The sequence below is a fragment of the Strongylocentrotus purpuratus genome, unplaced genomic scaffold, assembly GCF_000002235.5.
Source record: "Strongylocentrotus purpuratus isolate Spur 01 unplaced genomic scaffold, Spur_5.0 spur5_contig_861, whole genome shotgun sequence".
NCBI lineage: Eukaryota > Metazoa > Echinodermata > Echinoidea > Camarodonta > Strongylocentrotidae > Strongylocentrotus > Strongylocentrotus purpuratus.
The window spans coordinates 587,657-731,835 of NW_022145570.1; the positions used below are offsets into that span (position 1 = coordinate 587,657).

Sequence of the window (144,179 nt, forward strand, 5' to 3'; positions counted from 1 at the left end):
ATCCTGTTGCATCGTTTTCCATCCCCATATGCTGTTCTTCTCTTATTCCTCTTCACTTCAATCTTTCTTTCCATTCTAACTGCTCCATGTCCCTCCTTATCCTCTTATCCCCCACTCTACCTTCTTTATTACTTCACATCAGCTTTCTTATTATCTTCATTCTTTTTCATTCTCGTCTTTCATTTTCTTCTCAATCGTCTCTTTTCATACTTTTTCATTCTTCTTTGCTTTCTTCTCATCCCTGACCCTCATCTACCCTTTCACCTTCATCCTGATCTTTGTATCTTCCAAAACATGTAAAAACGAATTTGAGTACATGTACAAGTCACATACACAACAAAATTACCAGAGTTGTATGACAAAATTTGTCATGTTCCCTACAACTTTGTGCTAACGAAATTCCCTGTTCATCAATCATGTGTTCATATGCGAAACAAAAACATACTTGTGTAAACCGTAAGATATCCAAATACATGAAACTTTAGGTAGATTTGTTTTTCTTTCCAATACCAGTGTTGTTTAATTCATTAGCAGGTACATGTTAAATTGACAAATCTCACAGCATATAACCAGTACATTGCTAAGTGAACATTTGCTTTTGTTTGTTTTTTTCACCACAATGCTGCAATGAGGAGTAAATTTTGGCATCACTCAAAAATTACAACTGAGCGCTTTCACTTGAAATTGTTCAAATTCTCTTCAGTATATGATCACACATTCAGAAAATGAATTCACAAATAAAACATATTTATGCAAAATGGCTATATATTCACAATTTTATAAAGTGTATATATGGATACGCATTCAATTAGCTAATTTTATGGGAGTTGCAGAGTGTTTCAAAATTTAACTGATCCTGATGCTGTTTGGTTCAACATCTAGGGTACATAAACTGAAAGCAGGGAATATCAAGTGTTACTTTTTTTCACAGTAGCAGCTTAATTAATAAGCTGCATGATTTTGTCATGACAAACACTTTGGTTCAACAACTTTCCCCAAATTGGATTTCTCACTGCCAGTGCCCATTCATACAGTATGAGGCAGTATAGTCCGTTAAAAATACCAACAACAAAAATGCAGTGGCAAAATTAAACAAACATCAAGTGCAATCCAGAGTTCTGCCCTGTAAAACACGGTTCTGCGAGTCCATAAAGGGACCATCATTGTGCACAGCTCACCCCTGAAAAATAGTGACTCTTGCTATAAATCTTGTACAGGCACAGTTTCCTTTGAGGCAGTCCACCATATTTCATGATCCTCTCAATGGGTATTTTGTTCCACACTAAATGCACAATTTTCCTACGCCTTTATATCTTTGTTTTCAAGACATTTTAAAGATACGGTATGCCTTTTTTGATGAAATTTAATTACAGTTTAGTTTACATAGTTTATAACTCTGCATAAATCAAAGTCGCACAAGTTGAACTTTCCAAAGTAGAATCTATTTTGGTTACCAAACTACGGTATACAAAATATGTATTGCTTAAAATTCCCAAGTCGAATTTTGCACTCTTCAAACTATTTTGGGGGGTCTTAACAGTTTCAACTTATGCAGAGTTATCTCTAGTATTTCTGAATCCTTCATAACTGGCATCACCTGACCTTCAATCACAATAAAACTAAACACATGTTTAAAAGAAATAAAACAGACTGATAGTATTTCAGTGTCCATCTCGAAGCAAATATTGTCACTTACCCTTTGATAACAAATCTCTTCATTTTAATTTCATAATACATTGCCCTCCTACACAAACCCAGCAGGCTTGCGAGCCCCCAATACGTTTACCTGTAATGATCAAATAAAATATATTATGCACTATTTAGGTTGCCTTTGCTCCTATCAAACACATTTATAGTGTCAACTGTACAGAAATAACACAGTACTGAACTAACTACATTTTTTAAAGGGAAAATTCAGCTTTATAATAAGTTGGTTTTAATAAAAGCAAACAAAATGAGAGAAACAAATTAGTGAATTAGATTAGGTTTTTGTATGGGTTTATAAAAATTTATTTGCAATAATCATATTTAGGGTAACTGTATGATTAAAAATTTCCTGAAGGGAAAATATGGAGTCTTGGGAATTGGGAGGGGACCTCGTAATATACATCACAATCATAGTTGCAAATTTGTGTTTGATTGATTGAACCTTTAAAAATTCATTCATTATTATTTGTAATTATTTTTTGGCTCAAATTTTACTGATTTGTTTCTCTCATTTTCTGCTTCTATCAACATCAACTTAATATAAGGATGGACTTCCCCTTTAACTATCTAATTATGTACATAGATACACACATATATTCCCTGCTTTAAGACTTAACACTGCCAAGTGTGGCTTGTGTCTTTGTCTGCTATTATCAGAGGTAATTAAAAACAATATTCTCTTTTGAATTCCTTTTGGATGCATTAACTAAAATCCATCTCGTACAATCACTCTTGCATGAAGTGTTGTCCTTAGGTTATAGTTGTTTAGCAGATTTAGACTGTCACAAATATCTGCAATGTAGTAGTCATGAGGTTTATGAGCATATACAACGCCTACCTACATATACACTATATGATATGATACCCGGTTTGTAATTTGAAGGGCTATAATAGATGTTATCTAATCATATTTTTAATAACAATGACAATTGTCATATTTCTTCAACAAATTTGCTCACATCCAATCAAATGCAATGATTTCAGTAGCTTATAACAGTTACTGTAACGTAACAGTCATCAATGCAATCAATCGCAGAAATCTCTTGTTGATCAATTTGCTAAGCTTTGTATTACGAAGCCCAGATAGCAAGTTGTATGAATGGGGTCCAGATGTGCAATATACATGAACCCCACCTACTGCTCACAATGTGCATTCCACTGAAAACTTACAGCTGACACTTACAACAAAAAAAAGGAAGTATACTACCATTCAAATCTCATTTGAAAACAGAATTAACATAAGACATTGACACGCATTCAGTTTGAATTTTGAAATATTGTTCAACTCGTAAGTGTGCTCCACCAATTTAACTGCAATGTGATATTCTATTGCTTTACATTCTATCAAAATAATGTCCAGAAAAAGAAAAGAAAACATTCAGAAAACACAAAGTAAGTATTGGCTCAAAACTATTTCCAGTACACAATTTATAAAATGGAAACAATGTACTCGAAAACCACATGCGAAACATAGCAAAAAAAAATATAAAGAATTTGAAAACTAAAGATACTATTTTTCAAGTGAATAAACAAGAAACTAAAAGGATAGGAACATAATACTTTGAAAGTGTATATATAATTACTATGCAAATATATTAAAATGCTGACTTATACAAACAAGGGAAAGAGAAACGATTCTCAAAACTGTACAAAGCTTGCATAACACAGAGCTAAAATATTTGCATTTGCAATATTTGTACACTGCATTAAATTCAGCATCGGTCCTCTCTCAAAGATCTTCAAGAACACATTTCTTAAATTTTAGAGGAAAATAATAAAAAGCTTGACTGGACCTTGTTAACTCTTGTCAATTCAAAGAGAATCTAGAGCTTTTAATTGAATACAAATATGATTGATTATTAATTTCAACAATATTTTTCTGTAAATAAAACATTAAACTCTAAATGGAATCACAGTTCGCTTTGGAATTGTAAAACAAAGTCGATTTAAAACTTTAACGCAATTTGTTTTGAATGGACAGGGAGGGGGAAATACAGAGATAAAAGATTATAGAAAAACAGGAGAGAGAGAGAGAGAGAGAGAGAGATGAAGAAACAAAAGACAAGCAAAATTATGTTCTCACTGAAATATTGGCACCTTTTTTTCTGCACCCCCCCCCCCCCCCAAGGTTTTTCCTTTGTTCATCCTATATAGTTACTCTGCTAAACAGAATATTTTGCTAAGTACCAACTTGACAGTCAGAGAGGTATTTGCCGGTAAGTGCTTTTGCAATATATCATGAAAACTGATGCAACTAAAATGATGTTCATAACATGTAATTGTATTTGCTTAGTCCTTGATATAAAAAACTAAGTTTGTACAAAACCTTCATGCCTGTGATATTTGACAAAAATGCAACTAGACTCTCTAACATTTGCTCTGGACAGCGACATTTGCTTAGTCCAGGCTTTCTTTCATCTTATAAGGTAGAGGTTAGAGTAAATACTGGCTTTTAGGTTAGACTTAAGAAGCGTACAGACTAGAACGTCGTATAAAGAAACGTCATATAAATAAAACTAGTTTTGAAGAGGTAATAATAATAATAGGTCCGTTATATAGCGCAGCTTCTATATGAATATACTCTACTGCGCTTAATACAAAGTATCATATTATTATTATAGCTGAGCTGCGATAATAAGGTGCTAAAGCATTCTAGGAATTTCTTCCTACCGGGTACCCATTTACTTCACCTGGGTGGAGAGTGGCAAATGCAGATTAATGACTTGCCGAAGGACATTAGTGCCATGGTGGGACTCGAATTGCAAACCATGTGATCCACAGTCTGGTGACATATCCACTAGACCATGACACCTCTGTGGTTTAGGTCAAATGATAAGACACTGTGACAGCTGGCCAATCATTAGTGATAAGCCTTCTGACTACAGCTGGACTCTTGTTTGAAACGATGCTTTAACACGCGTCTCCCAATACAACGTTTTGTTATATGAAGTTCCCTCATATATCATTCACACTAGGTACAGTTATAGTGTACATGTCTATGTAGCTATACAATGAATTCCACAGTCTGAACGCAGTGAGGTATACATATAGCAGTAGACCCATGACGGACATTAGGCATTGGACTAGTGTTGATGTCGTAGCAAGAGTCCCTGGAGCGTATGTCGTACCATCATACCAACATGGTATACACTCGTCTAAACATACACGTTTGCATTTCTATATGCAGTACTTAGCGCATTACAAAGCAAAGGAACCGTACCTCTTGAATGGTCAAAAGTCAATTCACATGAAATATAACTTCACAAGTAGAACAAATTTCATATACGAACAAATCTATTTACAAGTCAGGCATATAAAGTATTTTTTTTACAAATTGGCTTGAGTGGACATATATATATATATACACACTATCTATTTTCTTAATACGTTTCATATGGGCAGGAAATTAATAAAACACATTGTCATTATAAATACACCAACATAGATCATAATGCCAACAAAAAAAATGAAGCTATGTGAAAATGCAAGTTTTTCATAACACAATAAAAAACAATATAAAACATAAATGAAATAATTATAAAATCAATTCAAGAAATGTTCCAATGAGAATTATTGGGTTGACAACAGAACAAACAACATAAAATTTGGTATACCATACATGTATATGACTCTACATGTGTACAGCATGCTTTTACTATATGGTGACCAAATATAATTTCATAAACAGGGAATATTTATCTAAAGAGATGCAGTTTTTCTTCTTGTGCTTTTTTTTTAATGACTTTATGGTAGAACATACAGAAGTGGAACTACTGTAGCAACAACAAAAAACCACACAAAGAAGGGGTTAATGACAAAAACATGTGCAGCATCGTTTTTTAAATGATTAATAAACAAACAAAATAAAAATGCCCAAATGCTCATGTGCATGCACACTATTTTTCATTATTTTTCAAATATTTTTAGGAAGGCAACAGTAATAGTCCATGTCTGTCTGTGAACGCTGTCATAGGTAGTACACACACATTTGTTTTTCGCTATATGTTACAAATTCAAGAATAGTGGCACACGATGTATAGGTGATTTTTTTAATATTTTTTTTATAGTAGACGTGAACGTTTGTGCGAAGGTGATCCTTCCACCGTGGGGGCGATGTTGGTGCTGGAGCGTTTTCGAGAGTCGGGATGGCTTACCAGGTCCTCTGGGAAGAGATCGTGGTTCGACAAGTGGCGTCGCCGTGACGATGAGTGATGTGAAGAGGGCGACTGGGAAACCCCAATGTTGGCCATTGCCCCATTCAGTCCTAAAATGTAATCATTTACAAATAAACAAAATCAGAATTACAATTGTATTATCTTTAAAAAAAAACTATCTTAAGTGAAAATGATATTTCTTAATAGTGTCTTAATAATATCCTAAAATTATTGTTTTCTAAGATTACAAATAAAACCATTTTTTAGGGGCACTTGTAATTGAAAATATGTCTTGATTGATACATTTTGATACATTAAATGTAGAAAAAGTATTGCTTTCTTCAACCACTTTTTCTCTATACACAATATTCTTGGAATATTGAAATCACATTTCAGTACTCAAGTTCTTATCATATCACAAATTTATAGGCCTGTCTTCATCAGCTCTAGATTGCCAAATAGCCCGCTATTTCAGATTTGGGAAGCAATTCTGAAGTTACAAATCGCGTCTTCATCAGCTCGAGACTTGACCTCAAGACTTGACCTCGAAACTTGAAGCTCGAGAAATTAGCTCAAGATATTTTGCTCAGCATTCGCGCATTGTGCAAGTCTTCGGGATAGCGGGATATTTTGCAAACTAGCCCAAGATATCTTGGCATGATTACCTCGACCAAATATCACGCTAATTGCAACTTCGGGCTGATGAAGATGCAAATTAGCTGGATAATTTGCAATCAGGAAAGTTCAAATAGCGGGTTATTTGGCAATCTCGAGCTGATGAAGACAGGCCTATGTTATTCCCCAAACCTACCATGCAGAGCAAGGGCATCTCTAAAAGGCTGAAGGTCATCCACAGGCTCCCCTAACCCTGTCCTCTGGGCCTCACGAGGCGGTGAGTGGGTGCGGGGAGACGACCTGTCTGAGGGGCTGCGTGGTACTCCGTGGGACGGCCTGATCCTGCCAGGTGGTGCCTTCCCGCAGAGGAACGCCAGGAGATCCTCGCGCCGTATGTGTCTTCTGCGCTTCTTGACCCAGGCCACAATGTCTCGGGTGCGGCGCTGGTGCCCAATGCTAATACCTAGATCTAAGCTACCTTTTTGTGCATCTGTGCTTTCTGCAGGAGAAAGAGGAAGCAGACAGGATAAAGAGAATAAGAAGAGCTTTTAATAAAACAATTATTCAATTCAATTCAAAATCATTTTAAGAACATCAAATAAAACATCAGATTGTACATTCCTAAATAATTACATTTGAACAAGAAAAGGAGGACAGCAAAAAGTATACCCTTTTACAAAATAAGGGCCAGTTAGTATGTTATTATTTGAATGCAAGCCCACTTTTGTGGAAATCAAATGTAACACTGATGGGGATCTACAGCTGCTCAGCTAGCCCTTAAAAAATAATTTGGGCTTCATTGCTGAATTCCCCCATTTGCCCACCATATCTCAAGCCCTTAGCCCTTTTACGCCTTTGGTCCAACCAGTATCAAGCTATCAATTTTGCTGGTTGTAACCCATGCATAAAATGCACAACAATACACAAATGACCCTCTACAGAAAACAGTCATGAGACTAAGAGCTGCATGTAGGCCCATGTGATGTAAGTACATAGAGTTGTCCTACATATTTATCTCTTGATAGAAGGATGATTGTGCATGACACATACTGCTCCTAGTAAACACTGATAAAGTTAAATCTCTAGAAAAAACAAATTTGTAACTGTCATCACCTTGCATTTCTTTGGACAATTTCTTGGGCAATGAATGCAATAGGCAGGGCTAAACAACAGGCATCCGGAAACACATGGGCACCAACAGTCTGGACCCCTCCACCCCCCCCCCCCCCCAAAAAAAGAAAAGACAATATTTTGAGGCGATTTATTGCAGCATGTGTGAACATACCCTTGGGGAAAGACAAACTCACCTTTATATAACTGTGTGACTGATCCAGCAGCATTTTGGAAAACTAGCCAAAGAGGTATATGGATATTGCTTTGGTTAAGACGTTCTGCAAAATAAAACGAGATAATAAGAGAGTTAGAAAGACAACAAAGAGATTGAAGAGATAGCAAATGAATTAACCACCCTTACTTACCAAAAGGCAATTAAAATTGAACAATGATTACGGTAGCTGTTCTAATTTTTTTCCTTCAATGTGGTCAAGTAAATCCACACCGATGCTGAAACAAAAGACACCTGCAATCAATTTTCCAGTTCACTAGTATAAAGTGGGTAAAAATATATTGGTAATATACCTTACTGATAAATGTACAGTAAATGTAATTTTTTACATATTGTTTACTTTGTCCAATTAAGACATGTTCAGATAAGACGTGACAAACTACAGCATATTAATTTATGATGAAACAACGGAGCTAAAGTTTTCAGATTTTAAAGATCAGTTAACTTACTCTATACATTGTAGACTGTATATCTGGGCAAATGGGGTTTAAACTACATTTGTATGAAAAGATTCAGGTGATTTTAAACATTTGACCTGGGGTGACACTAAGATTAAATCAGTACAAAAGAAATAAATCATATCCTACGCTTGACCTACAGGCTATCTATAGACCAAAGACATGATTTTGAGACAAAATAGTGTTCAGAGGGTTGTTCATAAAACCATCATATGGACAAGATCACTGACATCTTTAACCGTCTTTGGCAAGACGAGCAACAATATTCCAGACAAGAGTCTTATTGGGGCTTCAAACCTGTCATGTCCTTGTAGAACACCATCACAAGCTATCTTTAAAGATAAAGTTGAGTGTATTGTGAAAGAAACGGTGTGGACACGATCAGAAAAAGTTGATCATGTAACATATACATGTACATGTAAGTATTGGTGTGAACTGCAAGGTTCTGGAGTCATCAAAATGATAAGAAAGTTGGCCAAGTCTTGGTAAAGTAAAAAGCACTGTACACAGAAAGATGTATATGGGACTACACAAACATGTGGCATAAAAATCGGGCCTCATTACTATTACTTGTCATATTTAAAATATGGAGGCATTTGAAGAGCCATGCTTTTCAGGGAACATTTTTCCTCTGATGTTCTTCCAGACTTGCATAATAACAATGATAACGCTCACAAATAATTTTTCATCTCTACCCAGAACTCGACTTTCTCTTTAAGTTAGTCTAGATGGGCAAGGAAAAAAAAAAGAACAGAAAATTGATACAACAATTTATTTACTGGTACTGATCCCCAAGCTCTTACTTTTATGAACAGTTCTGTAAATTAACTAGTACTTGTACGTAATTCAAGCATAGAAACAATCTTGCCATTTCTTTTAAGAACCCCATCTCAAGGCAACTTTAAGTTAGTTTACGAGGCTCAGCAAAAAATGAAAACTGAAAATGTATTTCAAAACCATTTATTGATCTTCAAGCTCTAATTTCCCTGATCAGTTCTTATCGTTTTTAAAACAAAAACATTACACAAAGCATACAAACCTTTAACGGTTTTAATGCCTTAACAAGTAAATGAGATAAATATTATTTAAACACACACTGTACATCGGTGACAGGTCTACCGTCTACCATAGAAAAGTAGCCGAAGATCAAACAGTCTATAATTACAGACCCATGAGAATGACAAAAATTATCATTTAGGTCTTTCTCTAAATATTTTCCCTTTCCAAGCGTTATATTGACATTTATCATATAATTATTTAATAACTTATTGTTAAAAATGTCATAAAAACAACGAGACTTATTCGCGCACAAGGGTTTACAGCTGTTTATCAAAAAATGTGATCCATCAAATATAAGGTAATATCATAATTTGCAATTGCAAGGCAAGATATCATACAATCAGTTGGTACCACTTTTTACTCAAAATTTTGAGAAAATCTGCTCTCAAAATGAAGATTTTCAGACCCTTATCGTTAAGTTGATAATTTTTTCGCAAATGACTGCAAAATTTGCTGATTTTTTGTCAATATTTTCAATAGTTTGTACCCAATTCCAAAGAAAATTTCATGTCTTATGGAATCTTATTTTCCTCTTTCCATTGGTGATACAGATTTTTCGAAATCTTACTGATCTTTTGAGAAAGATCAAGTAAACTTAAGTCATGCCCGAACTTTGGTCATACGTCCATAGGCCACTCCAGCAAAGCATAGAGAGTCAATGCTAATGGGTATCGACCTCTAGCACTGCATACATGATGTGAGGCAGGGACCTAGAAGTCTATACACAAATATACACACCACACAATATCGCATAGACTGTACACAATCATGTCAATGCAGCTCAAAGTTTGACACTAGACTTACAATTTGAATTTTTTAATTATTCTTTTTAACATCAGTAAGTTGAAAAAAATGTATTTTACTGCTATTTAGGTGTCATTAATTGTCACTAAAGTACCGATTTTGAGTGAAATCAGTTGAGTTTTGTACAGTGGTGTTTGAAATGTTGAGAATTAAAAGCACAGCTTTTACTACACAGGCAGGATAGTGATGCTCCTATGTGTCATAGGCATACACATCGCTCATGCATCGTCGTACAGTATACATCCAGTCCAGATCTAACTCCGGGAAGCTCCAACACCGGCGCCGCAGGCGTCGGAGCTTCGGGTGGTTTCGTTGTTTCCTCGTGAGGGCTAGTAAAACAGCCGATTGGGTGATATTATCGTTAAATCTACAAAGGGAGTACTTACAATTTTTACATCATTGTGTGCAAGACTCCTCAGGGCTCAACTCCAATCACTTGAATGTATAATTTGAAGAAGTCTTTGATGGGAAAAAAAGGTTAATTCGGGGTACTACACCAACGATTCTTCCATGACCATGTCGCAGCGTTGATTCATAATAGCGATGAGAAGGTACGCATGCGCGGCAGTGGCCAAGAAAATATGCTATCGAGCGCCTATCGCTCGAAATCGCTGAATATGCACGAGGCCGATCGCTCAAAATCGCTGAATATGCACGAGGTTGAGAAGGGCTCTGTTTGTTCGAGTCGTGCATATTCAGCGATTTCCAGCGATCGGTGCTCGATAGCATGAATATTCATATTTTCTTCGCCACTGCCGCGCATGCGTACCTTCTCATCGCTATTTTGAATCAACGCTGCGACATGGAAGAATCGTTGGTGTAGTACCCCGAATTAACCTTTTTTTCCCATCAAAGACTTCATCAAATTATACATTCAAGTGATTGGAGTTGAGCCCTGAGGAGTCTTGCACACAATGATGTAAAAATTGTAAGTACTCCCTTTGTAGATTTAACAATAATATCACCCAATCGGCTGTTTTACTAGCCCTCACGAGGAAACAACGAAACCACCCGAAGCTCCGACGCCTGCGGCGCCGGTGTTGGAGCTTCCCGGAGTTAGTCCAGATCCAGATAGGCACAGTCACAGTGCAGAGACAGTGCACGTGCAGAGGTGGTTTCGTCATCTGGCCATGTTCGTGAAATGACCACCACTCAACCACAAAAACCCTAAAAATTGCAGAGACGCCAAGTTCAAAGATCAGCTATTCGGGTATTACGGACGTCTATAGCGGTTTTTTAAAATCGCGCGCGCATTGTGCGTGAGACCGTTTTCAGACCCTCTAAATGCGCGACGTCAAGCACTCACGCATAATGCGCGACACTTGCTCTGAAATTGCATGAATTTACTAACTCAAATCTTTATACGTTGTTACATGTACAAGATCTAGAAGTAACGATGAGTAAAATGAAATTAATCAATGAAAATTGAAATAACATTAAGACAGTGTGAGATGAACTGGAAAAAAATGTCTCAACTCTCAACATGTCTGGAATATTTGGAAATTTAGATGCAACATGAATAGGTCTAGTCAGAGGAAGTTCTATTTTTGTTTCTTTCACAACTAGACCTACAATATAATAAATATGAATCTGATGATTTAACACACCTTTATATAATGTGGTTACAGCACTAGCACAATTCTGAAAGGAATACCAAAGTTTTTCTGAAGCAAACTGTTTCTCTTGCGGGAGACGTTCGTCCAAATTTGGTTCTAATTCCCGGTCCAATTCCTCCAGACATTGCGCCTCCCAACTTGAGGAAGAAGTCCATATTTCGCTTCCAGATTCATCTCCTCGTTCGGGCCTTTCATTCATGTTGTAGACCCTGTATATCAGATCACAAAGATAGTCCAAACTCTGAATTTCAGAGCCAAATCGTTCTGTTTAACCGCAAATATCATGGGCTGTTTTCACCGTCTCTCATCCAAATTCTCAACAATGCGTATTCATTCCATACAGAGATGTGTGTGTATACGTACGTATACGTACAACGTATGTTAGCCAGTGGCGTAATATAATAGCAGCAGCAGTACACAGTACGTATACCGCACCGACCGTATTTACAATCTACAAAGAATTGAGCAAAGACGTCAATATCTCGATCTAAATTCAATCTAAAAAAATAATTTGATGGTACTGATTTATTACTAAAAAGTATTATTAATAGTTATAATTATATATTTAAAAAATTATAAAAAATGTATAAATGCTAAAAATATTTTTTTAATATTCAATAATGTAAAAATTTAGGGAATAAAATATTTTAAAAGAAGAAATCAGTATATTTATTACCAAATTCAATATTGTATACAACCGCAAATTTTTGGGTAACTTCAGATAATTTGCATGTCTAGGAGGATTGTCAGAGTGAAGAAAAAGGGGTGTCACTCTCTCCAGATCCAGCGATGTATATGTCCAAGTCAGTTTTGTAACATTTATGAAAATAAAACTTTTACTAACGCATATCGTAAATATGGGATAAATGATTCATCAAGATTAGGATATAAATGTTTTGTCAAGATAGGAGCAATTTTTCTACTTGTATTTACAAAATAAATACCATTTTTATGTGAACGTAGCTAATTGGGTAACAACTTCTCCACAAGGAATTATTATTTAAAATGCGCCTTAATTAGAGCCATATAAAATTATGCTTTGGTGTATAGACTCCAGGGGGCGCGTAATGGGGGGGGGGGGGGGCAAAGGGTGCCCCCAATGCTGAACTTGCCATTGGGTGCAACCGAAACTAGATGAGATTGAAACAATTAAAAGTTTTAAAACGAAAACAAAAGGGAAGGCAAACTGTAAGTATATTCAGAATTAACTGAGCATTGAATCCGCCGGGCAACCTACGTTCATTTTTTAATTATTTTCATTATTTTCAGTATGCGAAAATCTTCCAAATCTCGTCGCTAATTCGCTCCCCTTGCATGATGTGCTTCAGGATCTTGTACTTTCTATCCGAATGTGGGTTATAAACTGGGTTGCTTTTCTGCCTGTTATCAGGCGTGTAGCCAGGGGGCGGGGGCGGTCGCCCCCTCCCCCCCCCCCCCAAAAAAAAAAGAGAAAGAGAAAGGAAGGGACGTAGGAAGAAAAGGGATTAAGAGTCGAGAACGGTACAACTTCGTGTTCTTTCCCTTATAATTTAATAAAACGTTAAAGCTTCCGCGCTTCGCGCGGGAGGGGGGAACTGAATTCAGATAAGGATTAAAAGCCGAGAACGGTACGACGAATCTTTTTCTTTCTCTAATAATTTATGAAACGTCAAAGCTTTCGCGCTTCGAGCGGGAGGGGGGAAACTGAATTCAGAATAGGATTAGGAGTCGAGAACGGTACAACGAGTCGTCTTCTTTCTCTAATAATTTATGAAACGTCAAAGCTTCCGCGCTTCGCGCGAGAGCGGGGAAACTGAATTCAGACAAGGATTAAGAGTCGAGAATGGTACAACGAATCGTCTTCTTTCTTTAATAATCTAATGAAACGTCGGAGCTTCCGCGCTTCGCGCGGAGGAAGGGGAACTTGATTCAAACAAGGATTAAGAGCCGAGGACGGTACAACGAATCGTCTTCTTTCTCTAATAATTTAATAAAACGTCAAAAGAAACTGAATTTAGACAAGGATTAAGAGTCGAGAACGGTTCAACGAATCGTCTTCTTTCCCTAATAATTTAATTAAACGTCAAGGGAAACTCCCCCCTCCCTGCACCAAACCCTATATAATAGGGAGCGCGCTCTGTAAGTGATTCGCACGCTTCAAGTGCTCACTACCGCCCGCCCCCCCCCCCCCCCCCCCCCTCCCCCTAAAATGAAATCCTGGCTACGCGCTTGCCTGTTATCTAAGATTCACCGGCCTCTTGTAGATAATGTTGTTGAGATTAAATTTAGTAAAGTGGGGGAGACGAGCCTGAGTCACTGAACTTTCAGAAGCCTGAGTGTTATTGTTATGCATTTTTTGTTTTTTGTTGCGACGGGAGCAGGGCCGCGGCCCGGGGCTGGAAAAACGAACAAAAATCGGGAATGGGGGGGGGGGGGGCAGAGGGGACAAAGGCCCCCAAAAAGTTGAGTAGCGGGGACAAAATCAATTCTCCCAAGAACCCTCTTACAAAACCAAAAACAGACGCACTGTTTCTCAACACTGTGTTCAGGGCTATGTATAGGCGTCAAATAAGCGCGGGGCAGATTGTTTTGTTCTTTCTATCAGTAAAGGGTGTGTGGAGGGGGAGGAGGGGGGGGGGGGTGTCCTCAAAAGACCATTTTCTCTATACAGCGTTTGCTGTAGCCCCGCTGATGTTCTGAGGGATCCCTCCCGGTCCCGGTATATGTCCATTTTCTGGAAATTATTATCACCCTTGAATTTTATCAGAACTTATACAAATAAAGAAGAGATGGGATAAAGGTTGGTTTGCGTTGCCCTATTCCCCCCCCCCCTCTCCCTCCCTCTGTCTCCTTCTCTCCCCCCCCCCCCCCCGCAAGAAAAGGTGATTGGCGGTTGGCTCAGATATTTCCCCGGGGAGGGGTTACTCTCATAATAAAGACATACGGGGATGTGCCGCTCTAATGGGTCGCTTTTCACAAAAAGAAATGCATAACATGACATGGGTCCCATTTTTTTCCAAAGATATCACTGATTACATGGGTCCATTTTTCCTAATTTTCCAAAATTTTCGGGTGTTTGCATGACGAACACCTGAAGATTATGACAAAAAGGCATATATTTCGAGAAAACCCCTAAAATGGGTACCCTTTTCTGCCAAAATGCTCCTTAAAAATGTGTAGAGGTTTTGAGGGCGTTGTGGCGTGCGTGCGCCTGTAATCCAGCTAACACAAGTTACAAACTGATTCAGCTGAGGACGCAGGTTCGAAACTGAGTCACGTCTTTCGGTTAAAGGTCGGTCCCCATCTCTTTGATACACGTCTGTAAAAAGTCCAATACACACACTCAGGAGGCTTGAGTGGCGCACCCCCGTCAAAACCGAATCTGAGTACCCCCCCCCCCCCCCTGAGCCACAGCAGTTTTGAATACGACACTCGGAAACTCCCATCGTTTCCCCGCGGGTTGCATCCTTTTCCTTTATCGCGACAGAGTTATCCCTACGCTTTTTAAAACTTTCGTATCTCACATTACATCCAGAATCTAATTCAAACAAAAAGTGGAAAAAAAATCCTTTAATCTGTTGAAAATTTAAAAAATAGACTGCATAATTATCTTTTTTTTTGCCCTGTAGCCTGCCCTACTCAAAAATTTCAACAATTTATATTTATATAAGCCACAAAAATGTTTAAATAATTTCAGAAAAATTTCAATCATACATTCACCATATATATAATAACCCCTGTATGAAACACATCTATACCGCCAACAATAGCAAAGAAAATGAAGGGGGTGAGGGGAGTATTTTTCTTGTTCTCTGCATGCGCTCACTCGGCAATTTTATCAAAGTACATTCAGGGGGCGGGGGGGGGGGGGCTTGAAATTTTCCCAGTAGCGGCAGCCGGTACTTTTCCGAATGTCGTCCCCCGTTCGGGCAATAAATTTCTGCTCTTGCTCACGAAAGCGCAAACCGGAGCCCCCTCCCCATCCCCCCCCCCAAAAAAAATCTTTCCCCCACCAAATCCAAATATACACGATAATTATGTAAGTACGCGTTATCGGATTACATTTTAAAGGAAGAATGATTGAGCCGCCAATAAAAATAAAAATTTAAGAATGTACATAAAGAGTTTTGCAGCAGTGCCCGCTAAGAAAGCACGGAACGGTGGGACAACATCAAATCAAATCAAATCACATCAATAATAATAACAATATGTAAACAAACAAAAAACAGTAAATTGTCAATTAAAACATTATAAAACTATGACGATTAAGAAAATAAAAACAAAACAAGTATAGCATATAATGAGAAACAAGGTGATGAAAGAGGAAAAGTAGACCGTACACAGGCGCCGATCCAGAGGGGGGGGGGGCGAATGTGTCTCCCCCCCCCCCCCCCAAAAGAGAGAGAGAGAGAGAGAGCGAGAAGAAAAAAGGGGGAAAAGAAGAAGAAGAGAAGATAAAAGAGGAGAAAAAGAGGAAGAAGAAGAGAAAAGAAGGGGGATATCAATTGCAGTATTCCCACCAACAAGTTGTGGTTCGGGGAGGGGGGAGCAAAAGGCCGTTACCTCTCGCCCCCGCCCCCGCCAAAAAAAAAGGAGAAGGAAGGGAAAGGGAAAGTGGAGAGCTAAAAGGAAACCAAAACGAGAAAGAAGAAAAGAAAAGAGTAAAAAGAAGGGGAGATCAGTTGCGATTAATCCCGCTAACAACGTGTAGATCGGAGGGGGGGGGGGGCAAAATGAGAGAGAAGGACGGGAAGGAAAAGGGAAAGAGGAGAGAAAGGGAAAGAAAAGAAAAAAAAGAGAAAGAAGAAAGGTAGGGGAGATCAGTTACGGGGGCCGGGGGCACTTGCGTACTGATGGGGAGCCTGGGTTTATTTTCTAATTCGATATACCGGTGATTAACAAACGTTGCTGAAATTGATTCAATTGGCTGATAATTGTCCGAGATTTTTACACACTTTTTAGTAAATTATTATACTCTTTTATGCGTTTGTTGGAATATGACAAATTCTTAAATTTACAGTCAGGCAAGAAATATGCTTATAAAGAGGCATACATGTCAAGGCCCGCTGAACGGCGGGCCTCGAGCTCCACCCCCACTTAAAAAAAAGTACATTAAAGATAAATAGAAAGGCCCCCTGGATGCTCATCCGAACGTAAGTTATTGCCTAAAACCCCTGAGCTTCCGGGGGCTCCGCCCCTGGAGCCCACGCAAATTAGTGACCTGCCAGTGTCACAAATAAGGTATTCAAATATGCTCATCTGACCGTAATTAAATGCCTAAAAAATTAAATGCTCTGCCCCCTGGACCCCACTAATTTAGGGCCCTATAAGGCGGGCCCTTGAATGCTTATCTGACCGTTATAAAATGCCTCAAATCCCTGAGTTTCAGGGGGCTCAGTCCCCTGGACCCCACGCCAATGATTGACCTGTCAGTGTCATAAATAAGGTATCAAAATATGCTCATCTGACCATGATGAAATGCCCATAACCCACTTAAAAAGAAAAGAGCAGTGTGGCCTGCATGTAAAAGTGGGGGTGATTGGGATTTTTTTTTGTCCCCCCCCCCCCGGCCCCGAAATGTTTTCGCTCATTACGCCACTGCTTGTCACCATTATGTACCAATATTTGGCTCGCATAATTTCACATTTTGATTTAGGCCCCCTAAGAAACCCTGGATCCGCGCCTGCCGTATATTACAAGTCATAATTCAGTATTGACAGACATAAAAACATAAATAACTGGAAAATGGTGAACACAATGAAAGCCAGGTTTGTGACTTGTTACTGTGATCTACTATTTTTGTATGTATTTGTTTGTTTTTACATTATTATTATAAAATGTTAATCATGATTAAGAGATTTGCTGCTATCAAAAGATCAGGCAATTGCTTGTTCCTTCTCCCATGCTTCTTCTTCCCCTATGCTTCTTCCTTCTTCTCAAGAACCTGCAAGGACTGGAACAACCTCCCACATGACCCAGCCGCCCCTCTCTTGATGCCTTCAGGGTCTTCTTGAGTGGGATGCAGATGTAATGTCTACAAGACGGATGTTTTTACTTACACCAGGGAATATCCCTGCTTACACATGACTGTATGCACCTGCACAACAAGAACAACAAGTTAAAATGTGGAATAACAGGATATGTGAAAGTCTCCACATATACACACACAACCAGTGCGTTTATCTTCATCACCTTGAAGCAGCACTTACACTGGAGGAAGAAGAAGAATCCCCCCACCACGGATAACCACCCTGAGGACATTTACTCCCGAAAATCCCCCCCCCCCCCAGAAAATTGCCTCCTTGTCGGACAATCACCCACCCCCGAGGACATTTACCCCCCGAAAAAAAGAAGCTTTTAATGAAACCATTTATTATCAGGGTACGTGGACCGGGGGTGGTTATGTCCTAGGGGGTAATTTTTATTTTTTATTTTAGAGGGTCATGGGCGCTGGACTTTCTTTATAAATATGCGATATTGTGTGTTTTTTTTACAAATAAATTATGAAAATTTAGTGGAATCAATATTATTGCAAATAAACTTGATCTTTTGTCGATGACAAGAGCAATGGCGATTTCTTTTTTTTAGAATTCGAGGAGAAGAGAGGAACTTCGAACGAAACATTATTATGAAGCAAATAGGTACTATCCCATAATCCATCACGAATCGCCATTTTGCGACTATATGTCGCGCGCTATCTCATCACTCCCTATCGATAATACACACACAGATTCCCTATGCACTTTTGCATAGACAATAATCATTCACCATGTATTGAATGGAGTTAATGCGGCTGCATACACCTTGCGAAACCATTGTGATGAGGTTGTATTTTTCATTTTCCGATACCGATTGACTCCCCAAAATCTGATATTTAGGCTTGTCGTGTCGGAAGAAGGCCCCTGCCAGCAGGGGAAATCAGCCGAGATTGGGCGGATCGCAAGTAAGCACGTGAAGGTGCCTCCAACGTCCCGAAAAGCACCCTCGTCGCAAGGCAGTGACAAGGGGTCAGATTCGGCGACGTCGGTCGTGGAATTGAGAGAGTCCGATAAGAAAAAATCGAAGAAGACGAACAAGAGTCCCTCAGGCACAATGAACCACTACCCCAGCAACGAACGACCTCAGAGTGAGACGGAGGAGATGGATACACAGGAGGGTGGGTCTAAAATCATATTTTATATTTTTGTCCAGGGTTCAAAGTTTGAACATGTTGTTGAATGAGAAGGTGTTTTTGCGTGGGTGGAAAAGATGTCAACAACATCAATGAACATGTCATACTCGACCCAATCATTGATTATGGTGACCTGCATGACCTTTGTCAAAATTTATTGTATTGCTTCATTAAGTTGTTTGCCATTATGTTTTTCTCTGATAATGAAATATGAAATTTAATTGAAAGAGGGTTTCAAAAATATGTTTTGATTTCTGTAAATATTAATAATTATTAACACTAGATCTAGAGGCTGTAGAGCCGGGTCTATGCTGTGTAACTTCGCTGTAGACCTAAATGTAATTCCTCACTGTCACTGTCTGAGCTGACTGACTGTTTCATTTATTTTTTAACTTGTTCAAATGTAACTGTCGATATCTACTTATCTAGAACTGAAGTGTGTTTTCTTAATTTTCTTATATCAATTGAATGCTTTCATTTTTACTTTTAGTTAGGGACAGGGGTTTGGATGTCTGTTTACTTTAAGTGAGGCCTGAGGCCAGTCCTTTGATTTAGGTTGTGGAATATCAGCTTAACAGTCCAACTGGGTAGACCCTACCAACTGGGTAGACCCTACCTACACATACAAGTATATGGACTTATATGGACTTACATGTATATGGGCTTGTGTTCTATTGAAATTGAAACCAGATGCTGATTTTAGGCTTTAAAAATATGAAGGTTTAACAAAAGAAGTTTTAATAGTCTGACTAGGAGGTCATATTTTCATTTGTTAAATGTGAACTTTGGTGGTCAAAGTTTGACCCAGGATTGCATTTAACTGAATTGTACCCCTAAAACTAGGCTAAATGAGTAGGAATTGCCTTGCCAATAGTCTAATCAATGCTGGGAACTTCATACTTTTGTCTTTATGCTTTTGTCTTTATAAGATTTAGGCATTGACCAGAAACCTGCATGGTTGTGATGCAGATACATGTAATCTCTTTGCATCACTGGTGACAGGGCTCAACAGTTGTCTTGTACACATGGGTGCCCTCACTGCCCTGACTTTAAAAACCTAACCCCCCCCCCTATTTTGAAACTTTGACGTAGGGGTTCCATGCACACATAATGGCAGAACCCCTGTGAAAATGTTTCCACTTTTGTGGAACCTTTCCGGAAGTGACTTGACCCCAAAGTTGATTACCCTTGTACACTCTACATACTAATAATAATAATAATAGTGCGTTCTTCATAGCGCTCATGTTTGACACTCCTGGCATCAGCAGAAACTTGTGAGCTACAGCAAAGTTCTTCTTATGTAATACTCTCGGCATCTGTGAGAGACCTTTGCTCAGTTCATTAAAGGGAATTTAGCCAGATAATCTTGACTTAACATCTTTTTCTTTTTCATTTCCAGCACCGAACGAAAACATCCCCACCAAAGAGGAGACGTCCCCCACCCAGCCCCTGGGGGATGACGTGGATACAGGAGGGGGTGGTGGTGGGAGGGACGAGAACCCTGTGGTCATGAATGGGGACCTGACCACTGAACCGGGGCCGGACGATCCAGAACAGGGAGAGAAGATGGAAGAAGGTAGGTCTTGTTGTAGTATTGTAGATGGTTACGCATTTCTACCAGACTCTTTAAAAAAAGTTTTTTTCTTGCATGAGGACAAGTCCAAGTTATTTTATCCCCCATGTTACCGACCACATGTAAGATTTCAGTACATCCTGTAACTTAATCAAACTGATTATCCTACTAGATCTTGAATCAAATGATAATAATAATAATAATAAAAATAATAATAATACACTGTAGTGGCTACTTGTATAGGGCACAGGTTCACCTTTCGGTGCTCATGGCGCTGAGAGAAAAATACATGTAACAAACATAAGAAAGAAAAAACAAAAACAAAATTGTCCTAGACATAGTAAATTAGAATATTGCAATAGTTACAACAAAAAAAACAAAAAAAACTTTTTCATTTGTGATTTGAATTTTTCTGTTGACGACAGTTTACGTATTTTTTAGAGGGAGTTCATTCCAGAGTTTCAGACCCATGGCTGAGAAAGCCTGATCGCCCCAAGTATGTTTTATACTAGGTGTAGTATGAAGCAATAGCGTGTCTGATGACGAGCGAAGACTTCGTGTGGGATTGTATTTGGAGACAGAGTTGCTTCGGTATGTAGGGGAAATAAGAGAGTAAACTGAATGACATGTACAAGTAACAGAATTTTAAAGATAATCCTTTTGTCAACTGGCAACCAATAGATCCCCACCTCCTGCATCATGTAGATTGAATTGTCAATGTAAATTACTTTCCTCCGTTCACTCACTATATGGGAAAGGCTGCAGGAAGCATTGCTTTACTTTAAAAAGTAATTGATTTTTATAGCATACTGTACCTGTTCATGTAATAAATTGGAAGGGTCTTGTCTGAAGTTTGTGCCCATTCTATCCTTGGTCTGGGAAAAATATGGGTTACATGTACTTACATGTTGTAGACTTTGTACAATTACCTCCAGTCAAACCTGTCTACAGCAACTGCCCAAGGAAAAACATAAAATGTGGTCTTTGTAGACAGGTGGTCACTAAAGCAGGTAATGACTGTACATCTTGATACTTACTACACATGAAGAATCTACGAAGGATTTCTTCCTGGAAACTGTAGGACTTTGTTTAATTAGTAAGTTACAAGTAATTTTAATATTTGCCTCAAATTATTGGCATCTGCAATAAGTGACATAGTAAACAGATTATTTGTTTGTTAATATAAATCTCTTAGCTGTACATGCAATTAGAAGAAAGTAACTCATAGGGGAGCAACTTAGTCACAAGATATGAAGAATTAAAAAAAAGGGGGAGGGACAGATAGAATGCAAGAGAAAATGAGGCGCGTACATTTACATGAACATGTTTGTGGACTACAAAGACTGAAACTAAATCTTAAGAAGAGTTGGTAATTATTTGGTACTATAGATTTTGATCAAGTACATTTAGCCTACTTTTGAGTGCTTTGAGTACAGGGAATGAACTTTGTAATCTTCATGTGCAACATCTATCTCGGTTGTTTTTCTAGATAGAGAAGTCATTTCTCAATTCTCATGTCATTTTTTGGATGAAATACCCCAAAGAGAGGAAAAAATTGGTAAACTGATACTTTACTATTATGGTGTCATGGTTGAGTGGATATGTCACAGGACTGGATCACAAGGTCGGCAGTTCAAGTCCTGCCACAGCAATAATATGCTGCCCCCAGGGTTCCTTCTTCTAGGGTAAAAGGCCATATTTTTGTGGATGGTTTTTGTGCGCTCTTTAGTTTAGGCCACATTTCTCACTGGATTTTGTTCAAATCTTTGAAAGAAGGTGTTTTTTTGTATAATGTACAAGCCTATGTATTTTGGTGATGCTGCATCCAGTGTTCCCTCTTTTATAGGGTCAAAGGTCATATTTCGATAGATGTCCTGTGTACACTCTTGTGTATGCTAGATAACTGCCACCTTCCTTGACGGATTTCTTTAAAATTTTGTATGGAGGTGTATCTTGGTTTAATCTACACACCTATAATTTTGGGTGATGCTGCCCCTGTGTTCCGTCTTTTATAGGGTAAAAGGCAAAATATTTTTGGGGAATGTATCAACTGAATGAAGTCCCACTTTTTCTTTCTTTCTCTTTTTGTCTCTCTTTTCTCCCCTTTTTTCCCCCTTTTTTCTTTTTCTAAATTCTTCATTATCATCATCACTATTTTTGCTGTTGCTGTTATTATTGTTGTTAATATTTTTCCTACTGATTTTAATGTCAATTTAATCATTATGCAAAATTGGGGCTTAATTTCAATTTTCCTGAGAAGAGGAAAGGAAGGAGGTAAACAAGAAGAAAAGGAGAAGAAAAAGAAATGGAGAAGAAAAAGAAATGGAGAAGAAGAAAAGGAAGAGAAGAAGAGAAGGAGAAGAAGCACGTGTTGTGCCAATTATTACTTACTACATAGACTTATAATTACACATATACGGCAGCCTTTGAAGGATGTTTTTGGATGGTGAATGATTTGCTGATATGATTTTAGCTTTGTTTACAAGTAAATGTACTTTAACGTTTTGATAATAGCATGCACTTGTCAGAACATGCCCATTCTACAGTGTTCAAAGTTCACCTACTCTACAAAAAAAAACGTCCATTCATTTCCAAGTAGTTTCAAAGGTCACTCAGCTCACAGGACCTGTTTATGAATGACTGAAAAGAACACACCAACACTACATGTACATTACCTGTACATGTACATGTATCTCGCTTTGAATAGGTCAATGACAGTTTTATTTTTCATTGACACATAATGGTGCCTATTTACCATTACACTAATTACACAAGTATAGAAAGTGTTATATCTTGTTGTGTTTAATTCCAATGGACATATGAAATATATCTTGTCAAATATCACGAGGTCTAGTGGTTAAATCACCGGGTTGATGATCGCAAAGTACTACAGTGTATATGGTTTGAGTTCCACATTTCTAGCCCAGCTTTGATATCCTTCGGCAAGATGTTAATCTAGATTTGCCACTCACACAACCCGAGCAGCTCGGCTTAAATAGGTAATATTGTCCAAGCCCTATGAGCTTCACAACATTAGAGAAACAAGCACTATTTAAGAAGCCATTATTTTTTATCTGAAATTGGCTCAATACAGTGAACAAATTTAGGACTACATTGACTTCAATACTCTAATGCTATTTAAACAAAGGCTTATAATTTGTATTTAATTCATGATTTGAATTGAAATTTCTTGTATTGCCAAGTAACAACATAATATGAAAAATACTTGTTTGCGATTTACCTACAATATACCGTAGGCAGTGTAATTACGGTGTAAAGTGCTACACATATACAAATGTAATTGCTGTGAATATATTGATCCCTGGAGAATAGCACACTGTATAATGCATGCACATGTAGGCTTGTCTGATTAGGCAAGAAAGAAATTTCATTTTATTTACTTTTTTTCTTTAGAAGCACTTGGAATATTGTGCAATTTGGGGGCACTGTACATACTGTACATACATAGATGTAGAGAATGTGAGTTGAAGATGAATAAAGCAGGTGCATGTACTTGAACATTATGTGAAGGCCTATATTAATTTACATGTTGGTCTGTATGTATGTATGTACATGAATGTTATCAGTCTCAATTTTTATTTAAAAGTATACTTTGTAACAGCCTGTCAGGTAGTTACATCTGTAAATGTAAGTTTATTTCATCAAAATGTACTTATCTCATTACATGTAGTATGCGAGTTTAGGAGGAGGTAGAACTTCATAGTTTGCTATGCACGGATGTTCATTTCTGCCATGCACAATTGTTCAGGTCTTCATGTGTTTATGTTGATTTCATGTGTACATGACGCTCATGCTCTGTATTTTAGGTACCGGTACATGTACACTGTAGATAGTCTTGCAAGAGAATTTGAGTTTGTACATAATGTGATTCACATCACATGTAGGCCTATGTCACTGAAAGCATCTCATAAATTTGTGTTTACCAATTAGCTTACATGGGGGAAATGGAAGCACCAATTTATGTTGGAAGAGCCAGACTAAGTGCCCAGTGGGAATACGTCCGTGTAATGTAGGCATTTATCATCAAAACTTGCACAGAGTAATGGCATCTTCAAGAAATGTACTAGCTGGTCTACATGTTTGTAATCTGAAATATACATTTATGTTGGCGCATGTATATTTAACAATATCAAGACTGTATATTGCCCTTTGGTAAAAGACCACTAGATATTAAAGTACATCTTGATATAAAATCTTTTGTCACGTTTATCAGACTACCGATATTCAGAATAAATATACTTCAAGATAAACTTGAGTTCTGGTAAATATAGAAAATAAATTCTTGCAGAATCTAACGAAACTTACACTGGATGTTAAAAATAACAAATAAATGACTTGTGCCAAACAATTTTTGTAGAAAATGTATAGTGGCTGAGTAATGAGCATAGAAATATAAGGAAATCCGGGTTCGGACCTGCCCGACACCATTTAATACTTAAAGATAAAGACCAGTTCTGGTCATGCGATTGCATTGTGAAAGAAACTTTGTGGAATCGACCAAAAAAGGTTGATCATCTAGCATATACTGTACATGTAAGTATTGGTGTGTACTGCAAGGTTCTGGAATGATCAAAATGATAAGAAATTTGGCCCAGTCTTCGTAAAGTTACATGCACTTTACACAGAAAGATGTATATGGGACTACGCACACGTGCGCAACACGTGCGTTTATCTCTCACATAACCGTAGATAAACTAATTTACCAAATATATCAATTAGTAGGTGTTTTCCCGGCAAAATGTTTATCATCATGTATTAGTTAAAACATATTCTTTCACATGATTTGTAATAGGAGCTTCCATTTCATTTTTTGAAATTGGGGCATTTCCAATACTGGTCTTTACCTTTAACATAGTTCACTACAGTACGTGCAAATGGGAGTTGTGGTTTTTATCAAAGATGATGTCCAGTAAGTTTCTTGTGCATTTGTTTTTATTTCACTGGTACAAACAACCATTCTACTGCAGGATAAACAATCCAGAATAGATTATAGCAATTTTCTCTCAAAATAGGATACCCATTAACCCATACCAGAGGCCAGAGCTCAAGATTATATTTTTATCCTTTCTACATGCGTATGTATCTATTAGACTTGTTGTTTTACATGTATATTAATAAATGCACTGGTAGTACAACAGAATTATTAATGATGTCTCCCATCAGTTGATTGAATGATATAATTATTAAGATAATAATTTGATATTAATTTGAGGTCAGTATTTTATCTTCCAATGAATGACTGACTTTATTGTACACTGACTGTGTACATGTATTTCAGCTATTACTGTCTAGTTGATGACTTTCTAATCATGGCTATCGTATGGTTCTGTTAGATTTGTTGTTCATCAATCTTATTGTTGAAGATACATGTACACTGTACACAGTGGCGTACGCAGGATTTTTTGAAGGGGGGGGGGGGTTTTAAAATCGGGTCCAAAATTTCGCAACGACTCAGGAAAATTTGAAAATCGCGCCGGCCAAAAAGTTGCTCTCAGTGGGGGGGGGGGGGGGGTAAGCGGACACTTTTTTTTTTTTTTTGGTCTCGAAATTTGAAAATTTGACATTTTGCTCCGTTGGGGGGGGGGGGTAAGGTCACCTTTCTTAGGTCAGCCATGGGGATAACAATTTTTTTTTTTTTTTTTTTAAATTTAAAAAAAAAAAAAAAAAAAAATCCAAAGGGGGGGGGGGGGGGGGTTTAGGTTTTTTTTAGGGGGGTTTACACACATAAAAATACCAAAGGGGGGGGGGGGGTTTAACCCCCCAAACACCCCCCCTGCGTACGCGCCTGACTGTACATGGATCTTATGTTTGTCAGCATTTTAAAAGCTACATGTACAGTGTACATGTAATGCTGTGCTTCCCAGTACCTTAATCTTTCATGCCGTCTCATATACCATGGCAAAGATCATTAATAATTGATTTATATTTTGCTGATCAATGATCAATTAGAATTTGTTTGTACATGTAATGTACAGTATACAGGTATATGCTAAAATAAATGATGTCATTTGATCAGTGAAAAATTTGATGAGGTTAAGGAAAATTTGCCTAAGAAAATCTAATATGAGCCCTTCCAAGGTGAGTTCTATTTTGAACAGTTTGATAATAATCTTTATTTATAAAGCGCTTTAATAGTAAAAAATACTGTCGCTAAGCGTTTTACAGAAAATATTACCTCACTCATCAGATTCATTTGTGTACAATGTGCACCGTCTCCACTCTGTGCACCATCTCCACTCCCTGGGGAGCATTCCCACCATACATGTATATGATCACTGTGAGGGCATATGGCAATTACTATTACATGTAGGCTTTTGTCATCCTATCAAGTCCCCATTTCTCTCCTAGATATGGAGTGGCAAATAAACATGTGGATAAATGCCTTGCCCAAGGACATTAGTGCCATGTCAGGGATCAAACCCATGACCTTTGCATTTCTAGTCAAGTGCTTAAACCATGACATGACACCTTTAGTTTCTATAAACTTTGTTTGAAATTCAAAAAGAAGAATTAACTAAATTACTAAAGGGAAGTCCCTGGTATCAAGTCTTGCCAGTTTATTTTTGATTATTTACAATATGTAGTCTCTTTGAATTATCAATGTCCTGCATACATATGTGCAGTATATTCTCAAATTTCCCTCAATCTTTCACTGAGCACTGCATATTGAAACCAACCAGAGAATAGTGGACTTCCTTTCTAAGATCGTAGCCAAAGCTATATCTAGTTTGACCTTATAAAAATACAATTGTAATTTTTTACCATGATAGTGATAATGCTATTGTTATGGAGTAGCTGTATTTGTGCATGGGAAAGGTCTATCTTTCCTTTAATTATTTACTCTTGTGGAAAAGATTTAACACCCCAAAAGTGCAAACACAACCGTAATACAGGTACATGTAAATTGATACAATGAAGCTATTTTCATTATGAAGCCATTTACAATGTACATAAAATATGTATCTTTTCTAATTATTTTCTTTCTGAAAAAAAAATGCAGTACCCCAAGCCCCAACTTACAGGGTGACCCCCCCCCCCCCTCCCCTTAAAAAAAATGAGACATAAAAGGGGGTAGGGGAGGGGGAGGAGGGGAGAAACAAAGAAAACTGCAAAGCCTTTGCATACATGTACACTATGGTACACTACGGTACACTGAAACTATTTTCAATATGAGCCATTTATGTCTCCAAAGTACATCTAAATGTACATGTACATGTAGAAGTGTGTCGGAGGAAACTGTCTTTCTCACTTTCTAATTCGGCTGATTTCAATCTCATACTGAGGAAGATGCCTTTGACCAAGAGATAAGGAGATGAAATGACCAACCCAAAATTTACTGACTCTATACAAAATGTGGTATTTGAATTTTGTGATCATATTTATAAATTGGAAACCGTAAAAGATTGAAGACATACATGTACATGCCATTCATTCAAACGCTTTATAAATTATTTCATTTATTGTGGTTCCGTAAAGGATTGCTATTGATTTGTGTTTCCCATGCCATGAAGATAAGCACTTGAACACCGTACAAATTTACCAACCTATGAGATGTCATTTATTGATACTCTTCCTCTCTCTCTCTCTCTCTCTCTCTCTCTCTCTCTCTCTCTCTCTCAGATGGCAGTCGTTCGGAAGCCACCTTCTGCCATACAGTCAACAACATCAGCAAGCTGAAGGAGACTTCACTCAGTACGTCTATCACCGTCAGGAACTTGCCATGGTGAGTACCGTAATTAACGGTGTATTAACCGCACCTTTTTGCCGCCGAAAAAAATTCAAAGTCGGGGGGTGCGGCTTATACACGGTACACCAAAAAAAAAAAAAAATTAATTTTTTTTAAAAGTTTCGATTTATGCCCCTCCACCTGGCGCTACGCCTGGCAATGTCTCCCAGCTCGGTAATCGGTGTGTTGACTCACCACTCAGAAACTAGAACAACACTCAAATTTGTCTGTCATTTTGGTTTGAAAGTAATCTTTCTGATAGATCTCAATACATGTATGTAGTTTATAATAATAATTCCTCCAATTTTTCTTCTATTACATGGTGTACCACAAGGTTCTATCCTAGGTCCCTTACTGTTTTTTAATTTACATTAATGATCTTAAGGGCGAAAAAGAGGGGTGCGGTTAATACTCGAGGGCAGTTTATACAACGTTAATTATGGTAGCAACTTGTCCAGGGGGGGCATTTCACAAAACTTGTCATCAGTGACAAATGACAATTTTTGTTATAAGCTACTGAAATCCTTGCTTCTGATTGGCTATCAGCAGATTTGTCATTAATTTTTGTCATTTGTCATTGAAAAAAGGCTTTGTGAAATGCCCTCCAGTGGAGTGTTTCCCAAAGACTAATATCGACTTTAAGTTGGACTTACCTATGGCAGGCCGCTCATGCGACTATTTTCTCTAACCATAATACTGGTGTTGGTCTCTGAAGGGCCGTACAAATTGTGGTCACAAATCTACAGAATTTACCTGATTTTTATAGTTCATTATGGGAGGCAAAAATAATAAGATCATAATTGAGAGACCAATGGTGACAGCAACCAGTGGCATGAATGGCCTGCCATAGTTAAGTCCAACTTAAAGTCGATCTTAGTCTTTGTGAAACACCCCCCTGATGTAGTATCTTGGCTTTCAAGCCAAATTGTAAATTAGTTTTCCATCCAAGTATGATGGTGTCTGCATTAGAGATGAGGTATCACTTTCAACTGGCCACTTTTAAAGGGGAAGAATCATGAATTATGATAAGGTGTTTGTTATCATGAGACATTGAATTATCATCCCAAAATGTGAGGCATTTCAATGGATAACAATACAGATGAAAAAAAATGACTTTGTGTCAAAGCCAGATGTGAACTGTTCATGAATTTTAAGTGAGTGCAATGATTAGTCAACTCAGTTTGCTAAGTTGCTTTTTGGAGTGCTATTTCAGTATTTACAATAAAGAGCTTTTAAAAGCAGAGTAGTGTATTACAGACATCGCTACCACTGCTGTAATGTAATAATGTAAAGTATTACAATTGTGCCCTCATTCGGTGAAGGTGTACATCAAGTGATTTCATGTTCCCATTACCCAAGCATCATCACTCATGCATTTGGTGGTGCATTGTGGGACATTGCTGTGGACACATCGAGACGTTGTGAGCAGCAGACGGAAGCATATGAAAATCTGAAGTAGTGTCGGTAGGATCCCAAACATAAAGAGTAGAAGAAAAACATGTCTTTGAAAGCTAGAAGTCATTCATGTAATCATCAAACACATCAAAATGTTCAAATCATTAAAGTGATTAAACAGGGATGCCAGTGTTCAGGCAATAGCCTGAATTCAGACCCTGGTGAGTTATTTTCAAACCATAGTTTAGGCTGTACAAAATAGCTCATTCTAGGTGATTTTCAGGCCCTCTGATCTATTCTAAATAGCAATCCCTGATTAAAGTTTTAGAGTGAATTATTCTTTAATGATGTAATAGTGACTTACATTTACCCATACCCGTAGCTTCCTTGCTGTAATGTAATAATGTAAAGTATTACAATTGTGCCCTCATTCGGTGAAGGTGTACATCAAGTGATTTCATGTTCCCATTACCCAAGCATCATCACTCATGCATTTGGTGGTGCATTGTGGGACATTGCTGTGGACACATCGAGACGTTGTGAGCAGCAGACGGAAGCATATGAAAATCTGAAGTAGTGTCGGTAGGATCCCAAACATAAAGAGTAGAAGAAAAACATGTCTTTGAAAGCTAGAAGTCATTCATGTAATCATCAAACACATCAAAATGTTCAAATCATTAAAGTGATTAAACAGGGATGCCAGTGTTCAGGCAATAGCCTGAATTCAGACCCTGGTGAGTTATTTTCAAACCATAGTTTAGGCTGTACAAAATAGCTCATTCTAGGTGATTTTCAGGCCCTCTGATCTATTCTAAATAGCAATCCCTGATTAAAGTTTTAGAGTGAATTATTCTTTAATGATGTAATAGTGACTTACATTTACCCATACCCGTAGCTTCCTTGCTGAACTCAATTTTGAAATTGCAAATGGTAAAACTCACTCTGCCTTGGCATCAGGCTACTCTGTAATATCAATTTGCTCACTCTGCGTTGGTCAGCTAGCTATAAGCTGAAATCACGACTCAAATTTTGACCAATCAGATGACTAGATTTATTCAACATACTATTAAAAGAAAGATATATATTCACATTAACCCATACATGTGCATGTGGCTTCCTTGATTTAGCTCGTTTTGAAATAGTGGTAAAACTCCTTGGCATGAGGCTATACTCTGTAATATCAATTTGCTCACTCGGTCGTTGGTCAGCTAGCTATAAGTGGACGCCCAAGGGGGGAGGAAGGTACTCTAAGTGTGTGTGCAGGAAACCTCAAGCTATCGCTGTGATATGTAGCGTTTCGGTCGCTTGAGAGGCAGTAGGACTCACGTGTAATATTAATTGATGCGTACGTTGTGCATGTATAAGACCTTTTGGTTCTCAAAGCATTTTAAAATTGCTGTGACAGTGTGAAGTCAATGATACCTACATGTGAATATTCATTTGGGCTTAAAAAGAAGAAGAAAGAACATATTTATAAACATATTTACATGTACAGTATATTGAATAAGCTCCCTACAAATGATTTGTGTGGTTTAATTGCTTGTCATGTACACTGTATTGTAAACTGAATGTTTATGTACAAAGTCCTTTCATTTTAAAGTGTGTGTTGGCAATTTTCGAGGGAAATTTATTGTAACATGGGGTTGTGTTTTCATCTCCCTATACTAATATGTTAAATGTCTGTCGGGTTATTATAATGAATGCTTTTTTCTTTTGCCTGGTTATTAATATTTGCTCATATATTTGTTAGTTTGGCTCATTGTAATGGAAACTTGTTCAAATTGGAACTTGTATACTTTCGTCACTATGATTTCCAGAAAAGTAGGACTTGTGAAATTGTTAGACAGGCAATAGTTGATTTTTCTTTGGATTTTCATTACCACTACACATAGTACCGAGATTTAACAATTATTAGGCCTACAGTAATTAGGCCTCAATTATCAATAAAACATTAAATAAAAGTGAGTAGTCACAAGATTAGATTGTAGTGATGATAATTGAAGCTGATTCGTCACAGCATTTACCATGCATCATATTTCATCAAAATCAAAGGCCACATTGTAGTTACATGATGTAACAAGAAGAGAAAAGGGAAAGAATTTGTGCATTTTATACTTTGCGATGCACCCGAAGCAGCATAAAATGACATTCCCCTTAATTTGAGAGAAACCTGTGCCCTACACTTGATCTATGACAGGCTCTCTCTACCTCCTGAGGTTAATGGACATACTGTACATACATGTAGACACCCCCAATCCAGAGTCATTAATATGAATCTGTTTCTATCGACGAGGACGTGAGACTCTCTGCATGGTGTGTAGTACATGTATATATGTAGGTCTGCTGGACGCATTGCGCTCTTCATCACTGCATCTGTCTGACATGGCTGCCTGCTTGGGGGACAGCTGTGTCTTTCTCCGTTTTATCTTCTTCTCCTCCTCCCTGTTTCTGTTCACTTTATATTCTCTTCCATGTTTGTATTATCTTTCATTGCCCTCTCCTCCACTCTCTATTCCTCCTTTCCTACACCCCTCTTTTGACGTCTCTTTTCTCCTTTCTCATCCTCTGTTAACGACCCTTGATTGTTCCCTTTGCATTTCTCCTTAATAGTGACTTAGTTGCCAATTTGAGACAATTCAAAATCACAGATCAGTGTGAAAAAAGCTACAAATACACAGCCTCACAGGAGTAAGCAATTTAGCTTTGGAAAGCTTCAAAAGAGCTTTGGGAAACTGAAAAGAGATTCAACTAAAAATTCAAGATGAATACATGAATAAAAACCGTACAAATCCATGCAAGAAATCAACTCCTGTAGACAAATATTATATTTTTATTTTTTTGTAAAATGTTGTTACAGAATCAGATATGACAGATAGATACCCAGTGGTCATTATTTCTGTACTGATGATACCTACATGTATAGTCACTTAATTGTATTCATTCATCTAGGCTGTTACAAACCAACCCATCCATCTAGGTCAGTCTGTCTTTTAAGCTGTGCTTTATGATGATAATTTTATGACTGATGTGTCTGCAGTGTGATGTAATTGCGCATTTAGGCAGAGAGAGAGAGAGAGAGAGGGGGGGGGGGGAGCTAGAGAGAGGAGAAAGTCAGCCACTCCGGCCGGCTATTATAACCATGGACCTGTTAGATCTATGTTAAATATAACTGACATGTCTGTGAAAATCCCTCTGAAATGCACACAAAGTGACAGGGAGAGGGGGAGAGAGAGAGAGTGAGGAAAAGAGACCGAGATAGAGAGAAAGAGAGGAGGGGAAAGAAAGCCAGCCAGTCTATCCAACTATTATATCTGACAAGTCTGTTAAAATCCCTCTGAAGTTTATTACACAAAGTGACAAAGAGAAAGGAAATGAGAAAGAGGGAGAGAGAGAGAGAGAGAGAGAGAGAGAAGGAAAACAAGAGAAAGGGAGAGAGAGACAGGAAGGGGGAGAGAGAGCGAGTTAGTTTGGGGAGGGGTGATCTATCCAGCCTGAAGTGTGTACTTTGGCTAATGAGCTTTTTCACGATACACTGCACTTGCTGCAAGTCAAATTCATGGTCTGATAGATACTACATGTATATGTCAGACATACTGTCCATGTAGATTAACTCTTGCCAGACTGTCATTATGCTTTCTCTCCCTGGCTTGATCTCATGGTGCAAGAAGGGGTGGTTGTGAAGGGGGCGGGGCAAATGTACATGTACATAATGTATGCAATTGATCATTGATATGACAAGATACATGCACTTGTACTACATTTGGTATCACATATGATGAAACTATTAAGCAAAAGGTCAAGGATTTTTTTCTTCAAGTGAATGGAATTTCCCGAAATGTACATACAAATGTATGTTAAATGCAAGCCAAGGTATTCATCATTTTAAAATTATTATTTAAAAATATAGTTTACATATAAAAATTATAAATAGATATTTACACCTTTGTACCCAATGTTGTTACAATTGTATGACATGTACTAAAAATGTACATGCATGTGAATTTTTATTTCCTCATTTTCCCGGGAGCAATTACTCCATCACTCTCATTAATAATAAAAATGTTTGTTGCATAATTGGTCCGTAGTCTGCCAAAAGAACATGTATATTTTCACTTGTATACATGTTTACATGTACATAATGCACATGTACATTTACATACATGTACATAAAATGTTGCGCTATAATATTTGTGTGACATGTACATGCAAGTTTCTGTGCAGGCTTTTTATTTTCCTGCTTTACCCTGGAGAAATTATTCCACTCACATTAATCTTGGAAGTGTACATACATGTACATTGCCCCCAGATGGAAAGAAATTTATAATTTTACGAGGTCTTTCTCAGTGTCCCAGTAGATGCAGACCTTTGAAATATCAAATTGTACATAAAGTCAATGTCCTCTGTCAATGGAAACAAGACTCATATCCACCAGCTGGCAAATGAAATGGAGTGTGTAAAGAACATAGGAGCTCAGTTTCTGCCGGCATTCTTTATGCTCTATTGAATAAAGAAAAACAATAAAACATTACAGTAATAAATGCAAAATGTACATCACTTTATGTTTGTCTGTTGAAGGTAAAATATTTTTCACCAGTGTGCGAAAAATATTTTGATGGTTGGAACCTGATAAATCATAATTTAATGTATGTTGATTATTTATTTATTTATTTGTTTGTTCATTTATTTATGTTTATTTATTTATCTATTCATTCATTTATTCATTCATTATTATTTTTGTTTACAGGAAAATCATGGCAATGCCCCGGACGAGTCACAACAGTGCTGAGCGCAGCTCTCGAAGTTTGGGCTTCTTCTTACAGTGCAATGCAGAATCCGATTCACAGTAAGTTAAACAATTTGGTTTAATTTCAATGTTATTTGGTCTGCATGTATCCACATCTATGACTTTCATTATGAATCCATCCGCATAAACCCAAATAAAGGTTTTTGTAAATTTTGGATTTGGAGAATACATGTACTGAGATAGAAGTTAATTGAAAGTGAGGTTGATTTTCAAATGTGAGATACTTTACATGAACAAGCTAGAAAGCTACAAGTCAGGCCTAAAAACCCAAAAAAAAATTCAAGCAAATGTGTATTCCATTACTATTGGAGGAGCGGGCGTCTTTGAATGTTTGAAACAGATAAATGGCGCAATACAAGAGCTGTGAATCGTCATCATCTGTAAATATCTAGTATGGTTATCTTAGTAAGTTAAACAGAGAGGTTAGGTTTTCAGTTTTTAGTATGCGTACATGTAATATACACCCTTGTCTACTTTTCATCTAAAAATGTTAGCTTGCAGTTTGTTGAAGGGAGATTCATTCAAAAATGTAGGTATGGGCATGTAGGAATTGTGGTATTTTAATACATGCATTCCCCAATTGATGTTCAGTTTTAAGTGTGATATGGTCTGAATGCATAATAAGGTCTCTCAATTTCCGATACATGGAAATGTCTGTAAGTTAAAAAGGGAAGTTACATATAAAATGTGAATTGGTCTGAATACATGTACATCCAAATGCGAGTGTTTACATGTATAATTTTAGGCATTCTCATGTAACATGCAAGTTCAACGTATCATGGATTCTTTTTCTTTTTCCCTCCTGGCTTTGCAGAACATGGTCGTGTCAGGCCACGGCTGAACTTCGGCTTCTGAATCAAACAGGAGGACAATCCCATGTGAAAAGTAAGTACGCTGACCTCTTCATGGGGTCAAAGTTCATCCGTACCATGTCAAATAGTTCAATGTTTGTGATTACTTTGTGTAAAAATGATATTTTGTAGAGTGCGGTGAACGTTTGTCAATAATTTCTTTCAGTGTATAGAAGTTGTTTTTTTTAATACAAAAACTAAAATAACAAATTAAGAGAGAAAGCAGGAAAAGATGGTTGGAGCAGAGAGAGAGGGAGAGAACGAAAGAAAGAAAGAAAGGAAGAAAGAAGGGGAGTACAGAGAGACAGATACACATGAGAAACAAAAAATAAATAGACAGAGAGAAGGAGTGATGAGAGAGAAATGTATACATCCAACAATATTGTGTGCAGGAATTACATGTATAGAACATACAGTACTAAGTGAGAATGAAATAAGGTGGTTAAATTTCCCCAATAGTACATTATCTGCATGCCCCTCGCATTTTAATCAAACCTCACTCAATTAGTGAATTTTTGGAATGAACTGGTGAGAAAGTATTTGCAGACACCTTTCAAAGGTGCCACTTAATGTATTATTGAATTAATAGAACTTAGACAATAGACAAAGAGGACATGGCTTGGCTTGCACTAAGCTGTACTAAAAGGATTTGTACAAACCAAACCAGAAGCACACCTAAAGTAGACATTCATTGATTTTAAGTATTGATTTAATTTGTATCATTTACATATTTAAGAGAAGGTTAACACAAACAAGGTTATTTAAATTTCCTGTTTGGAAACATTCAAAGTAACGATTATTATCAATTTTAAAACAGTAATATACAGCCCCAGTTTCGCACTTGAAGAGCTCTCTGAAACACTGCCGGGATTTGTGATGTCATGCAAGGGATCAAATTAGTATAAGCAGACGAAGTCCCATAACAATGCACATTTTTTAAAGTGCTTGTCTCACAAGTGGTCTCCTCTTCACTTATTTCCCTTACTTCACCAGTGTTATTCTAACCATTTGATCTGTTGCTTCACTCTACATTTCGGACATGATTTTATTTCCATGAAAAATGCAGCGTTTGAAAAATAATTGAATTCTGAACATTTGTATACATCTTGTTCACCCAATCTTTTGCTAAAGATACTGAAAGCTGTTCTGATGACCAGTCTACTAGCCCTTGGTAACTGAGCTAGTGCATTTATAATGAATTCTATTTGTAATCCTAACTCCCAATTTCTTTTCTCTGCTTGTTTTTAAACAGAAATCTCTCATCTGTTCTACAGCAAGGAAAATGACTGGGGTTTCAGTCATTTCATGGCATGGAGTGTAAGTAGTCACTGTTTACTTGTCTATTTATTCCATTTTGAAATGATAATTAACATTTATAAAAGGTTAGGTTCATGTATATTTGGGTTCGGAACTTCCTCGCAGGTGTGCTTGGTAAAGGTCGTTATTGTTTTTTTCATTTCCGCAAAAGGTTTTGCCAGAAGCAAGATGTACTATGTTGTAGGATTGTCCTGCCAATGATAAACTAGAGAATGGATACATTTCAAAATAGATAGAAACCCAGATGTATGAAAGTTTGATAAAAATGTATTTAGAACTTTTTATTAAAATACTGTCAAAGGAAAGTGAAAAAACTATCACAGAGTAATATACATATATATATATATATATACATTTAACAACTAACTTATTCATTGTGAATTTGGTAGTTTTTTTTGTTGGTCATGTTTTTTGTAATTTGAGAATGAAAGGCGGCAAGTTGAATTAGAGCCTTCGTTGAGTACTCGGCTTTAATATGTGACTTTCTCAAGAAACATAAATCAAACACAAAAGTAAATTGTTCACATACTTGCAAAATTACAAAACTTGGTAAGGGTATGAATAATTTAGTTGTTAACTGTATATACTTTACATGACAGAACAAGCATGCAAAAAGAATTTGTTATTTGTTATAGTCTGAGGGATGCTACACAGTGAGTATTACCTAATCTTGTGTATATGGCATGACAATTGTTATTTTGTTATTTGAAACAGGCAACTTCTTAGTCATTAATATTTCACCTCAGTCACATAAATAGCAGTGAATTTAAAGCTTTTCTGTACTAGTTTATAGGAGGGATTAGACCACCCTGCAAGGTCACTCATCAAATCAGCTCTCAGTTAACATAAGAAAAAGAGGATCATGGGGGACCAATGGTCATCGATTAGGCATTGTTTTCTATTAGAGGGAGCAAGTAGCTACAAGTAGGACAGTGTGGCTTTAAATGATAATTATATTCAGATATTAATTTTTTAAATATTTCTGTGATTAATCTCCAGGACTTGTTAGATCCAGAGAAGGGGTATGTGAAGGATGACGCCATTACGTTGGAGGTTCACGTTGTGGCCGACGCCCCTCATGGTGTTAGGTAGGTCACATGTCTTCTAGCTCCGCCCCTTTTCACTGCCATTAACTTTTAAAAACAGTTTGTTTACTTTAAATGGTATTACAGGGATTCATCTTTGGCATCCCAGGTGGAAATTATTCCTCTTTCAATGTTGTTATTTTGTATGCAAAATATTATATATTTTTAAGTAGATGTTTGAAGGGATCTTTATCATTTCCATGTTTTCAAAAGCAATTGAAATATCATTATGAAGTTGAACGAACAATGTACACTGTATGCGCAACAAGATAGGTTTATTTTATTTCATGATAGATTGAGGCATGTCCCACTTATCTCAATACTATAATGTAGTTTTTCGTTGTACCTTTCTTTGTGAAATGTAAGTATCAATCATTTTTGCACATTTGCTTATATTGTTTTATGCTTTGATAACAATAAAGACTTTATTTGAAGGGAAAAAATAAAAATAATTCTACCTTGTGCATGAGCTGTGGATGAAGTCTTCTCCATTCTCCATTCCTATAGCTGGGACTCCAAGAAGCTAACTGGGTATGTTGGTCTGAAGAATCAAGGAGCGACGTGCTACATGAACTCTTTGCTGCAGTGTCTATTCTTCACCAATGAACTCAGAAAGGTAGGCATTACTAGTCATTCCTTCCTAGATTTTGTTTCTTCAGTCTTCTTTCATTCTGTCTTTCTTTCTTTCTTTCATTGATTCTTTCTTGCTTGCTTGCTTTATTTCTTTCTCTCTCTCATTCTTTAATTCATTCTATTTCCTTATTCATTTCTGTCTTCTTTCATTCTCTCTCTTTAATTCATACATTCTTTCATTCTTTCTTTCAGTCTTTCTTTATTTTTGCATTGTTTCTTTCTTTGTTTGTTTCTTTCTCACAATGCATTCTAGTCTAATTCATTGGTCTATGAACGAATAATACCTGATTTTCTGAAAATCTGCATCATCTATTAGCCCTTGAAGCTCCAACAATAATTGTATTGCTTGGATTTAAAAGAAAAGAAGCTTATCCTCTCCTCTGTTTTGCACAATGGCCAATGTTGCTAATTGTTATTTTATATCATGAGGTACATCCAGGAAAATGCAAACTAGTTGTGCCATGTGAAACTCAGAACTTCTGTCTCTCAGAGATATTTGGAAATCTATGAATTATTCATAACATAAGAAATTTGGATGAGAAAGAATATGGAAGAAAGTTGTCAGTAGATGTACAGAAGTTCTACCTTAGTCTGCTCTTAGGGTTGTACTTATTCTATGTCAGCACCTCTTCTAGATTTAAAAAGAAAGAATTTTATGAACTTTGCCTAAAGAATGAGGTTTTAGGGGTGTGTGTGTTAGATACCCTACCCGTCGTAGCAATCCACTACAGTACAGTAATAACAATGACGATGAATAATTTTGAACTTGCATGGCACAAAAATCTGGCTGAAAGAGAAAGTGAATCTGTGTACTAGAAACAAATGAGTTCCGATCCTGGGCTTCATCAGGAAAGACTTGATTATCAACCTGATGAAGTAGCCCCCTGTGATTTGACATCAGGGGAATTCCCTAGTCGATGACTCATACAAAACAAATCAACATGGCTTCTACAAGAGTTTGATGGGAATGGGTCTATTTTGGAAGAAGATTTTAGAGTTCTTGACTGTTCTCACTGTATTAAAGATGAAGTTGAGTTCTGGTTATGCGATTGCATTGTGAAAGAAACGGTGTGGAATCGACCAAAAAAGGTTGATCATCTAGCATATAAGAATTTGTATGTATTGCAAGGTTCTAGAATCATCAAAATGATAAGAAATTTGGCCAAGTCTTGGTAAAGTTACAAACACTGTACACAGAAAGATGTATATGGGACTACACGAACACGTGGCGTAAAAATCCTACCCCCCCCCCCCCGAGTTTTACGATGTTACTGACATATTTAGAATATAAAGGCACTTGAAGAGCCATGCTTTTCAGGGAACATGTCTTATCTGATGATCTTCCACACTTGCATAATAAGAATTATTACGCTCACAAATAATTTTTCACCTCTTCCCAGAACTCAACCTTCTCTTTAATCTTTATTTTGTGTGACACTCAATATTGGCTGCTGGGAGCCAGAAAGGTGTTACTTCATATAAATCCACAGAGTTATCGCCCTTTGATTATCAACAGATTACACATTGATATGATCGAGTTTGATTTGGTTGTGTTTGATCGGGGAAGGGATCTGGCCTTTCGTAGGAAATTGGGGATTTGTTCCAGATTACACTTTCAATACACTTATCTTTTCAAATGTGATGAGAATCTTTTTTTTTCCTTTTTTTCCTCAATAGAAAGAATTAGAGCACACAACTTTGATGTAAACAAAAAAGAAAAAAATTATTTCTTCCTTTAAAGGGACTCTAATGATAGTCTTTATACTACTTACTCATCTGAAAGGATGCATAACCTAGCATGTGTTTACTGTACAGTGTTTTTAAATTTGTTGTGAGAAATCTAGCAGGCAGTTTCAATGTTTTCTTTTATCATGGCAGGCTGTGTACCTTATGCCAACGGAAAGTGACGACTCTTCAAAAAGTGTGCCACTTGCGTTACAGAGGGTGTTCTACGAGCTGCAGCACAGCGATAAACCTGTCAGTACCAAGAAACTCACAAAGTCATTCGGGTAAGCCATACTGTACTAGAAGCATTCCTGCAAAACCCCCTCTCGCACCAGCTGTAACATTAACTCGCTGCTTCCTAGCAGCAAAGGATTTTACTGTCCATAGCTTTGACAACAATGGATCTTAATTTTGTAGTGTTAGCATGGTCGTATTACCGTAATAAGTTGTATTCTTTCATAACTTTTATGTGATTTAGCTCATGTGTGAAAGAGCAATGATTAACGGATATTAAATTTGTTAACTATAACACATTTTATTAACAAAAATAACTTTAAACATTAATACAGCAACAATTTTGATTTATTTAAATGTTTATTGCTTTCTCATTCCCTAATCCTGAAAAAGGGCTGGCTTCAAATCCTTTCAATCCATTGCCTCATGCCTATGGAATAAGTTGATTTCACTTTTAAAAAATTAAAAACGAAAAACATACTTTTACAATTCAGAATTTGTCTTTAGACTATAAAGGTACAGCTCTTTGTATGCTCTGGAAAAAGATGCTATATAAATCCAGTCATTATTATTATTATTTTGGACGCATAACAATGAGAGTCACTCCATACCCATGAAAGTGGTATAAATCGGTCGAAATAAGCTTCTTTCCTTTCTTTTCCATTTCAAGGTGGGAGACGCTAGACTCCTTCATGCAGCATGATGTACAGGAACTCTGCAGAGTGGTGAGTAATTGGTTTGGGTAATCCTTGCTTCTATACTTTGTTCATGGTTTCTGTGGTTGTGTCAAAATCAGAAGTAGCTCTGGGACCCGTTTCACAAAGCCTTTTTTCAATAACAAACGACAAAAATCAGTGACGAATCTGCTGATAACCAATCAGAAGCAAGGATTTCACTAGCTTATAACAGAAACCGTCATTTGTAACTGATGACAAGTTTTGTGAAATGGGGCCTTGGAGTGTAACTTGTCACTAGAGTCCTGTGATATTGTGTGGTTGATGGTTGCGATACCAGGTACATTAACGTTAGGGGAATGAGGGAATGCTTACGTGCAAGATAGGGTGTTTTAAAGAATGGACATAGAGAGATAATTGTAGTTGCATTGATGGCAAGAGGAAATGAATTTTTAGACACATTAAATCTTCACACAAGTCATTGCAATGACAACATGATGTGTCAGAGAGAGAGAGAAAGAGAAGGAGATGAAGAGCTAGGGGGGGGGGGGGTGGTGGTCGAAAGGGAGAGCAAAGGAGCTGAAGAGTCGTGAAAATGGGGAAATTGAGAAAGAGAATGACACCAAAAAAAAGCTAACAAGAGTAAACTAGACCATAGAAGTTTTTGGATTGTGTATTTGAATGTTTAGATATTACATAACCTTTAAAGAGGTGCTCAGAGTGCAATGCTTTATTCTGCTGTTTCTTTAAAAACTAGTTTACAATTAACATCACACATTTGAGATCAAACTACATTGCCTTCGTCAGTTATACATCGATTATTAAATGTTTGTTCTCATTTGTTGCATAGCTCCTGGATAACATCGAGAGCAAAATGAAGAGTACAGTCGTCGAAGGAATCATTCCAAAACTCTTTGAAGGCAAAATGATTGTAAGTATTCATTTCAAGTGCCCTCTTGATTTTAATTTCTCCTAAAATTGTGATTAGCACGCTCTTCAGCAAGGAGGTGAATGCATGAAGAAGCCAGTTCATAGTTGCAGTCTGAGCATGAGCAAATAAAGGTCATTGCAGACCAAAGTGAAATACACAGAGACAAAATACTGGATACATGCTCATGAAAGTTATGTAATCATTATTCATTTATGCACAAGCTGTGCACTCCATGATACACAGGTGGAAATATTCTTTGAAAAGAGGACACAAAGGCTATATGTAGCACCTCCATCGCTGTAGAAGTGATTATTTAAAAATGTTCAAAGTGGGACCTCTTCATGTTTTGAAGATCTGTGGATATTCAGGGTCATTTGGGAGATGTGCTAACCGTGAACTGGTCTATTAGACTTTTCAACTTCATGTGGAAATATGCCAATAAGAAATCATGACTAATTGATGATAAAAGAGAGGAGGAAAAATAATCATTCCAAACACTGGCTAAGTGTGTGTGTGTTTTTCTTTTTTTCTTTTTCCCGCACCATTAAAATTGTAATCACTTCATCAACATTTAGCTGTGTAATTCTAATTATTCTATATGTAAATTATATACATTTAGCAAGGTTTTGCACTGGCTTTATTACATTTGCTATCATTTCTTCTTCTGTCTTCTTGCAGTCATACATCAAGTGTAAGTACATCACATACGAGTCAGGGAGAACTGAGCCATTCTATGACATACAGCTCAATATCAAAGGCAAGAAAAATGGTAAGTAAGACTCTTTACCTGGATGCTGTAATGATGTTAGCAGCAAGTAGGCATCCGGGACCTGTTTCACCAAGCCATTTTTCAATGACAAATGACAAAAATTAGTGGCAAATCTGCTGATAACCAATCAGAAGCAAGGATTTCCCTAGCTTATAACAACAACTGTCATTTTCCACGGATAACAAGTTTTGTGAAATGGGGCCCTGGTGTTGTGTTGAAAAATAGTGGATAGAAACTAATTATGAAGCAGTATGTCTATATTCTTTGTCTCTTCCAAACTCATAAGCAACTTGTGCAAATCTATCCCTTTGAAAGCATATTTGATGAATGTCTGCCCTATAACAACAATAGAGTCTCTCTATTTTGGTCTTCTTGTCATTAGTCTTTCATAATGATTGATGTCAAATGTAGATCAAAAATCTAATTCTCCTTGTCAGACAAGACTACCTTGTCACATAAGCTTTTCATCATTATACAATCATAAACCTCACTAAACTTGGAAGGTGACACTAGAAGAAGATTTGAGAGCATCTGTCCCCCCCCCTCCCCCCTCCCCCCTCCCAAGTGGATGCCAAAGACTGGAAGGCTTAGACCTAGAGACAGGTCATGGAAATGAAACGTCCGACCCCACGGCGCGGGAAAAAACAGCCGCTTAAGGATGATGATGAACTTATGGCTAAAATATGATTGCTCTTGTACAAATGAATTTTATTTCACTTAATTTTCTATATGTCTCATGTAATTCATCTTTTTAGTACATGAATCCTTCAAAGACTACATTGCCACGGAAACGATGGATGGGGAGAACAAGTACGATGCAGGGGAACACGGCATGCAGGTAAGAACAAAAAAATCATTCCACTCCTCAAATCTGAATTATTTTCTAGGAATGTTTCTACCATAAAAAAACAAGTAACACTAACCGTTATAAGCTACTGAAATCATTGCATTTGATTGGCTGAGAGCGAATTCGTCTTAGAATTCTAGCACTTGTTATTGATATCAAGTTGTATGAAATGGTACCAGGAATAGCTTATAATCTAAAGGCCAAGTTTATTTCAACTGTTAGTGCTTTAATATGAATCAAACTCTTTATTGATTTGTAATCCAGTTTGCTTCATATCTGTAACCCTCTTCTTTTTTTTTTATTAGTGTGAATAAAGCAGTGGATTAATATCATTCCTTTAGATTTGAATATGAATGAAACCATGTATTGATCTAAAGAAAAAAAACATTGAATTGAAAATTGTTTAAATATGTGAACGGTACCATGTATTAATGATGAGGACAATTCACATTGTCTAATCCTGTCCTCTTTTCCTTAACATTAAGTGGAGGATTTTAACAGTGAGTGGAATGTTTTAATTATATGTGAATGGAACCATGTATTAAGGTATGAGACCATTCACATTGTCTAATCCTGTCCCGTGTTTCTTCACATAATAGGAGGCAGAGAAAGGAGTGATCTTCACCAAGTTTCCACCGGTCTTACACTTGCAGCTGATGAGGTTTCAGTACGATCCACAAACAGACTCCAATGTCAAAATCAACGACAGGTAAAAGAGCAGCAAAAGAAAGAGTTACACAGAGACTGCAGAAAGAGTGATTTTTAACTCAGCAGAGCTATACAACAAAATAAAAAAAACATGCTCTAGAGAATAAATCTTTTATACTATTGCCTCCAGGGAAATTAGATCTCTTCTATAGATGAATTTAAAATCATCGGTGCATGAAAGAGCATATTGTATCCTAGTATCAAGTAAGGAGGGCATTAAGTATTTGTGTGTGTTATTATCCTTTTGCGTGTGACTTTTATTTGTGTATTTGGGAATTTACATTGGATGTTTATGACTTGCAGCTGAAATTTACTATCTAAAAAAGGATGGATGAATGAATCTGATGACCAGGGATGTGATGATATCTGTAACACGCTTAGAGAGGCGATTCTGTATTGAGGGCTATATAAATCCAGATTTATTATAATTATATATACTTTAATAAAGAGTTAATGCCCTTCTATACAGATGAAGCATCTCTAAAGGTATACAAAATAATCTTCTGTAATGGGTTTGCCACTGTTTAGATACGAGTTTCCTTTCAAGTTGAACCTGGACACCTTCATGAAGGAGGAGGAGGAGACTTCTGCCGACTACACGCTGCATTCTGTGCTGGTTCACAGTGGGGATAACCATGGCGGGCATTATGTGGGCTTCATCAACCCCAAAGGAGACGGCAAGGTCAGTAGAAAAGAGAAAAATACTTAAAGAGAAGGTTGAGTTCTGGGAAGAGATATAAAAATAATTGTGAGTGTTATTATTGTATTATGCAAGTGTGGTAGAACATCAGATAAAAAATGTTCCCTGAAAAGCATGGCTTTTCAAATGCGTTCATATTCTAAATATGGCATGTAACAGCATTACAATCTGTCTCGATTTTGTTTGTGTAGTCCCATACATCTTTTTGTGTACAGGGCTTGTAACTTTACCAAGACTGGGCCATATTTCATAATTTTGATGATTCCAGAACCTTACAGTACTTATATGCTAGATGATCAACCTTTTCTGATCGACTCCACACTGTTTATTTAACAATGCTATCGCATGACCAGAACTCAACTTTGTCTTTAAATAATATTGGATGGCTTTGAGTGTGATACAAAAATACATTGTCATAGCAAGAACAATGTATTCTTGTATCACATAAAAACAAAGCCATATAATATTATTGTCTGTATCAGGCTGACTAGCGAAATAACAAAATTTGATTGACCTCTGTAAATATGGCTCTGTATTTGTGTGATATCGATATCGATAATTGAAGTTCCTGGATGACTGAACAATATTGATCAGTCATCGTGGTACTGCGCTAAAGATATTAAATACACCATATTATTATTATTATTATACACTGAAGCATGTAATGTATCATCTCAGCACCTTTAGAAAAACTGATAACATGATGACATTTTCTGTCTTCCCTGTCTGCAGTGGTGTAAATTTGATGATGACGTCGTCTCCCGGTGTACCAAAATGGAAGCAATAGACAACAACTTTGGTGGTCACGACGAGGACATCTCAGTCAGGAACTGTACAAATGCATACATGTTGGTCTACATACGGGATAGCTGTATGAGTAAGTATACAAATAATACACAGCAGTGAGGGCATTAGTAAGAATTTCCCACAGAATGTACCTTTGGAACAGTCTAACATGCCCGAGGCGATAGTCCAGGGTGTTAGGACTGTTTCAAAGGTACGGAGTGTCAGTAATTTTTGTAATGCCCGAACAAAATGACGAGTATTATTTGTTTTATAAAATGATGTTTTATAACATGATTTTACTAAAGACCGGTCATATGTATTTACTAATGACCGGTCATTAGTCCGGTCATTAGTAAAATTGCTCGTTAGACAAATAAATGCCTGGTCATGTGGACGCTCTCAACCAATCATTTTAGGATCTGCTTCATCATCTTATAATATCCTTTAGTATTGAAAGACCACTAAAATCACGTTCAGATACGACTTGTCAAAACTGTGGTGTTGTTTTTTGTTTAGATGACGTGAAGATGACGCTTCACATTTCTGTATCCTTAAACACTGAGCTCAGTGAACGTGCATAAGTCCTTTGTTGCACGCAGTTGCCATTCAATTAAATGTAACAAAAAAAATGAGGCAGCTTCTTTTTTTTTTTGGGGGGGGGGGGTGGGTGGTGGGGTTTAACGCACCATATCTGAACGTGCCTTTAAAGAATAGGTTTCATTGTCATTTACAGTGAAGTGCACACAATTCTTATCAACTTACATTATCAATCAGAGTGAGATTTGTACGCATTATGTTTTCGGGTTGTCCGTCCGTATGTACGTCCCGTTCTCGTGATCGCGTTATCTCAAGAACCGATTGATTGATTCCCGCCAAACTTGGGTCATGTATGTACCTTACAGAGCCAATGGACTGATTAGATTGGGGGGTCTCAAGGTCAAAAGTCAAAGGTCTCATGCAAAAATAGCTCGTGATCGCGTTATCTCAAGAACCAATTGATGGATTACCGCCAAACTTAGGTCATGTATGTAACTTGGAGAGCTAATAAGCGGATTAGATTTTGGGGTCACGAGGTCGAAGGTCAAAGGTCACAGGGCTCATCATGTATGCAAATATAGCTTGTGATCGCATTATCTCAAGAACTGATTGATGGATTCCTGTCATAACTGAGGTCATGTATGTATCTTGCTGAGCCAATGAACTGATTAGATTTGGGGGTAACAAGGTCAAAGTTCACAGGGCTTATTATGTATGCACAAATAGCTTGTGATCGCATTATCATGAGAACCAATCGACAGAATACTATCAAACTCAAGACATGTATATGTATCTCGCAGAGCCAATGAACTGATTAGATTTTAGGGTGGCTCATTATGTATGCCTATAAATAGCTTGTGAATGCATTATCCTTAAAACCGACAGATGGATTGCAATCAAACTTGAGTTTTAAAAATTATTTCTGTTTTGGTTTGTAAAATTGCTTTCTGGCGGATTGATCATTTTCGACTGCGCGCAGTCAAAGTTCCATCTCGTTTTTTTAGATGCCACTTCGGCAACAAAAGCAGAACTTCTAAGGTTACCTGATCAATACCACAAGCTAGGTCAGTTTTGAAAGAACCATTTATAACTTTGAAAATGTATTTTCTTACCTCTTTAGGTCGGGATATTTTAGATGAAGTTGTCATGAAGGACGTCCAGGAAGATCATATTCCAGAGACGCTCAAGAGGAGGTTACAAGAAGAAAAGTAAGTGACAGGAATATACTTACCGCTCGATCAATCTGTCTTATTTACTGGGTGTAAGCCAGAAATATGTTTAAACAATAGGAATATACTTGTGTAATTCTTGAAATAAACCACCCACTTTCATCTATGGATTATTCAATTCAATTCAATTCATTCAAATCAATTCATTGAAGAGATTTTGTAAAATAATAAAAAAAACTCCCTTTCAATGTTTCTTTTCTTACCCTCTCCATCTTCCCCTTTCTCTATCTCTCTCTCTCTGTCTCTCTTACTCTCTTTCTCTATCCATCTCTATTTCTCGTCCTCTTTCTTATCCTCTTTCTTTCCATATCTCTCCTTTAAACTGATATATATTTTCACTTTTTTCCTCCTTGATTTCATTTTTTTGTAACGTTGTTCGTCTTTCATTTTACAGGAAATTAGAAGCACAAAGGAGAAAAGAGAGGACAGAGGCGCACCTGTACATGACCATTCAAGTGGTCGCAGAAGACCAGTTCTACGGTCACCAAGGCAACGACCTCTTTGACTTCGACAGAATACGATTCAAGTAAGTCTGGCGTCCACGATCTGCATGCCTTTGGTGAATTAATCAATCGGTGTAAAAATCCTGAACCTTGTAGTTTGAGGTAATAGACCAGTTCACGGTTAGCACATTACTGCAATGACCCCAAATATCCACAAATCTTAAAAACATGAAGAGGTCCCACCTTTTACATTTAGAAATAGTCACTCCTGCAGCGATGGAGGTGCTATATAAATAGCCTTTGTTTCCCCTTTTCAAAGAATACTTTCACCTGTGTATCATGGAGTGCGCTGGATGTGCATGAATGAATAATGTTACATAACTCTCATGAGCAGTATCCAGTATTTCGTCTCCATGTATTTCAAAATTTGTTCTGCAATGACCTTTATCTGCTCATGCTCAGACTGCAACTGTGAACTGGCCTATTTAATTAAGAACCCCTGATGAAGAGTGTTGTATGGTGTCCATGAAATTTTACATGAGTATGGATAACATCAATGATTAGGCCTACAAAAAAAAGATGTTGTATTGCCCTTTAGGTCCCATAACATGGGTCAGTCGGTCAGAAATCTTTTTTTTTTCTCCCTCTTTGGGCTGAAATTTCTCAGTTTTGAATGCTTTAATACTCATTGTTGTTATTCATTAAAAAAAAATAAAAAATTAAACGTTACATTTTTTTTTTAATGACGACCGTAGATTTCAAGATTTTTGGGTCGGTCCCAAAGGGCAATACAACATCTTTTTATTTTAGGCATTCTCTGCATGTGCATTCCAAATCGGTGTGGTCTACTCAAAAGATACTTTTACCAACATTTAAAGAGTATCTAAAAGAGTAATATTTAAAGCTTAAATTATGAATGTAGTGCATCTGTATCGAATCATATTATTCAGAGCAAAATTCAAACCAAGTGTGTCACAAAAAAAATATTTTGAACAAGTCTAAACTTTAAAACTATTTTCCATCCCATGCTTTCTATTTACAGAGAGTTCAAGATAATGAAGTCAGCCAGCCTTGGGGACGGGCTAGATGTGTTGTCTCAGTCAATGGGCTACCGTATCGATCAGATCAGGATCTGGCCCTTCTCACAGCGGACCAATCACACCTACAGGCCAACGTTACTAGAGAATGATGACCCGGTCAAACAGGTATAATGTCGCAGGATTTGATCCCCAGAATACCCAACCACATAAATTAATCTAGTCCTAATCTTAACCCTAAACCTACCCTCCTGATTGGATCAGGATCTGGCCCTTCTCAAAATGGACCAATCACACGTACAGACCCACGTTACTAGAGAATGATGACCCGGTCAAACCGGTATAGTGTTGCCCTGCTCGTTTCATTCAAGAAAAATGAGGATCTTAGTGAGATTGAATTGACATGAATATACTTGACTTTCAGTAGTTTTTATTGAGAAATAAACAATTGAGGTGATAGTCAGTCATGATGTGCATTTCAAAAAGGACTAATCATCATCATTGTGGTTATGGTCATCACCTGTTTTCCTCCTCCCTCCATCCTCCACCCTTTTCCTCCTCTCCCTTCTCCTACTCTTCTTCCTCCTTCTCCCTCCTCCCCTCCCTCCTCCCTCCATCCTCTTTCCTCCTTTTTCCTCCTCACCCTCTTTTTCCTCTCCCTCTTCTTCCTCCTCCCTCCTCCACCCTCCCTGTACTCCCTCCTCCTACCTCCATCCTCCCCTACTTCCTCTTTTCCACCTCCCTTTTCCTTCTCTCCCTCTCCTATCTCCTCCAGCCTCCTACTTTTCTTCTTCCTCCTCCAACCTTCTCCCTTTCCCTCCTCCTTCACCCTCCTCCTCCTCCTCTCTCTCCTCCTCTCTTTCCTCCTCCTAATCATCACCATTATCATCATCATCATTATTACTTCTTTACTTTTCTTTTGATCCTAGATGAATGAAGTAGCAGACGGAGACAGTGTATGGACAGTGTTCCTTGAAACGCAAGATCCTGAAGCACCGCAAGTCTGTCTGCCATCATTCGACAGAGAGAGTGAGTGTACACTTGACATTTATTGCTGTTCTGTTTGATGTTGGTGGTTGTGTTAAAGACCACCTGTACTAGTTTGGCTAGGAGGGATTAGACCACTCAGGAAGGTCACTGACAGGTGGCTATCTCATCACCTCAGCTCTCGATTAACACGAGAAAAAGAGGATCATGGGGGACCAATGGTCACCGATTAGGCATTGTTTTCTATATAGAGGGAGCAAATAGTACAGTGGGCCTTTAAGTGTTAATTTTACATAAATGCAGTAACGGGTGGGGAAAGTGTGTGGACATTATTCCCTAAGACGCAAGATCCCGAAGTCAGTTTGTCATACGTCATTTGAAAAAGGTCGCTCTTGATATTCCCTCATAATTTAAGAACATGTATGTCTAATAAAAGGCTAAAAGCCTGGTCCAACTTTTGATGCCATGTGTGTGTGTTTAGTCCCATATAACCATGTTTACGTACTCTTCATTTTAATCTTTGTGATTTTCAGTGAGAATGTTTGTCATCTTGGCGATTTGAAAATGATAAATTTTGTAACCTTTACAGTAATGATACTACAAAAAGGGCATAAAAAAGGAGACTTAAAGCCATTTTACTGCCCTGAAGGGATATAGTTTGTATGTTCGTCATTACAAGTCCCAAGTGTCCTAATATTCTCTCAAAGCTTGTGTATCGGTGACATTTATGATTACTTTCATTTTGTTTAGGTGATGTTCTTTTGTTTCTGAAGCTCTACGACCCTAAGACAAAGAGTCTTTCCTACTGTGGGCATGTCTACGTTCCTATCACTACCAAAATACGTAAGTTTCTTCTTTTTAGTTTGTGATAATACTTAAGTTTTCATAATATTTGCATTGGTGTACTTCATGACCCTGTGTCTATACATTAAAGATAAACTAAGTTCTGGTAAAAAAAAGAAAATGAATTCTCACAGAATCTAACAAAACTTATACTGAATTACAAATAAATGTCTTTTGGCAAATAATTTTGGTAGAAAATGTATACTGGCTGAGTAATGAGCGTAGAAAGATAAGGAAATCAAGGTAAGTAGGCCCGACACCATTTGTGTAGTCCCATATACAACTTTCTGTGTACAGTGCTTGTTACTTTACCAAGACTGGGCCATATTTATTATGGTTTTGATGACTCCAGAACCATGCAGTACACACCAATACTTACATGCTACATGATCAACTTTTTCTGATCCATTCCACATCTTTTCTTTCACAATGCAATCGCATGACCAGAACTCAACTTTATCTTTAACATTGTATTCTTTTCATCTTGAACAGAGGCACTTGTTCCACTGATGAATGAGAGGGCAGGCTTTCCGGAGACAACAGAACTCATTTTATATGAGGTAAGGAATATCAGGGAGAAATGGCGATAAAACTAAATGTTGTGATGGGATGGTGTGACTTGCAATGAGGAACTCTTTTCATCTGTTGATTATGCTTGATAGTGAACATCATACAGTCAAACCTGCCTATTAGGGAAACAGGAAAACTAGCCACTGTAGACAGGTGGCCTTACCAGACAGTTTCTACAAGACAGGTTGTACTGCACAGATTTCCTCTTAGAGGGAGACAACATAGGTAACCATTATAGAAAGGGGATCTCTAAGACGAGATTAACTGTATATAATCAGTGATTCTGCTTTTTTACATTTGTATAATGGCTGTGATGCATAAATCATTCAGCAAATTTTAAATCCATCTCTGATAGGATATTTCCAAAATGTATTAAGGTTAGGGTAAACCTCTTCATGCTAATGTTTTTTTTTTTTTTAAGGTAAACTATTTTAACAACCATTCTCAAGCCTTACTGTAGGCATTCAATTCAATTTAATTTTTATTTCATTCAGTTAAAAAGACATAAATTACATATTAAGAACATATTGGACAAGGACATGAAATAAACTGAATAAATTGCAACCTGAAAGGAAACATAATCCTTACATAAAGGTTGTCCCTTTTTGTCTCGCCTGCGTAGCAAAAAGCGAGACATAGGCGCCGCTTTTCTGGTGACGGCGGCGGCGACGGCGACGGCGACGGCGACGGCGACGGCGTCAACATCAAAAACTTAACCTAAGGTTAAGTTTTTGAATTTTTGGTATAATTTTTAAAGTATAAGTTCTTAGTCAATGAAACTTTGACTATAGGGTAATCAAGTATCCCCAATCATGTGAGTAGAATTTCAGATCACAAAGTCAAGGTCAAAGGTCATTTCAGGTCAACAGACTTGGACTATGTTGTAGCATCATCATCGAAAACTTAACCTAAGGTTAAGTTTTTGAATTTTTGATATAATTTTGAAAGTATAAATTCTTAGTCAATAAAACTTGGACTATAGGGTTATCAAGTCTCCCCAATCATGTGAGTAGAATTTCAGGTCACTAAGTTAAGGTCAAAGGCCATTTAAGGTCAACAAACTTAGACTTTGTTGTGGCATCAACATTAAGATTTTCAAAATGCTTCTTCTTCGTTATTTTTCAACCGATTTTGTTTCCGATTGTTTCATATGATAGGGCTAGGAGGGGATTTAAAATTTCTACACAAAATCGTGAAATTCATTCTCTATGCTAATTAGTGCAAATTTATTCGAAATCACAAAAAAGGCTTCTTCTCCTTCATTTCTCGACCGATTTTGATTTGCTTTGCTTTATATCGTAGAGCTAACTTTGGTACACTAAACTTCTACACAGAATTTTGAAATTGTTCTCCATTAATTAATTATGGTAATTTATGCAAATTTATTCCAAAAATAACAAAAATTGCTTCTTTTCCCTCATTTCTTGACCAATTTTGCCTTATCTGGTAGAGCTAAATTTGGAACAATAAACTTCTACACAGAATTGTGAGATTTTGCTCTGTTGATTATTTATGGTACTTTATGCAAATGAAATGAAATTATGTCCCTTCCAGGGCATCAAATTTCTATTTTTTGACCAGTTCAAAAGTGTACCACATAAAATTTACGATATTTGTTGTTGTGAGATGCGGATGAGCGCTACGTCATTGACGTTCTGGTTTATCATATTGAATTGCGTTATGCAGGCGAGACCGCCGAGAGCGTTTCCCTTGTTTATAATAGAAAATATGAAATATATTCATTACTAAACATTATACAATACACAAATCAAGACAACAAACATACATACAAAAAAACAAATAAAATATGTCTTGAATTCAAATGATTATTGCAATTTACCCAAAAGAAATTTCTCATTCTGATCGTTGGTTTGTCTTTCCTACCCAGGAGGTGAAGCCTAACCTGACAGAGAAGATAGAAGACCTGAGTCAACAGATGGACAAGGGTCTAGATGAGCTCATGGATGGTGATATTCTTGTATTCCAAAAGTAAGGAGATATTCTGCTATCTCTTCAAGGCCAACAGGGAGGGTGGGGACGAAATGGTTTTAGCTGAGGATTAAAATGAGTGATGAAAATGTTGCTGATGAGTTTCTGATGGTATAATTAAATCTGTTATTAAATAAACATTTACTTTACTCGTATTAAAGAGAACTGTTGCTGAGCTAGCGAGATGAGCGCCCCTGGAGGGCGTGTGCGCTCTATAAGTTTACACTATTATTGTTATTATTGTTATTGTTAGACCAAACATGTTTGCATATTTCGCTTGCACCTTAGATTCACGAAAGTTTCATGTTTGACATAATTGAGTCACAATTTACACAACACTAAATCAAAATATTTGCAGTTCATGAAATAATCTTGCCATGATAATGGCTTTCCCCTTCACAATTTATGAAATTTTCATGTCTCAAAAGTTTCTGGTTTTACAGAATAAATTCAGATATCAAGAGACTCTCTTATGCTAGGAGGAGTAGAAAAGTCAAAAATTAATTTTCAGTCAAATTTTGTTTTGAATCGATCATGGGACAGTGGTCCTGGAATCTGGAGATATGGGTATGTGAACACATGCCTGGCTGCTGGATTCCTCAGTTGATGCATAAGTAGTTAATTACTTGAGCCTCTCAGACTCTAATTGCAGAGTTGATTGCCTCTATAGCAAAGAAATCTATAAGTATGTGGTACTGGTAATTAATCGTTTCTACTGCTGTATTTCAGGGACGATCCCGATAAGATGCAATATGACCTGCCGACGGCCCGAGACTACTTCCGCGACCTCTTCTGCCGGGAGGAGGTGACCTTCTGTGACAAGTCAAACCCTCGTGACCCGGGCTTCACGCTGGTCCTCTCCAACAAGATGAACTACTTCCAGTTCGCCAAGGCGGTGGCCCAGCATCTAGACACGGACATGATGTTACTTCAGTTCTTCAAGAGTCAAGGGTGAGTCAAACATTTCTTTTATGAATAAGCTCTCATTTTTTTCTTCAGTTGGTGATGGTGATGATGAAGAGGAATGATGAAGAGGAATGATGATTATATTGAGTATCAGTGATAATGAAGAGTGATGAAGGATCAATGAAGGATGTTGAATGGTGATGATGATGGTGATGATGATGATGATGATTATGATGGTGATGGTGATGGCAATGGTGATGATGATGACAATGGTGATGATGATGGTGATGATGGTGATGCTGATAATGGTGATGGTCATCATCGTGACAGAGATGATGATTATATTGAGTATCAGTGATGATGATGAATGATGAAGGATCAATGAGAGATATTGAATGATGGGCGAATGATAATAAAAGTAGTGAAAATGATGGTAGATGATGACGATAAATGATGGATATAATCATAATGACGATGATCATCATTGTGACAGAGATGATGATTATATTGAGTATCAGTGATGATGATGAAGGATCAATGAAGGATCAATGAAGGATGGGTGAATGAAAATAAAGGTAGTGATGATGATGATGGTTGATGAGGATGATGATGATAATGATGATAATGATGATGATGATGATGATGGTTGATAATGATGATGATGATGATGATTTTAATGGTGATGATGTTGATGACATTGGTGATGATGGTGATGGTGTTGACAATGGTGATGACGATGATGACGATGTTGATGGTGATGATGGTGATGACGATGATGATGGTAATGACATTGGTGATGATGGTGATGACGGTGATGACAATGATGATGATGGTAATGTTGATGATGATGATGAATGATATAATAATGATGGTGATGGTGGTATTAAATGATCAATACCATGAACTAAAATAAACCCTCCGTCCCACCTACCCATTGACTGAGCTGCGTCTCCTGTTTGCTTTAGTCACAGAGATGGACCTGGCCATCCTCTAAGATGTACGTTTGAAGGTACATTACGAGATCTCCTACCGCCCACCAAGTCAAGGCAACCTAGGAAACTCTACTATCAGATGGTGAGTGCATTCATATGTTTAAGTATGTGAGTCAAACACCCAAGAGGCATATCTTGTGTTTTGTATGGAGGGGGGGGGGGGGGTACAGTTTCAAAATTCTATAAAGCAAAAAAACCAACAAAAAAAACCATGATAATCAAAAACTTTTGTTTTTAACAAAAAACAAAAAAAAATGTTTCCAATCTTAATATTATTTAAAATGTCTCTAGCAAACTATGTTCTCTAGATGCCTTTTGGGTGAGAACAAAAAAGAGAGTGTGGGGCACATTTTCTTTTGGGTACTTATGTTTTCAGCTTGTCGCAATTTTGTTTCGTTTGTTTTGATTTGGATATCAATAAATTAGTTTGAATTGAATTTGTAAGCAATAGTGGGTTATAAAGTGTGGGGGGCATGGACCTGTTGTGTGCCCAACCCGTTTGTGTGCCCAACCCGTTTGCAACTGAATTGCTCCACCTGCACTTGGCCTGTAAATGTGACATTAATCAACCCATTTTGTTTGGTTAAATATCACAATAAATATATGTGAGCAGTTTGAAAGAACCAGTCGTTTCAAACAGTGACATTTTTTTTATTCAAGTTAACATCATGGCTATCTTTCTATTTGTTCTTACTTGCTTTGATGTTTTGATGTAAACATTTATTTATTTTTATATATTTTTTTCCCATTTGCTATGTTTTTCTTCATATATATATATATATGTGTGTTTTTGAATATGATTGTATGTTTGATGTAAACTTGCATTTTTAGTCTTTGGACATTTTGACAAGTCTTGAAGAAAACCTTATTTGAATTGAATTGAATTTAGCTTTAATGTAGCATTAAATACCATGATGAATATATCTCTGAGCAGTGACAGAATCACTTTTTTTTTTTTAATAAACAGTATCCTTTTATTTCACATTCATATCAAGTCCACCTTTCTCTCACTTCTCTTTGACACACAGTTGAATATCAGGATAGATGAACTAGAGAACAAGAGGCAGTTCAAGTGTATATGGGTCACAGATAAGCTCAAGGAGGTGGTAAGTCATTCACCAATATATAAAAAACATCCAGGGCAGTGTTTCACAAATATCCTAAGTTTAACCAATCTCTAAGTTGGACTTAACTATTATGGAGAGCCATTTGTAGCCTTAAAATAAATAATATTCAAAAGCAAAACTTCAAGTATTTTAGACTTTTCATAAATTCCACATCAAGAACATGAAATCTCATTGATAATAGAAAATATGAATATTTTGAATCAACATTTTATGCTTAGAGTAAAGTTCAACTTGAGACCTTTGTGAAACACACCCCCCCCCCAGGTTTATTATTACGTGGCTGCCAATGATTCCTATATTTTTGGCCTTCAAGCTATTGTTTTGAACCATAGATTCCTCTCTTTTTCTAAAATACTTTTTGTGAAATGTATACAAAATAGACTGTATTCCTAATTTTGCCTTGAGAGATTCCTCATTTTTGCTGTGAAAGATTGGCAGGTATGTTATTAGTATTGGGTATTTGGCGTCGGGAAAAGCGAACTATATCACTGTGACCCTCTGGTCTCTCCTCCCTGTATAACTGATTGGGGTGTACAGGTGTACCACAACACTGATGATGCCTACTCCTATTGAAGTAGTGCAGTGCAAAGGGGGTGACTGTCCTCTACACAGGGTCTCAATTGAATGTCCTATCCAAGGGACACACTGTAACATAGCCTGCATCTGTGAAACAGGGGAGGCACGTAAACACGCAATGCAGGCTTCAGACACTTGCCTAAGTTGGATTTGAATCCATGATCTGTCAACAGGCAGACACTTCAGCGACTAAGCCAAATTGCCTCCCGTCAAGAACAAAACATTGGATGTCTGATTACGGAACATCAGGCCCTGTCTGTCTTTTTAACATCTTTAGGGCATGGGGAGAAATGTCTCTAAAATGAAAGAGTTCCTCAGCTGATTTGTTTCATTCTATTTTACCGTCATGTCTTTTATTTGCAGGAGGTTGTACTATATCCTAACAAGACGGACACAGTCAGAGACATGTTGGAGGAATCTAAGAAGCATGTACAGCTCGCAGAGAATGGCACTGGAAAACTTAGGTAAGTGTCAGAAGCATCATACATCCAATCATTCTGAATGTCCACAACTGATCAGTTCATCTCCAGATCGGCAACACTATGTATTTTTGTTTCTTTTATTGCCAATTAGAAAGAAGGATTTGACTGAAACTTGTGGAGTTTAACAATATGACATCTGTATTTTAAAATAGTTGTTGCAAATATACTGTGAAACCTTTTCCCAATTGAAGGATTTCAGTGCTTAACTACTAGGGTGAAAGGTCATGTAATACAGCAAAAATAGGTGCAGGATGTGAAGAAATGATTGCTTTTTCTTTAAGGCATTTTGTTCTTTCCATAAAATTCTCTTTCTCCAACATGTTGGTATGATCTTTGTCAATTTTTTTTTTACTCTTGTATATGTGCAAAAATTCACTTTGATGCAATTTTTTGTCTCTGTCTTGATTCGCAGGTTATTAGATATCATCAGTAACAAGATCTTCCAGCAGTTTGCAGAAGACACACCCATCGAGAACCTGGCCTTACAGGGGACCAAGATGTACAGACTAGAAGTGAGCTTCAGTTTCTATCAATATATTGTAGTTGGCTTTGCCTTTAAAAGTATAATTGTTATGGTATAATGTCTTTTGAACGAGGTAAATAGCGTATTTTCTATTGCTACATACATATCGTATTTGGCATTAGATGGAAAATATATCATTGCTGGTAAAGGCTCTATTTTCTGTTGATATGTATAACAAGAACTCAACAATTGAGTGCATATATGCAGGGCCTCTGTAAATTTTTCATTTCATTTATTTTCATATTTCTCATAAGCATATATATACACATACCTGCCAACCTGAGACAAGAGAAATTAGGAGTAAATTTTTCTGGATGGACTACGAGGTCGCGAACCACCGAAGGATTGGGGTAGTAGCCCGTAGATTGGGGGGGGGGGGGAACTAACGATCACGTTCGGGCTGCGCTGTGTATATCTTCTATGAGCTCGAGCGCGGATGTCGGCGTGATCTGGTTATCAGTGCTGTGTTATGCTTTAGTCTTATACATATTGGTATTTATTGAGCGCCTTTACATGAACATGCTCAAGGCGCTTTACATTTCGAAATACAAACATAATAGTTATATACTCTCCAAGTGCATTACACTCTAAAAAAAAAATAAAAAATAAAAAATAAAAAAAAATTTAAAAAATTTAAAAAAATCGGAGTTTTGAGGCATGCATTCGGAATTCGGAGTTGGTATGAAAAATGCGGAGGAACTCCGCCTAAATCGGGGTGGTTGGCAGGTATGTATACATATACATTTCAAATAAAGTACAAAATTGTTTTATTCAATAACACATAATAATAACAAAGATAAGTGGTCAATATGAATTAGTGATTTAACTAAGAGAAATATGATGGGACCTACATGAAAGCAAGCTTGTAAAGCTGTAGGCCCCAGTAAAGTATTTGTGGTAAATGAAATGCATGACTTTGTATCTTCTGAAATGCCCAGGAAATTCCTCAATACCAATACAAGTTAAGGGATGATGAGATGATAGTATATGTAGCTCACTTTCAAAGGGATCTCTACTTCTTGTTTTCTCTTTTCACTTAGTAATTCCTGAAGACAATCTTAATTTAGTCATGATGATAGTGCAAGATGGCATACACCTGTATTTCTTACTATGTATTTTTTTTCTCCATTGCTCAGGAAATTCCTCAAGACCAATACAAGTTAAGCGATGATGAGATGATAGTATGTGTAGCTCACTTCCAGAAGGATCTCTACAACACGTTTGGTACACCCTTCTTTGTCAGGTTAAGAGAGGTAAGAAGCTAATAACTCTAATAATTTTGTCATCCTGCCAGGTCTCCATTTCTCTCTTGGGTATGGAGTGGCAAATGTAGATTAATGCCTTGCCAAAGGACAATAGATACGACACCTGAATGTCAAGCACTCTTTGCTTTTCTCACTTAACTCTGTGGTGTTGGTTTATTTGAAGCAGATTACCTCCTCATGCCTCAATAGGCTTTCAAATTCTGCCACTTTGTTCCAGTTACCGGGAGGCTTAAAATTACAGAGAATTAATTCTTCATTGTGAGACAAGCATCAAAGAGAAAAAATGATTCATTGTCATTCACAAATCGATAGAACCGTAGTCCTAAGATATTTTTGTATACTTTTCACTTATTTTCCATGTTATTGATCATGCCAAAAGAGGCAATAGTGATTGTCAATGATACAGATAACAATGATCTCTGAAGTACTTTTTTTTTAATGTTTTTTTTAAACACAAATTTAATGAGGTGTTTTTATTGGTACTTTCAATTGTTTTACAAGTGATACATGGATGACAGTGAATGATAATTCATCTTCTGTTCAATTTGACAGGGCGAGGCATTCTCCAATGTTAAGGAGAGGATACGAGAGCAACTAGACGTCTCTGAGAAGGAGTTAGAAAAGGTATTTAATGGAACTTCAAGAACACTGTATTAAAGACCCTATCCGATGAAAATACAACCTGATATAAATGGAAAACTGAATGAATGTAGAATACAAATATAAAGGAATAAAAAGTATTTACCCTTTCATTATTGCACAAAAGCAAATTAAAACCTCATTTTCCGCACCCCTCCAAATTACGGGTGAACAGGGGTCAAATTTTTCCAAAGTTACAGTGACGACATAACTTGTGGATCAGACCGGTTCACCTATATATCTGAGGCGATGAGCCATGCTTAATTAATGCAAAGCATTGTGAATATGCGTACTCCACATAAGATGATGTCATCAAGTCGATAGCAAGTTTTTAGGTAGACAACTTCAGATTTTTAAAGCTTTGGATTTTGAGTTTTCAGAGAGCTGATACTCCTCCGACAGACACTAAAATGGCATTTGATTAATATTATTGTAATTCATCCATTTCATTTTTCAGTTCGGATATGGTCTTTAAGTTTAAAACCCCAGATATATAGATAACTGAAGTAACCAAATTTGATAGTAAGATTAAACGAGAACTTACCGTTTGAAGTTTGATCTTTATTTTATGAATATTTAGGAGGAAGTTATTACATGAGATCCCGCCAAGCGCATGCGCAGTCAATATTCAAAGCTACAAATGTGGCTACTCTCAATAGTAAGGAACAGGGAACTTACACTTAAGTTTGAAGTTTGGGTGGGTGAGGAGGGCATGTAATAACTTCCTCCTAAATATTCATAAAATAAAGATCAAACTTCAAACGGTAAGTTCTCGTTTAATCTTACTATTTTATTTCATATTTCGTCGTTCGAAATTACATGAGATTTTGAAGCATAGTAGTCACATTTGGAACAACCAACATGTACGGAAAAGTGAACACTGATTATGCAGATTGAATTGAATGCTTCTAATCAATGACTCACCATATTTGACATTTATTGTAGTCTGTTCATACATGTGGCAAAACATTTCACATACAAGACGTCCATATATAAGATGTCATAATGTTGCAAAAACATTGTTCGTTTCTGTATCTAGTCTATTCTAGACATCTGGTTTCTTAATCCCAGTTCTATTAAATAGATAGCTGGTCTCTTAATGCCAGTTCTATTGAAAAGCCTTCTGATGCAGTTCTTAAAGCAGTGTGCTATCTTGTAAGACTGCCTGGGTAAAGTTTCTCTTGTTTTCAAAAGGTTTCCTGTAGAACTTCCTAAACGTTTTCTCTGAAGACCATCCTGCTCGGGCTAGGATCTGGTCCATTGGAAGTGCTGCCTTGGCAGCTGCTGAAGTTGATGCTGCCCGCGTTGAATGAGCCTTATAAACGTTTGTATCCACACCTGCTCTTTGCAAGCAGGTCTTGATCCAGCGAGATAAGGTTTGAGTTGTTACTCTATTATGAGGTCTGGTGTAACTTACAAAGAATGAGTTCTCATTCCCACGAAGTGGTCCTGTGCGCTGGACATAATGTTTCACATATTTTACAATACACAATCTTCTATCAGGTGGATATGCTTCCAATTTAAAATTAAAATCGGTATTTCCTGGTTTGCTTTGCTTCAAGTGTTCATCCAAATGAAAAACCACAAAGCCCCCTTTTAGGGTCATCTTGTTAGTCTTCAATATATGCAAGGTTTGCACTCTCTGTGCCGATACAAGAGCCATTAGCATACATACTTTGAGTGTTAAATCTCTGAGGTTTAAGGAGTTTACTGGAGACAATTTTCTTAGAAAATTGAGGACTGGACTAATATTCCATATTTCTGTATATCTAGGTACGACAGGTCTGAGTTGAAAAACACCTCTCATCAGTCTGGTTATAAGTGGGTGAGTACTTATTGTCTGATTACTGTCAACGAGAATCAGAAAAGTGGATAAAGCGCTACGAGCTGTATTGATCGCACTGTAGCTAAGGTTCCTGTCATGAAATAAACTACTAAGGAATTCTAGTACCGTTTCCACCTCGGCTTGGAGGTAACTCGTATTCCTGCTGTGGCAAAATCTTCGCCACTGTGTGATGTACACTTGGTACTGCTTGCAGGTTGATGCTCTCCATGAAGCTGTAATGATATCCACTGTTCGTCTGCTTAGTCCCCGATTCTCAAAATGTTGCCGCATAACCTGCAACATAGGAGGTCAATATTAGCATTAAGAGGGTGGGTGGTGTTTAACACAGGAAGGAGTAGCAAATCTTCTTGCCTCTGGATAAACAGTGGCTCTCCTTCCATCATGCTAACCAACTGAGGGAACCACGCCTGAGTAGGCCAATTAGGGACCAGAAGTAACCCTCTAGCTTTATCCTCTCTGATTTTTTGCAAGCATTTGGGGATCATACAGAACGGTGGGAATGCATAGAATGCAAAAGGTTTCCAATCTAGCGTAAATGCGTCAACTGCAAAAGCCCCAGGGTCTGGGTGCCAAGTGACATATTTCTCTACTTGAGCATTTAGTCTCGAGGCGAACAGGTCTATTTCTGGTACACCAAAGTGGGAAACTATTCTATCGAACACTTGTCTGTTTAGTTTCCATTCTGTTCGATCATTAAATTTCCTGGATCTTTCATCTGCAATAGTATTGAGCCGACCAGGTACATGGGCTGCGGAGACCCAAATATTTCGAGAAATGCACCACTGCCAAATTTCTCTCGTCATCTTGTCACACATTGCGGACTTGCAGCCTCCCATGTGATTTAAATAAGCCACTGCAGTGGTATTATCTATTCTTACCATCACATGAACGTTACGCTTATTCATGCAAAAGGATTTTATCCCCAACCCAGCGGCTAGGGTTTCCAGGAAATTTATTTCATTGTTTCGTGCCCTTTCTGCCTCAAATTCATTCCAACGACCCCCTGTTTGCTTCTGGAGGTCAGTAGCTCCCCATCCAAGGCCACTGGCATCTGTGTACAATTCTAAGTCAGGTTTTTTCCTAACAATTGGGGAGGAGGCCATAGAAACATTGTTCATCCACCACTTTAACTCCTCTTTTGCCTCAAGGGACAACTTCATCTTTCTGTCAAAATGACCCCTGTTTTGTCTGAGGGCTGCAATTTTGTCCCTTTCCATTGATCTATAGTATAAGGGGCCATACTCAACCGCAGGGAAAGTTGCTATGACCTTCCCAATCACTCGTGCTACCATTCGTATTGATGGGAGGTACGTGCCCATTAATTCACGGCATAAATCTTTCACTTCTTGTGCCTTTGTTTGAGGCAATTTAACAATCATACTCTCAGTGTTAAGAATGAAGCCAAGAAAGGCTAGTTCACGTGTTGGGATGAGCACTGATTTTTTAGTGTGAATGAGGAATCCTAATTCTGAGAGGATCTTGGTTGTTGCACTCACACTCTCTTTCAGCTTTTCTTTTGTTTCACCAATAATTATGGTGTCGTCCAAATATCCTATGACTGTATGACCTGCTTGTCGCAGTTCGGCAAAGACTGGCTTCAGCAATTTTGTGAACAGTCTGGGGGCTGTGCTGAGCCCATTAGGTAAGGCTGCAAATTGCCAGCGCTCACCCTGCCACATGAACCTCAAGTATTTTCTACTATTTGGGTCTACTGGAATGGAGTAATAAGCATCTTGGAGGACGATTGATGCAAGATAACAGTGCGGAGAAATCAAGTGCTTGGCAGTGTGGATGTTATCCATCTTAAAGTGTTGTACATTCAGACTTTGATTAAGCTCTGATAAGTCTAAGATCATACGAGTACCCCCATCTTTCTTGGGTCTCGTGAAGATGTTTGAGAGGAATTCTCCCTCTTCAAATGAGCAAGGTTCTATTACGTTTTTTGCTTGTAGAGCCAAGATTTCTTTAGTAATCTGATTTATTTCTAAAGGGCTCTTTTTGTAACCGTAGAGGGGCTTATTTCTTGAGGGAACCCCTTTCGAATAATCAAATTCGATCTCATAGCCTCGCACTGCCGATAGCAGAAATAGATCTGACGTTAATTCACGCCATCTACGATAGAAATATATCAATCGACCTCCAACAGGCACATTTGAGATGCATTCTTGTTGTAATGTACATGAAGTAGAAGGAGCATTAACATTCTCACAATATTCATATGTGCTACTTACCTCTTTGGGTAATGGTGTAGCTATTTCCTCCTTGCTGCCTGTGGCCGCTGGAAGGATTGGGTCTGTTTTCCCATGCTCATCGTCTGGGTGTGAGGCGGAGCTCTGTATGGTCTGCCTCGTTGGGTTCGCTGGCCTAAAAAAGGCGTGTTGTAGTTCCCACTTGCGGGCCTGCTACTTGGAAAAGTTTGTGATGTGCCGGTGGCACGGTTCCATCCTTGTCTGCGGTATTGAAAAGTGCTGGACGCTTGCGTCCTGTACGGATGGTACTGGGGGCGGGGTGTACGTTGTCCACGCACCACGCCAGATGCAGCTTTTTGTTGTTCTGTAAGATCTTTGACTCTCTTTGTTAAGTCATCGCCAAATAAGTACTGACTCACTGGTGTGGCAGGTTTGCAAAGATGTGAGTACTTGGCATTTAAGTCTGGCTTAATCTGATCTTTGCGTAAGCAGTTGATTTCAAAGTTTGTGTTACACAGCAATGCCAATGCATCCTGTTGTGTCTCAGATAGGCTATCGGGGGACAGAGTTTGAATAAAAGCTGTGAGTCCCCTTGTCAAAGGCTTTTGGATTCTTTGCAGTTTCAAATCACGGCTTCTCGTTTGCGAGGATAGGTTTTCCCATATTGCTGCATTCACTTTGGGGCAACACAGTGGAGTACAATTGCTTGGAGGAGGGTATTTCCCTCCAGCTTCCTCCAACACATTTTCCTCTAGCTGGTGGGACATGAGGTACATGGCAGACTTTGCTAAATCATCGTGGATCGCGCCACCAACCCCAGTAGGGATAGCAAATTTCTGAGCCAGGGCAGGAACTTTGTCCTCATTCTCCTGGTCTAAACCTGGTGCAACAGTTTCGTTGACATCACCCTCATCCATGCTGCCAATGTCATATGACGTAGGGCATTGGCCCATGTTTCCAGTGTCAATATGCTCAAAATCATCATCATCATGTTCAACTTCACGAAATCTCACGTTCGTCGCAGCTGTATATGCTGTCGGTGGTGTATCCCCTGTGGGGCGAGTTGCAGATTGACAAGGCAAAAAATCCACCATTCTCTCCATTAAGGATTCCAATTTGTCAAGTCTTCCTCGTAAATCCGTGAAGTCCTCCTTTTCTTCAGGCTTTTTGCCCTTCTTTTTAGGCCTAGAGTTCTTAGACTCATTCGAGGCAGGCTTTGCCAAGACACTTTTGCGTTTCGTATCGGAGGATTTCACTGCCGATGAGCGCTTTGGCTCAGGCTTCGTAGAGGGGCCCGCGGCGGTTTCGCCCGGGGAAGTTCCGGCTTTAGCCGTGCTCAGCGTTTCGCTGGTTATCTGCTTGGTGCTGCCTGACGGAGACGCCATCGTGTACGTGGAAATCGGAACAAAACTTCGATTTTTGATATAAAAACAGCACAGATTCTCAAAAGTCTTCCAAAAACATGAAAAAGGAGAGTTTCTCTCCCTAATGAAGTATTTTTTCGAAACCGGTGGTCCGAAAAAACGCCCGAAAAATTAGGTATTTTGACTGCTGAGGGAAAGTTACTTTCCCTGTAAAAATCAATTGCGCGGCGAATTGACTGCGCATGCGCTTGGCGGGATCTCATGTAATTTCGAACGACGAAATATGAAATAAAATGAAATATGCAGACCATTCATGATTGTGATTGCAGAGCCAGTTTACTCAAATCAACACCTATTTTCAAAGTTGAAATTGCAATCAAGAAACTGTGCATAACACCTGTAATCAAGCTTTTGCAATACTCATCAGTATTTTATGTATACCTTTTTTTTTTTTTTTTTGCATTTTCAGATCAAGTTTGCAATAGTTGTGATGGGTAGACAGACGTACATCGGGGAAGGTGAGTTGATGAGAAAATGTTTTCTCTGTCAAAAATAGACTTGGTCCACACTTTCTATGATGTCCGTATTCTGGTGACAAAATGTTTATGATGGAATCAAAACAGTCCATTTTTTCTCATTTTTTGTTAAGGGGTGGGGGGGGGGGGGAGTGTTTCAAGAGATCTCTGTCTATAAATACATAGTAAGGGGTTAATTTGTTCAGTGATGGCAAAATAATAGGAAATATGATGTGTTAATATTTACAGACAAATTATTGCATAAAATAGGTAGCCACCACATACTAATGAAAATTGGAAGCTATCTTAGGTCTCGACCTGAGATCTTGATAGTTTTCACCTCTCATTATCAGCTAAAACATCAGTTTCACAAACTTTACTACCAAAATTGTTGGCATGCTTTAAATTTTTCCTGATTTCAATGAAGGTGTGAAAGATAGTCATATACAAAGGCAACAAGCTATAGGACATCATGTCTTCTTGAAGTAATATTTGTCTGTCTTGCCATTGTTTTCTCTCAGAGCAAGAGTACACCGTACGACTGAAAGACTTCCAGCCACAGGGACATGCATGTAAGTATAATCAATCGTACCCTAAAGAGTTACCAATCATATCAAAACATAATTTGATCACTTGGTTTACCATAGCATTGCCAGACATAGCAACATGTAATGTATGCAAGGTTCATTCTGTCCACACACATGGACTTCATGGACGTTATACCAACAAGCAAATTCCCTACTCTGTCATGATAGGTTCCAGGAACGAACATGTTTCAATTAAGATGTAGTAAACCTGATGTAAGAAGGGGATGCCTAGGTTCTGTTACATCATTTTAATCACATGGAAGACGACACAATAGGACACATAATAATAATAATAATAATAATAATAATAATGATAATAAAAACGTTGCTTATAAAGTGCTTACCACTAAAGTCTCTAAGCACCATAATAAACAAAATAGAGTGATAAACAATTACATATAAAACAAAACAAAAAAGTGCAACTAAACCTACAAACTTCAGAATGGCTGGATCATTTGTTTTGGCACGAGTCGTTGGAGGATCCTTCATGCACTCTTTCCCATTCCTCTCTCTTTGTTACAGCTAATCCCCAGCCTAGGCCGTGGCTGGGTCTGGACCATGTCAACAAGAACAAGCGACCCCGATACAACTACGTGGAGAAACCCATCAAGATCTTGAACTGACAAACACTTAACAGACCCAGCCGTACGTACGTACCACCGCTGGAACATTATACAAAACACTTAGAATTTACATAGATATAAATACCGGGGATATAATGATGGAGATTTCGATAAATGGAAAACAGATGGAGGGATAGACGGACAGATATATGGATGGATTGATAGTTCAGTGGACAGAGGAGCCAGGAAAGGAAGGATTTGTAACCAAAGAGCTTCAAGCTGCCAGCAGAGGATTCTAGAGAGGATGGATGGAGGAGAGCCGATGTGAAAGCAACGGCAGCGTCGAGAGAAGCACTTGTTAACACTGAAACGCCATTGTCATAGCTGTTAGGGATCCAACACATCTTTGTGAACATGTGTCTTTACTGTGTGCCAATTCCCCTCTTCATGACCTTAACCTTTTCGTGACCCTCCCTGAGGAAACTTTTAAGATTAAGAAATGTAAAAAATAATGTCCGGGCTTGCTTATAAAGCAACCAGTGCTGTTTCAAAAACGATAAATAGTGATATCTAATTTTTTTAGAATAAAATGACTTCTCCTCATACCAATAATCATTGATTTTCATCTTCACCGCAAATATTGAGGTATTGAGTTCAACCTGTGTATAGAGTTTACTTATGAAAAATTGTTAAGAGTGGCCAAAGTAAACAGGAGGCCTTTATATAGTGATGGCTACTATAAGTGGTCTGACTGTCTGTCTGTCTATATTAGGCTATTTTATGCTGTATTAATTTTAACTTGTTTAGATTAGTTACCCAAAAATAAAAGTGGCCACTATAAACAGGTGGATTTATATAGCAGTGACCGTTGTAGTTAATCTGTTTATATGGCTTGATTTTGGTCTGGTCTGCATTTAGAATAGCATCGATTACACTTTCCCCAAAAGATGACACTTAAATCCTGCAAGGGTAAGAAAGAGATTAATTGGTTATGAACCATGGTCGTTGGCTGTGCTCATACGAGAATGGTTCTCCGCAGCACTGGCCGTAGCCTTGGAGACACACCCACATCATGTAGACTGGGAGACATGCCCACATCATGTAGTCTGGGAGACACGCCCACATCATGTAGACTGGGAGACACTCCCACATCATGTAGACTGGGAGACACTCCCACACCATGTAGACTGGGAGACACGCCCACGTCATGTAGTCTGGGAGACACGCCAACATCATGTAGTCTGGGATACACGCCCACATCATGCCACTCACACCTTTGTGTTTGCGCCAAGGCCATCCATGTGGGGTGCCTTGGCATGGCACTTGTGTCGTCTGCAAATCAATGCTTAGAAATGTAATAGTTGGTATATGTATACATGTAGCAATCCTCACGGCTGTTGCTTGTACCTTACAATAGCAAGGTCATTATTAAAGTTGTTTATATTCTGTACACTTGCTTGGCCATGTCCCTTTGACGTAAGTTTATCAAATGATAAATTGCACACCTTTGAAATTCTTCTTATCCATTGCCACTTAAAGCCCCACCGCACTAGTTTGGCCAGGAGGGATTAGACCTCCCTGCATGGTCACATAGTGCAGTGGGGCTTTAAACCACACAGTTCTGTCAAATATTAGTGCTGCTTGAAGGGCATCTCTCCAGAGGCATTCAATTAAAGTCATTTCTAGGAAAAGAAACAAAGTTGATTTCCACTACAGTATCGTTATAGTGCATTCACCCAAACTGGCAGCATCTTGTATAATGTTCATGTACTAATATATAATGTATTAGCATTGATCTCATGACATCCCTCCAGCTTGTAATTATTCAGCGATGATTTTATCTGTATGTCATGTCGACTCTGACAGTCCAAAAGTACACAGTATTTTCAAAATTCAAATTTTATCTTTCTTCTTTTTGATGTTTCCTTTGTATTTATTTTCTTTCTTTTTTTTCCGGGAGAGGTAGAATGGTTGTCACGGAAATGATGCTTTGCTCAATCAAAGTTTTATAAATCAGATGATCATCTTATTTCTGTTTTTTTTTTCCTTCTTCATATCAACAAAATACTCAAGTTATGAATTTTAACAAACATAATAACATATAACGTTAGTAGCATTATGAATGTAAGTGAAAAGATAAAGAAGTGTTTTCCCTATAAACCTACAATGTACAGCAGACTTAAATAGAAAAGTCAGTTATCAATTACATGAATGTTGCACTATTTATATTATTTCATTGCATTAATTGTTCATATTATTCATTGAATACAAAGAAAAGAAAACAAATGAGCATAAAATCAGGGAAAGGAGTATATATATAAGAGAATGATCAGAATGTGATCATGCTTAAATGTAGCTGATTAAAAGTGAGCTGATTCGACACATTTTAGTGAAGAAAAATCATTTTAGTGGTATTGTATGCAAAAGAAACAAAGAAAAAAAGAATTGCTAGAGGTAAATTGTTTTACCATATCAAATGAGGGTTCTGGGCCCCAATTTCACAAACCTTTTTTTCATTGACAAATGACAAAAATCAGTGACAAATCTGCTGATAACCAATCAGAAGCTTATAACAAAACTGTCATTAGTCACTGATGACAAGTTTTGTGAAATGGGGCCCTGGTCTTAATTTAGGAAAGGCTTTTTGACTTGTTACATCCATGGTGAAAGTTATAGTTATGATGGCAATGTTAAGAAATAATGATACTGAAATTATGGGTGACGAAAAAGAGGAAAATAAATTGAAAGATGTACTGGAACAGACTATCACCTACAAAAGGGCTTCAAATTGATTTGCAAAGAACCAATGCAGATAGTCAGGATAAATCATCCGTCTAAATATTATCTTGGTCATATTTGTGAGATTCCAGTATACATGTACATGGTAATGCACTTCTCATTAATCTCTATGTGTATTGCTGAACACATGACTTGTTGCATCTGTTCATCGCTAGAAGGGCGTCGACCCTGTGTTCAATACAGAATACCGGTAGAGGTTAATACCCCCCTCTAGCTTCAAACATACAATTTGTACATATTATGTTGTTGCTTATTTCTGTTTGTTTTTCTCAGGGGTGGATTAATTTCCTGTCACTCAGTCCAAATTCATTGTCAAACAAATATTTTCATATTTGCCAGCTACCAGTGACTTGCTTCAAATTTGTTTGGTAAAAATTTCTTTTAGAAAATGGAGAAACAGTAATGCAATGTTACAATTGATGATGGTAATGACTGTTCAAGTCGTATAATCCTACCTTTTTATTATTCCCAAGCAACTTTTTTCAATATTGTGTAAGTAACACAAAATGACAGTAAGGCCATGTTCATCTTTTGGTTAATTTCTAAGAAAGAGAATAATGAAACAATTCACATGTACAGTTAACAACTAAATTACCGGTAGTCGTCTGTATTTACTGGGTGTAAGCCAAAAATGTGTTAACACAATTAAATTAGTCATACCCCTTGTAAATTTGATGTTTTATCCTGTTTTCTTGTAACTTGAAAATGAAAGGTGGACTTTACCCTTTGTTGAATACCTGTAGATGTAAGCTTTGATATGTCACATTCTCAAGAAACATTAATCAGGATGAATCAATTTTTTCACATACTTCGTAAAACTATAAAACTTGTTGAGTCTATGATTAATTTAGTTGTTAAATGTATGTTCCACTTTTTGAATGATTTTACAGTAAGGTAGCTGAGAAATTCATTTATTTGTTTTTGTTTTTTAAGGGGGGGGGGGGGGTCAATTGGAATAATGTGTCTGTAACATGAATAGATGTGAATTTGAATATGCACAACTACTTTCCATTTTAATAATCCGTTGTCATTTTTTATGTTTCACATTATCAGTTTTGTGTTTTTGAGATACTGTTGAAAATGCTTTGTTCGCCATAACCCAAATCTTGACATACCTGAGACCTGTTTTTAATGTTTGTATCAAACAATACTATCAACACTAATGTGTTACAGTCAAACCTGTCTATAGCGACCGCCCAAGGGAAACATAAAAAGTGGTCTTTGTAGACAGGTTCCTTTATTACATGTTTCGATGAGAAACCATTTTCAAGGGAAACAAAAAATGTGGTCTTTGTAGACAAGTGGTTACTAAAGCAGGTTTGACTGTATTACTATTGTTTGATATTAAGTGGAATATAGGATCCCCCATCCCAATTGATAATTAGAATGAGAAATGTCTTGCCTTTCCATGATTGATTTTCCACATCAAAACACAGCTTTCCCCAAAGTAATTTTTGTTGAATATTGATAAGAGAATGTTGATATATTGGCATCTTCTGTATATATCATTAGAGGGATAATATGCATTGTGGTCCTAAAAGGATCCAAATGGAAATTGGAATTAAAAAAAAAGAATTATTGAGAATATTCAAGACGTTAAACGTCCTTCAGGTTTGATGGTTGCAGGATATGAATGTCGCAGACTTTCTTATTTTGTTTTTTGTTTCAATGTTTTGTTGACATGAATGACTTTCTTCACTTGGAGTGTAACGCCTAGATAATAACCCTTATGTATGATAAGATTGTGCAAAAAATTGAAATACTACGAGATGTGAGCTTTATGAATATTTTATGTGAAATTCTGAATAGTGTAAAACTTTGGTGAATTGTCGAGGATGGCTTTTTCACGGCAAGACACTTCTCAAATTTCAAGCGTTAAGTGTTGTCCATGGTGATTTAACTGTTTCGCAGCAAGATATTTTCGCAAATCCAAACCACATACAAAAATAAATTCTTAACATGTGGTGGATTTAAATTATAGTGTTGATCATCCCGAATTTATTTACATTTTTTCAAAGGGCTAAGAAGTTGCTTGGCAATGGAGAAAATGGAGATAGGATTATTGCACCCCTGGTATAGGAAATGTTCAAGGAAAGTTGAATGACATCGGTCTTGAAGGAGTCACTTTGCTCCCATAAATGTTTTTTCTTTTCTTTTCTAAAGTCAATTGATGCACTCGATTTGTTTTCAATTTTCCGCTAAATTCCCCTGCCTCACAAATCTATTTCCAATTATGTGTTCAAATTGATATAGTTATGTCTGTAGGCCAGTAAACAGTGTCATAGTTTAGCTCCTATATTCCTATATAGTATCATCAATCTTTTGTCATGTTGCTTATTGTTGCAATGTTTGTAAAACCTTGGACAAGATCAACACACTATGGCTGATTACAACAAGAAAGAATTAGACCAGCATCTTAAAGTTTCACCAATTTTTTGGCTTGTTGTAATGTTGGACAAACCTTTGACAACATCACCAAACTGGCTGATTTTTAAAGAACTGTACCAGTCTCTTATAACAGTCTTGTTCTCTTAATTATTAATTGAGGGGTATATAATTAAAATGACTATGTGTTCTCTATCTTTGTACAATACTGATATTAATGTTCATATTTGGGTTTCAATGATTAAAAAAAGAAAAGGAAGAAAAGTATAACGGTATTCAATGGATTTCTTGAAAGTTACGTGTAATAGAAATGGCTAATAAAAGAGTTTTGCTTGGCGACTTAACAGGCTCTGAAAAGGAAATCGATAGAACTGTGCAGCAAGTTATGGATCATGGGAAATATTTTACGAATAGGACAGGGCTTTTTTAACGATTGCTATGACGATGTTAAAAGGAGAGTGCTTTATGTGTACAATAGAAGTCTAGAAAAGAAATCTCCACATTTTTTCGTCTCATTCGTCAGGTCTCACAGTAATATGTACAGATGTAAAAAAAAAAATGAATTGAATTGTATCGGCAACTGATACTGTGCAAGAAGATATATGTAAACAACCCTAGGGCATCATGGATGAATTATGTTCATATTGTTTTTGTTATTAACTTTTTTTTTTTCCTGTATATTGTGCTCAATTTTGAGTTCATGCACATTGATCTTGATCGGTACATCATAATTTTCATGGGGAAAATGTTGTGTTGTTGTTTTCTTTTCTTTTGTGATCGTCTTAATTGTGAATTTGCGTTTCTATCAGCACTAGAAATCTATTTTGATTTTTAATTCTTATATTTTCTCTTTCTCTTCATTTCTACAATCACATCTATGCATCCTAGAGGTTATAGATTGTGGTAATTTATGGATTGTATAAAAGAAATTCTTTTTACATATGTTTCGCGTTGTATATGTTCATTTATTTCTTTTTTGCAAGAAGTAAATGCCAGTAGATAATAAATTTAAAGAGAAAAGAAAACGTTGATTATTAATAATGTGTTTAAAAAAAGTTGAGACAATAAAATTGATACCTATGGCCAATTTTAGACTATGTGAGTGTATGTGTATTGATTTGGGAATAAAAAAATGTATTTATGAGGAAAACTTGCAATAGGTTGGGGGAGAGAGAGAGAGAGAGAGAGACAGAGAGAGAGAGAGAAAGGGGAGTAAAGAGGGTTAGGGAGAAGATCGGAAGAGATGAGAATTTTTTTAAGATAAGGAGAGAAAGAAGAGAGTGTTCATTAATTAATTTTGCATACTGGCATATCAGATGAAGAAAATAGACCAATGGAGAAAAAAATAGTAGCAGAGAATTAGAGGGTGAGGGAGAAAATTCCCCTTCTTTACATGATTTTCTTTGCCTTTATTTTAGTATGCATATACACTGTATGGCAATAAACAACAATTTCGTATCCCAGTGTTAAACCACGCCCACATCGTCTTTTCTTTGGCTTCTCTGCGAGCTCGAGGAGATCCACTTTAGATTTTCAGGTGAGCGTTAGAACATGAAAGTATTACCTAATATGTTTTATGATAATGTTAATTTGAGGACGCTTGTGTGGTGTTTATCTACGCTTCATTACTTGTTTAAATTGTATAGAATTAGCTTACAGTGTACGTCAGTTAAAGTGCATTTTTTAATGATCGGTCCCACTCGTATATTTTTGTGTACTGCTCTTGGTATTGGTGATGCTAAATGAATTGCATTCCTGCAGATCTTTTGAGAGGGAACGTATACTGCACTGTTACTTCACATACTAGCATCGGTCTTAATCGGCTGACCAGGAGAAAAAACATACATATTTACATCTCTTGTTAGAGAGGGGGCAAGGATATTTATTGATCATTTGATGATGTCTTTAAATATTATTTATTGATAAATAAAAAGTTCCACAAAGCCAAAGGTCAAAGCAGCAAATAGAAATCTTCTTCAGATGAAATTAACATCAGTTAAAGATGAATTTATTTGAGATAATCATCGTTTACTTTATGCTAAGCTCTTTATTTTATTCATAATGTTTATATATTTGGTTTATTTCATCAAACTTTGTGCTTTATTCATTTAGGCCTATACGCTCTTTATTTTTCAGCACGACTACAATCTTCACAATATGTCATCTGCATCTAGTATGAATTCCTTGACCGTTGCCACGGCAGCAATCTTTGGTAGTCTCGGGCTGCTATGGCTCTACAAGAAGCTGAGATCGCAACGAAGGAGGGCGGGGCTTAAAGATAAGGTGGTACTCATCACAGGGGCTAGTTCTGGAGTAGGAGAGGGTGAGACACTAATCCAAAACTCAACATTGTCACTTTTTAAAGCTGAAGAGCGCAAGAGTTCTTTTCTTGGGGGGGGGGGGGGGGGGCATTTGAAGTATTTCTTTGAAAATATATTTCTTCATTAGGACAAGTAAAATTGATTCACAGTTTCTTGTCTGGATTTTTCAAAAATGAGGAGGGGATTCCATGATATTTTATATTTATATTTTTTTAAGCTGGTCGCGCCGCCACACATACAAATACTATTTAATGTGATACACATATTTTTTTTTCTCCAAATAAGGAGGAGGGGGGGGGGGGGAGTTCTGTCAAATAAAAATGTTATTGTATAACATTTTGATCATGTGTTTTTTAACGTTATCTTTCTTTATCTTACTCTTGCTCTTCAGCATGTGCTATAGCTTTCTATCGTCTTGGCTGTAAGGTGATTTTGTGTGCAAGGAGGGCTCCTGAACTCGAGAGGGTCAAGAAAGAGTTGATGGCCCTGAAATTGGTAAGTAAGTTACTTTGAACAACTGATTCCTGATCCTGATTACCAGATTTACTGGCACATACTTGTCCATAATCCTACATTTTGTCTGGCCATACTTTGCTCCAGTATTTTCTTGAGAGTTAATTCCTTATAAGGTTGTTCTTGGGCTGAGATACTGATGAGGGTAAGGTAGATTGTTGGTTCAAGGCCCTGTTTCATGAAACTTGTTATCACAGTAACTGTTATAAGCTACTGAAACTGTGGCATCTGATTGGCTGAGAGCAACTTTGTCATAGAAATTTAGCATTTGTTATTGATAACAAGTTTTATGAAACGGGGCCCAGGTTGAAGGTGGAGATTTAACTAGTATGTAAATTTGAGTTATGAAGAAGTTTTGCCAGAGTGTGAGTCGTACAATTCAAATGTCCTCTGAAGATCCATGGTTGAAGAAAAAAGAAGACAACAGCACTTTAATTTTTTTCTTTCTTTTTGTCTCATTTTACTGTGTGCACTTCATGCACAGACAGTATACACAGATGTGAATTATATAATTACATGTGATAACTTTCAGGGGCACTTCAAAGCAGTTATTTACTTTTTATTATAAACATTTTTCTAACGATAGCATACTATTCATACCCTTAAAAAATCTTTTACCAACTGCCATTAGCAATCATGTGACAAATTCAATGCCAGATGAAGTTTGTACATGATTGGTATCAATCTAGAGCATGAATGAATGAATTTACATACAGGTGTATGAAGTCATGGCTGTTCACACAGTTTATCTTATACGGAATGTCTATTTATACAAGTTTAGGCTTTGTACCAAACACACAAGCATGTATTATGTTAGATACAGGTGTACATGATAGAATAGTATGTAGCTTAAGTTGTACCTTTATTCAATATGCACAAATTGTTAAATGGTAAGATAATGTACTTTAAAGGTACTAGACATGATTAGCATTTTATGCTATTTTCTGTTCCCTATTATTCATTCAAGATATCTGTTAAACATACATTTATTATTGTTTGAACGTTTGGATAATAAAACCAGAACTCAACTCACTTTGTCTATCATGATCACAATTTAGGCTCCAGGCATACCAGCACACACACCCCATGTCATACCCTTGGACCTAGAGAGACTAGATGAGTTACCGGACAAAGCCAAGGAAGCCCTCGAGCTCCATGGCTACGTAGATATCCTTATCAACAATGGAGGCATGAGCGGTAGAGGGAGCGTCGTTGATACCGTTCTCTCCGTCCATCAGAAGATCATGAATGTCAACCATTTTGGCTCGCTTGTCCTCACATCAGGTAAGCTGGTTGGTGTGGTTTGGACCTTGGGGGTGTTTCTCAAAACTTGTCATGAGTGACAAACAACAGTTTTTGTTAAAAGCTACTGAAATCCTTGCTTCTGATTGGTTATCAACAGAGTTGTCACTGATTTTTGTCATTGGTTATTGAAAGAAGGCTTTGTGAAACGGGTCCCAGGACGGACAAGTTTGGGTCCTTTGGGCATGGGAAAGAAAAGATTATACATGAATGATAAATCATTAGCACACTTACAGGGCTGAACAAGAAGTGTTACTTTGAGATGTTTAGGATCAAAAATATTTACAAGACGAAATTATGCAGTGACCATTTATTACCCTCGTTGGTACCCATGTCGATGAGGAGATTTTACTGTTGGTGTTATTTACCTATGTCTCCCATGATTAGTACATGTATTAGCACTAAGGATGCCATGTCCATATGGGAACAAGACAACAATAATTCTTAGAATACTTTCCCATATATCATTCCTTGAGAAATACAATTTGGTATTATCAGTATAGATATATACCATACTACTATTGTCCAAGTGTTGTTGAATTGGAAGTGATTAATATACCATGCCTTCAGTGATAACTTTTGTATTTGATTTCTTTCACTCTAGCCATTTTACCAAATATGATATCAAGAAGAAGTGGACACATACTTGCAGTCAGCAGTATCCAAGGCAGGATAGCTATTCCTTTCAGGAGTGCCTGTGAGTATACAATAAATAATCCATCCTTTTGCTCTTTAAAGTTATTGCAAAGGCATCACTGAGAGAAACATTGGTTTAGAGAGGGAGAGGTTGTTTTAGGGCAAGTCCAATATAATCAACAATTTACATTATCAACTTCAAGTATATGCATGGTGGAGTTCTAAAGCATATTTTGATATCAGATGTGTCATCTCATATCACATCATCATCATCATCATTATTGTCACCAGTATTAACACTGTCATCATTTTCATCATCATCATCATCATATAGATATAGCCTGATAGATTGTGGAATGCTTTTGCACAGCTTAGGTCCAAAGAATTAGAAGGCTCTGTCACTTCAAGTTGTGCAACTGAGAGTTTCTGTCACAAGAGCTGTGTCTGCTGATCTCAGACTTATCCTTATTGTTGTTATCAACATTATATCATTTTGTTTCCAGATTCTTCACCATCATCACCATCATCAACAAATCATCATCATGATCATTATTATCACCCCCACCCACAACTATCATTATCATCTAAATCATCATTATCCTAAATACTGTTGTAATCAACATTTTATCATTAATTACATCCAGATTCTGCTTCCAAGCATGCCATGCAGGCCTTCTTTGACTCGCTCAGGGCGGAAGTTGCAGAGCACAACATCCAGGTCACCGTTCTCAGCCCTAGCTATATCAAGACCAACATCTCCTTGAGTGCACTCGATGGGGATGGATCTGTACATGCAAGTGAGTAATCCTGGATCCTGTTTCATAAAACTTGATATCAATAACAAGTTACAAGCTACTGTTATAAGCTACTGAAATCCTTGCTTCTGATTGGTTATCAGCAGATTTGTCACTGACTTTATTCATTTGTCATTGAAAAAAGGCTTTGTGAAATGGGCCCCTGGACCCTGTTTCATGAACTTTGATATTAATAACAAGTTACAAGCTACTGAAATCATGGCATCTGATTGGCTGAGAGCAAATTTGTCATAGAAATTTAGCAGTTGAGTTGTTATAAATGACAAGTTTTATGAAACGGGCCCCAGGTTCCTTCTTGGAACATGGGAAATTTCATGAATGAAATGGGCCATAAGTGACTTTAGTATACGAAAGATGCATTCAAATGCTACAGTTGCAGGTATATGCTGTGTAGCTTATAAAGGGGAAAGCAATTCCAACATCAAATGAGTTGTAATGAAGGGAGCAAAATGAAAGGAACAGATAGGGAAAACGTGAAGAAAATTAGTTACCATGTTTTATTAACATGATTTATCAAACACATATTGGCACCTCTGAATTCTCTTGAGAGCAGCTTTCCATAACTTCTGAACAAAACGTTTTGAAAATACATCGTCGTGAGAGATATTGTAGTTGGAGAAATGTGTGTGTGGGGGGGGGGGGGGGGGGGGGGGGCTTTCTGAGAATAGTTGTCCTGGAGGTATTGTCCTAGGAGCAATTTACCCAAGATGATATTTGTCTGGGGGTAGTTCTTCTGAGGTTACATCTAGTTCTCCTTGGGGGATAGTGAGGTGTGAAGTTGCTCGGAGGTGATAATCCAGAGATATTTTTTATAGAACTTATAGAACCCTTTTTTTCATTTGTTAGGATGATTAAAAGCCCATTGTCTTTATTAGGGTTTAAATGATTCAATGATTCAATATATAATTTATATTTTTCTTGAAATTAATAATGCATGGATATTTTTTGTACAAATCATAGAATCCTTTTCTTCATTTGTTTGGATGCTTAAAAGCCCATTGTTTAATATTAGGGTTTAAATGATTCTATACATAAATTTTTGTTTTGATGAATATCTTCTTCTTCATTTTGCCCTTGCAGAAATGGATTCCACCACTGCCGGTGGCATGTCGACAGTCTACGTAGCCGACAAGGTAGTTGATGCGGTTGCCAAGCAACAACGTGATGTAGTTTTAGGGCCCTTTACCCACGGTGCTGCAATCTACATCAGAGCTCTGGTCCCCAATCTCTACTTCTGGATCATGGCAGGGAGAGCGAGGAAAGGAACGAAAATGGAGGATTGATGAAGGATACAGAAAGGGACCTTAATTTTGCCAGATTTGAAATTGAAATCGTCCTTAATCGCCCTTGTTAGTGAACAAAAATAAATGGGAAGCAAGATTTTATGGAGAGTAATTTTCCTCTACCGTAGTTACATGGTTACCATGATCAACTATTTCATGTATTGTAGAGTTGTTCATATCATCGACAGAATATAATTCCAATTTTGAACAGATGCTTGTTTGCCTATTTTCCAAAACTAAATGTTAATCTGTCTTGAAGTTTCAAGGTGTTTCTTTGTAATAAAAATTCTAGAACTTGATAATTTTTTCCTCACTTCTTTCACAACCATGTCAAATGTTCAATAGAAGATTTACAAGACAAGCACTAACAAAAAGAGGTGGGGGTCACAAAAATGCTCCAAACTGTCGTAGTTGCAACATACTGCAAACAAATTATTATTATTAGCCAGATGCTTATCTCACCACCCCTTTATGCCACCTAAATATTTTTTGTATTACTTTAATTGATTAATATTCATGATACCTGGGGCATTTCAAGAGCTTTTTGGACGTACAGAACTAGAGCATTCTCCTGTTTTTATTGATTTATTTTACAAGATTGATCCATGTAACAGACATACAGTATAATGTATTTGTAATTTGTATGTTTTATATAACATGTATATAATAAATATGCAATTATATATAATTTTTTTTAGACACCATTGTCATTTATACAGTAGGCTTGCGGGTGCACCATGTGAGAGAGAGAGAGAGGATTTAGTCATTGTTAAATACATACTTAACATGCATTTTAACATGCATTGTTATATTTATCAAAGATAATGTATGAGGGGTGAGGAAAGAAAGTGTAGAGAAGACAAAATTGTGAGAGAGGTAAGGAGTGAAAGAGGGTAATAAGAGGGGGAGAAAGAAGAGAATGAATATTGAAGTACATGGAAGGGAGACTACCTTGGTCATAGAATGCGCGAGAGAAGAACATTTCAAGAGAGAAAGAATTTGTTTAAAGATGGATTGAGGGGGAAAGGAGACCAAATATTGCTGATGTGTTTACAACAAAGTGAGGTGAACAATGAACAATAAAGTAAAATCAAAGCACCCCAGATGTAAATTTCATTTCATTTTATTTCCAAGTTTCTTTCTGTACAAATGTAACAGATTCATATATTGTATTTCTTCACTTTAAAACATATTACATGTATTTTTTCCTCGCCATTGCCATTAGATAGCATCCCTCAAAAGTCGCGTTCATTAATACCTTTTTACAATTCTCATCAAAAAGAGAAAGAAAAATGTACAATTCTTGTCAATAAACAATACATCATTCCACTCATATTCAGTCTTCACTACCTGCAAGAATTTAGCAATCTTTACACTCGTTTACAGATACATGTATGTTCACTTGAGAATAAACCTTCCAATCAATTTCATCTTGCAACAGATTTTGAGTACTTTTTCAAAATTTCAGGAGTTACATCCACATTCGACCCCTGTGCATATATTCATAATCTGTGTGAAATATTCACGACTGTATCCAACTGGAATTTAAACCAGACCATCATCGACTTAAACGAGAGTCCTTGATATCACTTTTTACTTCACTTAGATGTAGGTCCAGTAAAGGGCTGCACATGACGAGCAGAATACCGATCACAAATTTTAAAATCTTGCACATGCATTCATGTTGCCTACTAGATAGTCATATTTCATACACTGCAATTTGATGGTGGGTTACACCAATAGAGATATCTCTTTATTATACCTTTATCGCACAAAGGTTGGTACACTATAATCCCACTCATTAACACCACAAACAAAGGCAGCTTGTTTAAAGAACAAGCTTTCCTTGATAAATGTTTACAATATCAGATAACATCTGCAATAATCCCCACATATTTGAGGTCCTGAAGGTATGTAAGTGTGTTTTCCGTTTTCACAGACGTGTATCAATCAGATATGATTATTTACGTCTGGGGACCGACCTTAACCCTTTGCCTCCAGGAACCTGGGGGGTGTTTCACAAAGATCCTAAGTAGAACTTAACTCTAAGTTGGACTTAAAAATTATGGACAGCCATTGGAGTCTTTAAATGAAATATATTCAAAAGCAGAAATTCAAGTATTTTAGACTTTTTGTTAATTCCACATCCAGAACATGAAATCTCCTTGATGATAGAAAATATGAATGATTTCAATAAACAATGAATGCCTTTCAAAATAACTTTTACAAAATATTTTCAAAGATGCTAATGGCTTTCCATATTTTTTAAGTCCAACTTAGAGATAAGTTCAACTTAGGATCTTTGTGAAACACCCCCCAGGTGGTTCCTGTACTAAACCTATGGGAAGGAGATAATTCAGTAGTCAATGGGTGAAACAACCTTTAAAGATACTTGCACAATACATGTGGGTACATGTATGTCACATCATAATATCATTGCTTTTGTTTACCTGCTGTCTCAATAGCCAAGGTCAAAGGTTATCTGACAATCTACAATAAAATATTCAATCCAATACTGTAAAACCAGAGATTTTTGCAACATGAAACTAGTATCAAGAAACTTGTCTATTTTGTGTAATGATAAATTCATTTTTTTAAAATTTATACGAGACAGTTACAAATCACAAAATTTGCAAAGATTTCATGCATCAATTTTCTGGTTTTACAGTACATAGTCATAACTGCTTGTACCGGTACACACAATAGTATTTCTTGGTGACATCAAAGCACATGAGGCTCATCTGACATAGCAACAACCAACGTATACATGGTAGATTCCATCCATATGGCAATGCATGCTGCAGAAATGGATAATTACTTTGTAATCCGTTGTCTTGTCTGCAGAGTATTGTACATGTGCATTGAGATTTCATGTTGAATACACACAAGTAACTCTCAAAACCTACAGAACATTATTAAATATCAAGGATGTAGATACTGATTATGGAGCCGTGATGTAACGCATACCCAATAAAATGTCATTTTTCAGGAATTTCCTAAGTTGATGTCAGGTCACAGATTCAACAGCATGCCAAAATGAACTGACAATGCATGTACAGACATTATACATGTACATGTAGCCTGTATTCCTGCGAAAGCAACAACTTGAAAAAATGTGTTTCCCTGACTCCTGGTTATGCATTAAAATATATTATCTGTAGATGAAATTACAGTCAAACCTGTCTTTAGCGACCGGAAAAACAAATAAAGTGGTCTTTAAAGACAGGCTCCTTTAGTACATGTTTCAATAAGAAACCGCTTTTGAGGGATACAAAAAATGTGGTCCCTGTAGACAGGTGGTCACTAAAGCAGATTTGAATGTATATCTCCTTATACAGAATACAGTACTTGTGTGTAATGATGGTCTAATGTGTACTATGAAGAAATTGTGTGAGAAAAAAGATAGAGAGGCCACACCTTGTTACATAATTCAATTCCAGTAATGGGAAAATACTGATCAAAAGTTCAAAAACATCTACAAATTAGTGCAAGAAGCCTCTTCGAATTTCCAATGCATCAGAAAAATGGTAGGTTACACATTAATTATGATACATGTAATTATCATTTTGATGAGTGTATTGTTGACTCAGCAATTTAATACAGACACAATAGTGAATAGATAGACATAATACTGAATGTTTGAAAACAGTGAGGGATATCTATTCCAAGATAATATTGGGGAAGCAAATCAACTATCAAATCTATTCCTGTAGCGTTTAAAGTTACGAAGCAAAAGCTGTATTGAAAAGCAAAGTTCAGAAAAGTTTTATTACTAACAGAATCAGCAAATTAGTCATTTAATAAATTTGAGAGGGAACATTTCATAAATCTCAGTCTAAATGTACAAGTATATCTCAATCTATCTTGGCTCAGGTTTTCTTCCCATTTACATATCCATGGTAATCTTGGGGGTTCAGTTTGAGCTTAAACCATCATGGATAATCCATATGGGATTACTGGGTGTTCGCAGGGGTGTTAGCGGAAACCCCTGGATACCCTTACAAATCTGCGGATCATATCTCAGACATGGATCATTTCAAATGACTCACTTCTCATCATCATAAAATTTTATATCTCTTGTAAGGGCACGTACATGCACACTAGTACAAGCCCCAATACACCTCAAAATTGGGCATATTGTTTTATTTGAGAAAACTCGCTATGGTTCGATACTTTACTAAATTGCACACATGCTGGTATGTAATATATGTATCTCCTTACTCTCATAACAGAATAAGTGGAAGAACCCCCCCCCCCCAAAAAAAAAAAGGAAGAAAATCAAATACAATGTAGTAATATATCTTTGCTCTCATTAATAATGGCCTATGCACTGTGCAGCAGTAACTGGATAGCTAAATATAGGGTACGGACATGTACAGAAGACACTCTATGTAATTATAGTTGCTCAGATGGTATTGCTGTACTTCATCTTCTTGCTGGTACATGTTACAGATATACATGTAGACTGAACTGTACTTTTACCATCCAGTTGCATACTGTACAGGCCAAAGAGTGTCGAATGTATTAGCTATCTGGCTATGTATCTACAAAGTAAATACATAAATGTAGAAATCTGTGCATTACTGCATTCTATTCAAGTATATATTTTTTTTTTCTTCTTCTTCTTCTTCTTCTTCAAAATAATCTGCCTCCTTCACTGCTGAAGATTCTTGCAGATGTGTGCGAGTGCATGTGTGTTGCGACATGGGGATGTCCAGGTGTGCAGGTGAGAGGTGTATATATACATTTACCAAGGGGCCTACTGGAGGGAAACTTTAATTCAGGTTTTCAACAACTCCTTAGGACCAAGGGAAATTACCTTGTTAAATCCTCGACATAATCAGGGCTCATGAATGACATAATTACACATACGAGGGATCTCCATAATTACTTTGTTACAACAAGAGTGAAGTTGTGCTCTTTATAGCAAGGCTCCACTGTATCTCACACATACCGGTATATATTTACCCACTGACTGACCCACTACTAAACTACAGTGTCTTAAAGGTTACAAAGGAAACATTATTCTGCTATCTCTTGTAGGCTCTTCCTTCCTGAACACGTTATCATGGTCAGTGAAACAGGAGTGGGATCACCGCATCTCGCAGACCTAGACCTAAGAGGCTGTTCACACCGGCAGCACTATCTCTACGGTTTGGGAGGTACAACGTCGTTTCGGTCCGCCCAACAGCGAGCCACGGCGAGCCAAAACGACGTGCCACTGGAGCACATCTTGGGGGTGGTCCACGAGAGATAGCGCGGTCTAGGCGGTCTAGCGCGCGCTAGAAAAAAAGGGGTGCTACGGTAAACCGCGCTATCTCATTGCGGTGTGAACAGCCTCTAAGACTTCCTCTTCCCTTGTCTCTATTTACCTGGTTTATTTTTTAACACACTTGGTGAAAATTGAGTGCACTTGCCTTGCAATTTCAGGGCGAATGATCTAAAAATAAAGTTGAGTTCAGGGGGGTGTTTCACAGAACTTGTTATCAGTGACAATTGACAGTTTTTGTTATAAGCTACTGAAATCCTTGCTTCTGATTGGTTATCGGCAGATTTGTCACTAATTTTTGTTATTTGTCATTGAAAATAGGCTTTGTGAAACCCGTCCCTGGTCATGCGATTGCGATGTAAAAGAATTTAAAGTGATTGGAAATTTTAATCATGTAACAGATAAGTATTGGTGTGTAATAACGTAGTGTCGGAAAGTGATCAAAGAGCAATTGTCATAGGAGCGTACATGTAAAAGAACCCATACATGTATGTCTGAGCCAATCCATCAAAAATTACTCATCCCTCATTGGAGATGACATTTCTAACCACATTTTGCTCCCTGCTCAGACTACGATTCATTACTCAATTTGATTTGGGGTGATTTTCAAAAGTACATTGCACTACGAGCAGGCTCAAATAATCTTTTATCAAGCTACCATTATTTCACTGTTTTATAAAGCCATCTACAAACTACAAATTCATTCATGTGCTCTATCTAGCATCAGCATGTATAGCTCGTAAAATGCAAAGAACCCGCTTGAGTTGAAAGAAAAATGAAGAAATGGAAGACAAAATATCACCACTATCAACAAGCCTAAAGACCTCACATCTTAACAGAATTGTACTTGGTAAGTGCTATAAAAATATTAAAGGTATACGTTATGCACACACAAAAAATAATGGAAATCAAGTACATGTACATGTATTGATGTATATGGCCCTTTTGATGATGTATTTCTTAAATGTAACATTTTCCAGGAAAAATCAGACTATTAAAGATTGAAATTCAGCAATTAGTAGACATACAGTGAATGACTGCACAAATCAAGTTGGCTACATGAATATTTTAGAAACCTCAGATCTCATTTTGATACACATTACAGTACACTGGCTTCATTTCTCAGTTGAATATGAATACGTTAGCACTTGGCAATCAAAATGATGTACATATAGGCCCGATATAATCCTTTTCGAACTCTATCAAATATTCTCAGCAACAATGATGATTCACAGATGGCTAATTCGCAATGGAGGTAATGGAGACTGAAAATGAATGATTTATGTACTACAACGATGGGCTTTCCACAAAGATCCTAAGTAGAACTTAACTCTAAGTTGGCCTTTAAAATTATGGAGAGCCATTTGTAGCCTTAGAGTAAAATATATTCAAAAGCGAAACATCAAGTAGGCCTATATATATATTATTAGATTTTTTATAAATTCCATCAAGAACATGAAATCTCCTTGATAATAGAAAATATGAATGATTTGAATCAGCATTTATGCCTTTTAAAATAACTTTTACAATTTTTTTTTCAAAGATGCTTACTGTTTTTCATAATTTTTAAGTCCAACTTAGAGATAAGTCCAATTTAGAGATAAGTTCAAGTTACACTGTAGGATTTTTGTGAAACACCCCCCCCCCCCCCCCAGGCCTCTCATAGGATGTCTCCTTGAATAAAACCTGATTGCAATAAGTTACAATTATTCATCATCCAAATTTTTAAACACACACCCTTTGAAATACATTTAACAAAACAACACATAAAATGACACACAAGTACAAGAGTAGTCAATCAGAGAATAAATTCCAGGCTCATCAAACAGTAAATCCATCCTCCTCCATCTTTGAACAGTTCATCTTTCTCTTTATTCCTTCTTTCTCTACGTTCCTTCCTCTCATCTGGGCAATGGCAAGTCGACCTGATCATCATAACAGAACTCACTTTGACAGTTATTCCTTGCAAGCTCCTCTAACCAACAGTTCAGAACCTCCTCAGGCGATAGGAGTGAATGAAAATGCTAACAAAAGTGATTCTTCTGAACGTTGTGTTAGCGAATGCACCATTGGTAGACTTTGTACGCCAGTAGAGCTGCGGCTAGCCCGGCTACCAAGTTGTGAAGGGCTTTCCTGTATTTATCGTCTTTCCGAACCAGAACTACGGGCGTGGCCGTTGTCAGGGAATGAAGTGGAAGCCGTGACAGATTCCTTGTGTCGTACTCTACCTGATACTTGCAACATGGGTCCGACTGCCACGACACTCCGTATAGAAGAGCGCAGGCCACACTTACAGTCCCCGTCGGGAAGGTGACAAAGTTTACTGCCTGATTAGGGAGCAGGGCTGGCGCGACGAGGCAAGCCATGCCAGAAAGGACGGATGTCTTATGCAAGCAGTTCCCTACTGTGATCCAACGAGCGGTCTCGTCTCCCAGGTGAGCGGGTTCTATAATGATGATACTGCGTTTGGCCTCGAGGGCCTGGTCCAGCTCAAATTCAAAGTGCTCCCTCGCACTGCCATTGTCGTAGATGTTGTGGATGATAGCACAATCCACGGGCTGCACGTCCCTGGAAGTAAAGTAAAGGCAAGTCAAAGCTGAATAAATAGACATCAGATATGACCTTGGCATAAGAATTACATTTGATGCAGAGCTACCAAGTATCACGCATTAGGTGTGACATCACGCATTTCGAGGGTCTGAAAATGCTCTTACGCACGACGCGCGCTAGATTTTGAAAAAACGCTATACCTTATACGTGTGTTATACTCTCGCACGCGCGCTTGTGCGCCGCAGGGAAAAAAATACACGGGGGCTCGGGGCGAATTAGCCCCCGAAATGCCCAAAAGGGCCCCCGAAAGTCTTAAAAGAGCCCCCAAATTTTGCATAGAGTTCAATGCAAAACAAATTAGAGAGTGTTATTTTCATGCAAGCAAGCTTGAAAAGTAGCCCCCGAAATTTTTAAAGTAATTTTTTCCCTGGTGCGCCGAATCATGAAAATATCACGCATTGCCGATCTTTAAACTTGGCGTCTCTGTTGATGTACCCTTAATAGTTCAGACCACCTGCAAATATTAATGGTGGCAAGTACTATTTTATGAATAATTTTGTCCAATCTGAAGGCAAGAGTAGGCTTTTTGTTGTCCAGAAATCCAAGTTCCAACCCCTCATACAAAAAATAAAAAATTAAGTTGGAGAAAAGGTCAATTCATATTCTAAATTAAAAAATAACATTGTTTGTAGTACTAGTACTAGACCTTACCCCAAAAACCAGAAATGTGCTGTGAGACCGAACAAGTTCCTTGACATCTTACTTCATGGCACATTTTCGACCATCAATTATATATCTCTACAAATTTTGTACACAATGTCAATGTCAAATCAAAAGATTTCAAAATGAACTTCATAATATTAATAGATCTAATCATACTTTTCTTCTTCTTTCCTCTACCTACTTAGCTTGACCCGACTGATAACCACATTTAGTTTTAATTGTGATAATTCTTAAGGTACACTTACTCCTTAAAACAAAAACAAAAAAATTCATACAGACAGTACAAAAATGCACTATTTTTCTTGTTTTAAAGGCAGACTTTACTAACCGGCTCCTTTAGGCTTTACTCTACTTCAGCAGAAGGGATTAGACCACACAGCGAGCCAGCGAGGTCACTGTGACCGGTGGCTATCTCATTAACTCAGCTCTGATTTAACATAAGAAAAAGAGGATCATGGGGGACCAACAGGCACCGATTGGGGAAGTTTTCTATATAGAGGGAGCAAGAAGCTACAAGTAGGACAGTGTGCCTTTAATTTAAGATCATGAAACTTCCATTTCACACAAGCGCCAGCGCCAATCATCATGATCATGCCAATGCCATTACAACTCACACAAACAACTGACTGCAATTCGCTCTAGCAAGAGCAAAGCTTGCAAGGTCTTTCATTTCATATGCTCTTAAATCTCTATCATTACAAGTTAATCCAGCTACCTTAATGAAGGATGGAATTTTACAACAAAATAATGTCGCGTTACCAAAGAAATAATGAACAAGCATAAAGTAATTCGAAATATTTTTTACCTCTCGGTCTCCGCCATTGTGTATCAAAATGAGCTCAATATTTCAGCTGACGTTAATCGCACATTTACCATAGATGGCGCGCTAGTAAAAAAACAGAGGTCGGCTACCCTGGAGATTCGAGAGAGAGGATAAAACTGCATCATTTTTGTTCCTGCGTGATCTCTTTCAGTCTCCCACTCCTTTTCTCAAACATAGTTACATTTTTATTCCCATCTTCTAGTCTTTTACTTTCTTATAGCTTTTCTTTCATTCTTCAGCTTTCCCGCCTCTATCCAATTCCTTGTTCTTTCTTTCCTCACTGCCCGTGGTAGCCAATTTGAATCCTATCTGGCATCCCTATAAAAAAAAATTAAAAAAAGAGAACTAATAAAATAATGAAATGCTTCATGTTTTTTTCTTTCTCGGACCTCCCTTCTCTGCGTGAATTTTCTAATTCTCCGCGGCTATGCCCAAAACTTGATTGAGGTACAGTACGTATGCCAGCTAAACCAATACAAAAAACATCAATGAAAAGAACCTTTATCATGTTTATAGGAATTAAAGTGATGGATGAAAAATGTTGGCATTTGGGAATATGCCTTGGGAAATTATATACCGAACCAAATGCCGAGAGTATTTGATTGTTAATAATACAAAATATTAATATTAACTAAGAAACTAAACGTGGCAGAAAACCGTGAAGAGGAGATAGTTGAGGAAGGCCTCAAGAAGAAGAAGAACAAGAACAAGAAATAGGAGGAGGAGGAGGAGGCGGATTGAGGAGGAGATAGGAGAATACCGATCGAAGCCAGAAGAAGAAGAAATGAATCTAAAGTACTGAAAGATGAGGCGGAGTAGGAAAAGGACAGAAGTAGAAGGAGGATAGGAGGAGGAGGCCGGAGGAGGATCGAGGAGGAGGAGGATCGAGGATCGAGGACGGGAGGAGGAGGTCTCGAGGGGGAGGAGGAGGAGGAGGAGGAGGAGGAGGAGGAGGAGGAGGAGGAGGAGGAGGAGGAGGAGGAGGAGGATGAGGAGCCTAGGAGGATGAGGAGTCTAGGAGGAGGAGGAGCCGCCCGTTAGAACGAGAGAGATAGAGAAAGAAAAACAAAATGGGATCTAATAAAATGCTCATAATATGAGAACATGAAGAAATTAGAAAAATAGGCCTATTATATAGCTCCGGGGGGGGGGGGGCGGGGTTGTGCTGCAATGGGACGCCTTTTCTTCAGGATATAGCTACCATACAAGGACATGGAATAAACAACCGAAAGAAATTCAATAGGAAGGGGGAGAAAAATCCAATGAGTATGAAAAGGTAGAAAAAATAATAAGGATGCTGAGATAAACACCAACCCCAACCCACCACAACCACTTATCAATGCCACCCCCCCCCCCTCCAAGCTCGAGCTCAAAGTCTTTTATATTGTATACAGAGATACTTTATTGTACAATACTTCTGTAGTATATTAGATGTGTATGTTCATAGTACTACTACGTAGAAGGTCCATGGTATGTTCCTTGAAATCGTGTAAAAAAAAAAGAAGTGAATTCTTTGAAATGCTAAAGTATGGTGAATACGAGCTTATTGTAGACTTGAAGCTCAAATAGATATTGAATGCTGTAAAATTCACCATGAGTTTAACCTTTTAATAAGATTTAGTTGCATCCGTAGTTACTACTCATGTACTACGTGTTTAATGGGCCTGAATAACCCCTCTTTGTAATTGCACTTTCATGATTCCGCGAGCGAGCTTACGTGACGAAGACGAAGTGTTTTTCATTGTACTCTTTGGAGCTGTAGTTTTAAAACCTTTTCTATCCGGATCCCTGAAAACAAAACCATCACAATGTCAGATTCTGGTGATTCAAACCGCAAATCTGGACATTTTGCCTGCTTGATTCTCGCTCGCGGTGGAAGCAAAGGCATAAAATTAAAGAACATCAAAGCGTTAGCTGGACAACCCCTCATCGCGTGGGTGCTTCGCGCCGCCATAGATTCGGGAGGTAAGTGCTCTAGCGCTCCGTAGGTACAGTAGGTGTGCCGATGACACGCCTCCAGCTCCAGTCTGAGAGTCAGACTCACTCAGTGCTAGAGGCAGAGCCATAAATTTAGTCGATACGTATTCTAGAAATGGTGTCAACGCCCATGGCCATCACTATGAACATGACAGACAATGAAAGCGGACAAAATATACAGTTCCTCAGGTAGACAAATGGACATCCCTTCACTGCTATTATGTAAAATGTGTAGAACAGGTGTCACATGCATATTCACCTGTTCTACACATTTTTACATAATAGCAGTGAAGGGATGTTCTTTTGTCTACCTGAGGAACTGTATATTTTGTCCGCTTTCATTGTCTGTCATGTTCATAGTGCATATGGTACTGTGGCTGTAACAACTTGCAACTGCATTGAAATAGCATATTCATTGTTTGTGTACACACCCACACCCACTTTCAGGTTTAATCCTAAGTACAATGTGAATGTTGTCTTGTAAATGTATGCTGGAGGTGGAAACTGTATGGAAGTCACAGTGGTGATTGATTGGCACTGCATTCCATTCCATTGGCATTAGACCATTTCGGTATTGTATTCAAATTCAATGCATAAATCGTTGTGAAGTCAAGCGCCCATTTACCATTACAAACGATTTCATTCAACTATTGAGAATAAATGCATTTTAATTTGCATTCTGACAATTGAAATAAAATTATTTGTAACAAGATTTGTGTGTTAAATTTGATTACATTATGAAAATGGCATATTATTACAGATAATCATGATAATGTCAATGAAGCTCATGATTTGTGGAGTGAATGCATGAGTAGTGGACGTGGTGGTGTATTGTGGACGAGAATGCCACCTCACTCTCTTTGTGGATTACGAATATGTTATGAATATGATTCTTTATAAGGTGGTGTATAGTCTCCACTGTCTAAGCGTCATTTACTCCTAATGCACACAGTAGCAGTTTTAATATCACAGATAATCCAGTCTGCGGTGAAGAGAAAAACAAAAAGGAGATGAAGAAGAAAAAGAGGATGAGAGGGAAAAGTAAGAAGAAAAAAGAAGAAGAAGAAGAAGAAGAAGAAGAAGAAGAAGAAGAAGAAGAAGAAGAAGGAGAAGGAGGAGGAGGAGGAGGAGGAGGAGGAGGAGGAGGAGGAGGAGGAGGAGGAGGAGGAGGAGGAGTAGGAGGAGGAGGAGGAGGAGGAGAAAATAATTAAACGAAATCAGTGTTAGTAAGATTGAATTAAATCTAACCCTGAGATGAGATGACGTGATAATAATGATGATGATGATGACGAAAAGGATGCTAAAAGCAAAAGTACCATAGCAAATAAAATTAGTCTGAATGTTCAGAAATATATTTTTCTGAATGAGATCAATGTTATGGTAAATGATTTTCTATCACATCACTAGGCAGAAGGCTGAGAATCAAATTGCTTCAACAATATTGTAGTGCAAAATATGGACAAGTTTAAACAAAAATAGAAGTGGACATGATCATGTACATAAAGTAGATTTAATTGTCAATGTTCATGTACATGTATGTATTTTTATACACTTTTTATTTGTGGAATACAGAATATTGAGATGCATTGCCCTATGTCATTGTCTGTGATATGGTATGATAGTGCAGCGGCTTAGTAAGAAAATTGTGCACTTTTTGAGAAAAGCATGAAACTTCCAGCATAGTTTGCTTTCACCATAAGATTTATTTTCAGATGTGGAGGGAAGTCAGATTTGACCTCTGATAACCCTGAGAGGTCAAATCCAAAATGGCCACTAGTCCGCATGGTCTAATGTACAAACACGCTTAACTTTTGAACCAAATACACCAGAAAAACGTTTAAGGTGTCATTTCCAACTAACTTGGGGATGCCAATTCATTTGGTAATACTTTTGAGATCACCTGAACTCAGGGTTTTGCATTTAGGTCAAGGTCAAGGTCAAAATTGACTAGAAATAGCAAGTTTTGAATAGTTACAAAAGGTTAAATCTCATTTATTTGTCATTTGTTCTCAAATTTATTTAGGAATGGTTCACCTGCATATTCCGCCACCTTAATCTTTTTCAGGTAGTTTATTTCACAGTTTGATTTGACCTCTGATGACCCTGAGAGGTCAAATCCAAAATGGCTGCCAGTCCGCATGGGCTAATGTACAAACGCGCTTAACTTTTGAACCAAATACACCAGAAAAACGTTAAAGGTGTCATTTCCAACTAAATTGGGGATGCCAATTCATGTGGTAATACTTTCGAGATTGCCAGAACTCAGGGTGTTGCATTTAGGTCAAGGTCAAGGTCAAAATTGACTAAAATAGCAAGTTTTGAATGGTTACAAAAGGTTAAATCCCCATTATATGTCATTTGTTCTCCCCTATGTTCTTAAATTTATTAAGGAATGGTTCCCCTGCCGAGTCCTCTACCTTAATCCTTTTCAGTTAGTTTATTTCACAGTTTGATGTGACCTATGATAACCCTGAGAGGTCAAATCCAAAATGGCAGCCAGTCCGCATGGTCTAATGTACATGTACAAACGTGAACTTGAACCAAATAGTCTAGAAAAACGTTTAAGGTGTTATTTCCAACTAACTTGGGGATGCCAATTCATTACGTAATACTAAGAGATCGCCAGAACTCAGGGATTTGCAATAAGGTCAAGTTCAAGGTCATATTAGGTCAAAAAAGTGATGTTTTCTTTTTTTTAAAATAAACTTTGCCTCTATTTTGACACTTAAGGGGTCATTATTTTATAAATTAATAAAAAGACCCGTGTACAACCACTTTGACCATCCAGGGCAAAATTGTATATAGCTGCTTATCGGCTGGTTCTGTGCTAATGTATGAGTTTCTACTTCATAGCACTGCTAACCGTAAGCACACGAAAGTGGATTAACCTTACGCTGCTTACTGGACGAAAATGAATTTCGTAACAATGCACATTCATTGTGAACGCACAAGGTGGATGCCTTGTTTTCTTACTAACCAAATTCGTCTGCTACAGTTATAGCACGAAAATTTGCAAAAAAGCTATTCCAAATACGACCTAAAACCTGTTCATTACCACAGCTATAGATATCCACATGTATTTAGCACTGTCCACAACTTATGTATATCCTAATGGTAACGATCAAAATCTAACAGTCTCCAGAACAAGAGCACAATATTCAGTGCATCCTTTCTTGCAATTTCTAGAAATGGATTCCCTATCTCTTTCAGTACTGTCAGAACTTCCCATCCTCAAGAATGCTAACTGCACTCCAGGTTGCTGGTCATGGTGATGTTGTCTAGTGTTAGCAGAACCGTTATTTTGCTTTATGGCCTGTTCCTCAAACTCTGTAGGGATCCTTTAAATTACTTAGAACCAAATAAAACCCAAAGTAACTTAAAGAACATCTTACCAGTATTACTGAGCAGTAATGGAAAGGAGCAGTTTTCCTGCCTTGAATTGAGATTTTTGCCGTATACTGCCTAGCTGCCAGGGCTCAAATTAATTGTTTGTCCACGGGGGCTCTTCCCCCCCCCCCCCCCCCCCCCAAAAAAAGAGCCCCCGTGAGAAGGCTCACGGGGCTCTTTTATTACTGACGGGGGCTCTTTTTTTATACAAATATCCATTGAATTGGTACCTACACTGTATGATACTCCTCAATTATTTGCTATTTTTTCATTATCATTTCAATCAGCATTTTCCCTCTTAGAAATTTACAAGCTACATAGCTGTTACTGGCCTGTGTATATAATATATACATCTTTATGATGTCTTTAACGTGACATATCTTCTTCTCCCCTTGCAAACGTAAAAGTAAACAAGGTCATTAAAAGGGATTAAGCGACAATTAATGATTATGATTCAAATTGATGCGAATATTTGTTTGAATAAGCACTGCTATTCACCCAAATCTTCTTTGTAAAAACAACTTTTCTCTCTCTCTCTCTCTCTCTTTATTTTAATCATGCATTATCAACTACATATAAAGCAGCAACCAAAGGGGGCCGGGGGGGGGGGGGGGGGGGGGGGGGGGGGGGGGGGGGGGGGGGGGTGGGGGGAGGGGGTTAAACCCCTAACCCCCCCCCCCCCCCCCCCCCCGCGTAGATCTGCCCATGTTACCATATCATTCAACGACATTTTGGTCTTCCTCTTCTCCTCAAAAGGGACTTTTCGATTTGCGTGGACGTGGACGTGTTACGTCCTTTTAAGGCACTGGCAGTCACATGTGACGTCCTTTTAAGCACTGGCAGTGCCTTAAAAGGAGGTCACACGTTGCAGTCCACGTTCTCATCGTGCAAATCTAAAAGTCCCTAATATTGATTTACTGGTCGAGGTTCATTATTTGCTGACAACGAAAAACTTCTCCAGGCCATGACCATGTTTCTGCCCTTGCGAGATCGCCTCCAGCTCCAGCAAACGCAGCGCTACTAACGGCGCAGTAGGCCTATAACCACTGCTGACGGCGGCACTGCACTGCGAGCTGAATCGGTAATACTAGGCCTACTCATAAAACGAGAAATCTTGCATGCTAATCTTAGTTCCATTTCATTGGTTTAAGGTTTGAAAATTGAAACTCAATATTGTGTTAAAGTTATAACAGAAAAGATAATCTTTATTTTATAATTCTACCGGGGCGATTTTTAATTTTGCAATTGCCCCCGTGAGCAACCTGACGGGGGCGATTATGTAGCTCACGGGGGCGAATCGCCCACCGCCCCCGTGTATTTTGAGCGCTGCTAGCTGCCCACTGACCATGCTATATGCAAATGGTCAGTTACAAGACAAATAATGGTTTGGTGCTATAATTAGTGAAATAAACTAACTGATTATGATGAAGACTATGCAGGGGAACCACTCCTAAAGAAATTTGAGAACATAAGGGGACAAAAAAATGAGAAAACTTTTTGTAAACATTCAAAACTTGCTATTTTTTAGTCAATTTTGACCTTGATCTTGACTTAATGCAAAAGCCCCGAGTTCTGGCGTACTAAAAAGTATTACCAATTGAATTGGCATCCAAAGTTAGTGGGAAATGACACCTTAAACGTTTTGCTGGACTATTTGGTTCAAAAGTTAAGCGTGTTTGTACAATTATTAGACCGTGCTGTGGACTGGCGCCATTTCTTATTTGACCTCTCAGGGTCATCAGAGGTCAAATCGAAATGTGAAATAAACTAACTGAAAGGGATTAAGGTGGGGGACTATGCAAGGGAACCACTCCTAAAGAAATTTGAGGACATAAGGGGACAAAAAAATGGGAAAACATTTTGTAACTATTCAAAACTTGCTATGTTTTAATCAATTTTGACCTTGACCTTGACCTAAATGCAGAGCCCCGAGTTCTGGCGATCTCAAAATTATTACCAAAATGAATTGGCATCCCCAGGTTAGTTGAAAATGACACCTTAACGTTTTTCTGGACTATTTGTTCATGAGTTAAGCGTGTTTGTACAATTATAATAATAATAATAATAACTTTTACTTATATAGCGCTTTTCATAAAACATTTATATCAAAGCGCTTTACAATATTGATACAATTAAAACTTAACAGAGTAATGACAAGAAAACAAATGAATGAAAGTGAAATTATGAAACATAAGATAACAAGGTAAGGTAACAATATAAGAACTAGGTAACAATTTAAGAACTAGGTAACAATTTAAGAGCTAGGTAGAATATGCCTTTTCATTAGATAGGTTTTTAATTTTGATCTAAACAAAGTAATATCAGAGATGGAACGAATGGAGGCTGGGAGAGAATTCCACAGACGTGGAGCAGAGCATGAAAAGGACCTATCACCAAAGTATTTTGTTTTTGCTTTTTTAACGGTCAAGAGAGTTTGATTTGCAGAACGAAGGGGCCTATTGGGTGTGTATAATTGAATCAGTTCAGAAAGATAATTTGGGGCATGACCATGAAGAGACTTGAAGGTTAAAAGAAGAACTTTGAACTGGATGCGAAATTGAATGGGGAGCCAATGCAATTGTTTAAGGGTTGGTGTAATATGGTCATGTTTTTTGGTGAGAGACACTAGACGTGCTGCAGAGTTCTGGATTCTTTGCAGCGTGGCCATATCTTTTTCCGGAATTCCATGGAGCAAGCTATTACAACTGTCAAGGAGTGAACTGATAAATGCGTGGACGAGGATTTCAGTGGATGACTTGGAAAGGAATTTACCAATTTTACCAATTTTTCTCAGGGCGAAGGATGCTTTACGACAGATACTATTTACATGGGGGTGCATTGAAAGGTTTTGATCAAACGTGACACCTAAGTTAACAACTGTTTTGGAGGAATTTACAGAACCATTTGTTATTTGAATCGGAGGGAGTTCTATTGTATTTCTTCTTCGGTGAGAAAACAGGTGGAGCACTTCCATCTTGTTGTCGTTCAAGAGAAGAAAGTTTTCAGTCAACAGGAGCGAATGGCATGTAGACAATCTTCCAGTTTCTGCAACATTTGAAGAATTTGTCCAGACTTAACAGTAATATAAAGTTGAGTGTCGTCGGCATATATCATCGAGGAGAAACCGTGGGAATGAATGATGTCCTCTAAGGGTGTCGAATAACATGTAAAAAGTACAGGGCCGACGACGGAGCCTTGTGGCACCCCCCACCTAAGCAGAGTAGGATCGGATCGTGAGCCATCGATGATCACTTGTTGGTATCGTCCAGTGATGTAAGATTTAAACCACTTGGTAGCAGTTCCAGAGACGCCAAAACGTGTTTCCATCCTGGATATAAGAACACAGTGATCGACAGTGTCGAAAGCTGATGTTAAGTCTAACAGTATGAGAATCGCATCATCTCCAGTATCCAAAGCACGAAGTATATCGTCTTGGACTCGAAGTAACGCAGTTTCCACGCTGTGATTTTTACGATAGGCAGACTGTCGGGATGCGAGAAGGGAATTTGCAGTAAGGTATTCAGTAAATTGATTTGAGACTACTCGTTCTACTACCTTGCCCAAAAATGGCAAATTTGAGATTGGTCTAAAGTTTCTCAAATTTTCTGCATCCAAAGATGGTCGTTTGAGGGTGGGATGAATCAAAGCAGACTTGAGTGCTGAAGGGAAAACTCCACATTCTAGCGAGTTGTTGATTATGTCCGTGATGGCCGGAACCAGAAGCTCTATACATTGGCTAAGAATGGGTGCTGGTAGGGGATCTAAGTCACATGATTTCATTTTATGTGACTTGATGATCTTCAGTACATCTGCTTGGGAAACTGGCGCAAACTTATCAAGATGATGGTCACTGACTTCCACTTCAGCGATGTTGGAAGACGAAGAAAATGAAGATCTCAATAGATGAATTTTATTGTCAAAAAACTTTGAGAACTTTTGAGTGATTTCAGCACTGGACTGATATGAGGGCAGTGATTTAGAAGGCTTTTCAGCTGTCATCCTGTCAATCACATTAAACAGTTGTTTGCTGTTGCTAGTGGATATGAGTTCGTGGAGATGCTGACTCCTAAAGCTATTGACTAGCTGGTTATATTCTCTCGTTGCTTTCTTCAGGTCGTCAGATACTACTGTTGTAGATGAACACCTGATCTTTTTCCACCGCCTTTCCCTTGCACGAAGAGCTTGTTTAGCCTTCCGGATTTCATGGTTGTACCAAGGAGCATAGGGACGCAGTTTCACTTTCCTTTGCTTGACTGGTGCGTGACGATCAAGATTTGACGCAAGAGAGTTATTGAAAACATCTACCTTCTGGTCAATGTCCATTTCTTCCAGGCTAGTAACTGCTTCAAAGGACTGGGTGATATCTAACTTGAATTGATCAATATCGAGTTCACGTAACTTACGAGCATGAACGATTTTAGTCGTTATTGGTGGTCTCATGAAGGGGAGTGAAAAGATGATCGCCGAGTGATCAGATGGCAAAGTCTGAGTTACCACAATGTCCCTGATTGACTGATCAGTTTCTCTCATGATGACCAGGTCAAGAGTGTGTCCTTTAATATGAGTAGGCTGGGATATGAGTTGACTCAAACCAGCCGACTCCAGTAGGTCTTTAAAGTTATTTGCATCTGCATTTGTTTTATTGTCAACGTGAATGTTGAAATCCCCTAAAATAACCACCTGATTTATGAGCAAGTTGACCGATTCTAGTAGTTCTGAGAACTCCACCAGGAAACGTCCAAATGACTGCATGGCCCCGCGAGCATGATGGAGGTCTATAGATTACAAAGAGTGAAAGGCTTCTTTGATCATTGGACTGGCCAGAGCGTATTAGACCATGCGGCGGACTGGCGGCCATTTTTTATTTGACCTCTCAGGGTCATCAGAGGTCAAATCAAAATGTGAAATAAACTCACTGAAAGGGATTAAGGTGCGTAAATTCCTAAAGAAATTTGAGAACACAAGAGAGAACAAATGACAAATAAATGGGAAAACTTTTTGTAACCATTCAAAACTTGCTATTTTTTAGTCAATTTTGACCATGACCTTGACCTAAATGCAAAACCCTAAGTTCAAGCGATCTCAAAAGTATTACCAAATGAATTGGCATCCCCAAGTTAGTTGGAAATGACACCTTAAACGTTTTTCTGGACTATTTGGTTCAAAAGTTAAGTGTGTTTGTACATTAGAGATTAGACCATGAGGAATAGCGGCCATTTTGGATTTTACCTCTCAGGGTCATCAGAGGTCAAATCTGACTTCCCTCCACATCTGAAAATAAATCTTATGGTCTAAACTAACTATGCTAGAAGTTTCATGCTTTTCTCAAAAAGTGCACAATTTTCATTATATTAGGAGCTTATCCGCTGTACTATGATATTGAAGCCCTAAAAAGTTTTACCATACTCATATTTTCCAATAGACTGTAATGTTATAAAAATGTTAGGAAGACAAAAAATGAAATTTCGATTCGATCGGCTTGTAAAAGTCATGGGATTCCTGACTGACCTAAAGGTTTATAATTATGATTGCAGCATCAGCTAAACCCAGGATTTTGTTTAGAATCTGAGGCAAAGATACCCAATCCCTTTAAATATTGATTGAAATAACAGCCTACATGTACGTACTGTATGCATTATACATATGGTTATTGATCATGCTGACAACGAAACTTCCACAAATTCAAGTTGTTGACTCAGCTGTGTTAAATTCATGCATGTCGATTGAAATTGTATTATCCTTAAAACAGGATTTTCAGCGAACAATACCGTTATCTCTGTCAGTATCTTAACCTTGTGAATTTCTTAATAGTCCTATACATTTACATGACATATGTACATGTACTACAATTTCATTTCATTTCATTTCATTTCATTTCATTTCACTTAGATCTTTCCTCAGGAATGTTATTGCTACAATTGTTTAAACTATTATATACATGTAATATATATATATATATATATATATATATATATATATATATATATATATATATATATATATATATATATATATCATGTACATGTACATGTACGTTTAACCCAGGGGAGTCTTATCAGTATTAATACTGTCTTCCCCTAAGGCTAAGGGCCCTTCTCCAATCGTATTATTAAGTAATAAGTAAAAGTGCATTATTCCTTTGTAGTTCAGGATATTTCTTTCATATTTGGGTCTGTAATTTGTCTACAACATTATGGGCAAATAGTCTTTACCCATAAACAAAAATCAGTTCATGTTGAGCCTAAATGTACATGTATTGCCTACATTGTACATTACTTTTTTTATCAATCTGTTGCTAAGAACTAGACAATATTTATGTGTTATCATATCTTATTTTTGACATGACATAACTGCATTTTTTCATGAGATCAATGTGTGCAAAATCATAACAAATATTTTGTTTGCTCAAAACCTTTTGTTTGTGGGAGCTCTATGGGGATTTCCCATTGCAAAAAGCATTCCTTGCAAAATTGTTAATGTACATGCATGTTCAGTTGATTATTCTTTAAAGTGAATCTCTTTTGTGTTTTCCATACCCTTCTGCTGCCCCTGCCCCAGGGAGTGGAGAATGTTTATACATTGTGTGCAGGTAAGCCTGAATCCGATGACCGGGGTAATAATAACATCTGTAAAGCGCTTTGAGAGGGCCTGCGGTCCTGAAAAGCGCTATATAAGATGGAACTATATTGTATTATTATTATTAACTGAACTCTTTTAACAAATCCATGTATCTTTGAAATAATAATTTGGCAATTGGTTTTGATGTTTCCTTCAGAATTTGACAGCGTCTGGGTGTCAACAGATCATGCTGACATTGCCAGGATATCCAAGGAATGGGGTGCCCAGGTACACATGAGAAGCCCCCATACTGCCCGGGACCAAGCCACCTCCATCGAGGCTATGCAAGAGTTTCTCAAGGAACATCCAGGTATTGAAGATTGTCCATGAAAGCTCTTGTTTAAATGTAATCTTGAGGAAAAAGAAAACAAACGAACAAAAACAAGTTAATAAAGAAACAAAATAAAAAGACTAAGTGAAAAGAAAACCCCAATTACTTTAAATCATTCATGTTCGATGCAAATGCACAGTCGTCTAATATTAGGAAGGTACATATAGGTAGGTATATAGGGAGGGAGGCAGGGTGGGGGAGCAGACCTGCCGACCAGTACAATTTAGTCATATTTCGTACATTTTTTAGAAGCACATCCCACAGTATGATTTTCCTCAGAAAAATAATATTTTCCAAAAACAAAAAACAAAACAATTTTATTTTTTGTTATTTAAAAAAAAAGTATTTTATGTGTGTGTGTGTGTGTGCCATTTTGAATAGCAAAATACCCATTCTGTCCTGTAAAGTATCCTCCAAGCATCTCACATGGGCAATTTGGGGATGTTCATTGGTTCATCGAACACACCAGTCGTGACGAAATCATGCATATTCAACCAATGATCCATAACAAATTTCTTCCTGTATGTTGGAACTGTAAGAGGCATTGATCCACGTAACAGTCTGTGTTTATTTTTAAGAATACAACTTTTGGGATTAAAGAGTACAGTTTTTGAACTCCAGAGGTTGGCAGGTTTGGGGGGAGGGAGGGATGGAGGGAGGAAGGGGGAAGGGAGGGAGGGAGGGGGAGGGGCAGGGAGGGAGGAAGGGGGAGGGAGGGAGGGAGGGAGTATTATTTTTGGCCTTTAATGATAGCCTGCCTTTTTGCTCCCTGACATCATTGTTCATGATGCCACATAGGGATATGCACATACAGGCAGTTTAGTTCTCTCTAGTTTCCAGAGCTTTTTTGCAGATTTCCAAAGCTGAATTGCACACCACTCCCTTGACCCTTTCCCTTGCCTACCTTATGTCCCACCACGGCACTAATGTCCTTGTGCAAGACATTGATCTACATTTGCCACTCTTCACCCCGGTGTCGAATGTGTACCTGGTAGGATGCGAAAGCTAATGTGCTTTCATTAGCAAGTGTGCACTTGTAAAATGACGCCTGGCTGGAATGCTCCCCAGGGAGTAGAGGATGTGCATACATTGTGTGCGGGAAAGCCTGAATCCGATGACCGGGGTAATAATGTATATATCTGTAAAGCGCTTTGAGAGGGCTTTCGGTCCTGAAAAGCGCTAAGAACTAGCTAATATTACTATATTATGATGATTCTTATTTTGCTTTATTTCACTGACCAGAGGTCAAGTTTGTAGCCAACGTCCAGTGCACATCTCCTTGCCTACATCCATCCCACCTCCAGAGGACCTGTCACATGATCAGAAACCTGGGCTACGACTCGGTGTTTGCCGTCAACAGGAGGCACCTCTTCCGATGGACAGAGACCCCTATAGACCAAGGTGGGCAAAACAAATATCTATGTGAAAATTTGCATCGGGAAGATATGAAATGGAAATGAAAATGAAATTTAAACTTTCACAGTTGAGTGGTTTCTATGTTGACTGGAAATGTCCAAGCGCAAGTGTGCTGTGGTAAGTCATTTTCTATTTCCTTCTTCTTCTTCTTCATCTTCGTTTTATTATTATCATTTTCCTTATAATCATTAGAAGTATCATTATTTTTATTATTATTATTGTAATTATATTGTTATAACTATTGTCATAATTATTATTATTATTAAGGTTGATAATGTAACCCATAAGTATTGGCGTATACTGCAAGGTTTACAAATCGTGGAAGTGATATATGAAATTGGCCCAGTCTTGCTAAATCTTACATGCTCTGTACTCAGAAATATGTATAATGGGACTACACAAAATGTGGCAGGAAATTGTGGTCCACAACTGTTACTGTTACTTGTCTTATTTCAAATATGAGGGCATTTGAAGAGCTATCCTTTTCTGGAGACATTTTTTTATTATTGTTATTACTCTTGGTATTATCATTATTATTATTATTATCACTAGCATAATTATTATTGTCGTTATTATTATTACTATTGCAGCTGTGAGTACAAAGGCTGAGAACCTCGACCCTGCTAAGAGGCCACGCAGGCAGGACTGGGCCGGCGAGCTGTATGAGAATGGATCCTTCTACTTTGCAACAAGAGAACTCTTGATGGCTGGACTCTTCCAGGGTGGAAAGTAGGTGAAGTCTAGAATATTATAGATATATCGACTGCTATGAGAGGTCTGGCTGTTTTTATAGGCTCAAGGGGATGTTGCATCCTGCCATGTCTCGAGGCGCGCCAGCAGTCAATATGTCTTTTATATACCAAATTGACACAAAAATCTACCACGAATTCTTACCTTGTCCTTTTCTTGAGTTAAGATTGTTAAAACATCACAGAAAATCTGAGACACTGTCTGTTAATCTTCGCTGGAAAGATGACTGAAAGGGAATCGCAGACAAAAAGCACTTTATGGTATCAGCGCTCACACAAAGTAAGTTTTAACACATAAACCAATAGGGATCTCATCAAAATTTTACTATTTTCCCGTATCCGGAATCTTTAGGGAATCTCACTCATGAACTACATGTACACTGTATTAACCGTTAAGGGCATGGCTAAAATCACAACTCCAATTTGGACCAATCAGATGGCTATATTTGTAAAGAGAGGTATATAATTCACAACTTTTACCGAAATTACGCACCCCCTACCGCCAACATCATCATTTACCTTTGGTTACCTTCAAATCCTTTCCTTGACTTTTTTGAAATACATGTTATGGATAGGCTTTGTGTACTTTGGATTTCAGTAATGCTAATTTTCATGGAATTGGGAGAAATTGTATCATCCTGATGCTGTAAAAAAATTATGATGAAGAGCCACAGATATGCAGGTTACACTCGAAAGCTCTCCATTTCCACCTACGAACCAATCAGAGATGGTGTGCTTTAGCTCTGAAAGCCATCACCTATGAACAGTGCCGCATTTCAAGGAACATGTTCTGCCAAGTAGTCATTTAACACCTGGGTAGAGAGAGACAATCGTATTTAAAATGCCTTGCCTAAGAACATGTACTGGATAGAGATTTGAAACTTATTTTAAAGGGTGAAGTGAATGAATCACTCTCACACAATACTCTTACAATGAATTTCAATGTATGACTGCTTTATATGCTTGAGGAAGTTCAAAGAAAAAAAGTTCTGGTCATCCGATTGCATTGTGAAAGAAAGTGTGTGGAAGTTATTGGAAAAGGTTGATAATGTAACCCATAAGTATTGGCGTATACTGCAAGGTTTACAAATCGTGGAAGTGATATATGAAATTGGCCCAGTCTTGCTAAGTCTTACATGCTCTGTACTCAGAAATATGTATAATGGGACTACACAAAAATGTGGCAGGAAATCGTGGTCCACAACTGTTACTGTTACTTGTCTTATTTCAAATATGAGGGCATTTGAAGAGCTATCCTTTTCTGGAGACATTTTTGTATACACACGATTCCACACTAACATAAAAGGTTGAAAAAGCCCACAAATTGATTTTCACCATTCCCAGAACTCATCCTTTTCTTAATTAACTTTGTGTTTACTCTAGAGTTGGCTATTGTGAGATGCAGCCTGAGTACAGCGTGGACATCGATACCGACATCGACTGGCCCATCGCAGAGCAGCGAGTGATTAAGTTTGGCTACTTTGGCAAGACCAAGCCCCAGGGTGTCAAGCTGGTGGTCTTCGCAGCAGACGGCGTCCTCATCGACAACCAAATCAATTTTACTGCAACAGGTAATGTATAATAGCTTAAAGCCCATCTGCACTAGTTTACAGGATGGATTAGACCACCCTGCAAGGTCACTGACAGGTGGTTATCTCATCAAATCAGCTGTCACTTAACATAAGAAAAAGAGGATCTTGGGGGACCAATGGTCACCTATTAGGCATTGTTTGCTATATAGAGGGCACAAGTAGCTATAAGTAGTGCAGTGAGGCTTTAATAGCCACATTTGAGGCAATCCCACCCTTGTAATGAGTTCATTTGTATGAAAGCAGAAGGAAAAAAAAGAAGAAAGTTTTGAATAAATCGGACCAGTAATAAGAAAGTTATGAAGGTTTGAAATATGAAATAAGTAAATCTGTGTGAATCTCAAATTGGCAATTGACTTTTATCTGCAGACTGTGACTAAGATCTGGGTCTCAAGGGGAAATCCCTTGGAATTTTGTAATCGACTGTAATTATGTGTATCTAGTAGATCACAAATATGAACAATTACCGTAGATCCTAGAGAGATGACAAAATAATGTATTTGGTTACAGCAAAAATTATAAATGACCAACATTTCCTTAATCTGCATATGGCCATTTTATCTAAAAGAATGATAATGGATTGATGCTGTTGATAATGGACCAGTTCATAGTTAGCTTTGGTACAAATGACCCCCTAATACCCATGGATCTTTTACACATGGAGTGGTTCCCCTTTGTGTATTTTAGATTAATCAATGCCAAATTCTTGGATGTTCTTCATTAAAAGCTTTTGTTTGCCCTCTTGAGCAGAATACTTGCACTTGTAATCCATAGAATGTACCGTCGGTACATATATGAATAACGATTACCTAACTTTCTTGAGCATGTATCCAGTCTTCATCTCTTCCCATGCTCAGATCGTACAGTATCTACTAACTGGTTAATTGTCTTTGAGGTGTTCACACTTGTACAAGCATTGCTTTTTAGTGGACCCCTCTGGTCCAATATGTATTTCTACATTTGTTGTAAATGTTTTTAATTAATTTGTAATGTTTTGTTGGAAGCATAAATAAATTGAAATTGAAATTGAAATTGACTTAATTATAATGCCCTGACTGGAAGTCCTCTGACCATTGTCCATCAAGTAGATTACAATGCCACTAATTCACATTTCTCTTTTATAATTTTTTTTTTTTAGGAGAAGAGTTCCGTTCTTTTAGCCTGAGCGACTCCATCGGTATCAAACATCTGAGAGAGAAAGGCGTAGAAGTCAGGGTCATTGCTGGTATGTAAATACGAGGGATAACATATTGTGACCCGTGATTGGATTGGATTTGATTTTATGTTTTGTATTAAACAACCAGTTATAACAGAAAGGCATACTAAGGGTTAAAAATACTGATGATAATAATGATAAAAGTTACATTTGTATAATGCAGTCTAAAAAAGAAAACAATTCTATTTTCTTTTGACCTCACTCCTTTGCAATCTGTCGGTAGATAGGACACTGATCTTTTATGGAAGAGGCAAAATATCAAAAGCAAATATGAAAATGCTGTTAATATTCATGCTTTCTCGCAGTAAAATAATACAAGTTTTTCCATGGAGACCTTAAATTATTTCCCCATATTAGTCATCATTAACCCTATTTAGCCCGGGCTGTTTTGAAACTGCATAGCCCGGGGGGGGGGGGGGGGGGGGGGGCTTCTAAGGCCCCCCCCCCCCCCCCCCTATGATCTCGGCCGTGAAACGAACGATCGCCGCGAAAATTTGCATACATGTCAAGTGAAGTGTATAGAACACTATGGTAATTTCAATTTTTTGAAAAATTCACTCATTTGCATATTTATGGTAATTTATGCAAATAAGGTCATCAAATTCACATATTTGCCCATAAATCAGACATTATTCATATTTAAGCATTTTTTCTCACTACATATATTTGTTAGACCATTTGAAATAATAAAACAATACAAAAAATTGAAAAACCAGGGTTATTCCATATGTTATCTATTGTTTTGATAATTTCTTATGTATTTCTTTGTTTTTTTAACTTATGTATGTTATTGTTTTTGTTGTTTTATTTCATTTCCAACTATAATTCAACTATTTTGACCCCAAAATAAACACCTTAACTATAAACAAGACCAAATAACCAATGTTTATCTCTTTATTTGAAAAATGAGATTTCCATATGTTTTGTACACAAATCACAAAAATGAGCGATTTCGGGCTGACATGCAAAGACAAAGTGACACATGACTTTGTAATGGTAGGTCCGATTTTCGAAAAATTTCTTTCAAAAGATGCGCCAGACCTGAAAGAAAAAAGTCACAAAATTTCAGTGCAAGATTTTCTTGCGTTAAAAAATTATCGCGAAAAATGTCCAGGAGGGGGGGGGCTTCTAAAGCCCCCCCCCCCCCCCCGGGCTAAATAGGGTTAAGTGCCCCCTCCATTTCCACTTCAGTATGTATTTGAAATTTTGTAACAAAACCACCATCAAGGGGCATAGCATCAAGTTTGGCTGCGGGGCCACGAAGCACTGATGCAGCTAGTATACATGTATACATATTATGTACCATTGGTATTTTTGCCGAGATTCCAATTTTGTTTATTGCCAATATTTACCATCACCTTGTGTCTCTATTCCAGAGTGTGCATACTTTGTTGAGCAAACTGAACTTTGGACTTGTAGGAAATACACTTTGGTTCTGTTTACTCAATATTAGCACCTCTAGATTTTGTTTCTCCCCCGTTTGTGTATTGATTTTCTTGATTTTGGATATCTAAACTAAAATTTAGACAGGTTTGTTAAATACATGTAGTTTTTCCATGGCTGTGAAATTTTGTAAATTGTCTCAATTTGTCATATTCTCCAACTCCGCCCTTGTCGAAATTCAGCAAGAATGCTGATAAACAAAACAGACCAACATGTAAAATACATGGTTGCATCACAAAATTATTAGAAAATATGAGATATAGTACATGTATATAATAATAACTGCAACTGTACTTGGCAATAAGAGTTAAAGTCTTTTCACAAATGATGATAGCACTGTCTTGCAATTACCCGTCATATAATTAACACAAAGCTTATGTACTGTTTCGTGTTAGAAACACCTGTGCGTGAGCAATGAATTACATTTTGAAGCCATGTACCGGTACAGTGGTACAAATGTTTTAATTTGGCCAGCTGTTGTACAAAATGAGTTTTAAAAAATCCAGATGAAAGTTTGAATATCTAATATATCCTTTGACCAGACATTAATCTACTTTTGTCACTCTCCACCCAGGTGTTTAATGGGTACCCGGTAGGATGCGAACGTTATTAAATGTGGTTGGATTGGTATGTGCGCGCGTGTAAAATGGCGCCTGGCTGGAATACTACCCAAACAAATATCTGCATTAAAACTTTAAACTTGAATCTTGTACAAAGGTGAAATATTTCTGTAAATTTTGCACCCATTCTCGATCTTTCAGATGAGGAGAACGCTGTCACCACCAAATTGGCAGCTCGGCTTGGTATCGCCATGGCTACAGAAAGCAAGAACAAGGTGGATCTGCTGAATGAGTGGAGAAAAGGACTTGATTTAGATTGGAGTCAGGTCGCATATATGGGTACGTCTTAAAGGCATCGTTTAACAATGTGAAATCTGAGATGCATGACCCTACGTGTTATCAGTGTCTGTGATATGGTGTAATATTGAAGCCCTAAAAAAATTGCGCTTCAAAATGATCATGAAGTGCCTCAAAAAGTGAAAATCTTTGAGTAACTGGTTTTACCGTACTCATTTTCCCTAATAGACTGCAGTGTTAGAAAAACCATTAGTAAAACAAAAAATTAAATTTTGATTTCCAATCGTAAACATCTTGATAATCAGACAGGGTATCGGCTTGTAAAAGTCATAGGATTCCTGACTGACCTAAAGGTTTATAATTATCATTGCAGCATGAGTTAAATCCGGGATTTTGTTTCAGAATCTGAGGCAATTTACCAGGCTATAAGTATGCTTTTGTACTTTTGTCTGGGCGAATTTGCCCTTGGTATTTTTTTCTTCTGAAATCCCAACATATTATTTACAAGCAACAAAACCTGCAAAGCACTGTGAATGAAAATATATCTCTATGTTGTTGAGGGTTCCAAAGGTCATGGAAAAACCTGGAAAGCCATGAAAAATGAAGAAGAAAAAAAAGAATCTCCCAAAGTCAGGGAAAGTCATAGAAATTTCAAGGGGAGGCAGAGGCTATCACAAACATGTTATGATATATATAGCACTGCTTTGTATTCGTATGCTGCTTGGATGCTGCATCCACTTCCAAAATGGAACTCATCTGGCCTTTACGAATTCGAGGATACGGCGCCACTGACACGGTTCCAGGATACCACTGCAAATTTGCAAATTTTGTCAGCAGGCTGCCCCTCATTCTGTTTTGTGTGATAATTCTTGTGAGTTTGTATTGTGCTCTTCGTATACCGGTATTTTGCAGACCAATTATTGTGCGAAATCGTGGATATTTTGATATTTTACGAGGACAAAAATCTCACTGTGAATCATTTACACCTATCGGAAGATTACCTTCCATTGCGCCGCTACGTCAGGCGTGCTTCTTTGTTTAGACTCGCTTGATATATAGGCCTAACCATGGAGTTCAGGTACGTACTCTCAATAGTCATTCTCTGCATTGCTGCCATTAAAAGAACAGAAGGTAGAAGATTCACTATCCCATACTTGAGTGATTCTGAATGGAACGTTCACAACCTAGCTGTGAAAGATCGCACCGCTCCCCTTCATTATGATCTTGGCTCCAACATTGTTAGCCCTAAAGTGGCAGCAAACTCTTTTGTCGATATCGTGACTGAATATTTTCAGGAGCAAAATGAATTTCTCGAAAATCAAACCAACCAGATGTATATTGAACACGAACCCAAAACGCTTACTCAGGCTAGGAAACGGAAAAACCTACTACGAAAAAAAGCATTCAGCAAAGATGCAACCAAAGAGGACCAGGAAGCATTTAAACTTGCAATAAAAACAATATCGTACTTAAAGAAAAAAACAAAGGAACACAGGGACAAAAAATCTAGAGCCCACTTGGAGAAAAGATTTTGGGATAACTTCTATGATTTCTCGAAGAAAGTATGTAATGGCTCGTTACATGAAAATTCACCTCGGCCAACGTTTTCTCAGATGGAAGCAGACGAATATTTTTGTACAGCGTCCCCAATGTTATTGATCTTACGTCGTTGTCCTGGTTCCCGTACGTTAACGTGAATTCAGAAAATTACCAAAGCTTCGATATGAACTCGTTAAAACCCAAGGATGTTAAGAATGTTCTGAAACGGAAAAAAGCAAGATCAGCACCCGGTGATGATGGTCTGATGTATGGTATGCTAAAACACTTGTACTGTACCCACCACTTCCTGGCAACATTATATAATAAGATTTTGGAAAGTGGTGATCCCCCCGAAATGTGGTCCGAATCAAAAGTTGCCTTAATTTTCAAATCTGGTGAAACAACAAAACCAGAAAATTTTCGGATGATATCTTTGACGTGTTGCATTGGTAAAATATTTAATCAGATCTTATCGGAGAGAATGTCAACCTATCTCACAGCCAATGAATTCATAGATAAACGGGTCCAGAAGGCATTCATTAACGGAGTGAACGGCTGTATAGAACACAACCAAGTCGTTCATGAAATTCTGAAACATGCTCGATGTAAACAAATAACATTGCACATCACATTCTTCGACCTGGCTGACGCGTTTAGCAGCGTGAGTCATCAGCTGATCTCTACGTCATTAAGCCGTTACGCAATACCACAACCAGTAGCCCATTACATTGATGTTCTCTACTCAAGACTGAATGGCAGAGTATGCGGTCCGGGGTGGCAATCGGAACGCTTTGCTTTCAGGAAAGGGGTTTTTCAGGGAGACCCTCTATCCCCAATTGTATTTCTCATGTGCTTCAACCCAATTATTGAATATCTTGAAACCCAGAAGCAGCAATATGGTTACGATTTCGCCGGCCAAAAATTAATAACTACTCCGTATGCCGACGACTTCAACCTGATAACTGGAAATAAAAGGTATCATCAAAAACTTGTTCAAGAAGTAGATAAACTTCTCAGTAGTATGGGCTTAACAGTCTAAGCTAAGAAGTGTCGTTCCTTATCAATTTCAGGCGGTAAACCAACAGTTATTGATTTTTCCTTAGCTAGGGAACGAATTGCATCTGTACAAAATAATCCTATTAAATTTCTAGGATCTCACATTACTTTCAAGATGAAGACTTCAGAAACATATGATTTCATCCGTGATAAGGTTGATAGTACCCTCACGAATATAGATAGTGTAAACATAAAAAACGAGTATAAGCTAAGAATCCTTAATGATTATGCTCTCTCCTCTATGAGATTAACTGTACATGACCTTCATGCAACTCACCTTGGACAACTAGATACACTTCTAGACAAATACATTAAAAAGTGGATGGGCATCCCTCGGTGTGGTGCCAATATTGCTGTAGTTCATGCCCCAGGGGGGCTTAATAGTATCTCTGAACTCTACCAAACATGTCATTGCCTTGCCTACAGTAGATCGAAAGTTAAAGGCGACGAAATGGTAGTTCATGCCCTAGATCAACAACTGGCCAGAGAGGAAAACTGGACCAGAAAGTCATCTACAATCCAGGTTGCACACCAAATTCATCAAACCAGTTTACAAACGAATTGGAAAGATACTAAAAAATCAGTCAAAACGAACCTGAAAGAGGAAAGCAGGAAAAAGTGGAAAAATGAAATAGAACCTCTTCTAGTCCAGGGTGAATTCATGAAGGTACTAGAAATAGAAAACTGTGACTTGTCCTGGAAGTCCATCATCTTCAATCTACCACAAGGAGTTATGAAATTTGCAATAAATGCAGCGATTGATAGTCTGCCGAGTAATAAAAACTTGTATAGATGGGGTAAGCGAATAAATGACTTGTGTAGTTTATGTCAAGCCAAAGGTATTTTGCATCACGTATTGAATAATTGTCAGGAAATAGATACACGTGGCATGATAATAACATTGTACATAATCTGCTAAAGAGCATTAAACAGAACGGCCTTGATAGTGATCACCAAGTGTATGCTGACGTGGAAGGGGAGACAATCAGTGGAGGGATGGTTCCCCCAACCATTGTTCCAACACAACAAAGACCTGATTTATGTTTCATTCATTTTAGAAAAAAGGAAATACTAGTATTTGAGTTGACAATTCCATTTGAAACCAACATTCAACAGGCCCACCAAAGAAAGCTCGACAGGTACGCCGGACTAATACATGATATCTCAGAAGCCGGCTGGACTCCCAAATTACTGTGTGTAGAGATAGGTTCCCGAGGTTTGATAACTCCTGACAACAAGAAAAGACTTATAGATATGTTGAAAACATGTAAATGCAAAGTAAGGTATCCACAACTGAGAAATAAAATCTTGAAAACCGTACTGTTTGGGTCGTACGTTATTTTTTACAGCCTGTCGGAACGCACCTGGCAATCACAACATTACTTGGGAGTGTAAGTGGTTTAACTACTTGGTATGACTTACAATAGAGAGACCTCTTTCTCTCCCTCTCGCTCTTTCTCTCTCTCTCTTTCTTTCCCTCTTTCTTTCTTTCTCTCTCTTACCCTCACCTCTCTCTCTCTCTCTCTCTCTCTCTATCTCCCCCTCTCTCTATGGGGATAGGTTCTCGTGGTGTGATTACGCATGCTAATATATTGACAGATATGATGACGGTACCTAAATGTAAGGTGTGTCATAATTATGTAATTGGGAAAACTAATATTTCAAAAGTATATTCTGTGTGCTTATATTGTTTTTTACAGCCAATCTGAACTCACTTGGAATCACTACAACAGTTGGAGGTGTAATTACTTTAAATTAGGATACGTATGTAACTTGTTATAACGGGACCTCCCTCTCTATCTCTCCCTCTCTCTCTCTCTCCTTCTCTCTCCTTCTCTCTCCTTCTCTCTATATCTATCTCTTTCGCTCTCTCTCCCTCTTCAACTCTGTCTCTCTCTCTCTTTCTATGGAGATAGGTTCCCGTGGTTGATTACTCATTAAGAAGAGATGTATTAATGTATTATGAGGCATTGCTAACTAATAACATATAATTATTTTTGTTTTTGTTATTTTTTTAGGAATTATTAATGTTTTCATTTAAAACACTGACGTTATGATGTTCTCTTTTCTGTTTTGTTATTGTGTATTGTAATTGTTTAACCCTGCATGAGATGCATCTAATGTAATACAAATCTCTGTCCTGGGTTTTATGTCACATCTTTATTATTATGTTATATGTATACTTTCTTGAATAAAGATGAATAAACAACAACAAAGCAACAAAACCTGCAAAGCACTGTCAATGAAAATATATCTCTATGTTGTTGAGGGTTCCAAAGTTCATGGAAAAACCTGGAAAGCTATGAAAAATGAAGAAGAAAAAAAAGAATCTCCCAAAGTCAGGGAAAGTCATAGAAATTTCAAGGGGAGGCAGAGGCTATCACAAACATGTTATGATATATAGAGCACTGCTTTGTATTCGTATGCTGCTTGGATGCTGCATCCACTTCCAAAATGGAACTCATCTGGCCATTTAGAAGGGTAAAAAATGGGTCATGGAATGTCATGGAAAGTCATTCTCAAATTTCCATGGGAACCCTGATATACCATCTCAAAGTGCTGGCTGACATTTCAAAAGACCTTTTTACAAAAAAACAAAAAACAAATAAACAACCGTTGTTCTATTACCAGGTCAAGATACTCCGGACCTTGATTGCATGAAGACGGTCGGGATCGGAGGAGCGCCCGTCGACGCCCAGAACGAGATCACCACCACGGCCAAGTTTGTGGCCAAGAGCAAGGGAGGTAAGGGAGCAGTCCGGGAGTTCTGTGATCACCTGCTACTGGTGATGGAGAAGGCCAAATCTGCAGCGGAAGACAGGAAGATATAGGGTTGTACGACACTTGCTTTGGCGAAAGGTGCTCCACGGTTGATTCCAGTGGGAGCACAGTGGTGTATTAGTTAAGGTTCTTGACTCACGTACATGTACAGAAGGTCCTGGGTTCAATGCTTTCATAATGCTTATATTATTGGAGAAGGTATTTAGCCCAGATCCTTCCCTTATTTTCAGGCGTAATAAGCTATTGCCTACTGGAACCTGGTGACCCCTGTATTAAACGTATGGCTATGATTGAATTCTGTAGTCATCAGGTTAACTCGGTACATGGCATTGCTGGGGTAATAAAAATCACAGGGCCCTCAGAAAGAGCAATATTCATTCCAGGGTGGCTACCTTGGTAAAGAAGACAAAAATAAAAATTGAATGAATTACGGTATTAACCAAAATCCCAAATTCTGACCATGTCCCCACCAATATACCTAACCCCAACCCTAAACATAACATATAACTTGATTATAACCCTAACCTTAACCCTACACCTAACATATAACCCTAACCTTAAGCCTGTATTTCTGATGGAGTTGAGCAGTTGTCGCCGCAGCAAATGTCAGATCACTCAAATTAAACATGAAATGATAACCTGGAGGTTAAAAGCCTTGGTGCCCAATGTTCCTGTAAATGTAGGAGTCTTTGACAGTGTACAAGAGGGAAGTTCTAGGCCCTGCTCTAGGAAAGTTATTATCAAAAAAGAACTTACAGTGATTGATGGTACATTGTAGCTAATGAAATTACTGAAATCGTTACAATTGATTGACTTTGAGAGATTATAATAATAATAATAATATCAACTTATAAAGCGCACATATCCATTCTAAAAAGACTTGATAGCAAGTTAAAATCTGTTTCTTTTGCATCCCCATGAACACCAACTTTGATTTTAATACCTGATTTGGATGTTCCTATTTAGAAATTCATTCTAGAATTAGATGTAAGCTGTACACAAACTATGTTTGTTAGATGATTGGTACTTATCAACAGTTTGTACCTTTTAGAATGTGTGGCATACACACAAACGAAGAGCCCTATGTCATTATAACTTTATGAAAATCTTGGATGAATATATAGGGCAGAGTGATTTCTATAACAAAGGGGTAGTACACATGTCAGTCAATATATCCTTTCATTCCTTGTCTAAAATCAACATAAAAATCTTTACCAACCATTCTATAGACCTACGGATACGGAGTATGAAGAAAATAAAAAATTTCATAAAACCTTGCACACAAAACAAAAGTCGAACTTGGAATCCGTGTGGGCCTTATTCTGTGCGAGCACGTATGCGTCTGTCTAGTAGTCTACTCACTGGTTACTTTTTATGTTGATTAAGAATGTATTTAAATTTGCAGTATGTCTTTGTAGAAGTAATATGGAACCTTTAACAAACATTTGTAACAAAATATTTCATGGTGATCGGTACACTTCAATATTCAGAAAATGAGAGTTATTGGCTTAGCGAAACAGTAGCGTAAGATATCTTGTCTTTCCTATCCATTGTAGAGGAGAACTAGAATTGTGACTTCGATTTGGTGAATGTTTGGGGCATGTCAGCTCCTACCTATGTTCAATGTATGGTTCTAAGAAACAAAGTGTATTGGTTTTACACGATTATTACCAAAATGGTGGTAAAATAAGAAATTAAAGTATATAATTAAAAAAAAGCAAGCAATTCTCTTCAAAATCACAGATTTTCTTCTTAGTTTTGCAGAAATTCAACATTAGCTTTAAACCTTACTTGCCTTTTTTGCTGCTAGTATTCGTTGTTTTCCATTTGATATACTTGTACATGTAGAATATTTGGATGCCTGAAAAATGGCAACAAAATAAGTTGATAGTGCTTTATAGTGTGGGTGTGTAGTTGTTGTTTTTGTTTGCGCCAAATGTGCAATTTGTAACAGGAAATGAAAAAGGTTAGTGATGCCAAATGGAAAGAATTTTTTTTTTTTTTTGATGTTGGCAAAGGAAGGATCTTACTTAAGGTTTCTTTAGTTCTTTCTCCCTTTGGGCACTACTCGAAATATATATATATATATATGTATTTACTTTAAGACATTTTAAAGGAAATTAACAGTGCCTAATCATAGTTCAGCCAGTGATTCACATACATCGTTAATTTCCACAGTATTCCATCTTATGGTTGAGGAGAAATTTCAATCTACTTGTCTGTGACAGATATGACACAAAATAGACAAAGCTTGTTGACTCACTCTTAACAAGTTGAAAAGTCTGTGATGTTGGAAGTTCCAATGAATCTAGTTTAGGCACTAAAAATGTATAATCATACTCTAAATCTATATCCATATTGTTAACTATTTGGATTATACATTCCGTAGTAATAGCGTAAAATGTTGTTTAACAGACGTTATATATCTGAGTATCTTTGCTTTAAGTTTAATAATGCTATTATAGAAAGCTCTTTTCTGTAATATTTTCCTGTTTTAAAATGGAATGACAGTAGTTGAACATATAGTAAACCTAGTACAGTGGTTATTGAACTTTTTGGTTGACAAATTAGCTCCTTGACATAATGTTAATACTTCAATAGTTGAATATTCCGTCTCAAAATTAAGTCCTGAGAAAATATTATATATGAAAGTGTGACCGTAGTGTTCAGTATTTATCTTGCTTTCAAAACTAGGGTAGATTCTTGTACTAGTTTTCAGTTTTCTTCCTACATAATGATGTCTTTTATACTTAAATAAATCTATGAGTAGTGAATACCTATTAAGGTATGGCATGAATTTGTTGTTTTTATTAATGTATTTGAGCACCTTTAACACGTAAATTTTGAGTGAAGATGGAAAATTGCCGTTTGACAATGCTAGTCAGAGAGAGGTAGAGAGAGGAATAGGGGGAGAGAAAGAGAGACAGGGAGAGAAAGAGAGAGAGAGAGAGAGAGCTTCTTTTTTTTTTAATATGGAAGAAACTTTATTTCTGGTGGGGCTCTTGTTCCTTTTGCCATCAAATATACTGGTCTGGATATGGAAAGAGGTGAGTGCATTGTGTGTTGAGAAGAAGAGAGAGAGAGGAATGTGAGAAGGCGGGAAACAGAGAGGAAGAGGGAGAGAGAGAGAGAGAGAGAGAGAGAGAGGGGTGAAGGAGGGAGAAGGAGGCGGGGATGGCAGAGAAAGTTGAGAAAAAAAATCAGGGGGGGGGGGGTGGATACCGATCAAGAGGGGTGAGGGGGCGGGGTAGAGAGGCGGGTATATGAGAAGACTATTAGTGGACTGGGTAGGGTGAGGGGGAGATGGGCCGAATTTATCCTGAATACGTCTAATTACACGTACATTGCTCCTGCAGCACCTAATATAGCAGAAGTGACAGTAAACCTCAAAACTCCAATTAAAACCTCATGAATATATAATTCTATAAACAACGTAATTAGATGAAACAAACGACTATAGGTATATTATACTTTGTCAGTAAATCTATACACTTTGAAACATGCTCATGAGATAATGAGGACTTCATTTAACAATTTGGAGTCATTTCTTTAATTAGTACAAATTCTAAAGGTGTCTAGGAACTAAAATATTGCCTAATTAAACATTATATAATTTGGATATTCAATTTTGTTTGTCGGACGTAAATATAACTTGTACACAGTGCATCTTGTTTATATAATTTGTTATGTATGGTACACGAGATATCAGCTTCGCCTACAGGCTCTTCACACTAGAGGAAACGTTAGAGATATATCAAAATTAAAATAATTAAAATAACATTTGTTTAATAAACATAGCGAATTCACTAATAACGCGCTTACGAGTATAATCACACGTCTTCTGACCCCATCTTGTCATTTGGGATGAGGAATAGTTTTCCCAATATTATTCGTGACCCATTTCATGATTCATAAACAAAATGCTGAATTAAAGCTTTCACAGAAGATTTATTCCGCTTGTCGATGTCACGTCGATGTTCCGATCGTGTGACAGCCTCACCGTAGAGACGCTATAGGTCATTCCATAAAGTTGGGGCAAAAAATATGACGGTGTCCATGTAACGTAGGTATGAGATCTTCTACTACACATGGAAGATGGAATTACCTGTTGAAGATTTTTATGCAGTGAATATATATAGTAGTGCCCTGCCAGAATCAATCCTGTTTCAGTTGCTTTTCTTCAAAATCTTTGCTTTATACACATTTCTCTTTTTACCATCGTTACATGGACACCATGTTCATATAACATTACATATACTTTGGGTCCATAATATTGATTCACCATGAAGCTTGAGTACTTCTGAAGATAATTGGCTATGCTTTGTATGCAAAACTCAATTTGTGCAAACATTGTTACAGTTGATAGGAGACATATTTTCTCACTTCTGGTATGTCACAAAAACTGCCCCAACTTTCTGGAGAGGCCCCGATACGGAGCAGTTTACATCTTTGTCAAACGTTGCCCTAAAACTGTTTCCCCCTCTTCTTTGCCTCGAGTAATGAAAATATTGCATTCGTTTGCTTTTCTTCGTATCGTCTATATTAATCTAATTAAGTAACACGACTCTTGGATATCTCGTTAATAAGAACAGATTTTTGTATTGATCTAAAAGCAAGTTGTTATGCATGTATTGGAGAGATCAAGTCATCATTTTAGGAAGAATTTCATCATTTCGAAGAATGCGCTTCTAGTGTGCGTCATTTTTACCAATTATTTCAAGTCATCTGAGACACTAGCTGGGTATATTTATATTTACATTTATTTAAAGATTAGTTTTTCTTCAAAAATATATTTCGTATGTATACAATTTAAATTCCATTCAATAATCAATCGAATGATGACAATAACATTACACTAATATTAATAATATACTAGTGACAAAATAAAACCGATTGAGATACCCGCTAAAAGCATAAGCTTTCCTTTATTGGTCTTCCCGATATGCATATCTTAATATTCCGAGATAGATGATGTAGAGCTACGCCTTTATACTAAACGTCTCGCAGCGAAGTAGGCTTTTATACTCGTAGTAACTCGACCAAACTGAAATGGAAAGATGTTGAGATATGTTTTAAATTCTTTTCTTTCATGTTGATTGAAGAATGGGCAACCGGATGAGATTTTCTTTCTTTGCCGTCTGGTTGACTTTGATAATGATTCCTGTACCATCAGGTGGGTATGGCCGAGTTGTGGTAGTGGTGGTGATGCATGATGGTTGAGGTGAAGTTGATAAATCGTGTTGGTGATGGAGGTGGACTGGTGGTGGTGATGGTGCTTATGAAGGTTGTGGTAGTTACAGTGATGGTGGTGATGGTGGTGGAGTTGTTGACCCTTGTGACGATGATAAGCTGTGGTGGTGGTGGTGGTGGTGGTGGTGGTGGTGGTGGTGGTGGTGGTGGTACCGATGACGGTTTTGGTAGTTATAGCCGAAAGTAGTGTGATGGCGGAGTTGATATTATAGTAATTGATGATGTCAGGTTATGGTGTTGGTGGTGTTTGGGGGGATAGTAGTAGTGATAGCAGCCTAGTGGGGAATAGTTGTAATGATAGTGGTAGTGATGGTAGTGGTCAGTTATGTTAGTAATACATCTGCCAATACAGTTACTGTGAACTATAAATCTCTCTGTTCTCTTAGTTGTCACACATGCCCTGGTTGTCAGTAGCCTACACATACATTTAACAACTAAATTATTCATACCCCTTGTGAATATATGATGCTATTTTTTGTGTTTTTCGTAACTCAAGAATGAAAGTTGGACTGACTGATTAAAACTAGTGCCTTAATTTGTTGAATAATTTGAGATGTAGATTGCGATATGTCACATTCCAAAGAAACATAGATTTGGACAAATACATTTTTCATTTACTTAAAAACAATTGCAATACTAAGTAAGGGTATGAATAAATTAGTTTGTAACTGTAAATAAATTATCATATTATCTCAACTATAAGTAGGACTTCTAACAATAATAAGGTTGATCTCTGCCCCGGCTCCCGGAGCATTGAATAAACCAAATTCTCAAAAGTTCTGGCGCCGCTTATTCATCTAGACGTCCCTAGTAGCTTCTGTACATTAACACGTATTAGAGTTCTAAAACACAAACGCATGATAGAAAAAAATCCCGACATAGCGAAATTCTTTTTAAAGAGATGTATAGGATACTCCTATTTTCATATATATTTTATTTACAAAGATTTTCGTTTTAAAAAGTCAATCCAATTAAAATAATTACAGACAAGAAATATACATAATATGGTACGTGCAATGCAGTACAAGTATACAATTGAGACTATAAGATGATAATCGCTAGCTGTATTGAGGAGGAAAACTATGAAAGCATAGCTTGTAATGTAGGTTCCCTAACAAAAAGTATAATAGTATCATAACGTATAAAATGCAAGGCAAAGAAAAGAAGGGAAAAACGGGACGTATATATTATATACACACAAACGTAAAAACAATACAATAGAATATTGATGGCATATATTGTATGATGCCATGCTTATAATATCATCAGTGGCATAATGAGCCAAAACTTTTGAGGTGGCTGACCCCCAAATTTCTTTTGTCTCAAATACGACTCTTGGAATTAATCCGTTCAATCGAGGGGAGGGGGTGCTTCGTCCCACCCCTTTCAATATAAGACGATTATCCATTTCATCGTACATAAATCTCGCATTATATTTCATTTGACATATATGCTGCTAGAGGCGACCATCCTTTAAATTCTTTCTTTCGGGAATGCGTGCCACACTTGATTGCAGCACTACATACCACATACCCTCCCTCAGGTTCAAAAAAGAAATCAAACTTGATCAGCTTTTTATTGAATTGAGCTGATTGTGAATCATGGGTATAGGAGGTCCCCCCCCCCCCCCTCGTAGTGTAAGGGAATGGTGATACAATAATTATGTTTCTTACACTAAAAAAATCAGCCGTCTAAATGTTTGAATAGACCTTCCTCTGTAATATATATATATATATTTTAATAAAGATTACCTTTCCTTGAAGTTGGTATATTGATAGACCCGAATATACATTATAAAAGATGGCAGGGATAAACCCCCCAAAAAGGTGAACAGATAGGTTTTTCTTTCAACCCTCTTTTTTATTTTTATTTCCTTTTTGTTGTTACTGAGCCAACGTAAGTGGATATGCCCCTCAGACCAACAGGAGGTGACATCATTTTCAGTAAACACCTGACATGAACATGTATATGATCTGGTCAGGAGTAAATACCTCAGCTCCCCAGAAAGGATAATACATACTGATGAAAATGCAGATAAAAAGTAGTATAAACATTGACACAAAAATCATTAGAATAAGGAAAATGAACGTCGAGGATAATTACATATACTGAGAGAAAGAAAATTCCTAGTACCAAACACATATGGCAATCGATATTGGACTGTGAAAGAAATAAAACGATATGATATGGGCGTAGCTGTTGGTTCCTCCCTTTATTCCATCAGGCTTTCGATCTATTTCATGATCTTTATTAGGGCTCCAACGAAAGATACAATGATGGCTCGAGTTGGCATCTAAATGCATATATTTACACGGTTCCATGAATATAGTTACATCTTTATTCATTCATAATTTTTATTACTGCACATCATATATATATATATATATATATATATATATATATATATATATATATAGTCATGTACATTAATATACATACATATTGGAGGAGGCCAAGAACGGTCCGTGGTCTGTTCATCATACGACCAATAAAAATAACCGTTGGAATTTAATCTAGTCACATGACAAAATAAATAGCTTAAACATGAATGTCATGTAACATACATTGTATACAAGGGATAGCACAATACTTTTCAGGCTTTCAGAGGTTTGGCAAGACAAATGTTTTATATTGCACAAGATGTTTTCCAAATAAACTACAAATTCCTCTGATGCAAAATGAAAGACAGATAATGATAATGCATAGTTTATATAGGTCTGAATTTTAAATTTGAATTGAATTTGAATATATTCATTTCACATGCCCGAATGGATACATAACACAAACAATGTGACAAATGGAGGATATTACATCTTGATACAATATTATAAACAATGGTTTAGTTACATTATTGACAATTAAACAAATATGACAGTTTGAACATTATTGCAGGTAAGACTGTTTCTATGTGACATGTGAAAATGAGGGGCTTATTGAAAAGCGTAATGGTAAACCCCTCTCAAAACTTAAGTACGTCTTAATATAAGTTGGTTAAGTTATCATTTATAATCATTAATATAGTATGATGTATAATATGATATAGTATATATTTATTAAGTGTTTAAAAAGAGGAATGACGAAGACAATGTACAAGGGTAAATGAAGATAGATAAATAAAATTAAGTAAGGTCTATTCTGTTCTATTCAATTTCCGAGCATAGAATTCTTCGTATCAAATTGGTGGAGGTGAACTTTCAAGACTCAATCTAGCCGGATGGTGTCTTCATCTGAAAGATAGAGAGCGTAAGAAAGAAAGAAACAAAGAGAACATTTAAGTTAAAACCGCGGTGATTCCTCTGTTTGTTAACAAGTACTGTAACCATGGTGATATAATTCATTGTATGTACTTCCAACTCATAATACCTGGTGCTCTTGTTGTCATGAAATCGATTTGATGACAGATTTGCAATTCATAAATTATAAATATTTGTTTTCTTTATAGGAGTAAACTATCACAGCATTCCAACAAAATTTTGATCCTACCGTTAAAAGAAAGAAAGAAAAAGAAAAATTTCGGATCCTATCTGTTTATGTCTGTGATATTTTACTGATACCCAAACGTTAGAATTAAAAAAAAATCTCTACAATTTTCATTTTTTTCCTTCTTCCCTTTAGTTTATTCACAGACGAGTATGATAATGATAATATAATAATAGTTCGTTCTTATACCGTATAGAGCTTTTCAGGACCGCAGGCCCTCTCAAAGCGCCTTACAGATATATATTATTACCCCGGTCATCAGATTCAGGCTTACCCGCACACAATGTATGCAAATTCTCCACTCCCTGGGGAGCATTCCAGCCAGGCGTCATTTGTTTACAAGCGCACACTTGTCATCTAACCACATTAGCTTTCGCATCCTACCGGGTACCAGTAACACCTGGGTGGAGAGTGGAAAATGTAGATCAATGTCTTGCCAAAGGACATTAGTGCCGTGGCGGGACTTGAACCACGGACTTTGTGATCCACAGTCCGGTGACATATCGACTCAACCACGACACGGGCCACGACACCTCTACTTTAAATGATAAAGTTACACAAAGGTAAAAAGAGTTATAATTTAGGAGAGATTGACACACGAATATCAGAAAAGTTACATTACTTTTGCTGATTCAAAGCTAGGAAAGCTCATCTGCACAATCCCGTGTTAAAAAAAAAGAAAAAAGAAACTACATTGTGATTTGAAAAATGTTAAAAAGTACTTAATAGTACTCAATAAAAATTTCGTAGGTGCTGTGATCATAATATTTCCTAATTCCTTTTTGACGATGAAGAATTAATTTTTAAGAGGTTGCCAATCAAAATCTCATTTTTTTTCTTTTGGGCCACCCTAAATATATATTCATCATAGATTGTGTTTAATGGCAAAATAGTCTACACAACCGGATAAGAATACTCTATCGTTTCAAATGTCTGCATTATGAAAAGTTCAGTAGGACCCAATTTTAAATTCTAAAACATGCAGAATGATGATTAAAAACATGCTTTACTGATTCCAACCCCAAAAGTTTAAGTTGAATTAATTTAGAATTTATAAAAAAAATATGGCAGCCAAGTGCTTACTCATGTCATGGTGCCTCTCTGTCCGTCTTGTTTCGCCTCTTCCTTGGGGGCGAGCTTTCATCCTCATCTCTCCCACCTTGGTCCGTGTTCGCTTCTTCATTTCTAGTGTCAAAAATTCAATATAATAATATGTGTAAGGACCGGTGGTTAGGGGAGGGGTTGAGGGGGGGGGGGGGTGGGTTCAAAATCCTTTAAGCGTCCCAAATTTTGCAAGACATGTATTAAATGAATACAAGAACTCCCAAGTTCCTCCCTACCCCAAAGCGCCCAAAAAATATATTCTTCTAGAACCGCTCCTACTATTAAGTTTGGATGCATACATAAGTTATTTTTGAGATATAGTTTTGAGTTATGTAGGGAGAGAGAGAGAAAGAGAGAGAGAGAGAGAGAGAGAGAGAGAGAGAGATACAACAATAGAGAAAGAGAGGTGGATGGAGATCTTGGAGTAGGGGAAAGTGGAGGCAGTAGCCAAGCGACGATTAAATGAAATGCAACAAAACAAAGGAAATCGAACCTTTAACATATCGCAGTCATTGTTTTTAACTCACTTTCCCTTCAATTTAGTACCACCTACTCAGTACTTGCACACATGACTGCATATCATTTATGGCAACATTACTAATATTTGATAGAAAGGAGAGTACTACATTCAATACCGTAACATCTTCTGTAATACTACCGGGAATACTACATTGATAAATGTATCATAGTAGCAGTAATCAATTATAACAAAAGCAACCACAGTAATAATGACGATGATGATAATGAAAATGATGATAATGATAGTAATAACAGAAATAATAATTATAATATTGACAGTAATAATAATAATGATAATGATAATGATGATAGTAATGATGTGAGGATATAATGAAGGTATTCCTATTTAGAGCATAATCATGATTTCACGTTTCTATCTGCCTTTTGTAATAGTCAACGGCTATCAGCGCACAACATGCAAGCCCAATATCCATGCAGTTACTACACCCGGTTGAAATAATGTTGCATAGCCAGCTTAATACCTCGCCAAATGACGTTTAATAGTGAAGTGAGAGATAATCAAATATATATGATAACATAATTTTATTAAAAGAAAATAAATTAACATTCTGGTGGTTTCTCAACTGGATCATAAACTAATGCACAGATGCATGATAAAATGGATATACTTAAAGACAAACTAAAATATCAATGATTGGCTCAAACATAATGCTACTCACACGGGTTCTATAAGTACACTGTAGTCAGTTTCATATGAATCTGTGTTAACAACAAAAATACAAATATAAAGATTTAAACACTTTGTCTGACATTATACTATTACAAAAAGACCTATTTGAAATTTCTTGATTATATAAAGATATGACATGTGGATGGACCGCTGAAATAAGTTTCAACTATTACAATTATTACTTTTGGGTGAATGCACAGATTGTATTTATCATTAGGTATACCGCTTTACGTTTGTAATTGCTTTTAATTTCATTGCAGGTGAAAATGTAATGTGGAATTCACATTTCTAAGGCTTAGATTCCATACACACCTTTAGATGTAAGATAAAATGGCGAGGTTATCCAGGGGCTTAATGGTATGCCATCCGACAGACTGAAACTTAAAAATGATGAACTCACGTCGCACGGCGCACATTCTTCATTGAGTTCCTTTGTTGGCTCATATTCTGATGAGTTAAATTAAAAAAGCAATACACCATTTGTCTCCAATTGAGCCAATGCACTGAGTTGTTGTTGTTGTTATCGTTGTTGCTTCTGTTGAAGTTATAGTTGTAGTTGATGTAGTTTGGCTGACCACATATTCCGATGTAGATTTTCTCTGAAGAAACGACTCTGTAATACAAAAATTAATAAACAAAAAGAAAAAAGAACGCAATAGTCACATTTGGAGCTGAAGAAATATACAACATTAGTAATGTCTATAAATTATGTAAATGATAAAAAAGGAGCGCCAGAAGTGTCAACTGTAACGGGTGCGAAGCTATACAAATTAGAATGCAAAGTAAGTCATTGTCATTATCAGGAAAGAGGGAATGATGTATCATGGGAGAAAGGGAGAGAGGGAGAGAGAGAGAGAGAGAGAGAGAGGAGGCGAGAGAGAGAGAGAGAGAGAGAGAGAGAGAGAAAATGACAGACAGAGAAAGAGAAAGATGGGGGTGGGGGTGATGCTATAGTCATAAAAGTGCATAATAGGACTGCTGACTGATGACATGGGTGTTGTGATATATTTATTGTTTAAAGGTCTTTTATTTTTTGGCAGTTGACTTGAAATATAGAACTTCTTCATATGCTTTCTACATTCATTCTTTCTCTTATAATTTATTTTTCAATTATTTCAGTGATTAAAATTCATTAAATTTATCTGGCACACGTCATTCAAACAAATGGGAAACTTAATTGTCATTGACATTAATTGTTAAAAGAATTATACTCGCCGCAAGAGTAATGTTTTCATATTTCTGAGGTATAGAAGCTAGACTAGCAATATCATAATAAAAATTATCATGCGATGCTGTTGGGATATTCGTATTAAGATCGTTACATTTTATTCACAACTTTTCTACCATTCTGTTCAGAGGTCATTTCCTTTAAATATCACAGAGAAACAATGTGACAATTTTGTTTAAAGCAACCTGATCTAAGGAGCGACGGTCATATACAAAAAAGTGTAACAGTCTTCAGGTTTTATTTTAGAAATTTTTCTACAAATCCAGGCTTTAATTGGATACCCTACTTGAGCCCCAATCCCCCTTCCCAGGGTCGCCGACCACACATTTTTTGTTGTTGGCGGAACGTGGGAGAAATTAACAACGTTTAATCGTTATTTGTTACTTTACCTTTGAGAAAGAAGCAAGAAGAGAAATCTCATGGTAGAAATCATCATGTACCCTTAGTTTCCTAGAGTTCTTCACCGTCAGGTCGGTGAGACAAGTCAGACGACATAGAAACTTGGCTAAGGCACGCGATGCCGTTGGATCATTTTTCTCCAGGTTGCAGTCTATGCAGAGTTTTTCAATCTGTTCAGAAATTAGAGATAATTACAACTCGTAAAACTGCCAATACATATCTGGGTTTAACAATAGCACATGATTTACGTTGGAACCTCCACTGCCAGCAAATCCGCCACAAAGCCATGCAATCGCACACTGGGATTTCTTAGGAGGACTTTATCACCCTGCTCCAAAGAAATAAAGAACAGCGCCTACGTTCTGCGACCACAGATGGGATATGGTGCTGAGGTCTTGAATCCTCACACAACCATCTGTATTGGAGATCTTGAGAGTGTACAGGAAGCCAACGCTCGTTTCATCCATCGAGACTACCGGAAGAGCACGTCTTCATTGCAGCTTGTCTCAAATCTAAATTTGGATCCATGCACTGCACTCTCGCCGTCTTTTTGCACGAGCAACCATGCCTTTCAAAGTCTATCCCAACATTCCACTCCCACATGCCATTACCCCAGCCTCTTTCATACCCAGACTATATAGTCCACCCCCTCAAACTCACATACCAGATGCTACTGTAGATGCTTAAGTCCACCCCAAAATAAGTTTGTTTCGATAGAGGCAGAATAATAAGAAAATCACGTGAGTGAAAGTTTGAGCAAATTCTGAATGAAAATAAGAAAGTTATGAATTATTGAAGTTGTGATCAATCAAATACAAATTGGCAACTCTGTGACTTATTATACGAGCTCTCCTTCATTTGCTTTGTGCATAATATTCCATAAAATCATGTTTTCTTCGTTATTGATGACGGAATATATATTTGTTCCTTGCAGGGGGAGTATAGAAACATATTTGCAATTATTATATTTAGGGTGCATGTATGGTTGAAACTTTTCTTGAGGGAAAATGAAAATTTTAGATTTTTTTAGTACTGAGCAAATGGAAGTTGAGCTCGCATGATACGTCATAGAGTTGCCAATTTGTGTTTGATTGATCACAACTTCAAAAATCCTAACTTCCTTATTTTTAATCGGAATTTGCTCAAACTTTCACTGACTTGTTTCTCTCATTTTTCTACTCCTATTAAAACTAACTTAATTTCAGGGTGGACTTCCCCTTTAAATACTCTTTCTTTCCACGTACCATGACAAAATGAAATACAAAAGTAGCTGTTAATACACCCTCACTAGTTACTTTCCAGGAGGCTGCCATCCCTACTATCACATGCTTGCAGCCTCCTGCTGGATTTCAACCCCTGTAAACTGAGCAACCATGTAATTACTTGCACTTCTCACTTTTCTAAATTTTGTTTATACTCTATATAGTCTATAATGTCTCATTGTCGGTCAATGAGTGCACGTGAACCCAGGCGCGTACGCAGGGGGGGGGGGGGGGGGTTAAACACCCCCTCTGAGTTTTTTTTATGTGTATGTTTTGTGTATGTTTTTTTGGAAACCCCCCCCCCCCCTTTTGATTTTTTTTTTTTTGTATATAAAAATAATAATAAAAAAAATCCTTATAGATGACCTAAAAAGATGACCTTACCCCCCCCCCCCCCCCCCCCCAACGGAACGGAATGTCGATGGTCAAAATTTCAAATTTCGGGACCAAAAAAAAAAAAAAAAAAATTGTCCTCGAAGGGCAAGGGGGTGTGGGGGCTCGTGCTGCGGGCCCTGAATTCTATTACTACTACTACTACTACTACTACTACTAAGAATGATAGTAATAATAGACCGTTCTTGCATAACGCATAATACATTATGATATAACGTCTCTATGCGCTTCCAAAGAACTTTGGAAATTATTATCCTAGCTTTAGCTCCGGCAGCCGTTATCAGCGCACAGTGCATTTCAAGGAATAATCCTACCAGGTTCCCATTAACCTCACCTGGGTTGAGTGTGGCAAATGTAGATCAGTGTCTTACCAAAGGACATTAGTGCCGCGGACTTGAGCCGCGGACCTTGTGCTCCACCCGACCACGACACCTCTACTAGTACTAGAACTACTACTACTACTACTACTACTACTACTACTACTACTACTACTACTGCTGCTGCTGCTGCTGCTGCTGCTGCTAATACTGATATTAATATTAGTTACTAATACTTACATATAATAATGACAATGTGTTTCGTCAATGTTTTAAATGTTACATCACAATTAAGGCAAGGAAAGAAATTACTCTTTCTAAATCAAATTTTTGTTAAACTTCTGTAGGAAAGCTATAAACATTCGTTGGAGAAGAATCAGGAGTGTTTAATTTTTCCTTACTGTATTCCACAACCCCTTTGAATATATAGAGAGGCTTGATTTCCTATTTAATGTTACCGTCATTCATTTATCGCCCCCCCCCCACACCTATCAGGCCATAATGTTTTGCACTTCGAAATTGAATACAAATTTTAATTTCTGTTGTAATGCTAAGCCTAACAAATATTTTCAGTGAGTCATATAATATGATTGGTTAAGAACGATATAAAATGAAAATAATCACCGTAATATGCCAAAGTATAATTGGTGTTCGAAATAAATGTAATTATTAATTTATCAGCCCATGTAAATATATATAATGAATACGGGTCTACGTCATTACATATTATCTTCAACTTCTCAATTCTTTTAGGCAAGTAAGAAACAATTTTATAAAATATGATTACCATAATCAATACATATATCCAAGAGATATAAGACCGCAAAGACTCAGCAATTAATTTAGATTCTTATGTCCTATGTTAAACTTCCGGAATTTTTTGTTCGGGTACTAGAAAATACCATCTTTCGATTTGATCTATCTACGTATCAATGGCAAGATTTACTTTTTTTTAAAGTGACAAACTTTAGAAATGACCTTTGAGGAAGAAGCAAGAAGAGCAAGTTCGTGGTAGAATTCATCATGTAGACGCGTTGGCCCGTAGGCCGTACCGTTGAGCCCAATCGTCAGGTCGATGAGACAAGGCTGAAGACAGAGAAACCTGGCTAGGTCACGTGATGTTGACGGGTCAATCCTCTCAAGATAAAGAGCTTTTATGGATAATTTTTGAACCTGTTGAAAAGTGATAAATGCAGATGGTAATGTTACTGTTAATAATAATAATTTTAATTATGATAATGATACTACTCCTACTATTACTATTACTACTACTACTACTACTACTATTATTAACTACTACTACTACTACTACTACAAATAATTGCAATACGTTTATTCGATTAAGTAAATGTTACATTACAACGCAAGGACAAAAATTACCCCTTTCTAAATCAAATGTTTGTTTAACGTTCTGTAGGAATACTACAAACCTTTACAAACATGCGCTGACGAAGAATTAGGACTGTTTCATTTTTCTTTACTCAGCAATTAATTTAGATTCTTATGTCCTATGTTAAACTTCCGTAATTTCTTGTTCGGGTACTAGAAAATATCATCTTTTGATTTTATCTATCTACGTATCTATGGCAAGATTTATTTTGTTTAAAAGTGATTAACCTTAAAAAGTTACCTTTGAGGAAGAAGCAAGAATCGCAAGTTCGTGGTAGAAGTCACCACGTAGACTCGTTGGCCCGTAATTCGTATCATTGAGCCCAATCGTCAGGTCGATGAGACAAGGCTGAAGATAGAGGAACCTGGCTAGGTCACGTGATGCTGATGGATCATTCCTCTCTAGAGTACAACCTCCTATAGAAAACTTTTGAACCTGTTGAAAAGTGATAAATGAAGATGGTAATAATACTGTAAATAATAATTTTAATTATGATCATGATACTACACCTCCTACTTCTACTACTAGCTACTATACTCAAAATGATTGCAATACATTTTTTCAATTAAGTACAAGGCAAGGACAAACATTACCCCTTTCTAAATCAAATGTTTGTTTAACTTTCCGTAGGAATAATACAACACTTTACAAAAATGCGCTGGAGAAGAACTAGGACTGTTTCATTATCCTTTACTGTACTCCGTTTCATTTAGGTATATAGACAGGCTTGATCACCTGTTTAATAATTCCCTGATTTATATATCCTCAATCCCCCCTCGAATCTATCAGGCGATGATGTTTTTTTCACATCAAAATTGAATACCAATTTTAATTTCTTTTGTAATGCTAAGCCTAACAACTAGTTTCAGGGGGTAATGTATGATTAGTTAAGAACGATTTGAAATGAAAATAATCACCGGTGTATGCAAACGTATATTTGGTTTTTCGAAAGAAATTTAATTATTAATTTATCAGCCCATGTAAATATATACAATGAATACGTGTCTTCGTAAATACATATCATCTTCAACTTCTCAATTCTTTTAGGCAAGTTAGAAAGATCAATGGCAAGATTTACTTTGATAAAAAGTGAGAAACCTTAAAAATGACCTTTGAGGAAGAAGCAAGAATAGCAAGTTCGTGGTAGAATTCATCGTGTAGAAGCGTTGGCCCGTAGGTTGTATCGTTGAGCCCAATCGTCAGGTCGATGAGACAAGGCTGAAGACAGAGAAACCGGGCTAGGTCACGTGATGCTGATGAATCATTCCTCCCTAGAGTAAGTTCTCTTATGAATAACTTTTGAACCTGTTGAAAATTGATAAATGAAGATGGTAACGATACTCTTAATAATAATAATTTTAATAAGGATACTGATACTACTCCTTTTCCTACTATTACTACTAGCTACTAATACTACAAATAATTGCAATTAGTTTCTTCAATTAAGTAAATGTTACAATACAAGGCAAGGACAAATATTACCCCTTCCAAAATCAAATGTTAGTTTAATGTTCTGTAGGAATACTACAAACCTTTACAAACACGCGCTGGAGATGAATTAGGACTGTTTCATTTGTCTTTACTGTACTCCGATCCATTCGGGTATATAGACAGGCTTGATAACCTAATTAATAATACCGTTATTCATTTATCCCCTCCCCCCTTCGAATCTATCTGCCAATAATGTTTTGCACCTCAAAATTGAATAACAATTTTAATTTCTGTTGTAATGCTAAGCCTAACAAATATTTTCAAGGGGGTCATATTATGATTGGTTAAGAACGATTTTAAATACAAAATAATCACTGGTGTATGCATACGTATATTTGGTTTTCGAAAAAAATGTAAGTATTAATTTATCAGCCCATATAAATATATATAATGAATAAGTGTCTACGTCATTACATAATCATCTCAAACTTCTCAATTCTTTTAGGCAAGTAAGAAAGAAGTATATAAAATATGATTACCATAATCAATACATATATCCAAGAGATATAAGACCGCAAAGACTCAGCAATCAATTTAGATTCTTATGTCCTATGTTAAACTTCCGTAATTTCTTGTTCGGGTACTAGAAAATCCCATCTTTCGATTTGATCTATCGACATATCAATGGCAAGATTTACTTTGATAAAAAGTGACACACTTTGAAAATGACCTTTGAGGAAGAAGCAAGAATAGCAAGTTCGTGGTAGAATTCATCGTGTAGAAACTTTGGCCCGTAGACCGTATCGTTGAGCCCAATCGTCAGGTCGATGAGACAAGGCTGAAGACAGAGAAACTTGGCTAGGACACGTGATGCTGATGGTTCATGACTCCCTAGAGTACACACTCGTATGGATAATTTTTGAACCTGTTGAAAATTGATAAATGAAGATGGTAATGATACTGTTAATAATAAAAAATTTGATTATGATAATGATACTACTCCTTCTCCTACTACTACTACTACTACTACTACTAGTTATTACTACTACAAATAATTGCAATACGTTTCTTCAATTAAGTAAATGTTACAATACAAGGACAGCAAATTACCCCTTTCTAAATCAAATGTTTGTTTATCTTTCTGTAGGAATACTACAAAACTTTACAAACATGCGCTGGAGAAGAATTAGGACTGATTAATTTTTCTTTACTGTACTCCGATCCCTTTGGGTATATAAACAGGCTTCGTTACCTATATAATGTTACCTGATTAGATTACCCCCCCCCCTCGAACCTATCAGGCAAGAATATTTTTCACCTCAAAATTGAATACCAATTTTAATTTCCTGTCGTAATACTAACCTTACAAATATTCTCAGGAGCTGATGCATGATTGCTTTTAAGATCGATTCACAAAGGAAATCATCACAGTACACGCATAATGCCAGATTCTTTAAATAAATGTAAATATTACAGTACGAGACATAGAAGAAAAAAAAAAAAATTTGTTGTATAGAATACTCAAAAACATTTATAACATGAGCTGGAAAAGATTTAGGACTGTCCAAAAATATATAAATTCAACTGTACGCAAATCCCTAAGGGTATGTACACAGGCGCGGATCCAGGATTTCTCAGGGGAGGGGGCCCATTTTTTTTTTTTTTTTTGCTCCCGAAAATGTGAAAATTTGAAAATATCCTTTGAACGCTCCCGCAGGGAAAAAATACGTTTCTGTTTCCTGTTTACAAAATAAACATAAATTATCGCCAAAAAAACCAAATCTATGAAGATGCTCATTAGTATATATGGTTCCATGCAATAATCTGAATTGAGATTCTCGTTGTTTTCTAATGAGTATAGTAATTCTTGGTCTAACAAATATTTCTTTTAATTCTTTCTCTATAAAATCATACTTATTTTGCCAATCCCTTTCCTGCAAATCATACGTTTGCTGTAGTACTCTAATAAAATAATTATAAATTGTTCTTGAACCCACATCTAAAAACTGATTTTATTTTTTACCTGAAATATTAAAATAAGTATTATAGCTTAAAACATCAACCTCGAGGAGTTGTATTGACCCTGAATCTTCTTTCCAGCCTGGGTATTGCATCATAAATATCAATAATCATAAGCAAATTATTACCTTTCATACCGAGGTTCACAAAATATTGAACAGACTTAACATGAGCTTTCTCAATCAAGTGATTCACTTGAAAAATCCCTTTTTCAAACAAGTATCTATCAAATGTAGTTTTTCCTTTTATACATATATTCCTATTATTAAAAATAATTGGATTCATATAACCGTCCAAATTTCTTAAATTATTTGTCTCTTGCCATGCTTGCAACATTTCCATATATTACGGTAGAATATCTAAAAACGAACTTAATCTTTTTTATATCATAATCACATACAAAAATAAATCTACCACCCACAAACTGTAAGCAATAATCAAAAAACAATCTCCATCCCAATTTTTTCTCCATATAAAAGACGTTTATCCACATTATGCGCTGTATTTTAACGTACATTAAAAAATTCATCATTCTTAATCCTCCAAAGTCATAATCCTGATACATTATTTCCCGTTTAATTCAATCATTCCCCCTCCATATAAATTCAAATTAAATTTTTGCTACTTCTTTGTATACCAAATGAGGGACAATAAAGAGAGATGAACTATAATTTAAATTTGAAAGCGCATAAGTTTTTAACAAATGTATTTTTCCATAATAGTTAAATCTCTTTGTTTCCACCATACTAGCAATTTTTTTATTTTACTTAAAATTTCTTCATAATTCAAATCATCTTTTAAACTTCGATCTAATGAATAACTAACCCCTAAAATGTGTATTTCCTTAACCAAATTTCCAAATAAAGGCCCATCAGGTTTGTTTTTATCCTCACCCATCCATATAAAATGTGTCTTTGTTTTATTCACTTTGAGACCACAAATTTGTTCAAATGATTGAAAAATATATTGTCATATTGCTCCGATTGTCTCATTTTCGCTCGCGTGAACATTGCCAGCACAAAATACTGACCTCTACCTCTTGGACGGATCATCGCCCATTCCCATTTACTATACGTTACGTACTAAAAGGCTGTATTGTCTGACCGTTCATGAATATTCATGTTTTTGCTAAACTCGGCAAAATGTTGGCTTTTACTAAATGGAAAAATTACGGTGGGGGGGGGGGGGGGGGTTGGATGAAATGGACATAATGAACATAGCAGAAGTGATAATTGATAATACATGCTTCTTATCCTTCGTGTGCTTGACCTATAATCTTACAATCACTTGGCAGACTCAGCCAAATTTCGACTTGTTTCACATGTGTATTATAGGCAATGACGAGCTTGCAACCTATTTTGAAAAATTACGGTGGGTGAACTTTCAAAAGTCAATGAGACATGAGGGCTCCAATGAAAGAGCTAGTGATAACGTACGTCGGGTGGATGTGCTTTTCGTTTAAACAAAAAATTAATTTTTACGATTTAAAAAAAAAAACGTCCATAGGCTAACATGTATGGCTGCTGACTCTGACGATAGGGGGCGTTGTGAAATGAGACTAAACGGAGCTATATGAACCTTCTAATCAATATCCTTCAAAAATATTGTCATATCGTCTGCATATAACACTTGTCTTATTTCAAATTTTCCAAATGTAATCCCTTCAATACCATTGTCCCTCCTTATTGCATGTGCCAAAACTTCGATGGCAACCAAAAATAAATAGGGCGACAACGGATCCCCTTGCCTTACTCCCATTTCTATTTCAAAATACCCCGTGGAGTGACCACCGTTCATAACACAACTACTTATCCCCTTATACAATAGTTTTACCCAAGAGCAAAATGAATCCCCCAAACTGAACAATTTCAATATTTGAAATAAATATCTATGACATACAGAGTCGAAAGCTTTCTCAAAACTAACTGCACATACAAACCCTTTCCCTTGTTCCCCGTAATGCGTAGAATAAAACAACATATCATCTATCAATCGTACATCTTCCCCAAAATTTCTATCTTTTATATATCCAACTGGATCATGATGAATTATTTCATTTAAAACTTCTTTCATCCTCTTTGCTAGAACCTTAGATACAATTTTATAATCTACATTTAAAAGCGTGATGGGACGATAAATTTTAATATGGAGAGTATCTTTCAATTCTCTCTCAGTTTTTGAGATGCTGTTAATTCACTCGTTTCATATGTTTCATTCAATACCTCTACTAACAAATCACCCAAAGCTGGGCAAAATGTGCAATAAAATTCAACTGTAAACCCATAATTTCACAGGGTTTTATTCAATTTCATTTCTTTTAAGACCTTCAAACATTCATCTTTAGTTAATTTACCCTCACATATGTCCCCTTTGTATTCATTTAACTTTAAAATATCATCAAAAAAGAAAGGATCGTTTTGATTTGTATCAGTCCTTAAAGAATATAGATGTTTATAAAATAGTTTAATTTCCTTTACAATTTCCTCTTTATCTCTAGTAGTTTCCCCATTTTGTCTATACACCTCCCTAATTACGCTTTTTCTTTTGTTCGATTTTAACAACTGTTCAAAATATTGCGTATTATTTTCTCCATCTTCACACCAAGTCGTGTCGAGAAAAATCATACAGTTTATTTAATTTATCCCTTTTCTCCTCAATACAATCAACAATATATTTAGTGGGTCCCACTACAGTTTTCTTTCTTAATCCTTAATGTTTCTCTAACATCTCTGACGATTCTTTTGAATTACTATTTTTTATTGCTATTTTTGCTATATTCACAAGCCCGCATGCTCTTAATCCTATCATTGTTTTAAATAATAAGCGAGTATGTATTTTGTATTACTCTATATTTTTTCTTCAGACTATTGTATTTTGAATAGGAAGAAGAATGGAAAAGAGGGAGAGAAGAAGAAGAAAAAGTATAAATAAATATGTTCGCGATTGATTATAGGATATTTATGCCATACAGATTAGTATTATTTGGGTTGTAGCCAATAACGTCTGAACAACAAGGCGTTTTATTTCAGTGACACTGTATTTAAAGGGATAGTTGAGTTCTGGTGCAGAGGCCGGCGCCACACAAATTAATTTTTCTTGTGAGATAATGAAAAACTGAGTGTCAAATTTGAAATAACATACAATTTAAATGACAAAAATCATCTTTATTTGATCAAAATCGGTTCAGAGACGGCTGAAATATCCAGAAATATAACGATTTATAATACTTGTGTACCACCACAAATATTAGATAATTTGAAAAAGCCGTTAAAAAAAACACGAAATTTTTACGTCGTATCTTAGCCAATGCCGATGTTGGCTTTTTTGTTGGCATTTTCGTGTTGGTTTTATTACGCACAACCAGCCGGCCCATGTATTGTTATATTTAATTAGGCCAACAACAAAAAATAATATGGTTGTCCTCGACCGCCCGCTCGTCATTTACGGGCCGCTCGTTTTTTTTTTTTTTTTAATAATTTTTTTTTTTTTTTAATTCAATTCTTTTTTTCTTTTTTCTTTTATTTAATTTTTTTGGGGGAGCAATCTTAAATGCCAAACATACCATTTTATGCATTTGCAAGGATCAAAATGCGGCCGTTGCCAGTTTGGCCTTTTTAGTACGAAATTCTGTATTTATTAAACTTGCCATTTTTATTTGTCTATGTCAAAATGCCGTTCATTCAAATCAGGTTCAATCTGAGCATTCTTAAACTCCCTTTAAAGCCCATCTGTACTAGTTTACAGGAGGAATTAGACCACCCTGCATGGTCACTGGACAGGTGGTTATCTCATCAAATCAGCTCTCAGTTAACATAAGATAAAGAGGATCATGGGGGACCAATGGTCATCGATTAGGCATTGTTTGCTATATAGAGGGCGCAAGTAGCTATAAGTAGTACAATGGAGATTTAATTTCAAAGCCAAAAATACTTTCTGTGTTGGTCTTGATATTCATTGTACATTAAACTAGTCTTTTACCATATTAAAGTGTTTTATAGACTTTTGTTTGTTTAAATGCTTGACATCCCAATGATTTTTATTTTATGGAAAATCAATTATTTAAAAAAAAAAAATTAAAAATGGGGGAAAAGCAAAATAAAAAAAGACACACAAAAAATGAAGTTAAAAAAAAATTATTAAAAAAAAAAAAAAAAAAGAAGAAAAGCAATCGAGGACAACCAAATGATTTTTTTTGTTGGCCTTAAATAATTAATTAACTGTCACCGTATTTTTGTGATAGTGGAGCTGAATTGGTATGATCGTATTGGCTAAGTTTCACACATTTTGGGGTCTAAAATTACCTGCATAGCAATTTTAGGTTCTAAAAGGGCACTAGAAATGTCATAGATAAGAATAAGAGCAATAACCATGCACTTTGAAGGCATTTGCAGTCTGAAAACAGAACTTAACTATCCCTTTAATATGATTTAATATTATTTTTTACTAATGTATTATTCTTGTTTTGTATATCGTGTAGCGTCAGTACCAACAATGTTTTTGAGGTGAGTAAAATTAAAGAACCAACTTTTCATAACTATTTTCGTTTGTATTAATTGGTAGTTTGCGGGAAAGATGCTTTCTTTACTGTTTATACGTATATGGATGTCATGTTATAAAAAATGACGTTAACTTTTGAAAGGTACAATCTTTTTTTGCTCAAACGGGGGGGGGGGGGGGGGGGGGTGGGGTAGTGAGCGCTGTTTTTAAAAAAATCAACACCCCTTCCCCTTTGAGCCAAAAAAAGAAAAGAAGGTAAAACTGTGGTTACCAACTTTTTTGCCAGGGGTGGGGGCCCGTGCCCCCTGCCCCCTGTATCCGCGACTGGTGAAGGTCTTTTTTTTGGGGGGGGGGGGGGAGGGAGGGGGTTGTGGGTGGAATTTTTATGGAAGACGTCATTCCTTGGAAACGGAAAAGGGTAGGAAATGTATCCTTATTAGTCGATTGACTGCACGACACAAAGTTGTATTCGATGTCTCTTTTCAAAATGTCGAATATTACGAAATTTCGTATAATCATTTATATGTTGCTCAGGCAATAAACTTGGAATGCATATAAAAAATTCCCCTGAAAATACGAATGATAGAAGAAGAAAAAAACTATAAAATTTAACTCCCCCCTCCTACTCCTTTCCACTTACCGATAAATTCAATCCGATTCTATAGGTCAACTAACAATTCAATATTAATTCCTATTATCATTTTCATACATATTTCCAGCTAAGCACATTTGAATAAATCCTTGCGGTATTTTCATTATACGAGCAGATTATTGTTCTCAAGTATTTTGTTCTTTGTAGTCGCAATAATAATTGTTGCAAGAGTAACTAGAAAAAAGATAAGGCTATAATTGTTTAAGTGCAATTAACCCTTAAAGTATATGAACGCTGACTATTGCACGCACATGTGAACAGTTTTGTCCTCCAAAGTGCTGCCATGATATTCATGCCTTTATAGTTTTCAAAATATAGCAAAATAAATAACAAAGCTTTGTATTAATTTCAGTGATCCCTGATGTACCTTATATATGATTTATAGACTGCGAGTCGCTAAGTAGTGAAACTTTGCATTATTAATCAATTCATAACCCATAGTGCACTGTAGTCTTAACTCATTATTCACTATTTGTTGCCCTTTTTTCTGCAAATTTTCGGGTGAGAGGATGGCAGAGAACGTCCCCCCCCCCCAAAAAAAAAAAAAAAAAAAAAAAAAATCCGGGGCACTGGGAATGTGTCGCCCAGTAGCCCGAAAGAGACTCCCCTACTTGCATTCATTCGCATGACTTTATCAGTTTAAAAAAAGAAGAAATGTCATTGTATGAGCCTTAATAAAGGGCCTGGTACGGGTATAAAAAGAGTTCCCACCCTCTCATTAGAAAATCTTGTACATCAGTGGTATCGTATCCGGACACCTATACCCCTGGAATCCACCCCCCGGATAAACACCCCCAATCAACCCCAAATCAACAACCCCCTAGAACAATTACCACCCAAGGACAACTACCCCCTAGGGCAACCACTCTCTGGAACGACTACCCCCGGGACAACTACCCCCGGACAACTAACCCCTGTCCAGGGGGTAGTTGCCTAGAGGATGGTTGTCGTAGGGGTAGTTGTCCGGGAGGTAGTACTAGGGGGTAGTTGTCCTAGAGGATGGTTGTCGTAGGGGGTAGTTGTCGGGGGAAGTGTTCGGGGGGTACTTGTCCTAGAGGGTAGTTGCCCGGGGGTAGTTGTCTGGGGGTAGTTGTCCTAGGGGGTAGTTTTCCTAGGGTGTAGTTGTCTGGAGGTAGTTGTTCGGGGGTAATTGTCCAGGGGGTAGTCGCCCTAGAGGGTGGTTGCCCTAAGGGGTAGTTGTCATAGGGGGTAGTTGTCCAGGGGGTAGGTGTCTATAACATTGGCGTTTTCCTTTTAAAAATAATACATTTCAACCTGTTATTTTCTTTGTGGAATTGTCCCCCCCCCCCTCCCCCTATCAGTACGCAAGTGGCCACAAAGAGCTATGTTATCCTTTCATTTATGATATTTGGGAATCTTTCTCTACATAATATCGACCGTGTTCTGTGAGTACTGGTTTGAAAATAATTGCTCACTTTCACTGAGCACGGTCAAGAGGCTAGCTCTCTGTAAAACCTTCCATCAAAGCGATTGCCTCGTAGCTTCAAATCCCTCAGTCTAGGGAGGTTATTCAAGAATCTAGCCAGATTACTCGATGCATGCTCCTCAATTATTTCCATCAATATAAGTGATAGTCGTTCGACCTATAATGGTGATGATCACATGTCTTACAATATAATATATATATATATATATATATATATTTTTAAATAATTTTCAATACTAATCCTTCTTCTCATCTTTGAAATGCCCACATGTGTGTTTGGGTATTTAAGCCCAATCAATCCATGAAGTATATTTACACTAGCTATGGCACGCTTATTTATAAATTAATTACCCCGCTATTTTTTTTTATTTAAATGACCCCTGATATATTTTCTCATATTTTTTCATTTTTTTTTTTTTTTGCTCCCGAAAATTTGAAAAACGCGCCGGCCGAAAATTCGCTCAGGGGGGGGGGGGGGGGGGGGGGGGGGGGGGGGGGGTAGCGAGCACATTTTTTTTTTTGATCCTCAAAAAAAATTCAATTTGCACCCCCCCCCCCCCTTGAGCGCCAGGGGGGGGGGGGGGGCCAACCACCCAAAAAGGTAAAAATCACGGGATTTTACATGATTTTTTTCTCAAGGGGGGGAGGGGGGCCGGGCCCCCCGGCCCCCCCCCCCCCCCTTGATCCGCCACTGCGTTGTGATGGGGTGCCTCACGTTTCTCACGTTCTGATCAATGTCTGACACGTTTTTCACGTTCTGTCGAGTCATTCTAAGGATGAAACCTGGACGCCGGGGAGCTTTGGAGCACGCACATGTCCACGGTATAAAAATAAGGCCTCCCAAGCAATAGCAATCATTGTATCCTCAGACCGCGCGCCGTGTCAGACCGTAGTAGAACGCAAAGCGCCGTAGAGCGCCAGGCTCGTAAACCGTCCCACTACGGACCGCCTCCAAGTTTTGTTACGGCCTATTACGTACTGTCGCGTTTTGTTGCGTTCACCCCGTTTTATTACGGCCTACTAGGCTTCTCATCTGCACCATGGCTGCCGTTCAAAGTTGTTGACAGTTTACAAATCTGGCCCGGCATCCACGGGAATCACGGCCTGTCACGTTTGCCCATCCCGCCCCCGCGTTGTCTCGCGTCCATCCCGTTTTGTCCACCGTGGCCCGAATCGGGATTGTCGTGGCCGCCGGGAACATAGTGTAAACGTAGCATAAGATATATTCATCGATTTCAGCGATAGTCGTTCAAAGAAAGATATCATTAAGCTTTGATCAACTAAGACATTGTAAGAATGTCTCGAGAGCGCCGTTAGTACCTATGTTTCTGGAGAGAGAGAAAAAAAAGATGTCTTGCAACCCCCCCCCCCCCCTCATTCAGATAATTCTCAGTCCGCTCCACTTTGCCTCATTCATAGTCTCTGTGATGATTCCCATACCTTTGACGCCTTGACTTTACTCTCCAGGATGCCATAGAAGTCGTCATGGAACGCCGTGTCACGGAGTTCCAATGCTGTAGATGAGCAGATGACGTCTGCTAGGTCACGGGAAACTGTCGGACCCCATGATCTTCTACTCAATATTAGAGTTTCCTATGAATAAAAAATAAATGTGCTAATATAACTTGTGTGTACCTAATCGTAATTTGCAATAGTATGTTGAAGAAAACAACTCCAAAATTTATAACATTCAAAGTTTCATTAAACTAAACACTAAAAGATTAATATCTATTTTTTGTCGTGCATTTCTTCCATGAAAAATCAATAATTTTAGACTTTCAATTAAACGGGGTCTGTTGCATTTCTTTGATTATTTGCCATCAACATTTCAAAAGCATATACTTAACCCAAATAAGTTGTTCTAGACAAAATTGATTCCCAAGGAATGAATCCTGGATAATTAATCATTCATATTTAATACATGTTGGTGTTTTATTATTTCATGTATCATCACTATCTTTAAGTTAAGGCTTTTTCAGCAACTATTCAAATTTCACCATTGTTATATTTTCCATGATGAAAAGATATCCAGACACAGTGTGCGCTGGCATCTCGTCGTCGATTTCTAGTGACTTTTGTTCTGCAAATAGGTGCTGTCCGACCACTCTTGCTGAGTCTTCATCATACGCTTCAAAGGCGATATCCGCTAGAAAGTGTCTCTCCATGCTATAGTTTCTCATGTTAATTAGCCTGTTAGTGACATCAATAGCGACGTTCTTCGATTGAGATGCAGTAAAGTACAGTAGGTAACAGAACTCTTTCGCTCTCGGAATCACATCACTAATCGCCGTTTCATACTGTTCATGATCAGACTCGAAAAGAGAGGCCAGATACATACCGGCGAGATATTCCTGGAATAACTTGTGAGGGAAGAAGACATTAACGGTCACAGGAAGTGTCGTATTTTTACGTCTATCGCGTCTAGGAACTAATCGGTTTTCTTTACTCAGTACTCCAACTCTACAACATGTCTCCATTGCTTCTTTACATGAGCTGAAATCATTTTTGACATAAACTAATTTCTTGTTCACGACTCCAGATAAAGCAATTTTCCCAATTTGTTCGAAAAACAAGCTGAGCTGTTCATAAAATTGGTAACAGCTTCCGTATCTAGATCCGTGAACTGCTTGGAAACGTAGTGCTCTTTCAGGAATGAGATGATTTCTTGGAACAGCTGAGAAAATGTCTTCAGTCTTTGAATTAATTCTCGTTTCTTGCTATCAGAATCCTTCCATAAAGTACAAAGCATTGCAATGTAAATTGGAAAGGGAGCCATATTTTCTTGAATGACGTCATTGTCTTCAATGAATTTGATCAAATCTCGACTTGCCTGAGAGTCATCCGAAAAATATTTATTGATGTAAATTGAAATGTGTATTTTATCAAATCCAGCCACGGCAATGAAAGCATATGTTCTCATGAAAATTGCGTTTGATTTGATTTGGTCTGCCTTCCAGGGCCGTGTTGTAACGAGGACCCTGCATTCCTTGAACTTTTCTGACCTGATTATCTTAGCAATATCGTTTCCTTGTTTGACAAGATCACCGTCGTACTCATCCAGCCCATCAAATATGATGAATATCTTCGAGGGATTAGCCAATATGTATTCATCGATCTGGTGTGGTTGTACCAAGTTACTATCTGAGAGATATGTCTTTGCGATATCCCCTACTGTTTGATTTCTTTCGATGTCACGCAGAGGAATAACAAGAACCCAGACATACTCTCTAAATTCATCAGCTCCGTTTGTCCAGTCCCATGCCATCTTGGAACAAAATGTAGTTTTACCTGCTCCTCCTTCGCCTTCAACCATGAGCCGTTTTGGTAATTCCCGTTTACCTTTGTTTTGAGAAGTTCCTTGAAGTCTAAGGGTATCTTCCTTGTCATTCCCTGTTCGTTTCTGAGGAGAACTAGGTCAGTGTAAATGCTTTCGAATTCTAAAACTAAGCTGAAGTCAAGTGGGTCTGTCTTGATCTTGCATATCCGTGTTCGGTAGAAAGTTTTTAAGTCATCACCACAACGGGTAACCTGTTCGGCTGTGAGAGAATCATTTTCGTTCGCGATGGACGCTAGGGGAGAAAATTATAATAATCTTTTAAATAAAGCGTTATTCGTCTATACTGTATCCCCAAAACAACATTTTGTATATTTTATGGTGCTTCTCACTTACCGTACGATACGCAGTTCGATGTCGTTTTGTTTCAGTAATGTACAGATTAAAGAAAAATGAGGGGAACAAAAAAAAAAAAAATCCATTTTTAATATTTACCCAAGGATCAATAGTATTTCTTTGAATTAGGATAATATAGGGTGTAAAGATAAATATTTCACAATGTTTAAAATATATAACAAGAATGTACTCTAATGGTTCTATGAAATTATTCAACTTTTCAGAGTACAAAGCTACGATTTTGTTTTCTATAGTCATTTTTGTTTATAATAGTCTAATTGCAAAAACAATTTTATGATGGTTTAAGTATCTAATATTCTAGTGGTAGGACAAAAACGGAATAAAACTATCAATAAAGGAAATTCCAAATGACACTTTCTGAGTGAACTCTCATTTTTCGGTATTTCACCCGACACACGATTACATAAATTGACCCCTATACATTCAGCGATTAAATAAAAATGATACACCGGTCCAAGTTCTCAGCCTACTTCTGAAAAACCGAAAAAGTTTCATAATGAATCTAATTATCATCGGATGTGAGACGATATATAGTGGAGCAAACTATAATTACCAAGACACTGTCAACATATGAAATTAATGTAGCCCAACACGTTTTAGTTATTAGATATTGAAACTGACATGTTCAATACCTTAACAAATTAATACTTGCTTACCTGTTGGAGCTGCTTCTTGCTGGAGATAGCCACCTGTTGGAAAAAATTAGTACAATCGTATTTTTTTTCTCAAATGAACTATTTATTATTTGATGGTGTCCATGAACAATCTTCATACCAATTCAGCAAAAACATCCCCCTTATATTTAAGGAAAACATATGTACTGTCAATGAAATTTTAATCAAAATCATTTGGCTAGTGGTATTACATAATTGCTATGTAAACATAATACATACAGCAATGCTGTTATATTGCATTATATTCCACATACTAAGAATCTTGCTCTACGATTGGTCAAAAGTAAATCATGTGATAAAAGATAGTTCGTCCATCATTAGTGGGGGGGAGAAAAGTTCGTTAACGAACTTTTCTTCTGCACTGTGTAGATAATAGTACTATCTACACGGTGTAACGCACTTTCACTGGAGATATAAGTACTATCTACACAGTGCAACGCACTGTATACGTTGCGTATTGC

General features: G+C 37.3%; 6 protein-coding genes across 9 annotated transcripts; 3 read left to right on the top strand and 3 right to left on the bottom strand.

Annotated features, from left to right (window-relative positions):
• Nucleotides 1-4,563: 4,563 nt before the first annotated feature.
• Nucleotides 4,564-12,165, bottom strand: LOC574996 (UPF0472 protein C16orf72 homolog). The gene is made up of 4 exons (XM_775415.5): nt 11,750-12,165; nt 7,784-7,867; nt 6,673-6,975; nt 4,564-5,971 (listed from the first exon to the last, which is right to left on the bottom strand). Exons 1-4 carry the CDS (start codon nt 11,955-11,957, stop codon nt 5,769-5,771), a joined length of 798 nt encoding a protein of 265 aa, XP_780508.1. The 5' UTR covers nt 11,958-12,165; the 3' UTR covers nt 4,564-5,768.
• A 6,291-nt stretch (nt 12,166-18,456) lies between these two features.
• On the top strand, nt 18,457-69,176 carry LOC575057 (ubiquitin carboxyl-terminal hydrolase 7). Of its 4 annotated transcripts, XM_030998822.1 has the most exons (34): nt 18,457-18,893; nt 20,308-20,484; nt 28,123-28,225; nt 34,368-34,466; nt 35,233-35,312; nt 36,531-36,595; nt 37,595-37,683; nt 38,188-38,296; nt 40,192-40,322; nt 40,943-40,997; nt 41,797-41,877; nt 42,556-42,646; nt 43,402-43,484; nt 44,093-44,202; nt 44,730-44,883; nt 45,634-45,778; nt 47,345-47,432; nt 47,848-47,979; nt 48,939-49,064; nt 49,237-49,273; nt 49,863-49,962; nt 50,671-50,763; nt 51,256-51,323; nt 53,222-53,322; nt 54,052-54,273; nt 55,194-55,302; nt 56,249-56,326; nt 57,287-57,387; nt 57,818-57,917; nt 59,065-59,181; nt 59,746-59,817; nt 65,701-65,749; nt 66,268-66,318; nt 66,856-69,176. In XM_030998822.1, the coding sequence occupies exons 1-34, from the start codon at nt 18,830-18,832 to the stop codon at nt 66,954-66,956; spliced, it is 3,381 nt and encodes a 1,126-aa protein (XP_030854682.1). In that variant the 5' UTR covers nt 18,457-18,829; the 3' UTR covers nt 66,957-69,176. The 4 variants fall into 4 exon arrangements, with proteins under 4 accessions (XP_030854682.1, XP_030854675.1, XP_030854691.1 ...); XM_030998815.1 differs by lacking the exon at nt 49,237-49,273 and having other exon boundaries at nt 48,939-49,101; XM_030998831.1 differs by lacking the exon at nt 49,237-49,273 and having other exon boundaries at nt 48,939-49,101; nt 55,200-55,302.
• On the bottom strand, nt 60,700-65,268 carry LOC115929553. Its single transcript, XM_030998845.1, has 2 exons — nt 63,910-65,268; nt 60,700-61,951 (listed from the first exon to the last, which is right to left on the bottom strand). The coding sequence occupies exon 1, from the start codon at nt 65,250-65,252 to the stop codon at nt 63,930-63,932; it is 1,323 nt and encodes a 440-aa protein (XP_030854705.1). The 5' UTR covers nt 65,253-65,268; the 3' UTR covers nt 60,700-61,951; nt 63,910-63,929.
• Nucleotides 69,177-73,536: 4,360 nt separating the features above from the next.
• Nucleotides 73,537-79,393, top strand: LOC588555 (dehydrogenase/reductase SDR family protein 7-like). Its single transcript, XM_030999819.1, has 7 exons — nt 73,537-73,617; nt 74,217-74,403; nt 74,793-74,896; nt 75,973-76,198; nt 76,821-76,913; nt 77,497-77,649; nt 78,748-79,393. The coding sequence occupies exons 2-7, from the start codon at nt 74,238-74,240 to the stop codon at nt 78,948-78,950; spliced, it is 945 nt and encodes a 314-aa protein (XP_030855679.1). The 5' UTR covers nt 73,537-73,617; nt 74,217-74,237; the 3' UTR covers nt 78,951-79,393.
• A 6,464-nt stretch (nt 79,394-85,857) lies between these two features.
• On the bottom strand, nt 85,858-88,392 carry LOC588532 (transmembrane protein 11-B, mitochondrial). Its single transcript, XM_788212.5, has 2 exons — nt 88,298-88,392; nt 85,858-86,787 (listed from the first exon to the last, which is right to left on the bottom strand). Exons 1-2 carry the CDS (start codon nt 88,312-88,314, stop codon nt 86,274-86,276), a joined length of 531 nt encoding a protein of 176 aa, XP_793305.1. The 5' UTR covers nt 88,315-88,392; the 3' UTR covers nt 85,858-86,273.
• A 1,731-nt stretch (nt 88,393-90,123) lies between these two features.
• Nucleotides 90,124-113,324, top strand: cmas (CMP-sialic adic synthetase). The gene is given in 8 exon segments (NM_001126308.1): nt 90,124-90,280; nt 100,455-100,607; nt 101,871-102,029; nt 102,635-102,773; nt 104,177-104,364; nt 105,521-105,607; nt 107,803-107,940; nt 113,125-113,324. Coding segments are annotated over 8 exon segments (1,221 nt in total).
• The last annotated feature ends 30,855 nt before the right edge of the window (nt 113,325-144,179 follow it).

Coding starts and splice junctions, on each gene's coding strand:
- LOC574996 (XM_775415.5), bottom strand. CDS start 11,957: ATGAATGAAAGGCCCGAACGAGGAGATGAATCTGGAAGCGAAATATGG. Junction 7,868..11,749: donor TGTAACCACATTATATAAAG/GTGTGTTAAATC, acceptor TTTATTTTGCAG/AACGTCTTAACCAAAGCAAT. Junction 5,972..6,672: donor AGATGCCCTTGCTCTGCATG/GTAGGTTTGGGG, acceptor ATTACATTTTAG/GACTGAATGGGGCAATGGCC.
- LOC575057 (XM_030998815.1), top strand. CDS start 18,830: ATGAACCACTACCCCAGCAACGAACGACCTCAGAGTGAGACGGAGGAG. Junction 44,203..44,729: donor AATGTCAAAATCAACGACAG/GTAAAAGAGCAG, acceptor GCCACTGTTTAG/ATACGAGTTTCCTTTCAAGT. Junction 51,324..53,221: donor CAGAACTCATTTTATATGAG/GTAAGGAATATC, acceptor TTTCCTACCCAG/GAGGTGAAGCCTAACCTGAC.
- LOC115929553 (XM_030998845.1), bottom strand. CDS start 65,252: ATGGCGTCTCCGTCAGGCAGCACCAAGCAGATAACCAGCGAAACGCTG.
- LOC588555 (XM_030999819.1), top strand. CDS start 74,238: ATGTCATCTGCATCTAGTATGAATTCCTTGACCGTTGCCACGGCAGCA. Junction 74,897..75,972: donor AGTTGATGGCCCTGAAATTG/GTAAGTAAGTTA, acceptor ATCACAATTTAG/GCTCCAGGCATACCAGCACA. Junction 77,650..78,747: donor GGATGGATCTGTACATGCAA/GTGAGTAATCCT, acceptor TTGCCCTTGCAG/AAATGGATTCCACCACTGCC.